Here is a 113,387-nt window from a genome sequence, read left to right as displayed (position 1 = left end):
TTATAATGTACTTAAAGAGCACCATCTTGATTACAGTCTCCCAGGAGACCAGGACCCATTTCAAAACAACTGCCTCAGACAGTTTATTTTTAGCTGCTTGTAAACGAAGGGTTCGCTAGCTTTTGTTTTCTTTCTCTCGCAAAACTGTAAACAACGTTAAAGAGGTGGCAATTGTGAAATCATGTCATTCTAAGATCAGTCCAATCACAGTATACTGTAGTACATGAGGATGTGCTGCAATGTTCAATTTATTGCACTTGGACAAGAAAAAAGAAACCCTCCACTGAAACAGTACAAGAAAAAAAGCAGGTATGTGGAACATCTCTAAAGTTAATATGTATGTGGAAATTCTCAGTGAACTCAATATGAAAACTGTAAAACAATATACAGAGAATGTAGCAAGTTGCCATAATTTGGTGATTCATTTTCATCTCTTAGTCCCTCTTAACCCCTTTATTCAGAACCCGAATATTCAAGTATTTCTATAATTGCACAGGCAATGGATTCACATAGTATTTACAGGTCTTTTTTTCTTCAGCAGTTACTGAAATATGCTCTAGTGCAGTTTAAACTCTTGCTAGCTTTTTACATTAGCGCCCACATTTTGTCCTCACCCGGAAATAACAATATTAATAATAATAAAAAAACAGACCCCAAATCTCGGATATAACAGTAATTTAAAGCTGTAAATGAAATGTGATCATATGTAAACTGAATGTAAATAATATTGGCAAATAAGCAGTAAGTAAAAATAATATGTTTGGAATTGTAAAAAGTGCTCCAATTGGCTAGTGTGTGCTTAGATAAATGAGGGAAGAGCCGTATGTCCACCCAGTCTAACCTCCAGTCAACATAAACCTCACAGCCTGCTTAATTACCACAATGTAAGACAGTTACAGTCATGTAAGCCATGACACGTTTGGTTATTTAGTCTTCATTTGAACAATATTAAAAGATGAAGGTAATATAACTAAACTAAAAAAAAATTGAAATGTCTTAAACCCTGCGCCCTAATAGCTAGTATTTTCCCCTTTGGCTGTAATAAACCTCAGTTTGATGTTTCCAATAACCATCTACCAGTCTCTGACACTGACTGGGAGAAAGCAGAATTCTTTCAACTGTGTGACATCTAAAGAGATTTCCTGAAGGGCTGCACAATATTGGGAAAAACTAACATTGTGAATTTGTTGTTCTATGATATTTATTGCAATATTCTAAAATAGAGAAGTCAATGATCCTACATGCTGTGACATTAATAGTGCACTCTGTGTATAAAGATTGGAGTAAATAAGTGATATTGGGCAGATATAATCTGCTCTGCTATATATGTAATGGGGAATGACAACAGTGCAACATGTTCTCTTGTATCAAACAAGTTGTAGCTTGATTGATTTAATTTATAGTTTATTTTAATTTGCCTTCCATACACGTCCTGCGATGTGACTATTGCACATTGTTGACAATGCTAAAACAAAGCCCAAATTTCTTACAAGCAAATTACCTCACATTTCAGTAGGACTTAGATCCGGGCTTTGACCTGGCCATTCCAGAACTCTTTCTTTCTTTTTTGTAGCCAGTCCTTGGTGAATTTAATAAAATGTCTTGGGTCATTGTCATGTTGCATGGCCCCACTCTACTTCAGCTTTAGTTTTTGGGCAGATGGTCTAAAATTTTCCTCAAGAGCCCTCTGATACAATAAGCCATGACATAACCATCGCTAGGATTTTTTTGACATCAAGGCTTTCCTTCTTACACACCTTTTAAAATCAAACTTGCATTTTTCCAGTTGTATTAGTTACTAGTATATTACCTCCATCTCTCAATATTGTTCAAAAGATCAAATGTCCAGATGTTTAAATGACTGTATTCTTTTTGTTCTGAAGGCAAAGGAAGGTGATCTATTCAAGTATTGGCTAATATTAATGGGGTAATTCATTATTGTGTGTGCTGTTTGTTAACTCAAGCTGTTCTATAATAATATACCAAATATTCACAATTTTAGGCCAACTCTAAAATGGTTCAGTTAATTAAAGGTACAGTTTGCATTAATGTGATTTACTGATATTATGAAGCAAGAGTTTCTTAAACTTTTATGGCAGGAATGTATTTAGTACACAAAACTGTCACTTTTCTACTTGCTATCACAAATACTGCAACTCGATTATGGTTTTTTTTTTTGCTTGGAATCCATCTCTGCGCTGCCTGTACTGATTTGAGAAGTTTGGTAAACCACCTTTATCGGAATAAATATGAAACTCAAAATAAATAATTTCAGGGCAGCTGGCAACGTATACATGATGGAGCTAACCTGCACTCCACTTAAAGCTGTTTGTCTTATAAAAAAAAATAAAAGAAAGAGAAGAAATATGTTAAATGCACAGTTCCTCTTTGCCATCTGTGCCGCAAAATCATTGCAAGCCGATCCAAAATTCTCCAGCAAACTCCAGCACTCTCATGTTGCCAGTTTCAACTGTTTCTACTGACTAGAGACTGACTCAAGAACCGCATAAATTGAAAAGGACATTCTAGAACAGTGTGAATGGAGTAGAACATTCTAGATAATTCTAGAACATTTTACAATCTCCCACCATTCACACACCCTCAGGTATTGCACACCATCCCAGTGTGTGGGTTTGTTGAAGAAGGTTGAGTCGTGAGCTCTGGCCTTTCAAGAGCAAAGATAAAAAAAAGACTGCCTATGATATTAAGACACATAAGTCCACATATTCAGACAGCGATATATATGTCGTCCATGTCGCCTGTACGTGTGTGTGTGTTGAGGTTTAACACCCACGGTCCACTGGTTGAGTCTTTGGAATTCACTGAATTCAGAACAAGTCATCATCAAGAGTTTCTCTTGCAAGACGTTCGTGGTTGTACTGAGCTGCGGTGGGACTTGTGGAAGGGGCCCTTGGAGGGCAGCCTGCTACCTCCAGGGCTACTACCTCCTTGGGGCCGAAGCCATGTCCGTGCCTTCCGAGGCTAGGTCGTCCTCTACCACGCTGCTGTAGCCCTCCTTCTCGATGCAATCGGCTAGGACCTGCAGGACCAGGCGCAAGCGGCGGTCCATGGCCTCCAGGTGGGGCTGGATGAGGATGGGAGCGAGCGAGTCCCTCTGAAGTGACTCCTCCATTAAAGCACTCAGCTTATACTCCTCTTTAGCCAACAGCTGCAGTCGCAAGTGGGTGGACTTCTTCACTCTGTAAAAAGGAGAGTGGTGGATTACAGTTAACGCTGTTCTGTGTGTGTGTGTTTGGTCATCAAGAACATAGCAGTGACCTATTTGTCAAGTCTGACCTCATTATATTAACTATGAAAATGACCTTGTTGAAAAATCTACTCTGCTCCTGTTCTTGTTAACTGTCAATTTGGGTCTGCTTTAATGTATTAATTTATTCATAATTGCCTTAAAGGAATACTTTAGCATTTTAGCAGCACCAGTGGTAACACAGTAGTACAGTAGTAACACATTACCATACATTTTCCTTCTGGAAAACTATATTCTAAATTCCTTTGACTGAAGAATTATTAAAATATGTTTAACACAAATGTTTATTTAAAGAATTCAGCATCTTCCCAATGGCATCTTTTCTGTTGACTTCTAAGTATACATATACACATTGCTTGTTGAAGCAATACTACTGCAACAAAGGAATACCAAAATAAAGATATTCTCACATTTTTTGCATGATGCTGAAAAAACTGATATTGTTAGTGAAAGTTAAACTAGAGAACTCAAAAGCTGTCCTTGAAGGTGTCTTGATTCCCTCACTAGTTCTGTGTTTAGTGAGTACAGGGTGAATATTTCTAGTGAAATATTCATAATACAAATTGAATTCGGGCGCTGTCTGGAACCAGGAGCATCAGGAACATCACTAATGACTAAATGATGTTCGACACAGATGCAGACACAGCATGCAATGACTTATTATCAATATGGACTCGATGATGTTCCACTCTTTGCACTCATTAACTTTTGTTGACTCATTAACTCACTTTGTTAACACTGACACAGAGCCATGCTCACTACAGCCTCTTCTGGGATTTTTTAGGGAATGAAAGTTCCAGTTAACAGGAGCAATTTTGACTATGGGGCATCTTAGAAAATGACTCCCTAAATACTGAGCTAGTAAAAGTGTGTTTTATTGTTAGCAATAAAGAAAATTAATGAATGAAATACACTGTTTAAACCAACTCAAAAAAGACAAACCTGTCTGTTAACTCACTTCTTCAGGAGACAAGGTTGAAGTTGCATTAACTGATATTAGGAGATGAGAGTATAGTGGTGATGCCTTTAATATACAACACTATCACTTTTCTAAATACCAACACAAATACTGCAGCTTAATTAGCTGCACTGTCCGTATGACATGATATGTTTTCTAAACCTTAATCAAAATAAAGCCACAACATAATTCAGTATTTCCAAAATTACAACTGTACAGTAGAAGGAAAAAAACTTCTGAACTTTCAATGGAAGAAAATGTAAAAATATTATTGGACCATTTCTATGGGCCCATTTTTCCAGTTTTGACACAATGTGAAAAATAATTTCCAGATTCACGTAAAAAAAAGTAAAAAAAAAAAAAAAAAAAGTTTACATATACATTCACATAAAAAACAAAGCACACTCTCCTAGAAATATATGGTTTTATGTATAATGACAATAAAAACATCTTAAAATTAGGTAAATACAACCCAGATAATTAACCCTACATAACAGATTCCACCGTGTCATTATTAATTTAACAAACATGAGAAGTAAAAAAGAGTGAAAATTTCTCCAGAATGATGATGAGAGACTGATAAAGTCAAACAGAAAACTTATTTCAGGTTATTGCTGCTAAAGGTGGTTCTACAAGCTATTTAATCATAGTGTGTACTTGTGCTTCACACATGGCTTTTCCACTTTGGCTTATTTTTTGACATAGAAAATGGCACTGTGGAATCTGTTGTATTATTGTTCATTTGAGGTTGTACTTACCTAATGTTAAGACCTTCTAAGGACTGGAATTTTGTTTATGTCATGATATGTAAAATCATGCAATTCAAACAATGTGTACATGTTTTTCACATGACAACCCTTTGCTGTCCATGCAATACAGCTCTAATCACATTGGGTTTATTATGATGTTCCAGAATCACAACTGACAACCCAAAAGATATAAACAGACTAGCTTCATTGTAGAACAGTGGGATGAAACTAACCTGCAACACTGACTCAGAGGCGCCAAGATTGAGACTTCATCATGGGAATGTTTGCCAAAGCTGAAATTGCACAATTTATCTGTTAACCTATTAATCAAATGACATGTTTAATTCTGAACTAAAGGAAAATCAACTGGTATCAAATTATAACTTTGCCTCACCCTCTTCCATTATCAAGGTGAATAATGAAAGTTTCATTTCCAAACTTCTCAAATGTCTCGTAGTGATGCCGATCCATATTGCCTGTAAAAAAGAATAAATCATATGCTTTAATTTGTGGAAGGAAGCACTGCATGATTAATCCAATTTTACCCAGCAGGGCTGTATAATATATCATTTTCTAATCTTTAAAGATTAATACTAATATAGCAAAAGGCTGCAATACACACACAAATTCTGCATGAAAGCATTCATAATGTTGTTTACTGTGTGCTCCAAGACTACAGTTCTGTGAGATGGTGTTTTTATGTGGTCCAATCACCTTCATCTTGTCACATTATTGATACACCAGTGAGTTGTATTATATTTCAAGGCACTTTCTTGCAGCACAACAATAGTAGCAGTGTTTGTGCAAGTTGTTCAGTCTTAATACGCAGGACAGGTAAGATTATTACCCATGAGGAAGTCAAAGATGGTCATGTCCATGATGTCCAGCAGACGAGTGCCGCTGTCATATGGAGGAGTTTGCTTCACCTCCTCACAGTAGTCTGGGTCTACCTCCCACCTGAAAACAACAACAAAAAAAAACACACACACACACACACACACACACACACACGTCATTACTCCCACATACATCTCATAGAGAAAAAGAAATAGATGAAAAAACATTGGCTACCCTTGAATTTTAGTAAATTTAGAGTAAATATTGCATCCAATATTTTGTTAAGCAGGGTGAGAGTGCCCCTCTTGTGGCACTAAATGCTCATTACAGCAGCCTGTTCATCTGCAAGGTGTAAACAAATGGATGAAAATGGGGATGGTTTTCTTACTTGTTACATGCCAACTCAATTACATACAATCAGCTACTAAATTAATTTACACTCTATACTTGTGTAGTGTGGTAGTGAGTGCAGCTTGTTTTAAGGGCCTTTCACATTCAGTTTTCTCACAGTCTGTTTCTCCCTTTTAACTAATTTCACCTGGATTCACCCCAGCTTCAGTGTTCCTTGCTACTTTCTTCCTCTTTCTCTTGTTTCAGCTTAAATAAGAAGCCTCATGACATGGTTGACATTAGATGGCAAAACATTAACTCAACAACAGCAACAGGGAGAACTATGAGAGCAACGTTTGGCAACGTTTGGCAACGTTTGGCTAGTCTGAAAACATTCAGACTAGCCAATGACTTATGTTAGAGCATATTAGAGGCTATCTAACAAGAAGTCGAATTAAATCCATGACTGAAAAAGTTGGAAGGAAGAGGTAAGGAAGTCACAGTGTGAAGAAGGTCTACCAATTTAGTGTCTGCAGGGGTCAGGTTATCAATCCAGTAAAAGCTTATGTAACCAGCGGTCTAAAAATTAAGCACAAATGTGGTGTTGGTGTGGGTGGTTCTTACTCTGCTTTTTTGCGCTTGTGGTAGGAGCGTCTCCAGGGGTTCCTCCAGGTCTTGCGCTTGGCCAGAGCGAGGTCAGGAAGAAACGCTGCCAGAGAGCCTTCAATCTGGTCAGGCTTCCCACACAGAGCGTGTTCAGTGGAGCAGTAGTACGAGCACTCACCATAGAAACAGATATTGTTAGCTGTAGACGAGAAATCATACACAGTGAGTGAGTGCAAAGGGCAACATGTTCTTAGTTAGAAAAGGTCAATGAGAGCGAGGTGCAGGGTTTTTCTGATTTTGGTTTTGATTGATTGAAACATTGCAAAACCTAGATCCAACAGTGACACCTAGTGTTCACACTGTGGAGATGGCCCATATGGTCACTTCAGTGGCTGTTGTGGTTTGTTCCATTAAAAAAGTAGTTTTTTGATAAGATAGGAAAGATACTTTTGGCACAATATGTCAGCATGGGATCTACTGATGGAAATGAGATTCAACCTGGAAATCCAAAGCCAAAACTCAGTCTGAATTGAGTGGCTGAGATGTTGTTTACATATGAATGGAACTGAAACATTAGTTATTGTTTTTGGTCCAATGTCGCTGTCACACAAAAACCTCATATCTCCAAAATGATAACTTTACAGGAGAAGGATGAAACCTTTAAAACCACAGTAAGAAAATAGGGAAGGCCTAACCCCTGCAGGGTTTATAGCTGGCCTCAGTACCTGGGGAGATGAAGAAGGTCTTCCACAGCTTTTTGTCTCTGGTCACATCTCTGATCTCTTTGGTCATATTCACCAGCCTGCCGGCCACTGGAGGGACGCGGCGGAAATCCAAAATTCTGTTCCAGACAGAGAGGATAGAGAGAACAGAAAAGTACTTACAGATTTTGAATGCAGCTAGGCAGATTAGTCAATACACAGTGTTGCTCAGGGTTGCTCATAGGGCATTACTGGAACTTCGCAAGTGCTTCATTACAGATGTTTACCACTGCCGCTGACTCAGAAATGACTGACACACTGCATTACACAGTCACCCCCCCAAACCCCCCCCCCCCCCCCCCCCCCCAAAAAAAAAAAAAAACAAGGTTTATTGAATTTGCTACTTGATGCTGTCAGTAGAGGGCGCTCTAGGCATACTGTTAAATCTTTTGGGTGCCTGGTCTATTAAAAATGGAATCAGGCTTTTTAAGGGATCAAGCTGATGGAGATGTTGAAACCTTGTTAACAAAATAAAGAAAACATCTTCTCACCAGAATAAACCAGGCCTCTTTGTGCTTTGTGCACAGTCATATTTTGTCCAGCTTTAAGATCACAGCTTTCCTTCAGACAGTTCTCCTTATCATATATATATAAAGCCTTCATCAAAATATCAAGTCCCTGTAACAAGGTAGTCTGTGACTCTAATCTCTAATTTAATCAATTACAGGATTAAAAGAAAAAGGTGGAGTGGTACCCTCTTCAGAGCCTTTAATTTGGGGGCAGTAATGGCTCACCGGGCTATCAATGACGGGGTTATGGGTTCGTTACCCAGGCTTGGCAAGCTGCCACTGTTGAGCCCTTCACTCTCTCTGCTCCAGGTGCCGCAATGGCTGCACACTTCTTTAGCAATGTGTGCTCACTGGTACTGTGTGTGATTGATCACTAGTTTGTGTTCACTGCATGGATGTGTTTAAGGCGGATGCCAAATTAGTGTCCAACACCACCATTTGTAAACCTTTGTACCTTTTGTTGTATCATAGTAAACACAAACATATTTGTTGAGTACCTTTTTTCTGACAGTGCAACATGGGAAAATACTGTATTGCTGCATTTTTTGATATAGCATTATGATTAAAAACAGTGGTGAACCATTAATGACACATAAGTAAAGACTGCACCGTATTGATGGTATATGGATGACAATAAGACTCCTAAAGATGATCTGAGTATGTTCAGGATGCTCACAGCACACAGTTTTAGTGTTTTTATATATATATTACAAGCCATGGCAATATCATAAATGCAAAGGCCAATACTGAGCCATGTTTTGCAGCCTAAGAAACACCATTTCAGTGCTTTTTACCTGGATGTTTCAGAAAGCCTCTCTGAGCTACTAGGCCTGTCTGGGGAGCGCTCCCAGTCATTCATGTTCTAATAGGCATTCATCGTGCGTGCTCTGTGCTCATTTTATGCATGTGTTGGCCCTCCTCGCAAGCCTTCTGCTGACAGTGCGACTTTAAAAATTCATCCTGGAAAACACCTAATGGACCGGGCCTGAAGGATGAAAGCACTTGAAGCTACTAATTGCTCAGTCATATTGACAGAGGCGGTAGAAGGAAGAAATTGTTCTCTACCCTCCGACTATGCAGCTCAGTGGGACAAATGAAGCTGACAGTTTCTGCCTACAAAACTCCTCTTTGGAGAGCTTTTTCCATCTGCTGCCCTCTCCACCGGCCAAGGCCACGGTACAATGAGCGTTTCCTACTGCCTAAAATCAGATCATTAATGATGTGTTGCTGGAGGCAGTGGCTGCAGGCTGGTGTGGAGGGCCGCCGCAGCGCCGAAATGAAAACCAGCACTTTTGGCTAACCCAGACAAACTTATATTTAGAAGGCAGGCGGCTTTTTCATGCCCTCAGCTTCCTCTCTCTTCCCACACGCACATGCCTGTGTGCGCTGAGTGGGTACTGCTGAGGGCCAGATGTGTGCAGGGAGCAGAGGCAGGTTGGGCTGGGCTCAGCCAGGCCTGTCAATGATTACTTTGTACACCAGCAGTGCAGTCACAATGGGCTCAGAGCAGAGCTGGATTTAAAAGTGAAAATATGCCTTAAAAGTGATATTTACGCAGTCTTCACTCTAGACCAAATGCAGTCGACTGGCCCAGACATGTTTGCTCTTCACCCTGGAAAACACTTAATGGTGTTTGTAGTTCACTTTACAGGCTGATGTTGCTAACAAGTAATAGAAGCGTATAACCACTAATTAACATAGTGCAAACTGCATGCCTGAGCCTTCACCCACATGCCTTCTTAGAGGAAGAGTTTGGCGTAAAATAGAAAGAACATGATTTATCACTTCTGCAGGTTCAGTTTTACTAAAAAACCCTGGAATTAGACTGTCACCAAACAAATCTTCATAAATACACACTTAAAAACCTACTTTGGTCTGTTAAACCAAAGGTCATCAGATGGTGAATGGTGAAGCAGCTGGTCTTTGATAAGTTCAGATACAGTCCACAATGTTTGTGGACACCCCTTCTAATGAATGCATTCAGCTAACCTATTGGCAGCAATGCCTAATGCCAGGCGTGGGCTAGAGGTGCCAGGGCTGTGGAGCAGTCTGGAATGATGGTGCTCCATCCAATACTTTTGGGATGAGTTAGGGATGTGGGGATGAGGTAGGGTGGTGATCATCTAACATACTCATGCTCATGTCGCTGGACGTAATCAAATCCTTACAGCAATGCTCCAAAATCTAATAGAACGTCCCTTGAAAGTACAGACAGACAAAAGCAGCATGATCTCCGTTTTAATACCCTTCATTTTGGAAGAAACAATGAATGAGCAAGTCTCCCAATACTTTTGGGTTCACCAGGAATGTACCATTGTAAACTACAGAGGGACATCTGACATTGGCTGTCTGTCAGATGGCTGATTGACTGCATCTTTGGTAAATGATACATTTTTACCAGTGTTATCTGTGCAGGTCGACAAAAATGCATACTTCAGTGCATACTTTAATACTGCTGCTACTAACCTACATTTATGCATTTTAATTAGAAAGCTGTATGTTAAACAATGTCAGAGACCAGATGAGCAAGTCTATAAAACCCACCTCTTCTAAGAGTACTTGGACGAAGAGTAGAGTACTATGGTGTTCTTATTGACTTGTGTTTAGCAGTGTCTAAGCTTAGTGGGTGATGGTCTTGGCATAATGCTAATTGCTGCAGTATAAGTTGCAAATGTTTATTAGCTGCGATAACCTGGCAGCTCCAGTCTGATATAGAACAGAAATGTAAACAGACAGTAAGCATGTGTCTGCTAACTGATTGCTGATGTGGGGGTAAGTGGAAAACCATGCATATTAGAGCTGATCTCTTTACAAACGTGTCACATCATTTCTCACTGGCTTCGCTTGAACATACAGTATTTACTATTAAATCAATAAATATGAGACAAGGAGAGTGACAGGCAAGTTAAAGCTGGAAATAAACCATAATGATAGTAAATTTGTCTCAGGCTGTCAAACTCTGCCTGCTAAACCCAAGTCTCAAATGAGCCAGCAATTTCAACATCTCCAATGACTTGACAGTAACAGATGCTCATGACTATCACAGTCTCGTTGAATTCACATTTTTGGCAATGACCAAAATGCATTTGTGCCAGATTGTTTGTAAACAGACTTTTGAAATGAGCTAGGTGGGTGATAGCAATGGGAGTCAGCATCCATTTAGAATGAGTCACCCTACCCTCTCTGTGGATCTGCTGTTTTATTAGCATTAATTTAACACAGAGTGCAACACAGAGACAGTCCTGTAGCGTCACACGGTATCTTCAGTCGTTTTCTCTCTCCCATGCTCACATATGTGTTAGAGCTCAGAGTGCACACTAAAAAAACAGCCTTCTGCAAACAAATCCTAGCCATATAGACACAAGCGTTAGTACACAAACACACTAGGGCTGCATGATATTGACAGAATACTACTACTCCAGTCTTGTGGCTCAATACTGATTCATGAAAACCCCACCACAAGCACTTATCTGGAACAGGGATTGGTTGAGATGTTCACAGTGCGCAGCATTAAAGCATATTGTGATTGGTTAGAGAACTCAACTGCATTCCACAGTCTTCTATTACAAAAGCCAATGTTGCAATGACTCGTACTCAGCGATTACTCAAGCTAACATGTCACACAAAAACACTGGATCTACAAAACAGCAACTTGACAGAAATGAAAAAAAAAACTTTCAGTGGAAGTCAGTATAAAAAGATGTTCCACAGATTTTCGACAGTTGTTGCACTTAGGGATTATAAGATAAGATAAGATAATCCTTTATTAGTCCCACAGTGGGGAAATTCTCAGTGTCACAGCAGAAAAGGGATAAATTACCAATATATACACAATATAAATAAAAGAAATAAAAAGGCATAACAATATTATTTACAGGTAATTGCAAATGACTCTTAATTGCACGTGTGTGTGTGTGTGTGTGTGGGGGGGGGGGGTATTGCACATTGTATTTTTACATTGAGGGATTTCTATTCCCTGAACATGTTCCCTGAACATTATTTCACGGACAGTGGAACAGCTAATACTTAATTGTTCTGAGATCTTTTTAAATTCCTTCCCAGATTAATTTGCATTTACAACCTTCTTTCTGAAGACCTCTAATATCACTCGCTTTAACAAGCAAGACCAAACTAAATCCCTGGGGTTTAAATAAGATAAGCTTCTAACCTAAGGCTGTCCGAACCTATACAAAATTACATTTCCTCATTTGTATCCAGTCACCTTCCTCTCTCAATATTGTTAAAATATAGATCAAATGTCCAGATGCTTAAATGTTAAAAACGATTTTTACATCACTGTAGGTCCGTAGGCTTTAAAGGGTTAAACAATATATTGTATAGGCCTCACACACTCATGCACAGTAGGCTATATACAGAATTTAAATCATCCAGGTGGTTGACATTTATGGCATTTACCTGTCGAGATGATAGGCAGCGATCTCGGCATTGTGGCGCTCGAAATCAGAGAAGTAGAAGAAGTCCGGAGGCGTCTCCTGCTCCCTCGTCTGCCTGCAAGCCAAAGGTTAATCTGCTGTTAGTTCCATTCGTCAACAAAAAGCCCCGCCACAAACCCTGGCACTTGAAAACAAACCCACCCTGCCCTGCTGAGAGCGTCCATTGTGGGCTGTGAGGAGATTTTGGCACACATCTACGCTCCACCTATTTCTGGAGCCCTAAGATCCACTCTGAAAATGTGTCTGCCGCGTTTAATAGCCTGAAGCCCAAATTTAGTCAGAGATGAGAGGCTCCTTTTAAAAGCATGATGTAGGAGAGATGCAAACCTGGTGAGTCAGCTCAAAATCCCAAGGCATGTCATTTTTGCTCAATATTGTGGTGAAATCTTATTATTTGAGAGACCTTCATGAGAAATGCATGACATCCTACACAATCAGTGTCATATACACCAAACCGTATCCATGGTAGTGTAAAATCGATACATGTAGGGCAGTAGAGGACGCACTGCACAACTGAACTGACAAAACAAACGTCACTGGAGGTGCGAGGGCCGGTGACTATTCGTGTGAAGTATGTGATAGTAATTGTCTCGTATGGCCTGAGGAACTATTTTTACCCCACGTCATGACTTCATACATTCCTGCTGAGACGTTTCCAGCAGAGCTCATTTCAGACCTGCCTGAGATTTCTACCTCTCTCTGGACACTGGCGTCCAAAGGTCAGCACAGTGAGAGAGCTCAACCTTCTTGGCGCCCACTCTTCTAGAGGTTCATGTAAACTCCCCTGCCGAGAGAGGCCTGCTGTGTCTCAAATTGAGAGCTTCTATACTGTACTGGTTACCTTTAGTGCAAATCTGGTGTACCAACTAAGGAAGTCAACATGTAGTGTACTGTTAAACGGTAAAGCGTCAGTATGGGCAGATAACGATATTAGATACTTATTTGTCTTGCAGTTTAGGAAATGCTTACAGTAAAATCCATATGAGGGGCAGTGAGCATAAAAAAGATCAACTTGTATGTGGCAATGACACAAATTAGACATGATTATTAGTGTAAATATGTATTTAGCATGCATGTATTCAAAGGAACCTACAGTGAATCTACAGATACATCATTAAAGAGCATGGAGTCAGTTTTTATAGTTTTGCAGATGACACACAATTGTATTTGTATGTAAACTTGAAACCTGAGCGCATTTATCTCTAGATCTCCAGTCTATTTTCTAGCCTATTAAGCACTTTTGTCAGTCGCTCTGAATAAGAGTGTCTGCTAAATGCCATAAATGTAAATGATAATGTGTAATGATGTAAATGTAGAGGCAAATGATATCTCCTTAAATAAACTGTCAGCCTGTCTTTCAAGCACCATCACATGAATAGACAGAAATGTTTTAAAATTAAATAAATAAAAACCCTATTGGAAGCGAGTCCACTAGCGTTTTCCAGTAATATCCTCATTTTAGGAAACGAGTCAGAAAGGAAAGGTTAACTATTGACTGAATATTATTATTATTTATCAAGATCATTTAAAGTGATTTATTAAGCACATGACAAAAACAATGAACCTAACTTGTTTTTCCATGAAAGATATATTGAGTCAGGCTTTTCCTCACATTACAGGATGCTGAGAAACTGATCCACGGGTTTGTTTTTACACTGATAACAAACACAAATATATTACACCTGTTTTAGCATCACTGCATTGGCTGTCTGTTTCTCTAAGAAATTATTATTTAAAGCATTTAAAGCATAAAACGCTACTTAATGGATTGGCCTCTTCATATATCTCAGAATATGCTCCATTTTGGTTTAAGATCAAGTGGGGGCTTGCTCCAAAAATATGTTTCAGAAAATAAACCCCAGCCTCTCCTTACGCAGCCAAACACTTTGCTGTTAGATAGACATTCTATTTAGTTTATATTAGGCATTTTATATTTTCGCTCTATTCATAAACACCATATAAAACCATATAAAAACCTCCTTTAACATTATTTTATCATTTTATTATTGTATTTTTACATATTAGTTTACTTTTATTTTATACTATTGGATTTTATTACATTCTGGCTATTGTTTTTCCTATTATTTTTATTATTTTATGTAAAAAAGATGCAATTTCAAATAAAGTTTAGTTTTTATTATTATTATTACTACTTTATTATTACTACTGTTGTTGTCGTGGTTGTTCTGAATGTAGCTTTTGAAGCCTTGCCTAATACCTTTGTGTGTGTACTCTTTCTGATTCGGGTAGTAAGCTTGCACGATAATTTCACTTGCAGAATTATTTGGATACATGATATTATCATGATTCAAACTGAGTAAAGAAGTATCAAATGTCAGCATTACAGTCTTACCCTATAGCTTGCATTTTCCCAGATGGTCGTGATGTTTACAGTACCTACTGCATTTGTAAAGTATTACTTGGTGATGTTCTGTTTGTGTATCACATAACTGTAACTTACAGAATTTGTATTTCTGCAGAATGTAATTTCAGAAGTGAATTAAAAGAACCATAAATAAGACTGTTAAAAAATAAATAATAATAATAATTCAATTGTCTTGGGCATCGGTGGATAATGTGCTGGCCACTGTACATGATCAGGCTGCTAGAGTTTATTAAAAAAAGTTCAAAACAACCAATACACAGTTAAATGTTTTCCATCAACATTTGTGATTCTAAAATTGCCATTTGTTTGTATTCAAGATTTTATTGCCATGTAACACCATTGATGCGGTTTGGATTCGGTTTCTGTGAGGCTCGATTCAATGACGTGATGTATCCTGTGTTCATGTGTCGTTTCTGTGTAACGCAGAACATACATGTCTGAGATGATAATACCATACAAATCTCCAGGCACTGGATAGCATAGCGTGTAGCTTAAGAATCTAGTGCCTGAGCTGAGGTGCAGGGAAAGGTAAATGTCTTCATGCTGGCTGTGCATGTAACAAGCTTCTTCTCCTGAACCGTGGTGAGGTATGAGGAGCTGTGCAGTGGAAACAGATTCTGATTTTGGCAAAGCCAAGCGTTCAGCTCCATCTTCAGCTGGCTGTGATTGTTCCAGATGCAGCTGTGAGGCTGACATATGCACCGATCATTAAATAAGCCAGCGTGGAAGCTGCCAGAGAGAGACTCCAGCTCCACATTCCTCCTCTACTCCTGTGTGCTCTTCGAGTTGGAGCTTCTTTTCTGGGATGAGCGTAATCGAAGTGGACTTTCTGTTTCTCCACGATGAAAACGGCTCACTTCCAGATGTAGCAAATTTGCCCAATGTACTGAATCGATTTTTTCTGGTTAGATGTTTAACGGACATTGCAGACAGCATAGACAGCTCATCAAGTAGGCATGGTGGTGTATGAATAAAACATTAGCAGCACATTCATCTGGGCAAAATTCCAATGTAAAGCCAAAAAGCAATGTGCTTAATGTCAATGTGAATTACTGATTGATACTCTTATTCAGGCTCAGTGGTTACATGTTATTACATAGTATGCCTCAAGCTTAACACAGGCCATAATACAATGTACTTATTCAGTACACAAGATCATCAATGTTCCTCACACTAAATACTGGCCTCAAACCATACAGGCTTATTATTCAGTTATGATCAGTTATATATATGAAAACTAGTGTGTAAAATAATATGTATGTAATGGGTAAGACGGGTCATACCCTGAGGCTTCAATTCAGAGGTGTGGAAATGAACTGAGATGTGTACTTAAGTGAGCTGAAGTGTGGACCCACAATCCCACATTCAGACTCCCAGGGTCTGTCCCCAATTTGTATTGCCACCTAATGCAATCAGAGACTTTGTCTTTGTCCCCTTTAACTCATCATGAATGGTCCTCAGAGAAGCTACATTGTGCATGTACTATAGTGTTGGTATCATTGTATAAAAAGTAGAATGCTGTCTTTATTGTTGGATGCACGCAGGGACAATGTGGCAGACATGCTTAAATTTATGCTAGAACAAGAAAGAGAAGATATTGGTAGACTCAGATGCGGGTGGTTCTTTGTTATCAGCGCTAAACCAGTGTGGTCTACCCTCTAGTTGAAGCACTGCAACATTAAAAGACAGTATAGAATCAAATCTTGCTAAAGTTGACTTTCTGTTCGAATACTCTGTTCCACCTTAAATGGTATGGGTGCCAGAATGTAACTTCTAGACCACAGGAAGCTGGAATAAGAAGTTAGACCATAAGAAGCCAGCTTTAGTATCAGCCCGAACAATCTGGAATTGGAACAGTGTTGATATGCAGGATGAGTATAATAAGTACTAAAACAGAATAAAAAGAAGAATATAAACTGGATAAACTGGATGTAGTTCCACATTACAACGCAATTACAATTGTAGTCAAAAGTGATAGTAAATACAGATCATCTGATCATGTGATACTGTATACAGTTTAAGTTTCAGAAGTGAGTGAGGCATGTATGGTGTATGCAGTAAGAGAAAGAGTGAGTGAGCTGAGAGTGCTGAAGGAGCTGGGTGGGTACAGTACAGTTGGGGAAGCTGCAGGAGGTGACCAAGGTCAAGGTAATACAGAACCACATTTCACAAGTGCGAGTTCATGAAATGTTGTTGGGCAATTGTAGGGAATGTGTGTGGACACACATGGGATCTACACAACACTATATTGTAAAAAAGAAATTGCTGAGAAAACTCAAAATAATAAGGCAACATGACGCATTACGATTTTTTTTTTATCTCCACAACTGCACTGATATTTGTTGTTTGTTGTTGATTTGCTTGTACAAATAATACTGATTATTTTGTCCCAGCTGTTAAGAACTTGTTAGAATAACTACAAAATCCCTGTTACTGAAAAAAAATATAAGAGTAAGCAATGTAAGAGTGAAAAGTGTAGCATTCAGAAGGCATAGTCACCCTCATTAGCACAGAAAATGGTAACTTGCTCTTACCTCCTTCAACACTGGGGTCAGACAGTCAACCATTATGTAATTTAACTGCATACAGCCTGGAGGGATGACTACACACTAACGAGGACTTTCATTTCAAGACAAGACAACCATATTTACCATATTTACCTAACCCATATTAACCATATTCAGCCTCTGCCTTTAACCCATTTATGCAATGCACACACACAAACACACTAGTGAGCAGACACACACAGTGGAGCAGAAGGCCACCATCACTGCGACGCCCGGGGATCAGGGAGGGTTAAGAGCCTTGCTCAAGGACCCAGCAGTGCCATCTTGCCAAGCCTGGGTATAAAACTCACAACCCTGTCATCAACCCCCCTGGCCCTCTTCAGGAACTGCATGTGGGAGCACTGTTCAAAGCCCTTGGTATGCAAGCCTGAGAAGCCCCATACCGTTCGCCCGCGCGTCTTAACACGCATGTGTTCAGGTAGCACAGAGAGTTCTGCTGGCACAACATTAGGGTTAATTCATGCAAATTAATTCATATTTCCTGATCTCAGAAACCCAAAATCCCAAATTTCCCGTTTTCTGTCTGATATTGGCTGATACTCAAGGTTTCCGCATTGAAACAAGAGTGGAACGGCCCTTTTCTGGATGCGCAGGGATAATTTCAGAGGAATTGTGCACAAACAGAACACAATGAAACTATTATTGGTTTCAAGAGAATGAAAATAAAAGGAGCCACAAACATTAAACACGCATAGAAGGATAGAAGTAGCCTAAAAGGCAGAAACACAAGCCTTATTGCCTCTGCTTTAAAAGGTTAAGGAGTTAAAGATGTGGTACGGAGTATTTTAGGCTGGCATCCGCCACTGTCGATCTGATATCGGTATCACATCTCGAATATCAAACCTTTCATCATGAGGGCGGTTGACATCTGCCCTCAGTGAAATGATTTTGTATCAAATACTCTAATGATTCTGTATCAAATATAAGCAGCTTTACAAAGAGCCAACTGAGCCTGGCCTGTGATAAGCTCCGCCTCTGCTATGTGAATCTTCAGCACATCTGTACTGCAATGTTTCACACAGTTTCAATGAGCTTCATCCCATCGTCACACATCAGATCCACAACACAAATGACCCTAACAGAGAGTTTCTGGCAAGCGCTGTGAGGAAAAGCTGGAGGTGGAGAGCCTAAAAAAGCCCCCCCGGTTCTTCCTGCTGCATGCCCTCCGCACACGCTTGTTAAGCAGGCGCAGGAGGAGCTCATTTATTCCCATAAAAAGCTTCAAGACAGGCTGAGGATAACAACACTCCTCTGCACGGCTGGACCAGCAAACAAAAACAAAGCAGAACAGATACGGCAGCCAGTCACAAGATCAGAATGTCCCCCCCCCTCCTCCTCCACACCCAAACACATTCAGCACTACTCACACAGGGTGAGCTTACACTACAGCCTCAACACACACCACAGAGCAGAGAAAACCTCCTGAACGTGCGAGAACATCCTTGTCTGAGAAGATCAAAAGGTGTGTGTGTGTGTGTGTGTGTGTGTGTTTGTGTTTGAAGGGTGAGACTGAGATGCCTAGTTAAACAGAGAAACAGAGGGGGATAGAAATGGAGAGTCAGTGTGTGAGCAAGAGAAAGAGGGAGAGAAAAAGCAAGCAAAGGTGAGAGACAATCTATTGATATCATATTACACTGTATTCTCTTTACCTTTTACACACTGACACTTTCAACAAGCAAGAAAGAGAGAGATGGGGTGGATGGGAAGAGACATAAGGGACAGAGAGAAACAGATTGAGTGTTTGAGATACAAATGAGAGAAAGAGAGAGAGAGAGAGAGAGAGAGAGAGAGAGAGATGAGAGTAAACGAGAAAGAAAGAATGTATAAAGGACAGAGGGGGGAGAGAGAGGGAGAGAAAGGGAAAAGACAGAGAAATACACATCTTTCATGTGGTGATAGAGAAAAAGAAGAGAGATTGAAAAGGTGTGGGTGGATGAGAAAGAGAAAAAGAGGTAAAGGCAGCAAGAGATGGAGGGAAGGGGAAAAGGGGGGATGGGAGAGAAAGAGAAAGAGAGGGTGAATCAGAGACACTCAAATAAAATAATGCATATACAAATGAAAAGAAAGAGTGTGTGAGGAGAGGAGAGAGAGACACAAGAAAGAAGGAAAGTAAAAGGGGGAGAGAGGTAGGGAGAAAAGGGATGTTAAAAAAAACGTATATAATAATAATAATAATAATTAATAAAGCATAATGTGTTACATTAAATGTATGTAGGAACACACTGACAATGCGTAAGCATATATTTCACTATTAACAGGTGACAGAAAGAGAGAGAGAGAGAGAGAAAGAGAGAGATGTGGTGAGGGGTGATGTGTGTGTGTGTGTGTGTGTGTATGGGGGGGCAGGGGGGGTGTAGGTTTCTGGACGCTGTTTATTTATCCTAATTCCAGTAAAGCACACGTCCTGTATTGACGGGGCAGATCGGCACACTGTGGCTCAGTGAAGAGGAGCTATCTGAGCTGTCACCCCAGTTGACACACACTTCAGAGAAGTCAGAGATGGGCCTCTGGGATGTGGCTTTACAGTGTAGCTGCTTTAAACCATCTCTGCTGAGACCTCTCCAGAGATCAGAATACGCTGAGCCAGCACTTCACATGACCCTGCACTTGGGTATAAACGCATTGTATACTCTTGCCTGGCAGCCGGGTTCCTGGCACAAACACACACACACACACGCACGCACACACAAAGACTAGCAAGTAAAAAGCAGGTAGCCTGATTGCTTTGTAAGCACTAAAAGAGCAGCAGATGAGCAAAACGCTGAGGGCGAAAGCATGAAAGGTGTGCACAAAACAAAAACTCACACCAGAAGAAACCACGCAAGAACAAAACTAATGAGGCAAGCAACTGTACACACTGCCCAAATCCCACGCTGGCCCTTCACTGGGTAAATAACATTAAACATGTGTCAGTGATAATCGCTTGGAGGGCAACAATACACTCGCGAGTGTGCAAAAGCTTATTACACTATTCCAGCTGAAGGAAAAAGCTTGGTCAAACATGTTAATGATGCTAATAATGAATGCATTTTAGTAGCTACCAATAAGCATCCACCTTAATAGCCTAACACTAATTGCTGGATCATGCAGCTTTTTGGTACACTCTTCTTCAGGAGTTCCCTAGTTCCTAGTTCCTATATAGAACTATAACAGCTCAAAGAACCATTTGAACTCGCTGAAATGGTTCTGTGCCTGGTAAAATGGGCCTTTTGTAGACGGTTCCTTAAGGAACCTTGTGTAAAATTTGTAACCATGCTAACGTATACTTGATTGCGCTACAAAAACACTGTACCTGATTGGTGCGGCTTTTTACACTGCTCCAAAATAAGTAGCTTTTCAAATTGCGAGCAGATAGAGATGTTTTATTGTGGGTTTTTAAAGGGCTCTCGCTTTTATCACTGAATAATTTCAGCTACATTCACCATCAAGAGCCTTAAGATCTGCTGACCTAAGAAAAAGCTCAAGGGTGATTGAGCTCTCTCAGTGGCGACCCCAAGGCTCTGTAAGAGTTTTCCTATTGAGATCCGACATGCTCCGTCATTACTGGCATTTAAGTAAAAAAAAAATATGTACTGATGAAATTATGTACTTTTAATAGCTAAATAGCTAAATCCTGTGCAGTGTGAATTCTACAGTGTTTTAAGTATGTCTTTTTATTTATTACCTTTGTGCTTATTATCAATATTTTACTTCCTTTTTTCTTGAAGTGTAAATCTGATAGTTTTAAATGTGCTATAGAAATGAATTTTACTTTTAGTATTTTATTTTCCTAATAGGTAAATAGGTAATATTTTAGGTGCTTCTCATTTCAGGAAACTTCCATCCCCTGAGATGCTGACGAGTGCTGTTTGGACATATACTCAGGTAAAAAAACACCCGTTCAGCCTTTTAGAGGGTGCTGCTGAGCCACCCACTCAACTTCCCCATTTCACATGCCCCTTCCACTGGCACTGCTCCATGACTTTTTGACTTTCGCATGATTAGCAAATGGAGTATTGTTAGAACTCCGCTGGAGCATACAGACATGACCTTTGGAGCTAATGTCATGGCGTAGGAAGCGAAGGCTTCTGAGCGGGGAGCGGCACTGGGAGTACCTGTGGGAGAATAAAGCTGCTTTCATTGGTGTGTTGGTGATAACAGATAACACGTAATGCCAGCAGCGAACTCATTTTACAAACCTCAGCACTTCCTGCTTCCACCCTTTCTCAGTCAGCAGAGAGCACAAGATATTGTGGACAAGAACTGATCAATGACCAGAACAGCACTTAACTCCTTTAAATGCAGGCTTTCTACTCAGCTCAGCCATCTTAAGATGCATAATACACACTACAACCTTTAGCATCAGAAGTTCTCGAAGGAACATCTCAACAAGCCTAAGTCAGTCAGTTTGGAGACAGGTCCTCAGAACGAATAAAGTTAAGACAGAACTGTTTGGCCAAAATAATAATAATAACCTCCTGTAACTGTTAATCATGAAGGAGGATTGATCATGCTTTGGGTTTGTGTTGCAGCCAGTGGCATGGGAAACTTTTCAGTAGTAGAGAAAAGAACTGGTTCAATTAAATAGCAGTAAATTCTGTAAACGAACATCACACCATCTGTAAAAAAGCAGAAGATGAAAAGAGGATGGCTTCTACAGCAGGACTTAAACCTCATTAAAAAAAAAATCTGTGGATATATCTCAAATGAGCAGTGCATGCATGATAGCTCAGGAATCTCACATAACTAGAAGCCTTTAGAAAGGAAGAACAGGTAACAGATATTTTGACCAGGGGTGAACTTACGTTTGTGTGTTTTATGTAAATTATCCCTTTTCTTAATCATTTAGAAATCAATGACAGTTGCTGGGCCTTTAACGACGGATATATGTACATTCTCCCTTTTCTGATTAGCTGATTACCTCATTCTAAAAACATGCTGAAAAAAATGCAGAACACATTTTTTAAGTTCAGACAGAAATTCCAGCCTTTTTCCCCTGGATGTCTGGACTGTTTGGAAGGCTGCAATGATGCAACAGCCAGGAACAGCACAACATTTAATCATTTTCCAGACAGATCCAGACTGTCTGCAGGAACAACACAGCATCGATTCAGAATGAAAGGACAGCTAGACTGCCGTGGTCATATGTAAATGTTGATGAGGTGTAGATGATCTTGAGATGTTCATGAATTGAACTGTATGGGCATTCTCCATCAAACTTTTTTATTTAGGAAAAAAAAAAGGAGAGGAAAACTCAGTTACGAAACATGTGAGCTACAGTGCCAAAACAACAGGGGTTGGAGAAGGGGAGGAGGGTGTCTTAAACGGCCTGTCAGGCAAAACACTGCTATCATTTTTCTCTGATTCAACGTTTAAGTGCTCAGTGCGTTTTCACTGGTGAAGGACGTTTGGCCCCGAGCGAGAATTGAGGCCATTCTGCTCTTCCACACACACACACACACACACACACATAAACGCATGGCTACAGCGCTGTGCTCAGCTCGGCTGAGGCGACTGCTATTTAGTGCCGTGTCCGACAGGCCTGGCAGAGCCGTTTATTGGTGAAGAGTAGGAGAGAGAAGAGGCCGACAGTGGCCTTGAGTCTGCTTTATGAAAGCCCAGCCGGACGAACGCTCGGCCACGCTGTAAAAATTCCAGCTCGCGTGTTTTCCTCCTCCTCCGTTCTGGGGATTTTTACAGCCCTGGTCTGGGTGTGTGTGTTTGTGTGTTTTTGTGTATGTCTGGTACTACCTGGGTATGAATGTGCTTGTGTGTGTGTGTGTGTGTCTGAGTGTGTTTGTCTCTCTGTGTTGGTGTGTTTATGAGTTAGCGTTAACGTTTGTGTAGTATTTGTGTAATATGGAATGCTACATCACTCCCACGCGCTGTCAGCACGGCTTAGCCAGCTGTTTCCCTTAAGTCCAGCACATGTGTGAGAAACGGGCTGGTATAGACATGAGAATAATATAAGGGAGAGCTGCAGGAGTGTGTTCAGAGTTTCACTATGTAGCTTGCAGTTCCTTCTACATTCAGAACAGATGTGTTAAAAACAACATGTGTGTCTCCACAGACAGATTAGATTCCTGAAACTATGTTATACTGTTATATATGTTATACTGTTATATATATATATATATATATAACAGTTGAGCACATCAGCTGTTAATTTATGTAAAGTCATTTTTTTGTTTTGTTCAAGTTTCGAGTGAAAAAAGGGAAAAAAAAGGAAAGAGGCAACATGTGAGCAAACGTGAGCACCCCAGGAGATTTTAGCTCTCAGATAACCCCAGTTATCCAAAGTTTCAGATCAGTCAAGCTGATATCTGTACAGCCATGTAAACCTTCTGAGAGAAGTGTTCATAGAATTTCTAGAAGTACCAACGAGAAGCCATGTTTGCCTGCAAAAGACTTTTAGGAAGAATTAGCAGACTATGGAGTGGTGGTGCACTTTTCTACTGTGCAGCGACACCTGCATAAATATGATCAGCACAAATATGATGGAAGAGTCATCGGAAACAAAATGTAGCCGCTTTGATCAGGGGTGCCCAAACTTTTGCATATTTGTCCTATGTTTTTAGTTTGTAATACACAACCTCGAGTGGTTTATTGCTTTTATAAAATGGCAACAAACTTTTAATCAGTAATGTATTATTGATAATGATCACAATTATCAATTCTTCTGCCAAACTCTGTAGTTCATAAACAGTAGGAAATGATTGTCGAGCCACATGATGACCAAAAATGATGCAATACATGTTTTAAATGGCCCCTACCTCGTGCTTATATTTTATGAGTTTTATTGTGTGATGTTTTTGTGGTTTTATGTACCGAAAGCAGCCATCATTATTTTCCAAACTCTTCTTACCTGAAACAGACTGCTTGTGCTGCTAGGCTCTTTAAGGCTAATTGATAAATTGTTTATTATACCAGACCCCGCAATGTGATTGGAGGATAGACGTTCTACGTTCCTCTAAGTTCCCCACGTATTACTCCAGCACAGTGCGTACAAGACAAAACCACCAGTCATAAAGCAGTAACATTATAATTTTACAAGTTAAAGACATTCAACATGAATTATGAACATTAGCTAACATATTTGACATGCCTTTATTATGTTTCACTCGTGACTGTAGTATCACAAAGGAAAACTAAAACAAAACAAAGGCTAAATGCTGGAGAGTTCAGTTTTGTGTGTGTAGGCAGTGTGTGAAGGCAGTGTGTGAAGGCAGTGTGTGCAGCCATGGGATTAATATAACCTGTAACACCGTCTAATTTGTTTGTTGCTTGTAAGCCTGATTGTTGGGGAATTTTGTTCCTCGACTATTCTGGCTGAGGGGTGTAGTCTGACGGTGATGTTTCGGCACAGGGGTGACTGATAGAATGGGACTGTTTTAGCTGGCGGAATGTTGATAGACAAACAAGTCACTTTTTTGTCCTCTTTATCTTAAAATCTAACAATAAATGGCGATAACGGAGCTGTGCTTTAATCGCAATAATAGTCTTGAAGTGCTATAACATGAGATATTGACACTGCACTCGCTCTTATGTAGTAGTGCTTAATTGATTATTGTAAATTACTATATACTAACATGTCTCAGCCAATCAGACTCTCCATTTTACAAATTACTTTTATAGCAGTCACTGAATAATTCATAGTTGCTACCGAATAAGTCAACAATTCTTGCAGCATCTACTTGTGGAATTCTGTGAACGTGGGTAAATATCCTTCAGTTATGCATCTATTAAGCATCAGGTGTGCAAAATCAGAGTTCGCGATATCACAGTATGTAGGTGTCAGATGTTGACAGTCCAGCTGCAGCACAACTCTGTGTGGATAAGGCTAAGACAGCAAATGCAAACACACAACAAAAGAAAGAACTACCCACTAGGGGGTTACAGAAACTAAACCTTAGCTTAAGACAGACAAAGTAATTATTCACAAAGTTAATGTACACTACGGCCCCAATCACAACTAGCTTTAACATACGTCTTAGGGGATCCAAACATAAGTACAGGAGTGAATGGGGTCCAGTGCGTCCCAAAGAAGCATTATCATCCGATCACTCAAACCATGAACAAGGACAGGTGGGATGCAACAAAACACTAACGCTAACATAGTAAATGTTAGCTCCAGTCACGAAATCCAATCACATGGTCACTGGAGACTTGTCTGAGACACATGGAAGTGGCAGGTGTAAACACCTTTATACCATTATCTATGCCTCTCTCTCTCTCTAAGTAATTGTATTCAGAGAAGCCTTACTACCCACCCCTTTCCCTCCTTCAAACAAAACCCATCAAGCTGAACGACAGGCAAGTCTAAACATCCTGCCGCATCAAGCCTCCATGGCCCATCGCGCTCGTAATGGCATCCTGTAAATATTCCAGCCAGATCAACAGACCATAAAGAGGAATCCATCATCTGCACATAATCTCGGACAGATTTACCAGCCCCGGCTGACAGGCTTCTCTTTCTGATAGCACATCTGGGAACACACACGCAGTGAGACGGCTGTGATACTCTCCTCGCTCGCTCTAATGTCAGGTTACAAGGTGTGTCAAAGCACTGGAGTGAACCGTCCTTCAGTCATACCTTGATCAGGGCACCCATCCAAGCTGACAACACAAATTACTGGGGCTTTGACATGAGTTGGCTGTTGACTCTAAGACAGCTCTGACATTATAACATTGTAACATTATAATTTTACAAGTTAAAGACATTCAACATGAATTATGAACATTAGCTAACATATTTGACATGCCTTTATTATGTTTCACTCGTGACTGTAGTATCACAAAGGAAAACTAAAACAAAACAAAGGCTAAATGCTGGAGAGTTCAGTTTTGTGTGTGTAGGCAGTGTGTGAAGGCAGTGTGTGAAGGCAGTGTGTGCAGCCATGGGATTAATATAACCTGTAACACCATCTAATTTGTTTGTTGCTTGTAAGCCTGATTGTTGGGGAATTTTGTTCCTCGACTATTCTGGCTGAGGGGTGTAGTCTGACGGTGATGTTTCGGCACAGGGGTGACTGATAGAATGGGACTGTTTTAGCTGGCGGAATGTTGATAGACAAACAAGTCACTTTTTTGTCCTCTTTATCTTAAAATCTAACAATAAATGGCGATAACGGAGCTGTGCTTTAATCGCAATAATAGTCTTGAAGTGCTATAACATGAGATATTGACACTGCACTCGCTCTTATGTAGTAGTGCTTAATTGATTATTGTAAATTACTATATACTAACATGTCTCAGCCAATCAGACTCTCCATTTTACAAATTACTTTTATAGCAGTCACTGAATAATGCATAGTTGCTACCGAATAAGTCAACAATTCTTGCAGCATCTACTTGTGGAATTCTGTGAACGTGGGTAAATATCCTTCAGTTATGCATCTATTAAGCTTCAGTCATACCTTGATCAGGGCACCCATCCAAGCTGACAACACAAATTACTGGGGCTTTGACATGAGTTGGCTGTTGACTCTAAGACAGCTCTGAATCTTTCACTTACTCAGACGAGACCATTAACACACTACAATATCAAAAAATCACGACATGTTGGCTTGCTACGTCAGCACACCCTATTTAAACCATGTTGAGTTGGGAAGTAATCTTAAATAGACGTACAGTTTAATCTACACTAGTCTTACATCACCAGGCACAAATACAAAAGTCTGATCAGCTATCGATCCTATCAGTGAGCGCCCAGTAGAGCCACAACCATGTGTGGCTGGAAGTCCCAGAGTGTATGACTGCCTTTTCTCTTTTTGGGTGGGTAGGATAGTTCTCCCTCTTCCCACATCATGCAGTGCAATGTTAGACAGTTTAGCTGGCTATATAACAGAGCTGCCAGTTAGTGTCCTCTTCCAAGTGTGTTGAGAAGTCCAATGGCATTCCATTATTGGCAGTTCATGAATATGCAGTTGGTTAGCATCACCATACTAGTGTTGGTGGCGTTGTGTTATAGGGGAATCCTAGCTACTGAGTGAGCATTGAACACAACTATAATAAGGGATAGAAATAGGTTAAAATAAATAATAATTAAAAAAATAGTAGCAGTGATTTCAGTAGCACTTGACTGAGACGGTTTCTTCAGAAACTGAACAGAGACAACAGTGACGACTAAACCTCTTACTGGCTTCTTTGACATTTGTGGAAATTTCTAATCATTGGCTCCATATTTCCTTTTCCAGCACATTAAAGCTACTGCTTTAATGAAAATTATTAAGCCTCCCAAATAATTAAAATGTCTTTGATTAAAAAAAATTAGCTGGGGAATGCAATTACGTAGTTAGAATGCAGCCTAATGTCATTCTGGAGGCTCCTAGAGGTAATGCTGAGCTCTCCTTCAGTTCTGAAAGGGTGTGGTGACTCCATATTTTCACAGGCCTGAGGGCAAGTCAGGCAGGGTGTGTGTTGGGGGGCACACTGCTTGTTTGTGAGTGTGTGTGTGCCCTCCTTTCATTTCCAGTGCAAGCCTCCTTCCAGCAGACTGGTCTGCCTGACTGGCTCGTTGCTAAATGAATGACTGAGACAAGATACAGACTCTGGCACAAATTCCTTGAGTCTGAATATTAACTAAAAGCCTCTGAAGTGTGGGTTAAACTTAAAAATCGCTGTGAAGTGAGACGTGATGTGGACTGTGACGTTGTCACTCACTGTTAGTTAGAGCTGTCACGGCCTACTGATTGAGTGGCATTACAAGGACTCGTTTATAAGCATTTTTGTGTAGTTACTGGATAAGTCAGTTATCATTAGATCACTCGACTCTGTCTTTTTTGGGATTATACAAAACATGGAGGCCTCTTTTGTGTTTAGAACAGGAAAGATATGAAATGACTGTAATCATCTGCAGTGGCCAGGAAAAGCAGCCAAAAAGCTTGGAGTTAATGACCAGAATCAATCCCTCCAACAGAAAGCCAATACTGGAGTGACTACTTCCAATCTGTGATCATGAAGGATCATCAGCTAGATATTGGTCAATCCTTTAATTGATCAGAAAGGGGAAAACCAAGCAACCTAGAATGAGAAGAAATATTCTGACAGACTGAAATCGTTTTTGCTTCACTGATTAAACAGGCCACCGCTGACTTCAGCTGCTACAACTTGTTGATCCACAAATGAATCGCAGGGTGCACTGGCTGAAGAAGCCTGGATTCATGTTCATCATTAATATTACATGCGTTTTGTGCTGCATTTGTGCTCGAGCCAAGATCCGGTCACATTTCCATGTCATTTCAATTGACCACTTCATCGCTGCCTCTCTCCAGCAGCACAAAGAAAACTGCCACCATTATCAATTAGACCTGAGCCATGGGACCGGTGGGTACTGCTCATTGATCTGCTGTCAAACGCAGCCTTTCTGCTCTCATCGTGTCATGTTCGATTGTTTTATAAATAGATGCAGCCTCCACTAAATCTATTTTCAATCAGGCTTTAAGGCAGTGCTCTAAAACCTTGGCAGAATCAGCACAGAGCAGACTTGTGATGCTACAACACTCTGCACAACATAAAGGCTTAGTTTATGTGGCTTGAGTGCATAACTATAGCACCTGCTAAGAGCATCTCCGTCTCAGGGGTGCAAGAGTTCAACCACTGATAATTTATCAAGGAATAACATGTACTTGCCACTCCAATTCAACCACAGGCATGTGAATAAATAAGGTCGGCCTATGAATACCATCGTCTTTTTTAACGTTTAGATCGTTTTTTAACGTTTAGATAGTTTCCTCTTTGCTCACCTCCCATGAAAATCAATTGTGTGTAGTCTCTTTCTGATAGCAGATGCTTTACTCTGTCATCAGCTGTGGCAAGAGCTTCCTGTAAGTCCTGTGACGACACTGGGGACACATTTTGTGGTCTGCTCTTGGGCTGAACTTGCTAGGACGACCTGGACACATTGACAATTGTTTAGTGGACAGTGGAACGACTGGTTTCTAATTGTTCAAATGCATCTACAGCCTTCTTTCTGAAGGGTTCAGAGAACTCCATGGATCCACTCTTCAACGATCATGAGCAAACCAAATTAAATGTCTGAGGTTTAAATAAGACTGGCTCCTCCAGAATCCTTTCTAACTGTGTGCAAGCACCTGATTCTAGGAACATGTTCCTTACAAATAATCACATTTCTATTAATTACATTTTACAAATCATCTTTAGAAGAAATTTCTTCAGTTTTTTCACGACTGTATTCTATGATAGCACAATCTATACCATCACTGCTAAAAATCCAGTTAGGCCTGCACAATACTACGGTAGCCAGTATTTTAGTTTAGGGAAGGGCTTGGTTAGGAGTTGCGGTGGCCAGCTAGGAAGCATTGTATGTCCCTGAGACAGCACTACAGTGAGTAATAGCCAGCTAGCCTACTTTCCAATCAGAGAGAAACACATTTTCAAACACAACATGATTGGTGACCTTGCATTTAAATAGCTAATTTTAAATTAGTTAGTAATACCTTACACGTCCAAATGTTTGTGGACACCCCTTTTAATGAATGCATTCAGCTACTTTAAGTTGCACGCACAGCTTGTCTAGTCCCTGTAGAGAAGTAATAACAAAACAACACGACTCCCTAAAGCAGATCAACATCAAAATTAGTGGCACTATGCCTAATGCCAGACGTGGGCTAGAGGGGTATAAAGCCCCCCAGCACTGAGCTTTATTATTTTTAATACTTTTGGAATGAGTGGGTGATAATCATCTTGATAATCATCAAACATCCTGACCTCACTAACACTCTTGTTGCTAAATTCAATGAAAAGCCTTTTGACCAATCTAACCCGGTCTTTGACATAATCCTGCATGGCGTTAAAATGCCATCAATTATCGCAACGTTTAATTTTTTCCAACTATATTCCCTGTATCTGTCCTACATCACAGAAAAAAAGTGCCTTCCATTTAGAGCACAGTGCGACGCCTTTAAAAGGTGTTGCGATTTACAGTGCTGAAGAGAAAACAAGCAAATTGCTTTGCCTATACAGCAATTACCTCTAATTAACATGGCTGAATCCTCCATTTTGAATTTTGCACTCAGCGCACGTAGCCTACCTTAATTGTCTCTCCTCAGTCTCCAGTTCCCCTCGGAGAGCAAAACAGCATTCATCCAGCAGCAGGGGAACCAACATCACAAGCAAAAAGCCACAAACGCTAATGCTAACGCTAATTCTGGGGCTTTAGAACAGCATAAAGGCCACGGGGTGACGGCTCCAAAGGGGGGACTGAACGTTAACAGCTGATGCTACAGTACGGGCAAGAAATCTCTGCTAATGCTGAAACAAAACTCCAGCATCAGCCTTTGTGCAGCGGCAGAGGAAGAATGCTGGGGAAAGGCCTTTTTTTGTTGTTTTCTGTGGCAAATCTCTAGGTTCAGCATTAAGCTTGATCTTCTGAAAGGGAAACAACACGAGAGGCCGGCGCAGAGCTGTGGAGGGTGAAGCCGAAACAGCAGGACGTGACTGAACATTTTGAGAGCAGGCTTTCATTATTTATATCCTCTATTCCTTTATTTTCCTATTTGTCTCCGAGCAAGACACATCTCTTAAGGGGCATTAAACAGGAATGTCTGGCATTCCACCTCTGCCTGATGTTCATGAATCTTTGAGTGCGTTTGTACATTTTTAGGACCAACATGTCCCGACTCTGTAGAACTACAGAAAAACAGTGCTGACTTACAATGTCAGAACCAGCAACATGGTCCTGAATACGTAAGCTGCCTTTTGCATAGAATGTCATGTTTCGAGTTATGATTTCGGGTTAGGATTAGAACATCCTTTTTCTACAGGGGCATGCACAGGTTTTGGCACCTGTGGTTAAAATGTATTTTATTGTAAATAGTCAAATAAACATAAGGCCTGATTTCCAAAAGACATGATGTCAAAGATAAAACACTTTCTGTAATATTTTAAGGAAGATTACTTTTTTCTTTCCATTATTTTTTTAAGTTGAATAGTTAAAGGGCCTAAAGCAATTGTTTGAGCATCACAGCTTGTAAATTCCTTTTGTAGCAGCTAAGAGTTTCTCATTACTTTGTGGGATTTTCACTCATTCTTCCTTGCAATAGACTTCTAGTTCTGTAAGACTCTTGGGCCATATTGCACGCATTCCTCTCTTGAGGTCTATCCAATCTATGAAGTTGAGGTCAGGGGACTGTGGAGGGCAAAACCTTCAGCTTGCGTCTCTTGAGGTAGTCTTGTGTGGATTTTTGGTGCATTTATAATCATTATCCTGCTGTAGAAGTCATCTTCGTATCATCTACAGCTTTTTTACAGACAGTCTGATGTTTGCAACGTTTAGATGTTTAGATGTTCCTTTCAAAACGTCTGATGCTGGATTTTGTGGTTGGGATGCAGGAACTCTAGATAGCTGTTTTATTAATGTTTACATGTTTCATTTTTAACTTTCAGTTCATCTTCTGCTTACTAAATTACTTACAGCAGCAGTAAGTTTGACCAGAGGACCATAGTTCTGCATGCCACGGTATAGCTATGTGGTTATGAGCCTATTTTGTGCCATCTTTATAAGTGTGTTTCTTTCTAAATAGTCCAGGTTCAACGTTATCTGATGTCTCAGGACAGGATCTTGTAAATTACCACTTGGTGTTAATCAAGCTATTTGCAGATCTTTAGGTTAATGAAGAAATCATCTGTTGTTCAGCTGCCGCCAATCCAATTTGCTTGTATATATTAGCATTAGAAAGGATCCATAGAGCAGGCTGAGAAAATTCTTGGATCAGTGAGTTTGAGCGAGAGTGCGAGTGTGAGAATGCTTGAGGAAAAGTGTGCTGCATCTTTTTTGTGAGGGCAGGGATTAGCTCTATTTGGCATTCAGGGAGGCTTTTTTTAGTGCTTTACACATACGGCCATATCCCTCCCCACTCTACCTTGGCCCTTAATAGGATAACCCCGGCGCCTAATAAAAAGCGCATAATTTGTGCCATTCCAGTGCCGTCCGCAGCCATGCAGCAAATGCGGCCTCACGTTGAGCAGATACGCGGGCAGGCTATTACAGCAGGGTGGGTTAATGATGACACAGTCAGAATGTCAGGCTGCCGGGGGCACTCCATTCCTTCATATTACAGAGCAGCTTGGTGCAACTTAATGGACAGGATCCGAGGCCAGGGTGTGCTGTGGGGGCAGAGGGGGAGAGAAAAAAAGAGAGAGAGAGAGGGAAAGAGATGCTCCAACAGCAATATCCTTCTGGGCAACAGCACTGGAAGAAGGAGGAAGTGAATGAATGAGAGAGTACAGGAAGGCCAACGGAGGGATGCAGTTAAGTGCCACATTTGGCATTAGAAATTAGCATTTGGCATTAGAGAGTGTGAAAATACACACAGCAAACCTCTTACGGGGATGGCCAACCCCAAGAGAGCCAGCACAAGACACTGGCACACATTTAAAGGAATATTCCAGAGTTTTCCAACCTTATCTCTAGCTGCTGCGCCCGTGGGATATGGTCGATTACCACGGACAGTAATCTTTGTGTGTTTTCCTGAATTTAGAACAGAACAGAATGGGCAGGTGCTCGAATCAATCAGTAAAAGATCCATGAAAAACACCTATGTCGAAATCATTCTTGTAAAAAGGGAAGAAGTTGTAAAACTTTATAATTAAAAAATGTTCCAGAGGGATAGTTGTGCAGGAGGAATTTTCACAGGCTCTGATTAAGCATGAATACCTTGGAAACGTAACTGAACGATCAGCTCAAACAACAGTTTAACATCAACTTCAGAGAAATAAACATAACTGGGATAAAACATCAACAGCTTTGATAACCTTTTCTCATGCCTGTCTAATCCTGAGAACTATGCTAGTAATGGTTATAGGTTCAAATTTCTTTAATTTAATCAGGTATTTTAAAAGATTACTTGCAGATGTTATATTATACTTAAGTAGCCTTGAGTCAAAAATGAATATAACATTATCATATATCCCAACAATTTACAATGAGATCTGCTCCCTGAGAGACACTGGATGTTAACAATGGTTGATGCTATCTGGAATAAAATAATTATTAAACTATCATAAAGCACCATCTGAGAAAAAGCAAGCTATAGGTCAAGACTTCAGTGGTATTTCATAACTGGACTTGGATACTGTGGTAATTCTGCAGACAGTAATCTGTCTGGATTTACAGAATCGTCCAAGCTTTTAAGTCAGTATCAAATCAGAGGGTTTTATGTTGTTTTCAGCCCTTGGCTCTACCACAAAAAAGGGCTCTGTATGTACACTCACAGTCCACCCACACTTCACTCTCAAAACTACAGTACTATCATAAGTTCATAGGCCCTGCAGTAGAAGCCACAGTAGAATGGTGGCCAAAAAATTCTTGAAGGTTTTTGCATTAGGATTAATAACTAATTATTAACCCTAGAGTTCAAATGGCTAACTACTGTATGCTGGATGCATATACAGTTTTAGAAATATACAAGAATCTGTAAAAAAGAATATACTTAAACACGGGCTACCCTCCACAGACACCGACAGACCATGACAGAAATACAGTTTAACAGATCGGGCGCAATTTATCTTTGAATGTTAAACAAGTTATATTCCACTGTTATTTCACAGTGACTGAAAGCTTGTCTGAATGTGGAACACACGACACATTTAGCAGGTGCAGACATGCAGAAATCATTTGGCTCCTGAGCTCCTGTGAATGAAAGGCATTTCCTGTTCGTTGGGATGCTGTGATGCATCTCCTCACTGGAAGCTGCTTGGCTACACTGTCCAGAGTGTTGCCATCTGGGATTTAGCGAGGCCAAGAGGATGGAAGAAACATCTGCCTGTAGAGGATAGGCCTGTTTCTTTAAATCCAGGCACACTGGAACAAGAGGTTAAGCTGCCTCTTTTGGGACGGGCTTGTAAAACAAACCTCTTGGTGGTATTCTAATGAGGCAGGAGAACATAGTGCTTTACCCTCATGACCTGATGTCACAAACGGAGGCATATAAACAGTGACATCACTGCTTCCTAACCCTTGTGTTGTCTTAAGGGTCACAAATGACCCACCACTTAGTTTAACAGTAGAGAAATGGTGATTTATTCAGCTTAAAATCAAATGACTTTTCTTAGAGTAACCCCAACATTAGAGAAGGTGAAACATCTCTTTGTGCAAACGTAAGGGACGAGAATGCAGACTGTGGTCAAAGGGTGCACAATACAACGACACATAATATTACCATGATGTTGTCATTTCTTGAACCCTATTTCCATCCCAATTTTTAGTCATATCCAATTCCCGTCCATTATTTTGAACTCCCCTCTAGCATGATGTCATAACTTCTTTTTGTACTGGCGTTAACAAAGCATCACTGGATAGCTGAACGTGCTTGGAGGAGAACTGCTCACATTAACTAGAATCGCTCTGAGTGATGGAGGAGAGGGAGGGCAATCCTTTCTTCACAATAAGAGCGAGGCCAATGGCGCTCTATGGGACTCCAGTCATCAGATCTTATGATGATAGGACCAGCGCTTAGACAGCTGGGCCTCTCTGGATCCCCTTTACTGTGAACATTTTTGGGAATATAATAGTGATAGATTACATGACAATACAAAACCTATGGCCAACAGATTGCACCACTACTAGCCAGTAAGCTGCTACACCATGTGGAAGACTGGGGTTCGATTCCCAGTCTGGGTGACTATGCTGCGCTACATAAATAAGAGTCTTTGGGCAAGACTCCTAACACGACGTTGGCCCAAGTCTGTGTGTCCTGGTAAGTCGCTCTGGATATGAGTATCAGCTAAATGTCGTAAATGTTAGAAAACCTACTGTGTACTGTTTTTTTCATAAAGGATAATCTGAAGTATCACAATGTTATACATTTGCTGCATCACCCATCTCTGTTATGGGCTACGGAAATGTCCCCATTTCAAAGAACCCCCAGACACGTACTTTTTACTGAATATATCATTTTATTCTTGGTGTCCTAAGTTTTGCAATACCTGAATAGCTGGCCAGTAAACTGTCAATGTTCTCTGCATATGTAACTGCACTCAATAAACAATGCAGTCTGATAAGTGAAGCAGCACTTAAATGGAGGCTGAACAATGGCATTAACTTTCTTGCTCAAGGGAAGCAATTTCTATCTGGGGATTCATATAAAACTGTGATATGAAAGCGCTTTATGTTTTTAGTAGCTGAGTAGATCTGAAAACAGAATCTTTCCACAGACTAGGCACATCTCTGTTGATTAGTCTCTCTCCCTCTCTCTGATGATAACGAGGAGGTCCAGTGTTGTGGGGCATAATGACTCTAGTATGTTCAACCATACAGAAATTCCCTTGTTAGAATCTATACCCCAACTTCTCCCTATAGCGGTTCAATGCATCCTAAACACCTTCGATCTGCTGCTGCTCTTGTAAGGTAATACACTGTGGGTTTTTTCCACTATAGTATGGATTTCCTCCAGATAACGGGGGACAATCGGAGGGCAGACAATAGCCGACAGCACACACTACAGCGGCAGCACAGAGTCTCCTCTGTCCCACCTCAGACCAGCCTGAGGCGCACCATGGAAAAAAGGAGACCAAGATCAGATTTCTGACGCACCACCTAAACACTGGCTGACCTGTTGAGCAACCACGGAAATTCCACAGAAAACGACACACAAAGATGGGACACAAGGAGGTGGTCCAGGTTTAATTACACAACAATTGCTTTGCTTATTCCTGCCTATGTGAACTTGCGGGTGATTTCTGAGAAAGCCTAACAATGATCAGTCCATTAGTATTGTGTGTATGAGGCACAGTGGCAAAGTGCAATGAATACATTGCTTTTAAATACACAAAGGATGTAGAGTATCAGCTTAGGTCAAGTATACAGGCCATTGTGCTAAATTGAACATATAAAGTACTTTGCTTAGCATAACTGAATAATGAGAGTTCGTCTATCAGTACTATGTTAGATCGACTGTAAAGCTGGGAGATCATGTGATAAGACTCTCTGGCAATTCCAAAAGACCCAAAGAGATGCTAACTGCTGCCTCTATTTTTGGTAAAGATACTAAATATTAAAAACTAAATATTTAACACTAGTGAGCTAGGGGCAGTGAGTACACACACACACACCCAGAGCGGTGGGCAGCCAACAGTTGCAGCTTGCCAAGTCCGGGAATCGAACCAACAACCCTGTTATCGATAACCCGGCGCTCTAACCACTGAGCCACCACTGCCCCTACATTACTTTCTTGTCTTGAATGTGCTGTAGGCTCTGCTATGCACCGGATTTCTTAGGTGGAACAGGTTGTCAGACAAGTGCTGCACCTACTGATTTGGAACATGAATTAAGGGCGTCTCATGCAGGGTAAAATTGAACATGTATTTTATATAGTTTAGCATGTGACTGTGATTTTGATCATATTATATCCCCTAAAAGTACTGAGGGAAGTTCAAAGCGTAGTTACAATTACGACCAGACAAAGCCAGAGGACTGTTGGGGGCTGTAGTGCTGCACATGGAAGCTGGGGGAGCAGATAAAAAGTCTTAAAAAGCTAAACGCAACTGCTGGGCCAACCAGTAACAGTAACTTTTTCAGTACTAAGCTAGGCTAGGCTAAATTAGGCTAGGGTGTGCTATTATGTGAGCCGTCGCAGTGGCGTAAACTAGCTAATAAAAGCGATGCTCAACATTTTTATTCTACAAGCTGTCAAGATGCGGGCACTTTTTACCCCATTCTAAGTCACATAACTACTGTTTATACATAAAAGAGCAATTCACTAAACACTAATGAACAAATGCATTATTTGGCACCTGTAAAGTGATGCAGCGTAGGTCACATGTAATGGACATTTGTAGTCATTTGCTAGTATTTCACAACCTGCATGTCTACATTATCATATACTTCGCCTCAAACCACATCGAGTTGTTAAGTAATCTCAAACTGACTTATGCAATTCCTTAACAATTGAGAAATACATTGTATAGTTAAAAATGACTATCGCAGCAACACTGAAAAATGCATTTGATCATAATGAGACTTCTTTAGAGTACTGGCTTGTCCAACAATTGAATTACCACAATACACCACAATTTCCTGATCAGTCAAGTTCTGCTGGTTATATAAAGAAATGGTCAAAACAATGGACAACATTCTGACTTCAAGATGACAACTTTTTTGTTTATCTACAAGACAGACTTTTGTCCATGTGCCAGAACATGCACTTGAGGCAAGTGTGGTGATTTAAGCTAAGTTAAGTTTGCACTACTTGTAAGCTAAATTAGCCGTGTAGTACCAGAGAAACAAAAGAAATTAAGGACACTAAGCATATCTTGGCTGATTGATATTTCCAGCAGGGGCCAGCTATCTTGATCGAATGTACCATCACCATCACTATAAATCAGACTCTACAGTCTCCTTTATCAGTCCTATATTGAGATTTGAATGTCCAGCTGAACCGTTAAAGCTCCACACTCATTTTTGAGGTTTTCATATTGGCAGTCTCTCGCCATGAACACTGAGGCATCTTTACTTGCACGTTGCTACCAATTCTTTGGAATCAAACATTCCCTAGATAACTTCTATATAAAGCTGCTCCCAGCGGCAGAGTGCTTATTTGGTCTCCTCTGGTGTGCGTAATTAAAGATGTTCCCTAAATTCTTTCATGTCTGGATCCAGATTTATTGCAGGAACACTTAGAGTAATTATACTGCTTTGGGTCTGGTCTGGCTGTTGGTGGCAGCCTGTTGGCAAGACTCGACTTGTGCCCGAGATGTTTTCTTATTTTTCTCATGCTTAATTGCAGAAGCAGTTGTCGCTTGATCCTAGACGTTTAAAACATTTAAGGTAACAAGTAATCCTGCTTTCAAAATACAGGCTAACGTCCTTACTCCAGGGCCTCGAAAGGGCACAAGACTGGCAATTTGTTTATAACTGAATGCAACATTACAGCATTACATACTGGTTTCTACAAAAATCATTAAGACTCGCTGTAAACGGAAAACGTTTACTTCATTTGTTTTGCACCAGAAATCTCTGCTGAAGAAGAAAACTCCCCAAGTCTGTGGTCACCAGTCCTGCCATGAAATCTTTTAAACGAGCGGGTGGAAAGTACAAGGAGAGTTGACAAGTAGTGTGTATAAAGAGAAGAACAGAGGGACAGTCAAGTTTAACACACTGATCTGAGATTTAGCTATTAATTCTGCATCTGTTGTATACAACGCTTTACCACATACACTAGATGTCCAAATGTTTGTGGACACCGTTTGTAATGAATGCATTCAGCTATTTTAAGGTGCACCCATTTGCTGACACAGATGTGCAAATGCGCACACAAACACGCACCCTGTAGAGTACTATTGCCAATGGAATAAGACTCTCCGGAGCAGGTAAACATGAACCTATTGGCACTATTCCTAATGCAAAACAGGATACTCCAACAAGAGCAGGATAAACTCCTTTTTAATAGCCTTGATTTAGGAAGGAACAACGAATGAGCAAATGTCTCAATACTTTTGTCCTAATGTAATAAAATAAGTCATTACATTTGAATAATAGAGCAAAGTCATAGTAATAATAACTAATAAAGTGTATTGTAATATTGACCATTTTTTCCTGTATATAAAAAAAATAGAGATCTGTTGACTATTATAATGAAGTAACTTTTCACTTTATAAAATAAGTATATGTTATTATAATTTTAGTATAAGTTTCTGTTCTTTTCTAAGTATAGGACAACACAACTGAGCAAGTACAGGCCCCCGATCAGCAGAAAACTGGCCAAATCCATAAAAGCTTTAGCAGTAACTCTGCTACGCTGTGTTTTATTATAGTCTTATGTGAGCTGAGAGACTGTGGGCCGGTTTGGACCGAAGTCTAATCTGGAATGCTGGGAGAATCCCACCCCATCGCATTTCCGTCCACAGCGAATGCCAATGTCCATGTGGCGAAACGGGCATGTGGAATGCAGTAGCGGACCGTGGCAGGAATAGGAAACATTTCATCTGCTCCGTAGAAAAGCAGCAGCAGCAGAATCAAAATTGTTAAACATTTATGAGAACAGTCTGAGATGTTTTATTGGAAGGGGAAAAAAGAGTTTGCAAGAAGAAAAAGTACAGATCAACTACACCCTTGGCACCGACAACGTTTGAAGTGTTCACATTTTCCAGCTATGTGTAGAAGCTCCTTTCATAATACTCCAAGTACAAACACAAAGAACAGGGGGGGAAAACACAGTTTGCTGTGCTCCAAGCTATGAGCCTACCGCTGAAGAATAAGTCAAGCTGTAGAGTTTGGCGAGGGTCTGCATGTGCTTATCTTTCATTAGATTATGGAAAAAAGACTTGAGAAAGGAGAGGGAAACATAGTGTTGAAAATACACACCGGAATCCAATACTGCTAGAGCTCATGAAGTGACAGCGTAACCATCTCACCCACTGGGCTGCTCCAGTCGGCTTCATGCTGTATCCCTCATTCTGACGGATCTTACATCAATAAGATTTGCTTTGTCACTTTGGCCTATATACACCATATTGGGTCTGTTTTATAGCAGACTGGAGTTTTCGTACAAAATGACAGCTGTGCATACCTTGACAGCTTGAAACCATCTAAACCATCCAGCATGCATTTCTGGAGATTCCTCACCTGAGGGAATAAAATACACTCAGCTGCTAGTTTATTAACTATACTTGTACCTGCGTTCTTTGGCCATTCTGTCAAAAAAAACAAAAAACAACTTCCATATACACTAAAAGGACAAAAGTATTTGGACACATGCTCATTCACTGTTTCTGTTCTTCAACTCAGGGATATTAAAAAGAGTTTATCCAGCGTCTGTTGGAGTAACGGTCTCTACTGTCCAGGAAAGACTACTCTCATTCAGTATCAATAGTATTAGTGAGGTCAGAATGTTGGATGATCACCTCATCCTCAATTCATACTAAAAGTATTGGAGGGAGCTTTTCTGAATATATCATGAGTATTTAGTACTTATACAACACTGACCAACTGCATCGTCCATAAAGGGACAGCAGAAATGCTGAGATCTGATAATGGACGGGAGGAAGAGGGCTTGGGATTCCTTCTCTTTAAATAAATAATTTTATTTGACGAAGGGTACAGATTTATCAAGGTTTCTTAGGTTTTCAATAGCTGCATATAATGCATATAAACTTATATTTTATTATGCTATCATGTTGTTTTATTAATGTATGGCACTACCGTCATGCTGGCGGCGATTTCAACCTGGCAGCAAACTTCAGAAAAACAAACAAATTTACATTTATTGTGTATTTTGAGAATGTCTTCAGGAATGGTTGCATTTTTGCCTAATCACCCCTTTAACTGTAGTCTGTATATAATACAAAATCTTCCTTAAGGAATGCCACACAAGAGCCTATCAATGGCTTAAAGGTTCTTTAACAAAAGTGGTTCTTCTATGGCATTGTCTAAAGGATTTTGTAGCCTTAATGGAAATGCACCATGTAGGACCACTACTATTTGGGTAAAGGACCATTCTTGACTCCATACAATACAGTAAAGGCATGTTTGTGCATTTTTGGCTGGTAAAAGTATTGTAATGTATCAGGCAGTGTTTACTGGCCAATGGACAATAAGTGGCAATAAACCAAATAACAGACTGAAAGCTTAGTGTGTAGTTTATGCAAATGTAGAGGGACTTTTTTCACAATGTCCTTAACAGCATTTTGTCACTGACAAACAAATACCTTGAATCTCCAAAATGGCAACTTTACAGGAGTAGAAAATTCCTTCTTAACTTACAATAGAATTACAACTGCCAGACTGTCAAAGAGAAACAAGGTTTTAGCGTGACTTTTATTTTACAACAGATAGTGAAAGTACTGTGTGCATGGTGAAGGTTGCACGTCTACAAAACAGCCAAATTTGAATATCCAAAGATACCTGCACACATACTGAACAGACTATTTTTTTATATCTGCTTTGCCCTTCCTGAGATGGCAGTGCACGGAAAAAAGGAAACAGTCATGCTGCTTGAATAGCTCCATTCATGACTCAGAATGGTTATAACTTACCATCTACAGCACACGACATAATGTCTGTGGTTAACATGGACTTTTTTTCCAGCATAATGACAAAACTCCACCGCGTCACTTACGCTGTAAACACCGCGCCCAGCTCAATTAAAGCAAGTCAATAAGAAAAAATGATGACGATCTCGCGCTGAGTGTTATAGTAGCTTTCTGACCCTATAAAACCCTCTTTTTTGGGACAAAAAAAAAAACGGCCTCTAAATGATTCAGCAGCAGATGCTTATGTAATCCAACTCAGTTGGGCTGTTTTTTGTCAGACAGCCCGTGGCTGAGCGAGTTCAGGTAGGGATTAAAGAAGCAAACCTTCCACTCTGAAGGATTCTTGGGCTTAGGCCATTGTGAAGGTGCGTCTGGGAGTGTAGGCTGGATTTTGTTCAGGGGGAAATTTGCACTCTACAAAAATGCTCCAGCTGTCTGGATGTGTTATTGTAATGCAATAATGCATGCACATTATTTTGCATGATTTGAGATTACCCCCCACCCCCACCCCCCATCCCCTCCACCAACCACTGAATGCAGCTCCTGCTTTCACCGCAAATGAGATTCCAAAGCTCATATTTGCATATGGTGTAAAACAAACGGGCGAATGTTTCCTCACTTTCTGCTCATCTCTGCAGTCCTGAACAAACAGATCAATGCCTTCCTGCAGCCTCGTTTTGCTCGGCCGCTGTTGTTAGCCTACATCTTCTCGAGCCACTCCGTCAGAGCGCATTTTAATCATGACGCCGGGTTATTTTTTGCTTTGGCTTTACCTCATGTTAATCTCTCTTTAAGTTGACGGAAGGGCCATATGTTATTTTCTTCGCCGTCCTTATCCTTTCATTCCGCCACAAAAGATTTACATTAATCATCTGTATGAAAGCCGGGAAAACAGAGAGACGAAAGCAGACGGGTCGTCAACGCAGAGGGGGGCTTAACGTGAGCGCAATCCTCCACGCTTCGGTCTCTTCTGAAACAACAGAGGCGTTGATCACAACACAAATATCTGGGGTGAACTTAAGACACTCGCATAGGGCAGAGGGAGTGGTGAGAGCGAGAGAGAATGAACACACACACAGAGAAAGAGAGAGAATAGACAGACAGAGACAGCTCAAGAAAGTGAGAAATCAAATGCAGAAAGAAGAGAACCATACAGAGAACCAGAGAAGCTGTGGACAACGGACAACCTGTGGCTATTTGAATCCAAGGCTAGAAAGATAGGCTAATGTGTTTTGACTACACAAGCTTTCAGTAACTCGAGCACGAGTGGCCAGAAAAGAAACTGAAGGCCATTCGGATAGGAAGTTCACATCCTGCTCTGATCTGTTCTGGAGAGTCTGTGGGCCATCTTGGAGTTCCACAGAGAGCAGGACGGAGCTGCGGAGCTTGTTTGAAGCTAAGCTGCACAACAGATGTCTTCAAAGCCTTGTTCAGGGCCATAAGCCGCTCCCTGTGCTGACAGTGTCTGACAGGGTTATGGTGCTGCACTTTTTGTTGTCCTTCAATTATCTGTCACGTTCAGTGCAATGTTTCATACGGGTTGGTACACGGAGAGGGCCAATTAGAGAGTTTGTCCTACTGCGAAGAAGCTAAAAAGCAAAAAAAGAGAAAAAGTCCCCTCTGAGCTCAAGCTTGTGCCGTTATAATTAAGACAGACGATCAAAAAGTTTAACAACTGTGAACGCAGTATTCTTACCTTCTGCTTCATTATCTGCTAATTATTCCCCAGGGAAAGCTCCTGACGGTAACTACAGGTTATAAAACCAATCTGTTTCCACTGCTGTATCCGCAGTGTGGGCCTTGCTCCTTTGAGGCTAGACTAGCACGCCGTAAGAGGGCACCGTATTTTACATTTAGAAGAGACTTGATTACTCGATTCAAATGTACATAATTCCCTCTTGAATAAAGTACACTACATCTGTTTGCCACTTCTGAATGCCTTCTTCCAAACTGTAGGTGAGTATATTTTGAGTACATTTTAGAGAAGTCATTCTACAAAACGGCTGCCAAATGCATCCACAACGTTTGATGTGCATAAGATGTGCCAAGGCTATTCGTTCAAGTGTTCTTGTTAACATTATATATGAGAAAGCACTAGGTCTTAAAGAATAACATACTAATATATAACCAATAACTAAATAAATGTATTATATTCAGGATTATATGAAATAAAACCTTTTATTTGTAAAAAATTGATTGGTGTGCGTCCCTCAGTCTGACTTACCACCCTGACACACTAACTTGTTTTGCCTATAATGTACTGCTCCAAAGCCTAGGCTGCAGCCGACGTAGGCTGAATTTCTCGCTACGTCACAGAAGGCTGTTCCAAAGTGAAGGACCCTTCGTATACATCCCAGACATGCAGCCTACATCTGGAGTGCTCCGTGCACATGCAACGCGGGAAAAAAAGAAAGCAAAAAAACAAAAAACAAAAAAAAACAGCACCATGAAAACAAAGCCTCCAGAGCATAGTTTGTTTGACAGTGTTGATTTTTATAATTATAACTCATTTCTATGCAATTTCACCCCACCACTGCAAGAGGTGGAAACCTTCCTGTAATGTCCCCACGCAGCCTGTATCCTATGTGACCAATAGGCAACTAAGGAGTTTTTACAGCACAGTCCTACCGAGGACCCGTCCTACCAAGGTTGCAGCCTAGGCTTTGGAACACAGCTATTCTCTTACATTGTTTATTTGATGCTTTTTCATGATAGACCAGGCCAGTCAAGCTCAAGGTGCCTGAGGTGGGAAAATATGTTTTTCTGGGAGGATGAACATATCTTTCATGTTGTGGGTTTTAAAATAAAAAGAGTTTGCTCTTGATGAACATTTTGAAAATTGCAACATGGAAACTATCTATTTCTTTGTATGTCAATATTTGTGGCAAACAGCACACCTCTGCACAAATAATTATGTAAACGTGCTATCCATCACCAACCATTGATGAATAATTCACCAGTAATTAAAGTGTGTGCAAATTGAAAACTTTTAGCTCTCTCTGTGCTTTAAAATGACGCTATTTTACAGCCACCACAAGGGTGATTATAGCAATTCTAGTGAATTCTGTGATTTACACACACAACTTAGTAATGATGTAAATTATGATAAAAGTTACTTTAAGTACAAAAACATCTCCAGGGTCTTCAGGGTGAATCTGAATATCTGTCTGAGTATCTTCAAAAAGTCAAGAAAAGGTAAGTATTAAGAAAAGCAAATGAAGATAGGGATTACTATTGAGTCATGTAAGCACAAGGTATTTAAGCCACCACAGATAGAAGTGACCCTAAGGTCATACTTTAAGATCTGCTTTTAAGATCATCTCTTGTAAATGGGGGGGTCAAAAGAAAGAGTGCACATCATTAACCTTTGGAATGCACAGAAGTCTGCTGTTCATCAGCCATTCATACCTCAATTCAGGATGAAGGGCATTGGCATAACACATGCCTCCAACACCACAAGACTACAACTCTTCACACCATCCCTTTATCTCTTGAGTTAAAAAATGTGCGATATGGCAAAAAGTTCAGTTCAGCATTACAGTTGAAAACACAATGCATATCACACGGTTTAGTTTTCCAACAATCTGTCATAACAAGTGAAACACCTTGATCATCTTCATCTGGCAAAGGGTGGGATATATTTGTCAGCAATAGAACAGTCAGTTCTTGAAGGTTTTGGTTAAAAAACAGGACAAATGGGCAAGTGGAAGACTCTTAGCCACTCTGACAAGGGACAGATTGTGATGGCTAGACGACTGGGTCAGAGCATCTCCAACACATCAGGCAGGTCTTGTGGGATGCTCCTGGTATGCATTGGTCAGTACCTACCAAAAATGGTCCAAGAAAGGACAACCGGTAAACCAGCAACAGGGTCATGGACACCTAAGGCTTACTGATGCGATCTATGGAGGTCCGACCTCACAACTTACAAGACTTCTGTTAACATATTGGTGCCAGAAACCACAGGACACTCTCAGGGTCTTGTGGAGTCCAAGTCATATTCCAAGACTATATTTCATAGTCTTTGGAGCATTTCTTTTGGCCCATTCATCATGAAATTCTGACAGCCATTCTTTACGTGATATAAAATATCTCTTTAAACTATTACAAACAATAATGTTTACATTTCATTATGAACCATATTTGAAATGACTATTACTAGACTAGCATACACTATTACTGTCTGATGCCAACACACATGGCCTAATGGCGTTTAAAGCGTTTCTCAGATGATGACTATACTTACTATATTTACAATATTTGAAATGGAAATGGGAACTGGAAGTGAACTGGAAGTACTGACCATGATATACTCACAAAAGCACATGATCACCTAATTCATCATGATAACAGTAACATACTCATCACATTTGCCACTTCTGTAATCTCCAGATCTGTGTGGCTGTATTTCATTTCATTTGCGGTCACTCAGTCCTACCTGGCTTGTGTGATGTGAAGTCAAAGCTGTCTCTCGCTTTGCCGGCTGGGAGGTATTTTTATACTGCTGTTTATTGCAGCATGCCACACACAATGCTGCGTTTTCTGTCAAAAGCTCAAAATGAATTGACTGCTTGGAAGGCAGCTACACCTAAATTGCCAGTGGTCTGAAGCTCAATTCACTAAAGCAAAGCCAATGATCAAGCCTGGCTCGAATCACCCGGAAACCTTTTTTTTTTATTTCTTTATTCCCCTTCTTTCTTAATTAAAGCCTACATTAAATAGGCTTGACTTTAACATGCCAAATATGTAACCGAATCCACAGGCCTGTCATTCGATAATCCAGCATTCACCTGAGCATAAAACATATTCCTGGGGAAATCTTTTATTGCAGTTCCACAGCTGTCAAACAGTCATTGGCGGCGTGCTACGCTGAGACCACGCTCATGACAACATTGTAATCAATGGCAGCATGTTTGTCCAAAATCTCCTGTTGTGTGACAGTGGAAGTGCTAATTATATATGAGTCATGTCAGAGCGGGTAAAGCAGTGTGACTCCTTGGAGAGCCGGCAGAGCTGCAGTAGGCAACTGCACAATAGGATTACCATCAATGGCAATCCCAGTGGACTCTGCCTTTGTCCACACTCAACAACCAAACTATTGCAGTGTAGCTACTGATCTATCCAGTCAACAGATGCCGGGTTGAACATACTTTACCAGAATGTTGTCAAATATCTTCTGCTACACTACAGAGATGGACTTTGTTGTTGCATCTGATTGAAACTCGGCAGGTAACTAAGAAATACCAATGTATGATTACACAAACAACAAACAAGTCTGTCATTTCTGTGTGACTTCTGTGTCTACCACATTTTTTACAACTGTATAAAAGATCCATGGTGCTACCTTTATAGTTGGATGCCCTGTGATTTTTTGGAGCGAACACACAAGCTTGTTTAGAGCCCAGTACAGGGCTTTATTTAAAGTATCGCTAAAACAGGCTCATGCATGTTCTGACCATCTGTGCCTGGGAGTCCATGAGACAAAACTAGTCTAGTCCGATTGAGGTCATTTCATATACAATTTCTGTCCAATTGAACGAGGTGGGTAATCCTTTAAATAGGCTGTTAAATAGAAGAATAATAGCCACGTAAACACTGATGTGCCATGTATCCGATTACATTCCCAATTGGAAAGGTCAAAGGTCAAGTACATGTGCAAGGCAACAGCAACACATATTATTACTGGAGTAGCGCTCTCAGGCTATGTGTCCACTGTGTGCGGCAAACACGTATCGCTACGGTATGTTCTGCGGGACAAGATGATCTTTCATCAAGCTGCCGTGTGAAATTTTGCTTACACTCAAAATCTTTGAATTTCCACACTGGTACGACTCTTTCCCACCAGTCATTGTTGCACACATTCATCCAGAGGTTTTGTGTATTTGGTGGAGGGACTGGATAGGTCATATGCTTCGGAATGTTGCAGGACATGACCTCTCTCTTCTCTCGCCCCTTCTTTAAGCATGAATATGAAAACAATAAAAAATAATAATTGCTTATTCAATTAATTGCAGTCTTACTCTGACTGGACTTGCTTGATGCTTGTCATGGTAACGTGCACAATAAAGGGTACTCTGCACATGTGAGTCTCAATTTAGATCAGATTACTTCTAGCATGCATGTAAACAGAAATTTTCATCAGATTGTTGAGTAGAGTGTGTATATAAACACCTCAGTCTGAATCTATAATACAGAATGAATTCAGTCAGATTGGAGATCTGAAATATTTGCATGTAAACTTTATACTAGCCATTGTGTGCGAGTCCGTTAGCTGATGTAACAGAACTGGCAGCTAGTGTTCTCCTCCAAGCGTGTTTAGCTGTCCAACGACATTGGATAAGTGTCTCCTTAAGGAATTGGTAGAAAGCACATGTTAACACTTCTTCACCCTCCCAGCATTGGTAGCATCATGCGAGAGAGTCAGAGTTTCTGGAACTAAATTAGGGAGAAAATTAGGAAAATATTGTTTAGTGTCACAACAGTGTCTGGGAAAGAATGCATCCATGAGGATCATGGATCTGTCAGCTTTTTCTCATGCAGTTCAGAATAGGAAAATTCTGCTTGGGTAAACTGAGAGCATTGCCAGTCAAGTGGCATCTGGAAGAGGATGTCAAACAAAAGAGGCACAAGAGAACAATTAGATTATTGTGCCTTTGTTCCTTTGTTTCACAGAGGAATCACATCCATTCTTGTGTATTTTATGCCTCAGAAAGTTTGTCATGCTTTTTTTGCTGTTGGAACAGTGAACCTCAGAATGACACCATTCAGTGTGTACATTTTGTCCACTCCAAATACATTTGATTCATTTTTGCAATCTCTGAAGTCTCGGAACAGCCACTAATTAGTACGATGCAAATCACAACTTGCTAAGCTCCATCCATTGCTCGCCACATTAGCATATTTAGTCGAGCTATTCCTTTATAGCTGCTGGAGGGAAGAAGTTCCTGGAGGAGACATTTCCATGGAGTAACGTCTCACTCAAAGCCTTTCAGCAGCTTTCAGCTCATTATGCAATCACTTCAGGCCAAGCTGAAGTGAACTATCACTGCATAGCAAACATGAGCGTACAGACATGAATCATCTTCAGCAACCTGATTTACTAAACCACATATGTTGCAACTTGGCAAGTTGATACTGGAAGCGTTGAAGAAATGCAGAAAATTCTGCCTATTTTCCAGACTGTGGGTGAGAAGACAAATCTGGGTAGACAAGGCGGATGTAAGCTGCTGCTTGGTCATGGGGGAGGAGTCGTGGATTGGATTTGACGAGCTAAGTGACAAGATGTGGAAAGCTGACTGTAGTCCTGTCTGGTCATCTCTGTGGTTCATTTAAAACCAAAACAATTCACTGAAAATCACATTTCACATCTCATACAGATGAAAAGCCAGCCTTCGCCATCTTTCTTTTCATAGAAACATGCACCCTGAAAATGTTCCTAAATGGTTATGAGGTGGTTCTGAAAAGGTTTGTCACACTCACATCTCATTTCCAGATCCCTCCTTTGAAAGGACCATTTATTGAAAGCTTGTTTAGAAGCCAAAATGGCTAAGTTGCACTCTAGTCCCTGAATAAAAGCAAGACATCTTGGATCTTTGGAACCACAGGGAAAATACAGCCCTGAGTTATGAGAGGTTTTTAGTTTGAAATGACTGATCTTAAAAATAAAGCCTGGGAAAGAGGTCCGGCTTGCAGAGGAAGTGAGACTAGCTTGTTTGGTTTGCGCTAATTATAGCAGCATCAGGCTGCATGCAGATCGCTGCACTCGAATAACATTTATCTATGTAGCTTCTCACCAAAGACCCATTGTTCTCATCTGTCCTAAATACTCCCTAAGCATAAACCCAACACATCGCCAATGAAACCACTCCTGTGGGAGACTTATTTGTGTACTCAATTTGCTGCATGCAATATATAACCTACCCAGCGGAAAGTGTATTAACACAGATACAGATTGCGACTATTTACAGCTACTTTTCAACGGCTCCACATCTGATTCTATGAACACGCAAATAAAACATGACCCTCACTAAAAATATCAGAATATTGTGAAGTGAATATTGTGCAGGTATGAAAACAACCAATCTGTATAAACAGTCTGTCTAAAGAAGCAGAAACCATGGTGCTTCTCACTTCTCGCACTTACACATTCACAATGTCTTAGACACTTAGCTGGAATCAAACATACCACCTGGCAGTGTTTATTATTTCTGAATGTTCGCATCACCCTATATATGTGGATAGATAGGTAGATAGGTAGATAGGTAGATAGATAGATAGATAGATAGATAGATAGACAGACAGACAGATAGGTAGATAGGAGTACAGAGGCAGAGGAACTTTTGAGGAACTTGTGTGCTTACACCATTCACTGTTAACCCAACCCATGTCTTGCACAAATTACTGTTGGAGCCAAACCGAAGCCAAAAGATTCTCTCTGTGGAGCCACATAATCTTGTAAGGACACACAAATATGAAAGAATGATTGTAAAATACTGTTTTTACCAGCAAGACCACCTGCTCAGTCTACCAAGAAACTAAATGCAGTAACTTGCACAGACAAAAAAAGATCTGACAGTGAGATGATATAGTTGCTGCCATTTATAGCTTCAAATTACAGGAAGGGCTAGTATTATTTGCACAGAGGGGGATGTCAAATCCACAAACAGTAACCCTCCCATTGAGGCCTAAATTTACGATTTAAAATGAACCACCCCCTGTTACTCACACTGAAGGCTACAATAAATCCTCTATTAATGGCCCAGATCCAAGCATGTTATTAAACAGATATAATGGAAGATGTAGCTAAATGACATGGCACCAAAGTGCTAAAACTATGCCTCCCAAAAAGTATGTTTCATCTTGAGAGACAAGCCAGAACAATACAGAAGCCCTGAATGATGATGTATTACAAAGTTTGTCTGGAAAGGTTAATGTGGCATCCAGCCCTGCCCATCGGTATCAGTGGTTGATCAAATGTGCTGAGCAGCGATCTATTAAAAACAGCAATAAATCAATTTCTACACTGCCAATGTTTCTGTTACTGATTACACATTTAAGATTGATATGATGATGAAGACAAATAAGCTCTATTCTGATTGGATGAGCTAAAACACTGCTGAGAGCTGCAGTTTGAATGGGCGGGCTAAATTGCTGTAGGTGGAATAGGCGGGATGTGTAAATGAGTTTAGATGTGGCTCAACCAGGGGAGTGAAAGGTATGTTTTGAAACTTTAACAAAGTCAACATTTCACATCAACCTTTTTTATTTTGCTAAAACAAGGGAATTTTTGTTTTTCCATAGGGGCGCGTTACCATGATGACATCAAAGACTCCCTGCAGGTATACACAGCATTTACTGCGCACTTACTTCATAGGTTTGAAGAGCGCCTGGCCGTAGTTCTGGAATGTCATGATGAGCTTCAGCTGGGTGCCTCCAGATTTCATGGCTGCAGATGAAAAAAAGAGGGTGATATTACGGCCAAAACAAGGTCTCATTCCTAAGGATTCTTTTTCAGGGTGGATCTTTCACACAGCTAGATGCAAGTTGTGTGAAACATCATTTGTAAGCAACGTGAAGTAAAATTATAAAAAAATGGCATATCTTTATTAGGCTAATATCAACAGAAAAAAATGATATTTAGTACTGTAAGAAATGTAGCCTGAAATAGCACACACTGTGATGTGATGTGATTAGCTCATTATAAACTTAACTGGTGTTAGGATATTTAATTTTTCAGTATTGGAAAAAGTATTATTGTATCAATCTATACATGCACATTTGATTATTATAATGGCGAGATTAGTATTTCATTCAGTGAACCATTCTAGCTAACATTATATGTGATTTGTCAATTAGCGTACCTACATAGGTGTGATTCTTCATCTGGGGGAACTTTTATGTTCAAGGTTAAACATGCACGGTAAAATCAGTCCATTGTTTCCCTATTTTGTTTCATTAATTTTTCTTCACTGTTTCACTATAGTATAGAAAGGTAGTGATCAGTCGACCAAAACGATAATTTTCATTTGATAATATCTTAAACATCAACACTTTGCTACTTTGGCTTCGTTCCCAACTTCTTTGCTGATGATATGATAAAAAGTAATCTATTCATTAAAGAAATCACAACATGTGTTTTATAACAACTTAAAAAGTTATCTTAAAGACTGTATTATTTACATACAGATCTATCAAACCTTTGCATATTTTTAAACTACATATTACCGCCCCAAACATTACCATTATTACCAGCGGCAACAGTCTGTGATTTCTGTAAGGAACTGTTTTAAGGTAACACTTATGTTGTAACTATGGAAACACAGACTCAGGGGTGCCCATGTCAGCCCTGAGAGAAGAGTAACATATTAATGTCCCGAAAAGTGAGTCATTTAATCGTGTATTCCTCCTGATCATGGAGTAGATTTATTCAGCATCATTACCATTTACACTGTTACGGGCCTTGCAGCAATATTTTACCAAATAAAATATAAAATGTTTGCATTATTTATTCATATTTAAAGTGCATCATACACTAGCTGTTGTGTGGTGTTAGTGAATCCAGGACCTAGGGTCTTTTTTCCTGGAAAAGAGCTAACTGTCATTACCACAACACGTCATTACCAACACAAAACCTGTTGTTATGGTAAAGACACCTGGTAATGACACGAAATTAAAGTCAATGTGTCTGTAAGTCATCAGCAAAGAGCACTGAAGAGTAAGTAAATCCTTTGGAATAACATGTATTTCTGTCACTAAAATAAATAATATAATACATGTAAAATATTTTCTATATAAGCTTAACAAAGAACTACTTTTGTTGTTAAGTTAAGATGGTGAAAAGAGCCCCCAGCTGAAAAAACACACATAGTTCATAACAGGCTAGAGCAGGCTAACTAAGCAGCACCAATGCTGGCAGCTATTTGAACAGCAGTCATGTTACTGTTAGCACCACTCAAACATCTGTCAGGTTAACGCTAACTAGCTTGCTTGCCTGTTTACATATTATATAAGTTAACTGGTAACTAAACTATGTATATGAGGCTTTACTTCATATAACAGAAGCTGAACTTACTTTCACATAAATTTCACATAAGCCAGCCCTACGCACACTTAACATCAGCAACAATGTGAATGCACCTTCAGGGCCGACTTGTATTGCCTGTTATTGAAGATTAGCCCCCTCTCAGTGTAGATAACGCATAACTTGTATTTGATTACAGAATGGCAACAAGTGTGTTTTGGACTCACTGGTCCTTTGGAAGGAAAGAGCTGATAAGGCTGCAGCATAGAGGCCTCTGTGTACAGAATAGCTAAGAGCAATCACAAGCAGCTAATTCACAAAAACGCTGTGGAAAATTACACAAACACGTTGGTTCCTGAAGAGGAACGGAGATGTCTGATGGGGTCTGTTTGATCCCTTTACTAATAAGCTAGTCATCTATGAACAGTTCTCCTCAGGAATGTATGTGGGCTCCAACAAAATCACACACCAACAATCACTGCTGGATTTGTATGAGTGTAGCTTCACTGTTCAAACTGTGTATTTGTCTTGCTTCAATTTCCACAGCTGTGTTTTTCAGGGAAGTTGTATGTAATGCTTCTGCGTTTGATTTGATCACAACATAACTTTGTCTATAAATTAAAGTAGGGTTAAGACTTGGTATTTAAATCAAAGGAGCTGAAAAGCTTAAACCTACTCAAAACAAAAAATAAAAATCAACAAAATCCCATCATATCAGTTTCAACATCATAAAAACAAATCTTATCTGTGTCCCACTTCAAGCTCTGACAGAAATCGCTATGCTTTTGTCAAAGCATGCATGAAATTCTATGAATGTGCCGACCAGCAGCTGCAACTAACCACTGGAGCTGCAGTACTGTGATCCTACTGTAATTATGCTGCTTCATTTTGCTATATATTACAAACACATTAATATGATATGACCCTTGATGTAAAGATATAACTAAAAGAGTGAACTTAAGAAGTGATTTTTGGATCATGTGAATCACTTAATTGAGTCAAACACTCCCAGATTATTTGTGATTGGTCAAGATGCTCAGAGCACATCTGGTATGTCATTTGTCTGCATATTGTAGACTTCTTCCATACCATATCTAACAGAAGACTATAATGAAATCCGGTGTTGCTAATGATGATGATAGAAACAATGTAATGTGCAGTCGTACTCACCGACGCTGGTGATTTTCTGGGTAACCAGGTCCTTGAGCATGGCCTCAATGACTGGATTGTGTCTGGAGTAGAGCTCGTAGCGATTTATCCCAATGTGGAAACGGAGCCAGTTTGGATAAGAGTCTGAGGAGAGATCACCTGTTGGAGCATAATCTCCATCCTTCTCCTGACCATGCCTGAGGACAGAACACACACAACACACCTTAACAATACATCAACCTAAGGGTGAGAGGCAGGGTAATCATTTCTGGGTAATAAATTGGGCTGTTATTACTTATCCAATCATTTAGAATTTTCCTTCAGACAAGATAATTATAGCACTATTTTTATTTTGCTATTATATTAATGTTTTTATTTTATTTGTTATTGTTATCCCACAGTTATGAGTGGGTGTTTGTTATTATATTATGTTAATGATGTTACAAGCAATATCAAAAATGGCCAATTAAAAAACAGATTATATTTAGTTATATTTAACATTAACAAGCAAATAGAGATGTTTATACAGACAGACAGAGATCGAGATAGAAAAATAACATGAGAGAGACAGACAGATAGACAGGGCAGAGAGACAGACAGATAGACAGACAGACAGATAGATAGATGAAGTCAGAACGAGAAATTTTAGAAAGAGGGAGAGATAGATATATAAGATACAGAATGAAAAGGAGAAAAATTAGATAATGTGAGAGAGAGGGTAGGGAGAGATTGTTAGAGATAGATGAGATACAGAAAACAGAATGAGACAGTAAGAGGGAGATATTAGAAAGGGAGAGTGAGAGAGAGAGAGAGAGATGGTCACTGTTAGAAAGACAGGTAGATAAGATCTAAAATGAGAAACAGAAAGAGGGAAAGAGAGAGACTGTTAGAGAGACGGACATGTAGATGAGATACAGACTGAGAGAGAGAGAGAGATTGTGGGAGAGAGAGAGAGAGGGGGGTCACTGACCATTCTTGGTTCTCCGCGGCTTTGGGGTCAAATCTGATATCAGTGTTGACGTTAAACAGAGTGTCCTCCTCGGTCAGGGTGGGCAGAGGTCTCTTATAGAGCGGATGCTCGAACAGCGCGTGCAGCCTGGAGCCCTTAGCCGCGGGTCTCCTGATGAAGGGGGTTTCGTGCCCTCCTCTCCTCTCGTGGCCGTCCAGCCCTGGCCGCGCACGCTGGTTCTGCTGCTGGCTCTGGTGGTGCTGGTTGTCCGCTCTGCTCGGCGTCTCGGCCGTGCTGGCCTTCTCGCGCGAGTGCGAGGTCAGGTTGGAGCCCGGCTCGCTGCTAAAGTCCTGCAGCAGCCTGAGCGTGTGTTTATTGGGCCACGCGGCCCATCCGGGCGCCTGCTCACCTGGGCCGCGCGGGCACGAGCACGCGGGCGTCTGCGGCGATCTGCCGCTCGTGCTGCCGATGCGCCTCTCCAGCCGGGGCAGCAGATCGATGACGATGTGCACGCTGCAGGCCACGAGGAAGACGGTGAGGATGAGTACGCGGAACCTGCGGAACAGGATCATGTCGGCGCGGTGCGGGAGCGCGAGCGCGCGCACTAGCACATGGCACAGAGAGCGCACGAGGCGCGCGCCCACCCTCAGCGGCAGCGCGAGCGCGCACGGGCCATGCTGCTGCTGCTGCTGATGTTGTTGTTGATGGTGGCGGTGGTGATGATGATGATGATGATAATGATGGTGGTGGTGCACGCTCTCCAGGATCGAGAGAGAGAGAGAGAGAGAGAGAGAGAAGCCTCAAACAGCGTCCGACTGGGAATAGCTCATAATCCAGTACAGAGATCAGACTGGTGCGCTGAAGGCAGGTGGAAAGAGGAGGAGGAGGAGAAGGAGGAGGAAGAGGAAGAGGAGGAGGAGGAGGAGGCTGGAGACATCGACAGCTTTGACAGAGCGTCTAAAGGTGCAGCATGTTGAGTTATTGGTAAGTTTTGGGGTCACTGGAGCAGAGTGTGGAGGCAGTAGTAATGCTCCATGTTTGAGCCAGAAGAGGAAGAAGAAGAGGGTTTCTGTTGGCACTTCAGTGAGTGACTGAGGAGACGAGGACTCCGTAGTGAGTGAACCTTGGTTAGCTAGCTTGTCTAGCTGAAGGCTCTTTAGATAACTAGCTCTAGTTAGCTAGCCAAGTTTACCGCTAGCTAGTGTAGCAAATTAGCTAGCTATCTTATCTTATCTAGCTAGTTAATTTGCAGCCCAGTCTGGTTATTTAGTTAAGTTAGCTAGATAGCTACTATTTTCAGCCGTTGACTCTTCATTCAATTCGGTTTATTTGTCCGTTGGCTTTCTGGGACAGGGAGTTTAGCTATTTAGCCGTCGACTCTTCAGTTCAGTTGATGCAGCTGTTCGGCTAATTCGGTTTATTAAGCAGTTGACTCGGTTGACTCCTAACTCATTATTTCTCCGTTGGCTCTTCAGTTCATTCGGTTTGTTAAGCCTCCCCGTGGACTCCTCAGTTCACTCCGTGGGTTCAGCCGTTGACCGGTCGGTTCAGTCAGTTCATTCAGCCCTCGACTCTTAAGGCAAGTTAAAGAGCCGTTGACGCTTCCGTTAATTCGGTTAATTCGGCCTCCCTCGGTCTGTCTATCCGTTGGCCGTTCCGTCCAGTCCGTTGCTCTATCCACCAAACCGAAGGCTTGTTCAGCGCGCGAGGGCGATGCTAGCCGTTGAGCAGTTCGGGCAGACTGAAGAAGAGCCGCGCTGCATCTCTCCTCGAGCAGAGCGACACGCGCGCCCGCAGAGTTTCACATCGCTCGCGCGCTGACTGAAAACGCCGTCGAAACGAAGAGCAGCGGGAAGATGAGGAGAAACGTCCGGCGCTATCCGTCCACAGCTGCTGCTGCTCTGTCCGACTGACTGCTTCCCGGACAGTGCTGCTGTTTGGGTGGGTGGGATGGTGTGTGTATGTGTGTTTGTGCTCGCGCGCGCGCACGCGTGTGTGCGTGTCTGTGCGTCTGTGTGTGTGTGTGTGTGGCTGATCTGCTCGGTCCAGCCTCGCGCCAGCGTCACTCAGACGGGATTGGCTGAATCTTCACCCACAAAAAAACATGAGCTTTAAGGACAGAGATCAGACAGGCAGGGCTTTCTTCTGCAACTCCACACTGCGCAAGAAGAGGGCGTCTCACACACACTCTCTCTCACACTCTCACACCGTTATCCTCTGAAAAAAAGGTCAGAAAGAGGCTCGAGGCTCTCTTGCGTCTTGCTCTTACTCACTGGGCACTTTATTAGGAACACCAATTATACTAATACTGGGTAGGGCCACCTTCTGCTCTCAAAACAGCTTCAGTCCTTCGTGGCATGACTTTCCGCAAGATTTCCCTTTGAGATTCTGGTCTATGTTCACATGATTGCATCACACAGTTCCTGCAGATCCTTCAGGATCCTTCTTCTGCATCCCAAAAGTGTTCTGTTGTTGACCGGGAAGACCACAGAAGAACACTGAACTTGTTATCCTGCTTATGAAACCAGTTTAGGGGATGATTGATTCACAGGTCCAACATGTGCCACAAAAAAAGACCACAAAACCAGCCTGGACTTTTGACACAAGGCAGGCTGGATTCATGGATTCATGCTGTTGGTGCCAAATTCTGACCTCATCATCCGTGTTCCTCAGCAGAAATCGACAGAGGTGTCAAGTAACGAAGTACAAATACTTTGTTACCTTACTTAAGTAAAAATGTTGGTGATCTGTATACTTTACTAAAGTAATTCTTTTTCATCCGACTTCTGACTTCTACTCATTACATTTTCACACAATCATCTGTACTTTCTACTCCTTACATTTAAAAAAAATACTTATTTAATTTCCATTTGTTTTCATTCTGGCTCATCACTGTAAAAAAAAAAAAAAAAAACTATCCAGATAAATCGCTCCTTCTGGAAAGTGTGAATCTGATTGTGGTTGGATGAGAAGTATAAACATACACTATTCTGACTCCCTATTGGTTTGTAAGCGATCCATCGCACCTGCCCATGTCCCGTCACTCTCCAGCAAGGACATAACAGACGGATGTAGCCTAGTATGAAGACGTCCATGACAGAGACTCAAGAGAACTGGAGTGAAATGTCCCGACTAAGATCCACATTTACCTTCCAATAAAGCTTATTGATCGCACGCCTCTGAAGTTTGACTTTTTGCTCCATGTATACTTACAATAGGCAACTACTCTTCATATTTTCCACTCCATAAAACACATGTTAATGCTCAGTAGTGCACATCATTTTCAATGGGCAGAAACAGGTAGCCTAATGCATCCCAAATCCCAATCCCACGTATTTCGACATCAACATTTTAATAAATCATTATAGTCATTATGGCTTTTAGAAAAATATGTTTTTGGGGAGGTGGGGCAGTGCACTATAGCCCCCTGTGGCCCGGCCCAAGCTTATGGACTTTGTTTTTCTTACATTACTTTTATTTTTTTTACTTTAAGTAGTTTTGAAACCAGTACTTTTACACCTTAACAGATCCTTTACATCCTGTTATGACTGTCAGCAGGCGGCAGGTGTTTCTGGTGAAATGGAGATACAGAGATGCTGTTAAAAGTATAAAGTTCTTCAAGGAACTTGTTGAGGTTCTTCTATTTCTTAAGGTGCTTTTGAGGAATCGTCAAGAGAAGTTTTTTTCAAAGGAAAAGGTCCTTGAAGGTTCCTCAAGGAACTTTTACATTTAACAGTGTAGAACTGTCTAAAAACTGGACACTCTGCAGATACACCATGTCTTACAAATACACTACTGTGCTATTGTCCTCCAGTGTTTTATTTAAAGTAACTCGTCTGTGTTCAGTTTAATCCTGTAAATGAACTCTCTCATTTCCAGTGTGTGTCTGTGTGTGCTACAGAGAACTGATAAGAACAGCAGAGACCAGCAGCAGAACACTGGCACAGCTGATCAGTCATGATGTGAAAAAAAGAGAAAAAACATAACAAATGTTGAGCCTCACAAACTGCAACACCGTCCAACAAAAACACAGCCGTTGGGGACTCTGCTTCAGTAACACTGTAAAATTATTGAGTGTAAAGGGTGCAGATGAAGTGTCCACTGTTCTAGTATTAGCATTTAGTTTTAGTATTAGTATTTATTTTAGTATTCGGTTCGAGAAATGTGGGAAAGCAGTTCATCATGTCGTAGTTCTTACATGAATCAATCACAGATAATCTATGTGAGGCTTTCCACATAACATAGGGCCTGCCTGGTCATGTCAAAACCTGTAATACATGCGGCCATGCACACATTTTAAAGATGTTCTGCCATTTAGGTTGTTTTTGTTTTACCCATCTGCTATATTCACTGGGTGTAAATACTACTCATATATAGTAACTCATATTTCTACACCAAAGAAAAAAACCTTTCGGAATTGTCTTTCGGAACTTCTGATCACATGTGGTCGTATCATTATCAAAGCCAAAAACATAGACAAAGGCAGTGTAACTGAACTAATACCACAAACAGTTGTAAGGTTCCTGTCTTTTATTGAGTACACTGAGTAAACATCCACAGTGCAGGCTAGAAAAAGTAAGTGAACCTCTGTGGTAATGACTTCTTGTTTAAATTGAAAGCAATATATACTCTAAATGGTATATACATGTACATTTAGATTACCCTTAGCTAGACTAGGATACCTTTAAGCTTAGATGATAGCCAGTAGATTTTGTGTGTACCTGTGTTTACAGTGTAGTACTGTGTAGCTGTGTTACCTGTATATCAAATTAGCCGATTAGCCTGCTAATGTTTTTGTTTTTTCAAAAAACAGAAATAGTCACTATTCTCAGTACATTAAAAGTGCTATTTTTTGTTTTCATTTCATAAACACAACATATACAACTACCTGAACAGATACTTGACTGAATGGATGCTTTATATAGCTGCTGCACACATGCTAACCAGCTGTACTCGTAGTCGGAGTTTTACCTGTGGCTGAATGAATGTGACTGTTTATTTGTATATTGCTGCATCTTTAAGAAGGCCTTCAGACTCCATATTACCATTTTATTTGTTGTTGTTTATTAGATGTAGTAACTTTCCACATTGTGACAGTATTTCATCATAAGTGAACAAAACTATATCCTCAAAAACACCGAATACAATTTTATGTGGCAATAGAAACGCTAAAAACGCCATTGCCTTCAACTAAAAAGTCACTATTGTAAATATACATGTTTCTTGTTTTCTGTGGACAGTGACAGTATATATCTGCATTTAAATTAATGCTTAAAATGTAAATGCAATTATTATGCAGGTCAGAATGACAACTGTATACCTATACAAATCTCCCAAAGCATTTCCTTCACCTAGGTTCAGCTGAGCTCTCTCCGAGTACTCTGCTCTTCACTGCTCCACTGACTGCCTGAATGTAAACTTGCAGTGACCAGATTCATCTGGTCTCACCAGAGAGGTCCGTAAAGAAATATATGGAGTACCACTTTAAGGAAATGAATGTGGATTTCACAGGTGCACAGTTTTTTTGCCTGGTAAATGGTTGTATGTGGCTGTATGCAGGTTTTAAACAAATGTTCTATGTAGAAATAAAAGTCAGAGAACCCACATTCAGAACTATCTAGCACGCTTTTGTAAAGATCTTCTGCTACACTATGGACCCTATCTTACACGCTGTGCAAGGTGCGTTGTGTTGCCATGCTCATTGCTATCTCACACCCCGCCAACAGTCTATTTCCATGCCTTCTGCCTGCCTCGTTTAAATAGCAACAGTGCTTGTGAATATATCTATGCCGATGGGTGTGGTGGTCTCGAAATGAGGTGTGTTCAGGTAAATTTCTGGTATTGCTATCTTGGCTGTGGAAAACACAGGTACACCACTGACTGAAAACAACAGACCTCAACAGTCAGACGTTCATTGCTATCTTGGCAGTGAATCGTCTACACAGGCACATGCACCCCTGTTTGTTAGCAGCAGCTCACAAACCTACAACGTGTGCTAGTTGGCAGCTATGGAAACCTTTATGAACAATAAACAGAATACAAAGTAAAATAACATTGTTCTAGAGGCGAGGCGCCCCACCACTTCAGCAAGCCTTCCCAGACCGAAATAGTAATCCGTCAAAGTCAGAGCACACCTGGCTCTTAAAGGGAATGGCAAGTGATACGTGATTAATTAAGAGACATGCCTTTTATGAGTTCCGAGCTGCACAAGGCTTACTTTTCCTGTCATTACCATAGCAAAGACACACTGAGGCCCTAAATCAAGCAAAATAGGGCCCCATGAGTTAAAAATGGTTTCACAGCTAAAAACATTCTTCTTAGGGTTTTTTTTAGGGCCTTTTTTTTACCAGATTGGGAATAGTCATATTTCCATCAAATGTTTTTCCTAACCCTAACCCTAACCCTAACCAGCTTTCACTCATTGCATATATGTACAGAAAATCCTGAAGAAATCTTTTTTCGCTGACATTGGAATGAATCTGTTGGACAAAGCAAATTATAGAATGTCCTAAAGAAAAACCTATGAAAATCAATCATATTAACAGCATAAATCCGCAGTATGTCGTGCAGTATGTGCTCTGTACGTTGTTTTATTAATGGTCTTGAGGTTCAGAGAAACAGCTGTTCAGCTGCTTATCACAGGAACTGCTGAAAGGCCTCAGTGTACAGACAATATCCTGGTGTGTTTTCTTCCATGTCCTGAGAGTCTTTGTTTGACAAAGATGCAGACCACACCAACACAATGTCATGCTTGTTTGTGGCCTGTGCATTTCCTTCACCAAGGATCCTTCGAGGTAGGGTGACCACCTGAGGTCAGCCCAGATAAATGTGCATTGATCTAAAACAGGGTTGGGTTTCACCAGCAAAAAAAGAAAAGGCTCCTCTGTTTCCTTGCCTGTTTGTCGGTAAAGCTTCTATTTATTCTTTCAGCCTGAGAAACCTTGGATGCAGCTCCCATCTTTGCTGCAACCATAACTACCACCTTTCCCTGGAATGAGCCGCAGTCCAACTAGAACCGCTCCCAGCAGGCCCTCAAAAGAGAAAGACAAGGGACGGAACGGTGTGGAGGTTTCCGGTCATGATAGCAGCTTCTAAGATAACAATGTATTTCAGTATTATAGCAGAATCGGGGATATTTTATAGTGATTTCAATTCACATAGTTATTAAATATGTTATTTATATGCATGAAGTTTTGTTTTGCAGTATAAAAACATCCTTTACATTTGTACCATGTTTCTGTGATTTCTTCAAATTGACAGGAAGGCAAATCATGGGGGTATGATGGCCTGTCAATGGAGAATGTACATCGCAATAGTAATAGTAATAACTATTGACCTAAGAGATATTATTAAAGGGAATAGAGCATCTGATGGATTCTTATATTCCTATGTAACGCTGAAAAGTGTGAAATGTTAGTTGTAGGATATTTATTTTCACCATGATATTTTGGAAAATGCAGTAATCATACAAAGCCATAATGATAAATTGCTTGGCTATGAAATAAATCATCAATCAAAAGTGCCAATAAGTTATTGCGTACATTCATTATGTGGAAATTCCTCATATTGTCACTGTCGCCAGGAGAAAGATCAGGAAAAACTTTCAGTGTCCTTTTGGAGCATTTCTATTGGTCCATTCTTCATGAGATTTTGAGCCCATGAGTCAAAACGTTTACGAATGTGATGCTATTTTGACCAACAACCAAAAATACTGTGTTGTTTAAGAGTTCAACATTGCTAGAGTTCAGGGGTGACACCAGGCCTCTAAACATGACTGGAAAATGTCTTGGTTCCTTAAAAAAAAGAAAACAACAAACATAAAGGGTGCTAGTGGAATAATGCCAGCGGGCAGTTTAAATCTTCAGACTGGAAAAAAGACAACTGGCCTCTGGCAAGTCTCAGCTGGTCTATAGTATTCAGGAATCCCACATTTGCGGTAACCCCGCCACATTGGGCTAGTTCTAAAATGTAGTTGTGTGACACAAGGGTGCTGTTTTCTAAATGTAGTTATCAAATCTACAAACATGATACTTTAATATGTAACACATGATAACTGACTGTCTGGAACATATACTGAATGTGATGCCGAATAGCTGGCAACCTAAAGGCAGTAGGTTAGGGTTCAGAAGTGGTAAAAAAGTATGGCTGGTTCAGTGATACATTGCTGAAAGCCATTATAATTTGTTGTCCATTAAAGACAGAGATGCTTGCATGTAACATCAGGAAAAAGCAATCTCTGTAAATTCACACTGTCACTGACTTAACTGTTCATTAGAAGACATGTCTACAAGTACAAGAAGAGTATTAATGAGTAATATGAGCTGATAGATGGTTTGTGAAATGACTCATTTTAACAAATATTTTCATTTGGACACAATTTTGGGTTATTTTCTGCTTTTGGTGGATGGGTTTTTAAGCCCTTTTTTAAACCCTTTGGGTTTTAGCTGATGTTTTAGGTCAGTGGTCCGTTCAATTAGAAAAAGCCTGAAGGTTAAACTCAATATAAGTATATATAGTTTCCTCCTCATGTCAGCGTGGATTTGCTCCGGTTTCCTCTCACTTCCCAAAAATGTACATGGTAGGTGAATCGGCTATGCTGAATTGCCCCTAGGTGTAAGTAAATAGGTGTGTGTGGTACTATGTGATGTCCAGGGGGTATTCCTGCCTAGCGTTCAATGATTCCGGGCAGGCTTCAGACCCTTTTTTCTCATGGATGGATGGAAAATCAGACTAGACGCAAGCTCACCAGAATTGTTTAAATTTCACACCGTTTGATCAACGCTGGGTTTTAACACTGCCGTGCATCATTAAAATGGGTAACCATCACATCCCTAGTTATGTCTTTTGCCTCAGAGCACAGCTTTGACTCTGATGTGACGACGACTGTGAGACGATCTGCCAAATCCGAACGCCGCTTCTGCAGTCCAGCCCAACGGCCAGGCCTGCTGTGTTTCATGTTCCACAGAGCTGGCCAGCAGAATGGCATCAGCTCGAGAGACCCTGCAGATGGCTAAGGCACCCGAGGATTTGCTCCTTTCAAAGCGCTGACTACAGCAGCGGCTGTAAATAAGCCAGAATAGATTTATGACCACTCCCGTATGTCTCTGCGAGGTATCAGGGAGGACCATTAGATACAGTTCTGTGGACAGAGATAGGGATTATGCTGGAGATAGAAGCAAGGATACAGATACAGATAGGATGCGAGCGTGAAAGTATAGGTTGACGTGTCTATTTATTATTGAGTCAGAGATTTATGCCGCTCTCCCTCGGGATGGTGATAGAGTGTTTCTGGTTTTGGCCAGGGAATTAAAACTAGAAATTAAGTTACCACAATCCACCGCGATGCTTTAAATGCAGTGGAGACGTTACTAGCTCAAGCTTAAGGTGCAAAATGCAGCAATACATTGATCCGAAGAATGCTGAGAATGCTGGAAATGCTGAGGTTGGCGTAATATTGCTGTTGATTCATTTCTACCTCTATCGGTTTTCAATAAAGCAGGTTTAGATGTTCAGGATGTAGAAGCATGTAGCTAACATGGATTTGCATTTCCCCATCTATACAAGAGGTGAAACACAATGCCACAATCTGTATCCATTTGGTGCCCAAAAGGGCTGTTTCTGTTTCTGTATATGTAGTCAGATTTATAACACAAAATAGACAAAATAGACCTAAAATAGACATTTCTGTTTGACAGGTCCTTTAATTGGGAAGTTGTTATATCCTTATGACTTAAGTACAATAATAAATTAAATAATAAACAAAAACATGCACCGATAAGGCTCATTAAAATTATTAATGTACTTATTTATTTATAATTTGTTGCCCTGTGCTCAGAGCATAGTTTGGATGGGCTATTTTGAGTGGGAGGCCTTTCCGAAGGCCCACTAGTCGACTGGTTGGATATATTTTGTTTATTTGTTTATCTAATGTTTCAATGTTAAAAAAAAATTGCAAAACTAACTGATATTCATGTGCTTTTTGCCAGCAATAAAAGATTCTCACACAATACATTTTTTTTCACCTATGGTAAATCATTCACGACATCCAAGACTAGCTTTTGCTGGTTTCGGATGGTTCAAGCTGATCTTCGAAGGTCAAGGTGGTTGAAAAGCTGGTCATCCAGTCGAAAACATGCCCTACACTGGTCAGCTTGCTGGTTTACCAGCTCTTGGCCATCTTACTGTATGTTGCATTTGATTTTGGTCATATTTGGTGATGCGGACATACTGGTCTTACTTGTCAACCAGCTTGGTTCATGCAGCCTTCGTGATCCTGGTCATGTGGGTCGACTGGCCTTAGTGATCCTGGTCATGCGGGTCAACCAGCCTTCGTGATCCTGGCCATATTATCTGACCAGCTTGGTGATGTTGGTCATGCTGGTCATCTAGCTTGGTCAGTGGTTGAACATAGCTTGTAGACCAGCTAATACATCAAAAGAAGCTAAGCTGGTCATCCAGATGAACTACCTTGACAGGTTTGAGCTAGCCTGGTTTTCCCAACAAAGATATCGTGTTGCTATCACTTAGCTTAGGTTTTCACTATATATATATATATATATATATATATATATATATATATATATATATATATATATATATATATATTTATTGTTATTTTTTATTTTATTTTTTTTTTTTTTTACATTGGTTTTCAATAAGAGGTTTGAAGGGTTTTTTTTTTGCTTCTACTGTAAAGTTGCCATTTTGGAGATGGATAAGGTGTTTGCATGACAGCAACGAATGAATGAACAACTTATATGTTAAACAAGACAGAATCCTTTGTGTATTGGGGTTTATTTTGGAGCTCAGTGAAGCAGTGTTTAGGTCAGGCTACCAGAACAAATCGCTTAAGGCCTTCCTTTTCTGAAAACTCGGACAAATCTGGTAGCCGAGTGGATCCCTAAGCTAGTCTGCTGTGGTTCTACGCTACAGATCAGGCCGGATCAAGGAAAGCCGCTAGGTAACGAAGGCAGTTAGCTAACTGTTCGGAGCAAGTAAACTTTTCAGACACCACCACAGACGTTGAGTGCACACGTGAGTAGGATTTGTGGTGAATCTGGGGAGGAGTGAGTTTAAAAAAACATTTCAAAAGTTGCCCGTTTTTCCTGCCGGCCAAAAACTGGGACCTGTTTATAACAGGAAACTGTTTATAACATATCTGTTTATTCAATAATGCATTTGAAAACTATTACATTCAATTGTGGAGCCCTACACTATCATGAAATATGTAAAATTAGAGAGTAATCTCTGTGCTAAACATGTCAGAGCGGGTTACAACTAGCGCTAATGCTAAAAGTAGCATGAATGTTTAACCAAACATTAAGGACGACGTACTTAGCCGTCTCATCTGATGGATAAAAAACAAGGGCACATTCAGGCCAGGATGAGAAGAGTGCTCTTGGGCCAGCAGATACGAGCAACACACACACACACACACATAGATGTGACTAAAATAAGCCACAGCAGTGGCATTGTGAAAGGCCTGCTTTGCTTCTACTCTCTCTCTCTCTCTTTCTCTCTCTCTCTCTCTCTTACTATATATTTCCTCTTTGTTTCCCCATGTCTCTCCCTCCACCCCCCCTCTCTCTGTCTCTTTCCAACTCTCACTCTCTTTCTCTTTTTTATTTTTAGCCAGGTTTTGGCAGCTCCTCCTCTGCACAGCACATTGACTCTATATGTTAGTTTAAGCAAGCGTCAGAAAAGTGAGGAGTTTTGGAGGCAGCGAGTGCGTGTTTGTGTCTAGATAAGATGATGAGGAGCGAGCGGCCCATGAGCCCAATATAACGCTATAATTAGCCCCGGGCGGACAGATTTAATGAGCGGGAGGTCTAACCGTGGAAAGGCGCTAGTTCAGATCACCGCGTTAGACTTGTGTTTATTTCGGCGTGTGGGTTTTAATGCGCGTCTCCGGGGACGGCTGGTCAGTGCTGATTATAGTAACGACCCCCTTACCATGCCTAAATAACAGTCATCCACGCCGCAGTTTGTTATTTTACTCCAGCGCTATATATACATATATACTCAGGGCTAAAATAAATGACAGCCAGGGAGCCTTGGTTTGTTTTTAAGGAAGAGTGCCTGGAGTGATGAGAGTGATTCCTGCCCACAAGCCAACAGTGCTATTATTTCCAACACAATCACGTGAGCATCTTCCGGCCGTTGTGATTTATATGATAGGGTACTTTAGCCCCTTTGGCGTAGATCGGTGGCTCGTATGTTCATGGAGGCAGTTTGACTGCAACGTATGCTTGTCAAGCCTGAAGAATATCGATCATTTTTTATGTAATTACATTATTTATTAAAGAAATATTTATTGAAAATTAAACATTTAAGGAGGGTTAAGGCCTGTAGACCCTTTGTCTTTTTAGAAAGCGCTCCATTACATTCAATAGACAAGTCAAGACAACCATATCCACCATTAATGTTGGACACAGATGGAATTTGGCCTACGCCCTAAACCCTCAACAGTTACAGTGAGCTCACGTGGCCAGAGCGGTAGGCAGCCATCACAGCGGCACCTGGGGAGCAGGAAATGTGAAGGGGCTTGCTGCTTGCCGAGCCTGGGTATCAAACCCACAACCCTGTCATCAATAATACCATTCAATTCAGATTTATTTCCGTAGCATTTCTGACACGGCATGTCGTCCCAAAGCAGCTTCACAGAGATCCACGTCCGAGACTCAAGCCAATGGCGATAATGGTAGGGAAAACCCTTATTGGATCAAGAAGAAGAAACATTAAGTGGACCCAAGACTCAAAAGGGGAAACCCATCCTCCGGATGCTGGTTAAATAGTGATATGCACAGCTTTGCAGTATAATGTAGTGTGAATGAAGGGCAGCATTAGTAGCGGAGGGCCGGGTCGGGCAGGACCCAGGACACAACTGAAAGAACGAAGCATCTCGATACATGGGCTTGAGAAAGGAAAGAAAAAACAAGGAGGTTAGGAGGAATTGATGCAAATACAATATATGTCCAATTGTTTGTGGACATCCCTTCTAATGAATGCATTAAGCTATTTTAAGTTGCACCCATTGCTGAGACAGATGCACAAATGCGCACACAGCTTGTCTAGTCCCGTATTATATGCACTATAGAAGAACTGCCAATAGAATAGGATTCTCTAGATCAGATACACATGAACCTATTGCCACTATGGCTAATGCCAGGCAAGAACTAGAGGGGTATAAAGCCCCTTAGTATTGAGCTGTGGAGCAGTGGAACTTAGTTCTCTGGAATGATGGTGGTGCTCCATCCATTATTTTGCGATGAGTTGGGGAGCTGATGATGAGGTAGGGTGTATCATCCAAGGAGGTATCATCTAACATCTTCACAGCAATGCTTCAAAATCTAGAAGAGTAGAGACAGTCACTCCAACAAAAGCAGAATACACTCTTTTTTGAATACCCTTGATTTCAGCAACTAGGGTGTCCCTGTTTTTGGCAATATGGACATCACATAATATGGTAAACAATTGTCTCATGATCTCTGAATTGGAAAGTTTACACTGAGTAGAGATTTGAACTATGATTAGAGGCTCCAATCAATCAATCAATCAATCAATCAGACTCAGGCAACAGGCACACATCCATCGCGTGCTTCAAGCGAACAACATTTGCTGCCCATATGGCTTTTTTCCTCCCTTAGTGGATAAGCTAAAATAGCAAGGATGTTTCTTCATCACTTTAATGAACTTCATGTAGATGACATTAAAGCACAGCTAAAAAAGTGGGGACTTTGAAGTAGGGCGACGTTGATGTTGACTTAAATATAGCTGTAACGGACAATATAGCAGAAACGCAGACGTTTGTGCTGTTCCTAGCTAGGCATCGTCAGCATTTTTCTGCATTACACAAGTGCTGTTGTGTCGCTTTCTGCTTTGGTGTGTTTTGGTGAGGCCTGAAGGAGGTGTTAGCTCAAATGTAACAGTACTACAACTTCAACTCCCTACTGCCCTCATAACGGATTAACTGAAAGCCAAAGTTAAGGGAGCCAAGGTTGCTCTCCTTTGTGTTTTGACTGTTGAAGGTTGTAAAGTTGTAGAGCAACCATGCAGCGCTTGTCTTTTCAGGTAAACGCTCGATAGTGATGACGTCCTCTGAGGGCTGTAGTGTCCTTGAGATCCCTGAACATGAACCGCATTAGGTTTCTAAGCCATTAACTGTTATCTAATAAACACAAATCAAAAAAATCTCAGTAGGCTTATGCTTCAAACACCACCAGAAAAATTCAAAATGCAAACTTTGCCCATCAAAAGCCCTTTGCGCCCACCAACCTGCCTGTTATCATGCAGGCCACCAGTATGCATGCAGGCCACTAGAACAGTCCCTCATGACTGATTACTGTTACTGGTTCCTGAAAGAGAGCTGCCAGATTCACTACAGCAATAATCACACAGTAGAAAGCAATAATATATATTTTCCTGTGGCATAATAAGATGAGCCTGTGTGAATGATTGCACTGTGTGGATTCCTGCCTGACAGTGGTTACAGTATGTGTGGGTTCCTCACCTTCATATCTGCCACCACCTGCTATTTCAGCACACTGATGAGTCAGTAATCAGCTATGGTCGGAAGGTCACTCCCTCTGAGTCTCTTGCATTTAATATGCTGCAGAAAGATTCTCGCTTTTCTCGCTAAGTAAATCAAAGCTACGGGGGCGGAATGCCTTCAAGGAAGCGCAAGTCATGGAACAACAAGGGGAGAGGGCAGTGGGTTATTATGTATTGTTCATCAATCCTTAGGCGAAAAGAGTCTTGGAGTGACCTCGGAAGATTTTAACACATTTCCAGTAATGTAGGATTTTTTTTTTTTTTTTAGAAATGCCAAAGAATGCATTTATTGAGTATTTTTATTTGTACTTTAATGTATAGATAGTATATATCAGTGTGTGAACTTTAACAAGCCTATTTACCACCCTGTTAATTTGCCTTAAAATGAAACAAGCCGATTTTTCTTTTAAGTAGACCCTTTTTGTTGGCTGGTTTGCGTCACTACCGAAAGCTCCCAGAAACACATGTATTATAGCATAGTCTTACTGGGTAATGTTGCTGTCCTCTCCTTGTGTCCTCTCAGCGCAGTGTGCTAAAGAGCTGAAAATATTGTACCTTTATAATAGTGTTATCTGTAAGCCTTGCCCCCACTGGTATGTAAACCAGTACTTTGCCTTCTGGTGTGTGTTTAGCTCCAGTTTGGTAGTCAGCTGAGGTAGTCCAGGGTGTGAATGTTGGAGAGAAGTGATGGTAAAAGCTAGCACTGTCTACGTTCTTGCATGCCGAGATATAGCTCACCTTCTGTGGACACAGGTCACAAAGTCTAGTTTATGTAGTAACCCTTATTCCCATAACTAACAGTGTCTGAACACACATTGCTGCAGTTTTACTGTTTCAGCAGCTCCGACTACAGCTAGCAGGGCTTTTGCTAGTGGACAGGTTGTATCTCAATTTTGGATAAATCTTACACAATGACTGTTACAAAACAGTTCTGGGGTTTTGGAAATGGCACATGTGCCAGCTCTGTTTTGTTTCTGCCAGAATTTCTTCTGAAGGATGACACGGTTTCCATGTAATCTCATTATTCAACTATGCCAAAATTGAAACTTTAACATTTAATTAACCCTAGAAACTAATTTAATGTAACCCTAGAAACTATTATTTCTCACTCACATACCTAATGTTTCATAAGATTTCATAGTAAGAGCCTGCATTTAATGCATATACTGATAATGAGCTTATTTGCATGTATGAATTCGCATTGGGCCCGAACTGTCAAGAATGTTTCTGGCTTTGTCAGTTTCTCTCCTTGCTGAAGTTGGGCTGTGTGGCTGTCAGGCTCTTCGCTCTGCTCTTCTGCCTCCTTTACGGATCCCGTGCACTGCAATTATCTGAGCGCTGACTTCGCAGGTTATTTCCTCAGAGCCTCTCTCGGTTATAAGTTATACGACACTTGGCTGTGGCAGGTAGCGCTTCTTGCTAAGACCTTTATTAGCAGGGCTGTCTGCCTGCAAAATGCCACTGTGGCCCTTTGTTAAAGGCCAGAGCCATGCTGCTTTATGTGCTGGAGGTTGTGGAATCGTGGGGGGTTGCACGGTGTGTGAATTATGTTATGGACACCATGCTTTAGCTCTGTGAGTCACTTCAACACATAACACTTTCTTTAAGTAGAAAAATCTCCAAAATCTTAATTTTCAATGAAAGTCAATGTAATTTTTATTAAATTCCAGATCATTTGGAGCTTTTTTATTGGTCCATCATTTAATTTTGACACAATGTAAAGAACATATTAAAAATATTACTATACATTACTATAATATAAAATATTTAAAATATTACTGGTGTGAAAGGCCGAGATTTGTTAAGTGTCATATAACTAACACTTTTGATGTCAGTTGAGTAAATATATTAATGTCTGATGAAAACACTGACAATATAAGCCAAAGTCATTATGATGCATTTCTCTTGAAGTGCTGTAACAGTAACATTGAAATCGCTCAAGTCATTTTAATGAGTACAGTAAAAATATTAATTGCATGGGATGCAGTTGAGAAATCTATAAAATCTTGTTCACGCCTGTGAATTGGGAATTGTAAAATATACAGTAAATATGGGGATTCTAAAAGTCCACATTGAGACAAACCTCATTTAAACCTGGAAAAAAGCCACCAGAAAGTTTCTGAAATGATAAAAAATTGTAAAATAAATTAAATAAAATAAAATTGTGGCAAAGACCACGTCGAGGCTATTGTACAAAAAGTTTAGAGAGATGTTTTGAGTCTAATCTCAGCCATTGAAGCTCATGTTCAGACCACCTTCAACTGGATCTGATCTACTCACTGAGGATTTCATGCTGTTCGGGTGCATGCTGCCATTAAAGAACAGAAGTGGAACCCATGATCTTCTGCTGTTGCAGCTCAACCTCTTCAAGGTTTGTTTGTTTGTTGTTTATTCTGAGATGCTTTTCTGCTCACTGCAAATATAAAGAGTTGTGTCTGAGTTACTGTTGCCTTTCTGTCCAACCAGTCTGGTTTCTGTTGATCTCACTCATCAACAAGGTGTTTCCGACTGCAGAACTGACACTAACTAGATAACTTTTCTTTATTACGATATTCTGAGTAAATCTGGAGACTGTAGTGCTGAAAACCACAGGGGGTCAGCAGTTCTTAAAATATTCAGATCAGCTCATCTGGCACTAACAATCACGCACCACTTAATTTTTTTCCCCATTCTGATTGCCAGGGGCGCTGCCAGGGATTTTAGGCCTAACTCATTCTGGGCCCTTAACAATTCGGCCAAAATATTCAATTAACCCCTTAAATAGGCTATGGCTCACCGACGGGCCGTAAGTGTTATTACAAACTTCTGTTACCAAATAATTGCCCCACCAGTTTATACAGAAGTCCCTGTAGTTACTGAGTAATATACCTTAGTGTGTAATAAGACTTGCTGCATTTAGGAGATTAATGCATTTCTTTGGGCATGCGTCAATCATAGGCCCTAGGAATCGTCCTAACCCCACCACCCCCGGGCCATTGCTGATCGTTCAAGATAGCCTGAAGCAGCTGGTCTATATCTGCATAATATTTTCTGTACTGCTGCCATATGATTGGTTGATTGGAGTACCTGCTCTTTTGCAATGCACTGTAAAGACAGCACCCATGATAGGTTTGTCATCTTAGAATAAATCCAAATAAGCATACATGCAGTAGTCAGAGTTAGTGGTTTACTAATACAGTTAGAAGAACAAAGGTTTAAAATGAGGTTAGAAACACACTCACACACCTAAAACCATAATTTGTACAGTAAGCTTACTTTGATTAGAATCTGGATTCAGTGCTAAACCTAACCCCAACCATTAATCTAGGTCTAACCCTAATGCTGTTAAGAATCAGCTGAGATAGTTAAACAGTTAGAACATTGGGGGAACATTTATTGTGGACTGTGGACCCTTTATTCAGCTCCAAATGGAATTATAATGAGTTTCCCCACACATTTAGGTAGTTATATATAGCTATGGAGCCTGTTATCACCACAAATGTAAGACTAGCGCTCGGGCTGGCCTGCAGGCAGAGTGCTAATTCAGACAGTGAGAGTCCAGTAATATGAGGGTGTGGGTAGTCCAGGTAATATGAGGGTGTTTTCCCCTCATTTAGAGCTTATGCTGAAACTGTAGAGAATGTGCTCCTACGTCAGCTGTATATCAGCTCTCAGACTCTTAAGCTCATCTTAAGATGACCATGCAGATTTGCTTTGATGGACTGAACGGTTGGGTTTTCCTTTATTTTCAGGGCTGCTGACCTTTTCGGCTCCACCGGTAGGTGCTTTCCCTGGGGCTAAACAAAGACGCATTACTGGTTTCTCCCAGCACAAAAGCTTTATTGAACGCCGGCTGCAGCTCCGTCTCATCGGCCTGCCTGATCAGGTGTCATGAGAAACGCTAGAAAAGCCTGAGTCATGTCAGTTGGTTTTCCCCAAGCATTTGCTGATGCAGGTGGGGGGGGCAAAAATATACTGTTGAAAAAAGAGAAGTAACAGAGTCTTCAGACTGTGAACACACTGGTGACTAACCAAAGATTCACAATGGACTACCTCAAGAGGCACAAGCTGAAAGTTTTGCCATGACTTTCAGAGATCCCTGACCAAGAAATCATTGGAAAACCTCAAGAGAGCAGTGCATGCAAGACTGTCTAAGACTGTCACAGAACTAGAAGCTCTTTGAAAGGACAAAAAGGAGTGAAAATCCCCCAAAAAAGAAGTAAAAAGACTTTTATCTGACTTCAAAAAGTGTTTACAAGCTGTGATACAAATTGGTTGGCAAGTACGGACCATACAAAGTGCCCAAATTTAGTTTTAGGCTGTTTTTCAGTATTTAAAAACATACAAGACATAAAAATTTCTTGCTTGAAATATAAATGCAACAGGATTAACTGCACTGTATTTGTTTTAAGCTCACCGACGCTGGGGGCTTTATACCACCTAAGCCGAGTGATGGAGATCCATGCAATACCATGCAATTAGGATGAGAGTGACATTTGAAATACAGAACCAACCATCCAACATCAGCACATGACCTCACTCGTGTCTGTGGTTGATCCTCACAGCCATGTTCAGATATTTAGTGCAAAGCCTTCCAATAGTAGAGTAGAGCAGGTTGTTAATGCAACAAAAGGAGGGACAAACACCCTATTAAAACCATTTCAAAAGGATGTTAGTTGAGCTGTCAGATGTTAGGTTCATGGACAGGGGTTAAGACTAGTCCTGGACTAAGTTTTCCTTTCATTTGAGAATTTCAGTGTAGAATGCTTTGTGGTCCAGGACTAGGCCTGATCCCTATCTGGGTCCATAGTGTAGTCCATTAGTTTTCTTCTTCTAGCATGTTCACATTTCAGACAGCCAAGATTTTCTTAAGATGATGACTTGCTTTTGCAAATAAGTGCAGAAGAGATTTCATTAATGAAACATGAACTCTAGATTTTTTCGTATCTCTCATCAAGCAAACAAGTGAGTCTATGTTTAACATAAATAAGCGGCTCATTCCAGAATTGGGGGTTTATCCCAGATAAACCCTTTGTTATTTTTTTAATCAGTTAAAAAAGTATGCAAATGGAATGAAATTATTGCTATTGATAATGCTTAAAATGCTTAATATATATTTTAGTCACAATTAATGCTCATAATATTAAAACTAAATGACTCAGCCTCCTGATTCAGACATTCCTTTTGAAGTCTCATTTTTAGTTGTTTTTGATCACTCTATAATCAGTTCTAAAAGCAGTTATAGAATAGAATAGAATAGCTATTTTCTGTAGAATATTTTGTCTATTTTATGTCTTGTTTTATGTCTTATTTCATGTTCCATGTTCATGTTTTGGTCAACGTCTGTTAAAAACGCATAGTGATGTCACGTCCTTTGGCAGGAAACGTGGACATGTCAGGTGTCTGATCTCATTGTTTTGTATAAAATGTTGAGGATACATCAACAGTATCTTAATTATAAGTATCTTTTAATGTGATATTGAGTGAATCTCTCATTCACGTTTTAATAAATGAAGAAAAAACGAAGTGTTAAAAATCCATACACTTCTGGTTTTGGACGTGCTGTGTGGAATCTAGTTTAGCAGATGGATTTAAGGCACAAAATGTAAAAAAAAAAAAAAGAAACTGTCAACTCAGTCAAGTCCTTCATTTGTTTAAATGGTTTAAACAGTTAAACGAGGTGATTGATGACTTTTCCCAAACTTGAAACTCACCTGCGAAAATGCACCATACATATTAATATTAGTAAATTAGTCAATAAAATGAATAAAGATCTAAGCCACTAGCCACTAGTTGGATGACTGGGTCAGAACATCTCCAAAACATCAGGCATCAGATCTTTTGGGATGTTTTCCCGGTGTGCAAGTTCAGTCACGTTTTTCATAATTCACAAATGTATCTCCATTTTAGCTGATTTTCACCTTTTGACACAGTTTGAATCTGGCAGTTGTTCTTTACATTTCACTCACACAACATTTTATAATGAATAGACCAATAGAAATGCTCCAAAATGACTTGGAATAAAATCTTTTTCCATTGACTTCAGTAGCAAGTCCAGGAGCTTTTTTCCGTCTCCTGTAAAGTTGCCATTTTAGAGATATAAGGTTTTTCTGTGACAGTGACGAAATTCAACCTTTTGGCAGTATTTAACTTCAATGCATGCACATTGACAATAGGCAGGATGTGAGATCATCCAAAGTGTGAATGACTACCACACTTTTCTAAAAACACAAATTTTCATTAAAAAAATCAACTGTAGAATCTGTAGAACATTTGGGCCTCAGAACCTGTTCCACACTGGTGAGTCCACTCTTCCCGAACTTGAAACCTACCTGCAGTTTTAGAATGGACCATACATATTAATATTTGTAAATTAGTAAATAAAATGAATAAAGATCTAAGCCACTAGCCACTAGTTGGATGACTGGGTCAGAACATCTCCAAAACATCAGGCATCAGGTCTTGTGGGGTGTTTTCCCGGTGTGCAATGGTCAGTACCCACCAAATATGTTCCATATTTGGAGCAAAAGCTAGCCTGTATGTGCAGGACTTAAAGAATCTGCCACTAGGGTCTTGGTGCCAGATACCACTCAGAGGTCTTGTGGAGTTCGTGCTTTGACTAGTGGACAGCTGTTTTGGCGGCACATGGAAGGATTTACATTTACATTTACATTTATGGCATTTAGCTGACGCTCTTATCCAGAGCAACTTACAAGGTTCCTCGTATCACAGAGGTGGGTCAGTGTAGTGTTAGGAGTCTTGCCCAAGGACTCTTATTGGTGTAGCGCAGGATAGTCACCCAGACCGGGAATCGAACCCCAGTATTCCACGTGGTGTGGTAGCATACTGGCAGGTAGTGGTGTTATCTGTTGTGCCACACCAACCACTGGTGTGGTGACTCAATATTAGTCAGGTGCTTTTAATGTTATGGCTGAATAAAGGTATAACAGCATAAAAACCGTCGTGCCACAGCTGTGTATTTAGCTAAACGGGTAGTGGTGGAAGCTGGTGATTCAGTCGGTCAAAGCAGCGGGCCTGAAAATATGACACGTCATGAAAGGAGGACTGACACTCTGCAGCTGAAACACACTGAGAAACACAACAAGGTTTTCTACGCATCCATTTGTGCGAATCGGACACCTTCCATCCTTAATAATGCGACAATGTAGTCCACTACAGGTTGAGAGCGTAAAGGTCACACTGTCTGCGCATGCAACCTGACACACACACACACACACACACACACGACTCCCTGCAGAAATCCAATTAGAGCATTACCTCATAGGGCAGCAGCACACGCACACAACATTCTTTGTCCATTTTTGCGGAGCTTAGTGGGGCCTGCAGGTGCTGCAATGAGCTTTTAAAGAAACTCCAGCAAAGCCACACCCTTCCTCGCTGAACTTTTCATCTCGCCTTGCCATGCCCCAACAAGACCCATCATTACGCTCCACAACTAAAGGTGTTCTTTTCTCCGGGGGAGAGAAGATCATAGCCCAATTATGGCAGCAGTGGCTAAGGCTTACACACACACACACACACACTCACCATGTTTATCTGTCTTTATGAGGACCAGAAGTTGTGTAGGAACGACATTAAAGGTGCAAAACAAACACAGTCCTCCCTTTAATGTTCCTTCAGAAGCTCCGCCCCTCACCCAAAAACACCTTTTTAGATCTTTGTGGCCATAAAACCCAACAGTCAAATATCATAATATAATGTTAGAGAGAACAATTCCATGGCAAGGAATTAGATTTAGCTAAGCTATGGGTTAGCAAACCCCACAACCTTGCTGCAACTGCTGATGCTAAGCAAACCAATAGTGATTATCTACCCCAAGCATTTTCAAACAGGGCAAGTCCATTTTTCAAATCAATTTGATGGTCTCTTGACCATCTCTCATTGACAGGGTGTGTAGTTCAACATGTAGCAGATAAACAGATACACGGTCTTCCTTCCCCCCGTCCTGTACACATGCACAAATGTTGCTGATTGGTCGGAATACGACTGTGTTTCTCAACTGAGCCACTTTGTTTATTTATCTTTTCCAGAGCCAGGGCTGAGTACGAACACCATACGGCTCCTTTAAACATCACAAAGTTACTAGAAAGTTGCAGATTTTGCTATCTACCAAAGAATTAGCACAGGTGTGGAGTTTGGTCTCTGAAGGCATCAATTTATCTAATAGGCCCAAGATTTCTAAAAGAAAAATAAATGCTAAAGGTCTGATGAGGCTCGTTTGAGAACACAGCAGAATTAGAAGAACTAAAGCAGGTGGGAACTTAATTCTGCCACATGAAATCCTTTCTCACACTCAAATCACTGGATGTTACGTTAGTTACTTTCACCAGTAAATAAAGTTCAGTCACGTTTTTCACAACTCACAAATGCAAGAGTCTTGTATCTCCATTTTAGCCGATTTTCACTTTTTGAATCTGGCAGTTGTTCTATACATTTCACTCAACATTTCATACTGAATGGACCAATAGAAATGACTTAAATGACTTAAATAAAAATCTTTCTCCATTGACTTCAGTAGCAAGTCCAGAAGCTTTTTTCCTTATCCTGTAAAGTTGCTATTTTAGAGATATAAGGTTTTTCTGTGACAGTGTGTGATGAAATCCAACCTTTTGGCAGTATTTTATTTGAATGCACGCGCAACAGACAGAATGTGAGATCATCCAAAGTGTGAATGACTACCACACTTTTCTAAAAACACAAATTTTCATTGAAAAAAACAGAATACTTTTTTTTCATACTTTTCAACAGAAAAGGTTGCTACAATGGGTTCTTTAAGATATAGAAGATATAGAAGCACCATTTTTCTAAAAACGATGTGTGTCTTTTGAAGAAGTGTATGTGAAAGTTCTTTACCAGTTAATGGTAAATCTCTTAAATACAAGTTCCACTGGGTCTAGTGCTCAGTTCTGGCTTGAGTTCACACCTAACCTCATCCCTTTATCATCTCTGATCAAAAAGATTGAGAAAGGGGAAATACACATTTCATTGATTGTGTTTGCTCATAATGTGATCAACCCACAAGACTAACCATAGACTAACCTCTGAACCCTAACAGTGTTTAACCTAAAAATGAACCATAACCAATTCTCAGTCCTGAACCAAACCACAACTGGAACCATTAGCAACAGTAAGACAAATCTTCAAACCTTCCCCATACCAGCCTTCCAAATCAGCGCACTCCTAGAATTGTACATTCTATATGGTCGCATCAGTCCCCGCAAGGAATATAAACATATACATACACACACATGCACATACACACACAGACACACATGCAGCAGTAGGTCTTAATTGCACAGGGGATCTGGGCCTTTCTAAGCAAGCTTTAGCCCTACAGCTCCCTCTTTCTTCCACATCATTAGATCAGCAATCAAAGCCTTTGGGCCAGGTTGCTGAACAAAAGCACAGCCGCACGGTACTGAGCTACTGTTCCCTCTTACAGAACAAAAAGGAACACTGTGTCGAACCTGACTATAAGTGAGCAAGTGTAAATCTCTTGCTTTACAAAAGCACAAGACCAACAAAAGGTCACATCAGTGGATGAAATATAGGCCCTTCATGGAACAATATGCTGCAGAGTGAAGGAACTGAACGGTACAGCAGATTTTCTCCTGTAATATCCCTCACTAATGCAAGTATTCTTCTGTCATCTGTCTGCTGAATGCCGAGCTTTCTGGTGGTGAACATTTCTCTGTAATGTAGCTAACAGCTGACTTTGATGGACACTGACATTTCTTTGGTCTTCGTGTGGGGTGAGAGACGAAAGCAACAGACTCTAGATGCCACATCTACAATCGATTCTAGCACTCACAGGATCTTAAATAAATGGACAAACTAACCTCACTATCATTATTTTATTAAAACCAATCCTTTCAATTACTTTCCAATACGTGGCTATAGTCTAAAATCCATGAAATCCATCACCATCAGCTGTTTCCTTCCTTAAGATGTAAGACAGAATGGCATGGAAACAGAATTGAAAGAAGTGAAAGAATTTTATCTTTGTCTTTATTTCAATATTATTGAAAAATGGAGGTAATATACCTAACCATATAAGATTGTAGAAACATCTTTTTAAAATGATTTGTAAAATTAAATTAATAGAAATACAATTTGCTTGTGAGGAGAAAGTTAGAACACTCTAGGCCTTTTTCAAATAGCTGTTTTTTCTATAACTGTCCACCAGTTTCTAACATGGGAACAAGTTTTTTCCCACTCCTCCACGCAGAATTCTTTCATACGTATGATGTTTGACTGTAGACTGTAATAGATTCACATTTTTAAAAAATCACAGTAAAAGGTACAGTATTTTGACAAGGGGTATCCAAACATTTGCATTCTACTGTAAATTGTTCAGGTTGAAAGGATGACGCTTTTGGGTTGTAATTTTACATTAGGCACTGAACTCTGCAGCTCCTTCAAAGTGATTGTTGCAGATCTCTCTGTGGCTTCCCACACAAGTCTCCTTCACCGGTAAAATGAAATCTGTTAAAAAACACCACCCAAATATCCTGGAGTAAATTTTAGGAGTGCTGAATACTTCTTTAAGTCTTCTGCAAGGTTCTATAAATACAGTATAGGATGTGGGATAGGGCATGAGGCAGGATTGCTTAGAAACACAGTCAATTAAGGGGTTCAACATTTGTTCAACATGGGTTCAGGTTTTTTATATGTAATAGTGTGTTTAATATTGCCATATATGGAGAGGAAACTACTGCAGAAATTATGTTAAGAGGGTCCTGCTCCAGGATAAGCATTGACACCATTAAAGGTCTCCCTGCTGCTCCTGGTAGGTTTGTAATGGTGACAGTATCGTAGTACTGGTGTTTTGTGTTGTCCTGATGGGTTAAAACCACAGTGTAAAGGATCCTAATGGTTTCATGGATGAGCTCAGAAGCTCAGACTGCTCCATCAGGCATTTGATGGTTTTCCAATAGGATCTAAAGGTGTCCTGCAGAACACTAGTGGTTTCTAATGGAAATCATGGACTCAATTATTAATTAGGTACCAAAACCACCATGTCTTAATCTTTTAATGCTTCTAATGATCTTTGTTTAGCAGGTTGAAGGACTGTGGAATTAGTGTCTCAGTACAGTACTTAGGCCTTAGATAGCCATTAAATGGTTTAAATGGTTCAAAACTATGGCTGTTTCTGTCAGTCAGATTGTGTTGTTTTTCACTGTACTGTATGAAGAAAGAAATGCTATGGTTGCTATGGTATGCCAGGTGGTTGCTATGGTGTTGCGATGTAGTTGCTATGTCATGCCGGGTGGAAGGCTATGGTGGTGGTTATGGTGGTTACGTGGTTGTTAAATGAGTTCTACAGGATTGCTTGGTGGTTGCTGTGAAGTTGCTTAGCAGCTGTTCGGGTGTTTCTAAGGGATTGCTTTGGTTTTGCTAGGTAGTCACTAGGTTATTGCTATGGAGTTGCTTAGCGGTGATGTTGCTAGGCAGTTGCTATGTCATGGCAGGTGGATAGCTATGATGGCAGCTATGGTGTTGCTAGGCAGATTTTTGTGGTTGCCTCTAGTGGTGGTTGTGGTGGTGCTAGGTTGTGGTTAAATGGGTGCTACTAAATTGCTTGGTGGTTGCAATGGAGTCGCTTAGCAGTGGTGTTCGGGTGTTGCTAGGTGGTTGCTAGGCATTTACCATGGCGTTTCAGGTGGTTGCTGGGTAGTTGCTAGCTGAATGCAATGGTGCAACTAGATGTTTGCTATGGTGTCCCAAGTGGCTGCTATGGGGTTCCTGTGGTGTGGCTAAGTGGTTGCTAGGGTATAGGCTAGGCAGTTGCTATGGTATCCCAGGTGGTTGCTAGCAGGTTTCCAAGTAGTTGCTTTGGTATCATCAATAAAAACTTTTGTAAATAAAAAAACACAAGACACAAGACTTCCTTTGAGGGACCACAGTCGTTACACAGAGGCCCGGACGAAAAGATGGGTGGTCAGCACTACAAACACAGACAGACCTGAGTGGTAAACAGTTCTACAGAGACAGAGAACAGCTATTGTTGTATCAGATGTCTGCTCTTGTTGATCCTAATGGATGTGAGAGAGACATGAAGCAGCTAATTGCTAAAAAGCCCCACCCTGGCTCATTTCCCCCGGCACCCTGGAGGTGCAGCAAAATGCACTATAGCAGTGGGCACTGTGGGCAGCGGAGATATATCTCTACTGCTCATCTATCAGATGAGGCAGGCGGTGTAAGTTATGATCCTGCTGCCCGCTGCCCTGGGTCGCTCCGAGGCTCCGATAAAGCCACCTAACCTCCCAACTCCCCTCCCCTCCCTCTTCACCTAGCCTACAGCTGAGCCTGAGCCAGTAATTGTAGACATCAATAAAGCTTTCACATCATATCTTCACCCCCCTCTCTCACCCAGCCGGGCCTGGGTAGAGGACATCATAATTTCATTGAGAAGAAAATGGGACTGAGGCTGAAATAATATCTGTATTACTCACAGAGCTGGAAAAGGAGGTGGGGTGGGGGTGGGTGGGTGCTGAGTTGAGGGGGTAGAAACTGTCCAGTTTGCGAGAGCCAATGACTTGTGTTTCTTTCTTTATGGTCCAGCCTCCCAATTACCTTGCAGTAATCTGGTGTAGCGGCAGGAAATGGATCTATAACTCATTTACACTGAGCGTCAGTGCAGTGGCCAGAAAGAGAGGCCTGAGTTTCTTAGTAAGCAACATCTGCGTTCAAAAACAGGATGATCGTCATTAACATTAAGCCGTTCATTAAGCTCAGATATATGTCCATTTTCACATAATCAAAAGTCTGTGTTGTAAAATTACTCAAATCATGCTTTTTTGATCATAAGAACTGAAACACACCAAAACAATCACATTAAAAGAAAGAAAAAATAATGTTCTTTAGGTCCTGCTCTGGCACCACCACTGCTTCCCACATTAGTTTTCTTCTCTGCACGTTTTCCAACACTGTTCCTCAAGTTTTCAGCGGGTTTTAAACCCTCCTCAACCCACACCATCACTTGATGAGCATTCTTTGCAGTTCTTCACCAAAACACAATTGATAGATCACTTCCAACACCTCTATAAACTGCGACACAACAACATATGAGTAATTCTTCTCAATTGACAGTGTATTGACGTTTAGAACAATGGCTGTCGAAAACACAGACAATGCATTGTCTCTGAAAAGTGAAGCCACCTCAGGTCTAGCGCCTCTGCTGGCTGATTGCAGTATGATGTGTAGCTCCGCCCATCCCAATATGTTATTGACATCTCATCAACTCATGTCATTTTCCTCCTCTAAGCTGTCTGTCCATCTCGAGTGTCTAATTGTAACAGTTTGTTGTCCCTGTGCTCACACTGGCCCATTTTTATTTCCCCCCAGAAATCAGATTTTAATTGTTACTCTGATCTATCTTAAGAAGGCGGAGTTACACTTAGGAATGAAGTGATTGACAGCTTTGGCTGGAACAGACTGTCTGCTGGACCTGCACCGTGCCGAAGCCCAAGTCAGGGGACTAGCTAGTTAACCTTGCTATTTTTAATCGTGCTGTAGTTGTGCTGTTGGTCGCATTAACAGACCCTCGATTTCGGCAAGTCTGCTGTTAGCATAAAACGATCAACATGATCTAATTAGTTATTAGCCAGCCAGCTGTCTAGTCTAGCTGTGCTAACGTGCTGGACTCGGCGTACTTGGTCTCGCTCAGCTCTGGGCCGAGTCCAAATACTGTTTAAAACCTTATATCTTATTCTTTTCGTTGTCTCCGGTGTGTGCCGACACCCTCACAACAGCAGGTTGGGCGACCGCAGTAGCTTCAGCTTGTCTCAGCGGCAAATGTAAAGCAGGGTATGTAAAGTACATCAAACTTTTCCTCCTGAAACACTTTCTGGACAAACTGGGAAACCCGAGGAAAAATCCACTTAGCGTCTAGTCCTGTGTGCTGCTCTATAAGATCAATGAAGGTCGTTTGAGATGCTTGGTCTGGGAAAAGGGGACGGACCTACCAAATAAGTAGCTGGTCCGGCTCCATCTCTGGTTCCTACTGAGCAGACTCTGGTTGCAAATTTGACAACATGGCAAACAGTTTTGGCCTTATTTCTGTAGAACGGATGGAAGTGAGAACATGGCGTCCATGTAGTCTACAATCATTGGTTTAGACCATCTGCAGAAGAAAGGGTGGGAACTCCTTAACTTTCATGTACATGAATATGGCAAAACACCAGCTACTGTTTTCATATAGCACAATCAATGGTTCTAGCCTGTAGAACCATGACAACTCAAAGAATTAGAATTATTAAGTGGTTGTACTCCATGATTAAAATATCTTGTACATGTTTTTTCTTTAAAGAACCTTGTAAAGTGCTTTATGTAGAACCAAAAAATGTTCCACTACTGATCCAAGAAGTTATTACTCCAGAAATCTTGAAAAAAGCATATTTCATATGGTTCCATGTGGTTGTGATCATGACACATTTCAGAGATTTGACCAGTTTCTAAATATTGTCGTTGTTCTGCCCCAGTATTGTTTATCAAACATATTTGTAATATAATGATCCACATTATTACCATAACCATTTCATTTAACTCCTTAAACAGCCTATTGTCCGCCTGAAGGTCGAAAGTGTTATTACAAAATTCTATTACCAGAGAATAGCCCCACCAGTTTGTACAGAAGTCCCTGTAGTTACTGAATAATACAGCATAGTGTGTAATAATAATAATTGGAATGTTAAGTGTTAAGCCTTGGGGTTAACCCAGTCTTGAGTTAGGCTTCCCGTCACTCTACCCAACCAACAATGACCCAGGTCTACAGGCAGATGCATACACCATACCTTAATGTACCATTTACATTAATGGCATTTAGCTGGCGCTCTTATCCAGAGCAACTTACAAGGATACTCATATTACAGAGGTGGGCCAATGTAGTGTTAGGAGTCTGGCCCAAGGACTCTTATTGGTGTAGCGCAGCATAGTCACCCACTGGGAATCGAACCCCAGTCTGCCACGTGGTGAGGTAGCTCACTAGCAGGTAGTGGCATTATCTGTTGCGCCACACCAACCACTGTACTAGTATTGTAGATGTCCAGAAATCTTCACAAAACTTCACAACTGCAAATAAATGCAAAGAGACTTCCCCTCAAGCAACTCTGGGGCACCTCGGTCAGTGCATCCATCATGAAGTGTCCAGTGTTCTTTAGTATCTCCATCGCTGTGCCCTCAAATGCTCAGAAACCACAGCTCCAATGTTCACGCTGACCCTGCTATGAAATATTCTTGTTTTCAGCCTGAAAAACATACAAAAAAAAAAAACCCTGCCTGGCTGCTGCACTGTGAGCGGCCTGCAGTGCTGTGCTCTTGACTGACCTCTATGTGGATTAGAAGAGCCTTTGACATTTACCGCTCCCCTCCGATTCCTGTGCGCTCAAATTATTGATTTTCCTTATAAAGCAAGGTTTGATTAAGAGAGCAGGATTTAGACATGAAATTCAAATTGGGACGGGCCTCAGAAGGAGCCACATCAGCAACTGAATTTCAATCTGAATGAGGGACGGGGCCAAGGGGGGAGAGCGGTCAAAAGAGAGACTCCGAGCACTGAAGCACTTTCATCTGAAAGGAGATGATTGCTGATAGGTGCTCATTTTCCTCTGTAATTTCGATGAGAATTAAAGGAGTATCGAAAAAAGGCCTCTGCAGAGGAAATAGTACAGTGCCACTTTAAAAAGCACTGCTTATTGTCAGAGTAATGACGTTTCCTCCAGGGCAATAAAACACACACACACACACACACACAAGGAGCATTTACTCTGAAAGGCTGTAGGTATTTGTGTTTCAAAGTCAGCATCTCATTTGATGTGTTGAAACCATATGGCTACAGATGGTTTCGAAACTTCAAGAGAACTGTGCTATTGTTCTATTGTTCCTCAGCATTACCGGCCTAATTCTTGTGTAATCTCATTGCCGGCTTGTGTCTGCGCAGCGAATTAAGCTGTAGAGATGAAAAGAATGGAGGTTGCAGTTCTTGCACAGAAATGCAGTTCACGGATAAATGTGAAAACCCCCCTAAGGAATTACAGAATGTTGAATACAGTAAAATAAGGCTATAGGTCACAAGAGGCCATGCATTGCAGTGTCTTTGACAAGGTTAAGGATTTCTGTAAGACCTAACATGAAGTGGATATAAGGCAATCTATATAAAAAAAACAGGACAGGGTACAATATAATAAAAACATCAATATTCAATTAATAATTTATTTCAGGAATTACTAGAAGAAACTGTGATTTCACCAGGCAGTTTGTTAACAGCAGGATGTGGTTGCCAAGCAACACAATCAGCATTACTTGTTGTTAAAGCCTCCCAAAACCTACCACTAGGTGTTACGAGTTCATTTGAGTGCATTTTGAGTTTCTTTTAGGCTAAAAGGATTGGCGTGTTTTTTTTTTTTTAGAGAAGCAGCCACTCTTCACAGCTCCAAAGCTCAAAAGCTATTATTTCAAGCCTCCAAACTTTCCTAAGTAGGGGAGAGAGGGGCTGGAGGCACAACATGCATTTACGGGTCAGGAGAGGGTGCTGTAGTAGAAAGGAGTGAAAATGTTACTTTTCATCTTGATCTTTAGGGCCTAAAAATTAATCATTCATCAGCACAGTGATTTATCAGTCTACTCAGGCTTTAGTAGAGTTCAGTAACACTGAGATAAATAACTGATCAGCACAGTGATTTATCAGTCTACTCAGGCTTTAGTAGAGCTCAGTAACACTAAGATAAATAACTGATAAGCACAGTGATTCATCAGTCTACTCAGGCTTTAGTAGAGCTCAGTAACACTGAGATAAATAACTGATCAGCACAGTGATTTATCAGTCTACTTAGGCTTTAGTAGAGCTCAGTAACACTAAGATAAATAACTGATAAGCACAGTGATTCATCAGTCTACTCAGGCTTTAGTAGAGCTCAGTAACACTGAGATAAATAACTGATCAGCACAGTGATTTATCAGTCTACTCAGGCTTTAGTAGAGCTCAGTAATACTGAGATAAATCACTGATCAGCACAGTGATTTATCAGTCTACTCAGGCTTTAGTAGAGCTCAGTAACACTGAGATAAATAACTGATCAGCACAGTGATTTATCAGTCTACTCATGCTTTAGTAGAGCTCAGTAACACTGAGATAAATAACTGATCAGCACAGTGATTTATCAGTCTACTCAGGCTTTAGTAGAGCTCAGTAACACTGAGATAAATCACTGATCAGCACAGTGATTTATCAGTCTACTCAGGCTTTAGTAGAGCTCAGTAACACTGAGATAAATAACTGATCAGCACAGTGATTTATCAGTCTACTCAGGCTTTAGTAGAGCTCAGTAACACTGAGTTAAATTACTGATCAGCGCAGTGATTTATCAGTCTACTCAGGCTTTAGGAGAGTTCAGCACAGTGATTTATCAGTCTACTCAGGCTTTAGTAGAGATCAGTAACAGATAAATAACTGATCAGCACAGTGATTTATCAGTCTACTCAGGCTTTAGTAGAGATCAGTAACAGATAAATAACTGATCAGCACAGTGATTTATCAGTCTACTCAGGCTTTAGTAGAGCTCAGTAACACTGAGATAAATAACTGATCAGCACAGTGATTTATCAGTCTACTCAGGCTTTAGTAGAGCTCAGTAACAGATAAATAACTGATCAGCACAGTGATTTATCAGTCTACTCAGGCTTTAGTAGAGTTCAGTAACACTGAGATAAATAACTGATCAGCACAGTGATTTATTAGTCTACTCAGGCTTTAGTAGAGCTCAGTAACACTGAGATAAATAACTGATCAGCACAGTGATTTATCAGTCTACTCATGCCTTAGTAGAGCTCAGTAACACTGAGATAAATAACTGATCAGCACAGTGATTTATCAGTCTACTCATGCTTTAGTAGAGCTCAGTAACACTGAGATAAATAACTGATCAGCACAGTGATTTATTAGTCTACTCAGGCTTTAGTAGAGTTCAGTAACACTGAGATAAATAACTGATCAGCACAGTGATTTATCAGTCTACTCATGCTTTAGTAGAGCTCAGTAACACTGAGATAAATAACTGATCAGCACAGTGATTTATCAGTCTACTCATGCTTTAGTAGAGTTCAGTAACACTGAGATAAATAACCGATCAGCACAGTGATTTATCAGTCTACTCATGCTTTAGTAGAGCTCAGTAACACTGATATAAATAACTGATCAGCACAGTGATTTATCAGTCTACTCAGGCTTTAGTAGAGCTCAGAAACACTGAGATAAATAACTGATCAGCACAGTGATTTATCAGTCTACTCATGCTTTAGTAGAGTTCAGTAACACTGAGATAAATAACTGATCAGCACAGTGATTTATCAGTCTACTCATGCTTTAGTAGAGTTCAGTAACACTGAGATAAATAACTGATCAGCACAGTGATTTATCAGTCTACTCAGGCTTTAGTAGAGTTCAGTAACACAGATAAATAACTGATCAGCACAGTGATTTATCAGTCTACTCAGGCTTTAGTAGAGCTCAGTAACACTGAGATAAATAACTGATCAGCACAGTGATTTATCAGTCTACTCAGGCTTTAGTAGAGTTCAGTAACACAGATAAATAACTGATCAGCACAGTGATTTATCAGTCTACTCAGGCTTTAGTAGAGCTCAGTAACACTGAGATAAATAACTGATCAGCACAGTGATTTATCAGTCTACTCAGGCTTTAGTAGAGCTCAGTAACACTGAGATAAATAACTGATCAGCACAGTGATTTATCAGTCTACTCATGCTTTAGTAGAGCTCAGTAACACTGAGATAAATATCTGATCAGCACAGTGATTTATCAGTCTACTCAGGCTTTAGTAGAGCTCAGTAACACTGAGATAAATAACTGATCAGCACAGTGATTTATCAGTCTACTCAGGCTTTAGTAGAGCTCAGTAACACTGAGATAAATAACTGATCAGCACAGTGATTTATCAGTCTACTCAGGCTTTAGTAGAGTTCAGTAACACAGATAAATAACTGATCAGCACAGTGATCTATCAGTCTACTCATGCTTTAGTAGAGCTCAGTAACACTGAGATAAATAACTGATCAGCACAGTGATTTATCAGTCTACTCAGGCTTTAGTAGAGCTCAGTAACACTAAGATAAATAACTGATCAGCACAGTGATTTATCAGTCTACTCGTGCTTTAGTAGAGCTCAGTAACACTGAGATAAATAACTGATCAGCACAGTGATTTATCAGTCTACTTTTAATTTTATACCATGCCTGCATATGGTAGACTGGGGATAAAAAAGAAAATCAAAATCAAAATAGTAGATACCTCATTTCCACTAAATACCTTTGTGATGCTCTTTTCATTAACAGGACACAGCCTTGTTCCTTGGTTATGGTCCACTGCGCTGTAATTGCACTATAATATAATTACCATGAAATATGCCATGTTGCACACACTCCGTTGGGACAAATGATGGGCAGGCCTGTATGTCCTTCTTGGCCAGTACATCTTCAGCTCACAACTCTTTATCTATGAGCAGAAAGGAAAGCTGATGGTCAAGGCTGGAGGTTCAGGAGGTTTCAATGTAAAATGGATGCACTAATTACAGCCTGCCAGTCCTGATTTTCTTTTACGCCGCTGCATGAAGGCTCGGGGCCAGAAGGTGGATTAGAGAGAAAATGATGGGGGGAATTAAAGACACTTAATGGACGCTGTATTAAATTTGGCCACAAGTTCTATTAGCTCTCATTTAAATCAATTGTGCTCTTTCAGAAATGGCCCTCCTTTCTGCAGTTGGGTCTAATAAAGCTATCTAGCTGACAGAGGCTTTGTGGGGCCTATACCATACAGTCGGAGATCCATTAGCGTATTGTAATTTAACCAAGTGCCACGAAGTATGCAGAAGAGTTGGCAGGGTGAGATAGTCATCTGTGCCATAATCTACTGTGTCTATAGATTGAGTTCCAGCCAATCCTTATTTCATTTGCACTGTCTGTGAAGTTCTATCATCAATCGGCACAGAAATTCCTCGCTCATACACACTGGACATTATTGGACCGACTTCTTTTTTTTTGTTGCTATGATTAAAAAATCAATACATGTAATAAAGAAATTCAAATAGCTTACTAAATAGATTTGCTGAGACCTTGATTTTCTGCAACTACAGTAAACTTTACTCTCTAAGTGCTGCACCAATAGGCATCATTCTTAATGGGGCTTGGGATGGTGTTTTTTAAGCCAAAAAAAAACCCCTCCCTATACAACCCTACCTTTAATTTATTCTGATATCAGTTATTAATTAAACCAAAATATTGTTTTTACTGATACTATACATGCTACTGTAAATGTATCACTGTTTTTAATATATTTTATTTAGTAATAAATTATATTTTTGCCGAACCTTGGCTCTTAGTTTCACAGAGTACGAAACGAAGCTTAATCATTCTTTGGATTCACATTGATGCTCCCCTGACAAGCTTGTCAGCCATATTCTGCTAAAGAGTAGCTGTAAGTAATGGTCTGCCTTCTTATGTGTTTACTACAGAGTTATATGTTACAGCATAAGAAGCTGTTTAAAGTGTCTATATGCATTTATTTATTTATTTATTTATTTATTTATTTATTTATTTATTTATTGAATCTTCCTTGGGGTACAATTACAATTTTTGTGCAGCCTTAATGGTCAATATTCATTTCCACATGGCCATTTTACTAAATACTAGTGAAATACTACAGGAAAAAGATATAAAAATCCTGCACCTTATGCTTGGGGTTACAAATATTATAATCACCCACTACATTGCAACCTTTTCACAGGGGTCATCAGCTAAGCACCTTCCACCTTCAGTCCTTCACTGGGTTAAACCCACCTCAACCACCAAATACGTTACACTTTAATGTTGCTGTGGGCAAAACACAGCAATTGCTATGGTCTGATATTGGCTTGACAAGGATCCAGCACAATATAAGCACATTACAGTGCTATGTTCATGGTCCATTGTCTCAACCACCAAGTAGTCAGACTTTCAGTAAAAATGAAACAATCCTATGACGAAATAATACAAGAACAGATTAAAAAAAAAACCCACATCTAATACTTGTACCTAAGGCCCAGCCCATCCCCTTAATCTACATTCCAACCACCCACTGCATTGCAAGCTCTTCACAGGGATCAACAGTTAGGCACCTCCCTTCGTCAGGGTTTCACTGAATTATGCCCATGACACCTTTGGAAGGCCCGGCATTCCAGACCCACTCCCCTCCAAGCTGACTTCACAGGATTTTGCCAGATTATTGACAAACTTGACAACTTTGAAGCTCTTCATCAAGTAGGCACCTTCTTTCATCAGTATTTCACTGAATTAAGCCCACAACACATCCAAAAGACCTGGCACTCCCCTCCAAGCTGACTTCTCAGGATTGGCTGACGTAGTTGAGCTGAAATTTGCAGCTTGGTTTCCATATATGGAACATATGACATGGGGGAACATCCCAGTGCTTGGAGCCCACCAATGGTGGGCATCGGAGTGACTGTACTTTGCGTCTCTTAGGCCTCCCGGGCTGAGTGGGACTTCTCCCCTGCACACGACTTGCTTTACATACCCTAGACCTTCTGTACAAAGCCCCTGCCCCCACTCAAGTTTAACCCAAAGTTATGTCCTTGGCTGCATGATCCAGTCTAATGGCCATTAGTTTGTTGCAATTCATGAAGATGATGCTCTGAAAATACTGCAATATCTTCATATATTAGAATTCATTAATAATATACAGTGTTCAAACCCTTTGGAATTTTATGGTTTTCTGCATTAATTTGTCATAAAATGTGATCTGATCCTAATCCAAGTCAAGTGTATTGACAAATATAATGTGTCTAAAATAATAACACAAAAAAAGTCTGATCATTCATGTCTTCATTGAGAACAACCATAAAAACCTTATAGTGCTAGTCGACAAAGTATATGAACCCTTGGGTTAATGATCTCACAAACTGGAGATAATTGGAGTCAGGTGTTAGCATACCTGGGGTCTTCTGAAGAAAATGAGTTTGGAGGTGTGGACTAGAGCTACTTTGACTGATAAAAACACTCAACCTTTTTTGAGTTTGCTCCGCACAAGAAGGATACATATGTGAGCCATGTCTCATCCCCTTTTAGAGGATATATGATCAAAAATTGTTGTTTTACATAAAGCTGGAAAGGGTTACGAAGTGATTTTAAAGACTTGAGAAATTCACCAGTCTACAGTGAGGCAAACACTCTACAAATGGAGACAATTTGGGACTGTGTCTACTCTGCCAAAAAGTCCAGTCAAAATCACCCAAAGAGCACAACAGAGACTCATCAATGAGGTAAAGAAGCATCCCCGAGTGAGAGCCAAAGATTTGAAGGCGTCATTGGTACAGGCTAACATCTGTGGACAAGAGTGTCTATGGCAGGATACCACGAAGTATTACTTCATGCCTGACGTTTGCAAAAGAGCACATTGACACTCCACAATGGTACTGGCACAATGTTTTGTGGACAGATTAAACTATTTGGAGAGAACATGCAGTGCTACATCTGGCATAAAAAAGCACTGCACATCACCATGAAAATATCCCAACCGTAAAGTATGGTGGAGGGAGCATCATGATTTGGGCCTGCTTTGCTGCATCACAGTCTGTCCAGCTTACATTCACTGAGTGGAAGATGAATTCCCCGGTGTATCAAAAAATTCTATAGGATAATGTGAGAGTGTCTGTACATCAGCTGAAACTCTGTAGAAGTTGGGTGATGCAACATGACAATGACGCAAAACACCAGAGCAAGTCCACAACAGAATGGCTTATAAAAAACAAAATCAACAAAAACGTTTTGTGGCAAATTCAGAGCCCAGATCTCAATCCTGCTATGGATTCACTTGAAGAGAGCCATACATATGAGGCGTCCAAGGAACATGACAGAGTTTAAGCACTTCTGCCAGGAAGAATGAGCTAAAATTCCTCCTGAACGATGTGCAGGTCTGATCCACAGCTACAGGAAGCTCCTGGTTGAGGTCAGTCCTGTCAAGGAAGGGATCAACCAGCTATTAATGTCAAAGGTTCACCTACTTTTTCCACTACCACTTTGAACGTTGAATGAGTGTTTTTAATAAATATCTGCAGGATCATATATTTTTTCGTGTTATTATTTTAGGCGCATTATATTTGTCAATACGGTTGACTTGGATGAGGATCCCATCACATTTTATGACAAATGAATGCAGAACCATTAAATTACAAGGGTTCACATACATCATAACCTTGAATACATAGCCTTGCATTTATCATACTTCCTTCTTGTGGTTGTATTTCAGAATTTTGATTGAGATTAGAGTGATCAGCTGTGGTGAGATGAGACAGGTATGATACAATAGACCCCATAGCCCCTCTACTTGTTGCTGTAAGTACTTTGTCACAGCAGCTCAGAGCACTAGGATCATTTGATCATCCGGCACATTATGCCAACTTAGTGGATTATAGAGAAAGCAAATTAGAACAGTGTTTATTACTGGGTCTGATAGGAACCTAATGAGGAACATCATGATACAGTAAGAGTACAGTAACAGCAGTGAGTCAGGAATAATTACACCGTTTTCTTGCAAGTGAAACTGGGTTAATAGTCTGTAATTCGGGACAGTTTAAACCCTATATTTAAATATAGTAGATTTATAGATGGTCGTTCAAGATTGAAGCTGATAATGTGACTCTTTGACTGTCCGTGGCCTGCCATATCCTGACCATTGGGCTGTGATACGCCTTCAGGGAGGATTTCTATTGACCGCCTCTAACTGCTCTAAATTTGTCCTGCCAAAGGCTAGCCTAAAAGCATATTTTCATTTTTAATGACTCATCTCCGAGCCAATGTCTACCCCTGCAGCATCGTCCAGCAGTACTGTTTCTAAAGAATGACCAAATGAAAGAAAGACCAAATAGCTACTGCCATGGCAACCAGGCTGTGTGGCATAGTCTGGCAAGTGTTTTGTTTTTGTCCAGTTAGATTGAAAAATGATAGAGGGAGAAACAGGGGGTAATTATAACAGGGGTGAACTGTGACTATTGGAGCTGGGCCTTAGATTAGGCCATTCAGTTCTAAAGCTGGCCAAAATGAAAATTGTTAATTAATTTAAGCTAATGCTAATCTCCCTGTGAGGCTTTTAATAGTATGTCAGCACTAATGCTGGTATACATGAACATAATCTTAGACATTTAAAATTAATACAATATTTTTTATTTGAAGCTTCTAAGAGACAGTAACATGATACAGCAATCAGCTATAACATAAAAACCTGCCTAATATTGTATAGGTTCATCTTGTACTGCTAAAACAGTTCTGACTCATCATGGCATGGATCGCTGGTTCACTGGTTGTCTGTCCTTGGAGCACCTTTGATACCACTGCATGGTAAGAAAACCCCACAAGACCTGCCTGATGTTTTGGAGATGTTCTGACCCAGTTGTCGTCTAACCATCACAATTTAGGCCTTGTCAAAGTGGCTCAGATTCTTACGCCCGCCCATTTTTCCTGCTTTTAACACATCACCTTCAAGAACTGACTGTTCACTTGCTGCCTGGTCCCGCCCATTCGAACAGCCAATGTGGCAAACAGGTAACATGTCATAAAACATTTCTGTTAGGATATGATTGCGTTCAGATACAAGGGCATTCATAAGATCGGGTACTGATGTTCGATGATCAGTTGTGGATCATAAATGGCACTCCAACTCAACCCAAATGTACTGCATGGAGCTCCATCACTCCAGAGAACTGCTATCTACAGTCTTAACTCTTACTCTCTTTCCTCACACTCACGCATCTCTTTGACAAACGTCTTCTATGAAATCGCTTAAAGAAGATTTTTCAAGCTGTGTGTGTCCAACTGCAGGACTGTGTCAGTACAATGTGCACCCTGAGGTCGCTGAATTCACTAATTAGAAGGGGTGTCTGGATACTTTTGGCCACATAATGTATTTCTTTTCTTAACTTTCCTTTATTACGGAAGAATGAGAATGCAGAGCTTCAGGTGACAGTAACGTCTGAACTTAACATGCTTCATTTGTTCTCATCAGAGAAGAGAAAAGGAAGGTGTCCTGGGGACGCGTGTTAGTCAAAGAAATCAGGGAAATTATTGACCGAGTAAGCTTTTATTACTTGGCCCTCGCGTTTATATAATTAGGTTTTTATTGGCAGTGTTAGCTTTGCGGTAATCTGTTAGGGAGAATGTGTTTATAATTGCAGAAAATCATATAATTCTTGCATCAGTGCAGGCGCTGTGATGTGTCTCTTATCTTGTTGTATACCACTGGGACTCAGTACAGCAGGCAGTGTCTAAATTAAAGTCAAATCTCACTCTCTCTGTCTGCCTTTTCATGTTTCTGATTGATACTCCTATTTCGCACAAAGATTTCACGGCCGAAAGAGTCCAAATCGGTCTGCTCCCATGACAAACAAATCAATTTTTATAGACCTGAAAGTTGCTGGTCTTGAAAATTGTTAGAATACCTTTGAAGAAGCACAGAAAGATGCTCTAATCCATCCATTTTTGGAACATCGGACTGTTATCGACAACTACGGCCACACAATATCTGAAAAGTTCTGACACATCTATCAGATGCGAGTGGCCCCGTTTCACTCCGTGACCTGAAAACGGCAAAATCGTGTGGCAAAAAAAAAGCAGTGTTTTGGAAGGTCTGTGTACAGCAGTCTCTCAAAAACTTGTAAAGGAATACTTGTTATAGATTCCGATATAGGGGATGGACTACTTAACATATTAATAATCACTGTTCTTTAGTTCGGTGAAAATGCCAATATTGTGGAGTACTCCAAAAAACTAGACACTGGAAGCAGATTTTTCTGGCAGTTATAGGAGAAACCTACATTACTACATTACTGTAATTATCTGTGAAGATTTGATCACATTCTGGGTTTAAATGTTATTGTAACCTCATTATTGATGTGACACAGCAGAGAGCTTTAAATCCCAGGCCTTCTGGTCCTGGAATTTTTCATTACTGGTTGTTGTGATACTAGATACTAGGTAACTACCAGTAATTAAGAGATCCAGAACTAGGATTAGAAAAATTAAGGCCTGGATCTGAAGTTTCTAGGCCTCTGTCATATGTTTCATAGTCTATGAAATCTGGATACATTCAACATTTCTTAATGCAGTTGATATCTGCTGAGTTGCTTAAGAATAACATCACAATATTCATAGATAAAAAAACATAGTTAGCATTGTTAAGGCAGTGTGATACTTTTCTTTCACTGGCTATTTTCTATTACTCTATGAGGGCTGCTAATTATCATCATTTTGACCTGAGTCAAAAACACTGCAGAGGTAAAGCCAGTATCAACAAAACATAAGGGCCTATATGAAGGAAATTATGTTGAGAAGTGGGGGTATTTTGGAAGGCGGAACATGCCTTAAGCCCCTCCTCACAATCCAACATCCTAAAAATACCATCTCTGCTTTGTCCACGTGTTTGTCTGTGACAAAGTCTATGCAACCCTCAACCACCCTGACTCCACCCTTTTAACCCTGTCATCTCTCACTCCTGGCTCCACTAATCACTAGCTTCCTACCACAAGAAGAAGCCCAGCTCTCAACTCCAAACTCAAAGTCCTTTGAGTTCTCCTCCCTCTCTTGCATTCTGATGGCATGGTCCGAACTAGAAAAAAAATAAATAATTTGATGTTGTGTGAGAAGATTTTTAAATTTGGAAAATGTGCTGTTCACTTCCATACAGCTCATATAGGCCACACGTGCTTGGTTGAGAAGCCTTCCAAAAAAAATGTAGCAAATTCTCACAAACACTGTATCTGTCAGTTGACCGCTGTTAACGTAAATGCCTTAAAAAAATAATAATAATAATGACCTAAAATGAAACTTTTTAAATGAAAGAATTAAGACAAAAATTCACAATAACAAACAACAAACAGAGAAGAAAGAAACTGAGTGGGAAAAAAATTACATTAGTTGGTCTATGTAAGGAGCTGGAGAAGGAACTGCAGGCTGTGCAGTTTGAGATCTTGTTAAGGAACTATAATTTGGCGGAAGGAGGCGCTAACATTAAACCCTGTTAAATGCTACGGTCACTGCTTAATGTATTTACATCTTATTATACATTTTATGTATTTCCCGACCTGTTGTGTTAAAATAATAGAACACGAGAGGTTGTGTGTTATCCAGATGTTCTGTTATTTCATGGTCAGAAATGCTTATATGCAGTATTTGAGGCACAATATGGGACAACCAATCGGAATAGAGATCATTTACATACAGTATGTCTTAAAGGCACAGTAAATATAGACTGTGTCATTCTAAGGTGTTCTAAAGAGGTTATACAACATTATGTGGACCTCAGACAGGACATTGAGAACATGGGACAATGCAGCTTATGGGCCCTTTAACTTTCCTATATCTAAATGTAAAAACCCTCAAGTACAGATTAAATGGTTAACCAGCTCTTGACCAGCATACTGTATATTGCGTTTGATTCTGCTCATGCATGGCCATTCTGGTTGACCACTCTGTTTATTCTGGTCAAGCAGCATAGTCTTCCTGATCATAACAGTCAACCAGCTTAGCCATGCTTGTTCATAGTGGCTGTCTAGCTTGGTGAGGTTGATCAGGCTTGTAGACCAGCTAAACCATCCAACTCAAACAAAAACATACCCTATGCTGGACAGAAGCTAAGCTGGTCAGGCAGCTTGACCAGCCTATTTTTTTTAGCAGGGAAGTTTATACCAAGTAATTCAAGTAAGTGCTGTTAACCAGCTCTTGACCAGCATAGTGTATGTTGCGTTTGATACTGGTCAAGCGTGGTCATTCTGGTCAACCTGGTGGTCATGCTGGTCAGCCAGCGTAGTCTTTCTGGTCATACTGGTCAATCAGCTTGGCCATGCTTGTTCATAGTGGTTGTCTAGCTTGGTGAGGTTGATCAGGCTTGTAGACCAGCTAAACCATTAAACTCAAACAAAATCATACCCTATGCTGGACAGAAGCTAAGCTGGTCAACTGGCTTAAACAGCCATACTTTGTTATTTTTCGGCAGGGAAGTAATTCTAACTGCTGTTAGCCAGCTCATTTGATTATGGTCAAGCTTGGTCATTCTGGTCGAGCTGGTGGCCATCAGCTGAACCAGCTTGCACTGGCCATGCTAAGTTTATTCCGTGTAATTGTAACTCCAATTTCTGTTGCTGCATTCATCAAGAAATGTTCAAAGTAAATCGTCTGCATGGCAGTACTTTGTCTTGAGTTGCTTTTCAGTTGCTTTAGATCGATGCTTTTTTTCATCTTGAATCCATTTAATCTTTTTAGTTTTGCTATTAAAACAGCTGGAAAGTTTCTCATCACATTACATTCATCTGCATTATTTCCCTCGATATCTGAAGTTCATCACCAAACCGGAATTTCATCACGAGCTCTTATGAGATGCTGCTGCCTGGCTGTCTCTGCAGGCTGTGGGCTTGTTTATGTACAGCCAAACGAGATTCACTGGAGAGCAGAATAGATGAAAGTCAGCCTGCCAAGAGACTGTAGATCAGAAGCAAACAATAATAAAGCTGTACGGGCCATCAGTGAAATTAAAGCTACTGTATACTTAGACTATTAAGACTACGGCAGTCTATTATTACACGCTGTAACTTCTTCCCTGAAATAAAAGTTGGCTAGAGTGAGGAGGTTACTCATTAAACAGAGCCTATCAGCCAGCAGAATGCACTGTACGGTGAACGGTGCCGGAGAAAAAGCTCGTCAGTATTCTGTAATAACTTTCTGCATTTATTACTGTCCTTTCTGATCTCGACAGTTGAGCGCCGGGGCTTCATATCTCCTTGAAATACAAAAGGAATATCAACACTGTCAATCTTCAATGACTTCATTTCATACCAGGGCAAGGGCACGGGCCCTGAGAAGCACGGACCGTACATTAAAGGAGGGTTTCTGGCTTTGTTCGCCGAACGCAAGAATAATGCAGTCAATGGATCCGTTTCATATGTAAAAACGCCTTCAAGGAGATGATTGGCTGGCCCCGCTTTTTAAAGTGTGCTTTCTGATGTTTCCTATGAGGCTGATGGGAGTTCAAGGGCAAAAACAAGAGCGTCACAGAAGAACGCAGGCCAGGAGGGGTTGGGGGAAGGTGGGGTCTTCCCGGTTCATCTTTAAACATTTACCTGCGTGTGCCAGTGTTGTGCCGAGAAATGGCTGTTTGATTCCATTACACTTTCATTACAGCTGTAGTTAATGGTTGTGTCACAGTCTATTAGCTGCGTTCATCTTTTCTGTGATATACCACGAGACACCAGTGCACAGAACAAAGACAAATGACTCTGACTCACGGCAACAGCATTACAATTCAAAAAAATTATGGTGGAGAGCAGCCTCGGCGTTGCTCCAGCCACAGAGGCAGCAGGCCAGGCAGTGAACGCATGGAGAAACGCTTTTCCGAACTTGAACAACTCAGTTACATGATTTAAAGATGCCAAGGTGTTCTTTGATGTATAAGCAGTATGTGATGTTGGTTTAGGGTGAAAAATGTCCAGAAGCTTTTTTTTTTTAAGATTATTAAACCCATGTTATTTTGCCTCAGAGTGAAACATAGAAAATATGAACCAACCTGGTTGACCAGTATGACCAAGGCATGACCAAGCTGGTCGAACAGCATGGCTACCTGATTAGTCCTGGAAGTCTATCAAACTCAAATGCATACGCTATGTACATTTGCTTAACCAGCTAGCATAGCAGTATACAGCCTGATTACTCCTAGATGACCAGCTTTTTGGCCACTATGACCATCAAAGACCAGCTTAGACCATCTGAAAGATAGTGCTGCTGTCCTCTCTGGGTCAACTCGGTGTACAGTCAGCACAGTGGGCTATTAGCTAGCTGAAGAGCTTGAGGCCTTTCGTAGATTGTAGCCTTTTCTGGCTCCAGAGGCTCCAGTGTGCCAGATAACTGCATTGGTGCTTATATTGGTCGGCCTAGTGTTAGCTTTTAGGAGTTCCAAAGACACCCTTGTGGCAGATTACAGCATTGGTGTGCACTTTGGTTGGCTCAAGTTAGCTTTTAGCTTTTTTCGCCTTGCTTCCAAATTTCCCCAAAGTATCCATTGCGTTTAGCCTCAAAGGGCATTCGTTGGTAGTCTGGGTGTATGTCAATTTTGGGGGTGTAAATAAAATGAGTTAACACTGTTATGTAACAGATTTGGGGTTTGGAAATCTGCCTGGTTTACAGCCCTGGTTTACTTCTCTAAGTAGGGCATTTCAATTGGCCACACCGTACATAAACAGTCATAAAAGCAGTAGTATCATACAGTTTATTTGCACTTTAATCTCATCAAATCAGTCAGATAGAAGTCCAACTTCTATCTGTGGATGTGTTTCCATGACTGTTTGGATGTGCGAAATACTGTATAATGCGTTATCAACTGGTATCGCCCTCTTGGTAAAGTGATATCCTCCCAAGAATTCTCTTTCTTTCCCACCTTCTGACACACAGGTTTCTACCCACATCTCGGCATGTCTTGCGGAAGTCTCTTCTTGGATGACAGCTCATCACCTCAAACTCTACCTCAGCAAGACAGAGCTGCTGTACATCCTGGTAACTGCTGGACCTCACAATGATCTTGCCATCTCCTTTAAGAACTCACTGGTCACTCCATCTACTGAAGCACGACGCCTTGGTGTAGTCATGGATGACCAACTATTGTTCTCAAGTCATGTTGCACATCTGACATGCAGATTTCTCCTGTTCAATATCTGGAGAATCTGACCCTTCCTCTCTAGACAGGCCACTCAGGTGCTAATTTAAGAAAACAAATAATTTAAAATAAAATTTCAGTGCTAGGACACCATTAATGTCAGTAAAGACAGATGTAGGAGAACATGGAACAAATCCAATGGCTTGAGTACCACTCAGCCTTATTTTAATCTCACTGCTCTTGCAGTGAGTCTTCAAAAGTCCTTTCTAAGGGAGGCTCCTGTGGTTTTTCAGCTGCCAAGAGTGATCTATTTAAAATGCTTTTAGGGGCTCCATCATTGCTCCATCTTTTTACAATTTATGAGCTCCTGATCAATAAACAATGGCGCATCAACATGAAGGTTGGTAATCGGAAAAACCACCAGGGACCGGCCTCAAAGAAAGAAAAAAAAACATCCCTACGCCGTGAAACAGACACCGCTCAAGTGGCCATTCTGACTTCGCATCGAGATCTAAAATTCACAAGCAGCATGAAAGCTGATATCGGAGAGGGAGCTGTGCTGTGCCATTAGCCGGCAGCGTAACGCCTGCTCCATTCGGTGTACACAAACACATTAGACGGCACTCCGAGAACAATAAGCGCCAACAGAGACGCTCCATCACCCCAACGAGTCACACTACACAGAAAATTACATTGTCACTTAAACATTAATGAAGACAAGTGCTCCAGCACTTTTTGATCTCGTTTAATTAATATTTATTCTCTGTCAGGCCTCATTAAAGCCTATATTAAGTTGTATCCTCTGCTGATGTGCTGTTGACCCCGCACAGGAGACTCCATTAAAATTTCGCCACAGTTTTGTTGCGCATTCATAAAACATCATTGTAAACAAGCTAATGGGCCAAATTACAGGAGGTTGAGGCGAACAGCTCTACGGCTTTCTGAACGCACGGTAAAACCGCCGTTGTGGAAGGTGTTAAATGCTCTTAAATGCTCCAATAATTCATGACATGCGTCAACCTAATGATATTTATAGATCTGATTAGTCACCCTGCAGCACTGTAGCCTTCAAGGTTTAGTTCTCCGAACAGATTCTCGGAACAGTTCATTTCTAAAAGTCACAGTATTACAGTCATTTTAGCTGCTTATTCTAATTACAGTCTCTTTATCTATAAGTACACACTTTGGAAAACCACCCTAATTTGTGTTCCCCACATTTTTTAAGTCAACTAGCTACGGTTGAAGCAGAAACCCCCGAGACATTCCACCAATAGAGGACCTTTTGTGTCCCACCATCACCACAGTCTTACAGAATAAATGCACACTGCTGTGTAAATTGACCAGTCCATGCTCTGGCCAGAAATACATCCTTTCACAGCATCTGTTGTGAGGCTAAGCAGGCTTTACACAACGTTGGCAAAAGTCCCAGGCCTAATGAGAAACTGCAGCGCACAACTGAAGGTACCTAAATACCTACATTTGATGTGTGTAATTAATTTCAATTGGTATTCACAATTGTACACCTACACTTATTTTTCATACAATTGTGTAATCAGCCATCATGTGGCAGCAGTGCAGTGCATAAAATGATGCAGATACAGACCAGCAGCTTCGGCGAATGTTAACATCGACAGTCCGAACGGGAAGAAAATGTGATCGCAGTGATTTTGAGCATGTCATGTCGTTGTTGTAAGACGGGCTGGATGGAGAATTTCTCGAACTGCTGATCTCCTGGGATTTTCAGCTTAACAGTTTCTCAGTTTCTCAGTAAGAGTGTAATAACACAATCCAGTGCTATTACACATCCAGTGAGCAGCAGTTCTGCAGACAGAAACATCTTGTTGATGAGAGAGATCAACAGAGAATGGCCAGATCAGTAACTCAGATAACCACTCAATTGTGGGGAGCAGAAAAGCATCTCAGAAGTAACAAACTCGAGGTGGGTGATGGCTGCAACAGCAGAAGACCACGTCTGATTCCACTTCTGTCAGGCAAGTACAGAAAACTCACCTAAACTGAACAGCTAAAGACAATGAATCTTAATTTCTGCAGAGTGACACAGATGGCAAGTCAGAATTTGGCACCAACAGCATGAATCCATGGACCCAACCTGCCTTGTATCAACAATCCAGGCTGGTGGAGGTGGTGTAATGGTTTGGGCCTGTTTAAACCAATCAACCATTGCTTCAATGCCACAGAGTACTTGAGTATTGTTGCTGAGCATGTGCATCCCTTCACGACTGCAATTTACCTACATCTTCTAATGGCTACTTCCAGAATCCACAAAGCCAGTCTCAAACTACTTTAATGAGCTTGAAAAAGAGTTCAGTGCTCATCAGTTCCTTCAGTGGCCTTCCTGGTTACTGAATCTGAATCCAGTAGTAGTAACACTTTGGAATGTGTTAGATGCAATCATCTACACATGGACATGAATCTCATAGGACTGTTTCCAACTGTTTCCACAAAGAGCTGAAGCTGTTTTGACAGCAAGTGGTAGCCCTAACCTGTATTAGTATTGTGTTCCTGATAAAGTGCTTGGTGAGTGTTCTGCTGCTATGATGCATGTGATTGTGTGAGAAGACTAGAACTGATATTTCCTAGTTTCATTGCAGCAGTATGTGTCATTAAGCCAACTTTTCTCTGGGCCATGCTATTGAAAAAGTCATGATCATTTCTTATTCATCACATGACTTGGTTTTCCACTTTCTTTTGTTATCTCCATTTAGCAATTAGTTCATTGTAGTAACATTGTTCATGGCACTGTAATGAAGGCACTGTAAAATAAAGAGGTGCCCTATATATATATATAAGCATTTCCATTGGTCCATTCATCCTGAAAATTGGACACAATGTAAAGAACTACTGCTGATTCCCATAATGTCAAAACCTGTGAAAACCTACAAAAATGGGGATAGGATATTTTGGATACTGGATATAGGATACTGACCCATACTTAAATCAATGGGCCTCATTCACCATCTGTCTTTTCTTCTAAAAACCCACTTTCATCAGTGTTTTCCTATTTGGGATTTGTTCAGTTAATGATAGTTAATGATAATAATAATATTAAGATGATGATAGTTTGATAGATTATGATAATAAAAGGATCCATAATTATATAAGCAGCACTTTTCTCAAGAAGAAATTTAAGAAAAGTCTTCGGAAGAAATGGATGGTTGAGACCCAATGTTTGCACTCCTTTACCCTCCACATAAAACAGGTCAGTATAGACTGCACCCACTGCAGAACCTAAACACAGTGGCTTCATAAATACATGCTCATATATGGGAAAAGTTGCAGGAATTTTGTAAACATAAATTGTCATTCGTTTTTAATTCTCAGAGCACTCCAGCTCGTTTAGCACATTTGACAGCTTCTGAGAGTACAGTAATTGAACATTTCCTAATCTTGCATGTTTTATTAAGCATAGCCACACAAGCTTTCATCTTTTTGAAAGTTGCCTTTTGAATTATTGCTTATAGCCAAATGTTTTAATTAGCGCCCCAGGCCGCGTGCTCTCGGTGCAGTGAGGGAGCCGTTCCCAAGGCAAGCTCATTACTTCATTAGCCACGTATTTCAGAGGGCATTCAGGCAACCCTAATTCATTTGAAAATATCTCAAACATGTATCAGTATAACCTCCACAAATTACAAGCGTTAATGACCAAGGTCAGCATTGTGCTGTGGCATGAGCTGCATTAGACTTTATTGACTAACACTGTACCATTGGGGACAGTGGCGTGACTGGGATCTTATAGGCCCCAGTGCAAAAAAGAAATAATAGGGTGCAAGTTAATGTGAGGTATGATGCAACATAGAGATTTTATAAAGTTTCTGGTTAAATGTCCTTTTGGTCGTCCTCTTGTAGTCCCATAGCATGTCATCTTTTTTTTTACTAATATTTCTCCAGATTTTCTTCCTGTTTTTGTACCATAAAAATAACTTTCACTTAATAAGAACATTTTTTGATTACTGATTTCTGTTGAAGGGAAGGATTTCACTGCTGTATTGTGTGAATGTCCCTCTTGGAGCTGTAATAGATCCCCATTTTGAAGCACAGTAAAGCACAGCTAGCCAGGCTAAAGTGCAGCCTCCACATGGTGGGGTCAGTGGGGTTAACACAGTGTTACAACTAAGCCTCCCAAATAACCATGAGATCAATCCTCTACATCTGCTCCTTTAATGCACAGTTGCTATTTATTTTTTCTTCATTTATTATGTTGGGATTTTTTGGAGCATATACAAAGCTTACGGCACACTTTAGTCCAGAGGTATTCAAACTTTTTCCTCCTGAGGCCCTCTTGGAAGTTTTTTGTTTTTTGTGCCCCCCCCAACCAAAACAAATGTGCCAATATGCAAACTACTGCAGAGTATGTGCAAAGAAATCAGATCAAATCATCCTATTTCTATAATAACTGGATAACAAATTTACCCCTGCAATAAAAATCAGCACTTAAGAGCATCTCTTCAATTCAGCACATAACATAAATATGTCCTTCCAGTCCAGCCCATAAGTAGACTAAATTCCAGTCCAGTCCTTTAGGTTAAAACAGTTTATATCTTGCTGGTTTCTGTCTCTGGTTGCTGACTTTCCTGCTGGATTGCAAACTTGGACGCTTGTACAGTTGCTCATGGACAGATAACACACTGTAGCCTTCCCTTTGCACACTTTGATGGAAGTAAACCTATATTAGGCATAATACTCATCATATTTTATTTTTTAAATGTGTATTGGGTTTCATTTTCTGATGTTATTGTTGATTTTGTAGCACTGAAAGTGGTCCATTTTGGAAATTGCCAGTTAACACATGATGCTAAATAACTCATGTGACACTAATTTTGACTATTTGCTTTATAAAAATAAAATAAACCAACATTACTTAATTGAATTGTTAGAAATGTGAAAATGTTAGATAAATATAGTCATATAAAGTAATTTTATTGAGGTTTCCTTCATGTGCTTCTGAGCACATGGCTCTGTTTGTGTTGGTTATCTCTGCCCTAGCCCCGCCTTGTCATTAGTGTTCCCACTTGTGCCCCCTTTGTAGTCCTGCCCTCTTGCTAGTCTCAGGAGTCCCTTGCTGGTCTGTTTGTGTAAGTACTTCCTTTGTTACTGTGTTCCTTGTCTGGGCTTGTGTGTCTTCTATGTCAGTTCACTGTGTGTTGTACGACAGTTCACTATGTGTGCTGCTTGGCTTGTTTGGTTCCTGTTAGTTTTTGTGTTTCTGGTTTGCTTGGTTTTGTGATTTCTAATAAATTCTACCCGCGTTTACATCCGCCTCCAAGCTCCACCACCCGTGACATGAGTATGTATTTTTGTAGTTTTCTCTCCCCTCTCACCTGTACAACACCCCCTCCCCCGCCCCCCTTTCTGTCGCGCCCCACCAGGCCCAATATTTGTCCCAATATGTTAAAACCAGCAAGAACAAATCGAACCAGCTCTACTATATGCAGTAAAATGCTGTATTTTTACATATTACTGTATGTAAAGTCAGGGGTACGCACTCACTCCCTGAAGGCAAACACAGAGAGGGTGCAAAGGACTTCCTTCACACAAGCCATTCAGACTCTCAACCAGGACTGTGTCTGTTAAGACTGTTGACTACCCCAATTTCTTATAAGCTTATCTTATTTTTTTATATTCTATCTTATATTCTGTCCAGTTGTGTCATGTGAGCAGACAGTTTTCAAAGCATTTTGCTGCTATAACTACATATGTGACAAATAAGACTTTGGACTATGGCATTTGTTCCCATGCTTTCACTTCAAAAACCAACAGTGGTGTCCAAACTGGCAGCACACACCTGTGAACTAAGTGAAAATACACAGTTTGATGTATTGTTGATGTAGGCGTTTACTATCACAGGTAAGGGACATCAGGGCTGTCTGGGCAGTGTTAATGGAAGCTAGTTAATGGAGGCGTGTTGTTAGGAAATTGAATATTTTTGTTAGCCATGGCTGTATAGTACTAGCAGTATCTCCACGAGAAGCCTAATAAATATTTTAAGGGGCCCTGATGCCGTGGGCCCAACTGCGCCACAAGCCTGCCTACGCCGTGAGCCCCCTCCCCCTTTTTCCTGGTAGTTTTGCCACTGATTGGCGAGCTAAAGCTTTTTAAATATGCATTTTTTATAAAAAATGACAGCAGAACCTCAGTCCCACTCTGCAAAGCAAGCAGCAAATTCACGCTTGCCAGCTTGTAATGGATTTGACGTTCTATTTGTCTACATTAAAAGAACTGAATATGTCTGCCAGAAATGGTAATCACACGAATTTCAACCCCCGACAATTTCCCCATCTTCTTCCTCAACCGAGAGTACATAACAATCCACCCTGCATGTTAATAAATGTGAACCGTCCATGATTTGCTCCATTAAAACAGCATATAGACTCAGCGCACGTGCCGGAGGGTTAAACGCGCTCAGATGGGCTTCTACACCCCTCTCATTTTCCTGCCTTCCTGGTGCCCTGGAGGTGTTGTGGTCTGCCTCATGCTGACACTGATGTAAACTGGGAGGCCATGACACTTTCTTGGCACGGCGTAGACGCTGCTGCCTCTCAGCGATATCTCATCACTCTTCCTGCCTGCCCGCTAACCCGATACAACCTCGCTCATCCACGACACAACGAGCTGGAGAGCTCACAGCATCTCCACAGTGTTTCCTTTAGGAGATGTCTCAGGGACTGTGGACATGACCAGGCAAGACAGCGGGCTGATTTAGAGAGACACAGGCACATCATTTTACTAAAAAAAAAATGCTCTTGTTCTATTACTGGTAATGAATCACTGAGCGAAGAGCATGCTTCTCTCTTTGCTTGCTTTCCATTTTTAAGATTCAAGGCTTCAGATGACAAAGGTAAATAATGATAAATCATAATTTAAAAATAAGTTCTTTTAAAGAGATATTAAGTACATACATGTTTTAGACCAGACAAAATATGGACGTAGCTCCTTGTAGGATCCACATTAGTCAAACGTTTAGCGACTAGGTGTTTTCATTCATAAGTGTGGTTTCATTTGTGAAAGGCAGTAGCTGCGAAAGCTGTTCCTTCAGATGAGCTAATGTTAATGCTAAGGCTAACACTGGAGCTGGTCTGAATGGCTGAGAAGATGCTGAGGACGTTTTGCTATCCTTCAAGTCTTCTAGCATACTGTAATGCATGTAGGTGTATCATTATTTACACCAAATCTTTGCACCGTAAATGAAGGCTGTAGTCCTGCACTCCTTTGTGCCCCCCATGTTAACTAGTTCTGTGTTCCTCGACAAAACTGACACATTACAGCTGCTTATAAATCCATAATCACAACATAATAACAATTATCAGATAATGTTATGACAGATCCTTAATCAACATAGGTTCTACTAAATCTTACATTTTCTTCCTGTTTATGTCATGTAGGCCTCACTGACCCAAGCTCGTACAACCAACCAATATTTTAAATATTATATTTTATATAGACTATAAAAATACTCAGATGAAACATATTGTGCTGTTTAGAACACATTACATTGTGTTAAAGTTTAGCAAGAATGTTTGATATGAATTTTGGATTTTTTAGTAGTGGCAATAAATAACATATTTTGTCTGCCAGAATTGGCCAGTGTGATTGAACTAGCAAATAAAGGCCCAAAATTACGCTTTACAAACTTAACCTTATTGCAAGATTCATGTTTAACCACACCACCAATAAGAAACGTGCATTTCCTAAAAGAAAAGCAGAATTATGATTGTGCAGCGTCAGTGGTTCCCACTTCCAGGCAGTCATGTTTGCTGTGGAGTTGTTTAGTGGTTTCTAGGTAGTTGCTATAGTGTCCCAGGTGGTTGCTAATGTGTGTCACGTGGTTGCGTAGGTTGCTTTGGTAAATAGTTGCTGTGGTACCCCGTGTGGCTGGTTAAGTGTTACTACTATATTTGTATCACTTGCACACTCTTGAAAATCCTCCCCTGCTTCCAGCCAGGATTTACCTCCATCCACACCATCAACGAGCTGTTTACACATGCATGTGAGGGTGTCGGAGAGGAACTGTGTCCATCTGATGTATGATCATGTACATAAATACATTTATTATATTATATTTAACTATTCTATCCTGCTTTATAGACTTATAATTATAGTGTCACCTATTCATTCCTAATGACTGGGAACATCATTGTTGTGTACAAAGGTAAAATTATACACTCACAATTTGATGAAAATGATCAAAATCTAATTTTGTACACAAAATCATGGAAATCATGAAAGCTTGTGATGATCAGACCAGAACTATATATTTTAGAGAGAAAACTTCTCAGTGGGTGAAATGTGAACAGGACACAATAGAAGGGTTAGGTAGAGTGACCATACCTCCTCTTTTTCTCTGACATATCCTTTTCTTGGGATTTCGCGTTCACTTTGTGTCAGGATTTGCTTCAACAGTCCTCAAACATCTGTGTGCAGACTTTTATGCATCTGTTTAAATCCCACATTATCACTGCTACTATTGGTCTACATGTACCTGCATCTATAACAACCCCGGGTCAAACTGCTCAAGTCCCGTCTTCTCACCGCTACTATTGGTCTACATGTACCTGCATCTATAACAACCCCGGGTCAAACTGCTCAAGTCCCGTCTTCTCACCGCTACTATTGGTCTATATGTACTAGCATCTATAACAACCATTGGTCAAAATGTTTAATGAGGAGAACCCTGAGAGGGCTGCACAGTATTGCAGGACGTGTGCTTCAGAAGCACCCAAGTTGATGTCTTCACAGACATTTTCAAACATCTCCCTGACACATGCTGAAGCTCCGACCTGCTTTAAATTAGCCACCATCCTTGCAGTACCAAGAAAGTCCCCAGCCACATTAGCCTTAATGACTACCACCCTGTTGCACTTACCCAAGTTATTAGGAGATGGTTAGTCATGCCTTACATAAAGGACTCCATTCCATTGACAGGGGGCCCCCATCAATATGGCAATCACCGTTGAGGAGGAACTTGAGTTCTGAAGGTTCTTCAGTTTAAAGCTATGGTAGAACTTCTCTTAAGGTCATCAAATCACCTTAAAAGGTTCCTCTACAGTTTCAAGAGTTTTTAAACTTTTAATAGTGTAAAAGCAGAACTGAGGATGCTATATCCTCCTACATCCTCCTGGCCTTATCACACTTGAACAATACACCTATGTCAGAATGCTGTTAATTAACCACAGCTCAGGGTTGAACACCATCATACCCCTGAAGCTAGTCAACAAACTCCACTTACAAGGTTAAAGCTTGTCACTAGGCAACAAAGGGCTAGATTTATCTGACTAACAGGCCTCAGGATCCAAAACAAGACATCTCACTCTATTACACAGAACACCTGAGCCCCCAAGGGTTTTGTATTGACCCATCTGCTGTACACCTTGCTCACCCACAACGCCAGTGATCACAGCAAGTTTGCTGATGATCCTACAGGCACATCTCCAACAGTGATGAGACATTCTCCAGTGAGGAGGTGAGGCAGCTTGAGCTCTGGTGCAAGGACAACAATCTCTCTCTGAATGTCAGCAAGACAAAAAGAACATCTCACACTCTACCCTTCAGTGGGATGAAGAATTCCTGAGAGTGCACATCACTGACTACCTCTCCTGGTCCCTTAACACCTCCTCCTCAGTAAAGAAGGCTCCTCCACGGTACTTCCTTAGGGACTGAAATGTCTGTAGAAGCAGCATAGAGACCTTCAGCATCACTATCTGCTATGGAAACTGCTCTGTCCCAGACAGGAAAGCACTGCAGCAGGTGGTGAAGACTGCTCTGCGCATCACTGGATCAAGTTTTTTGGCCATCAAGGATATCTGCACCGAGCAGTGGATAAGGAAAGCCAGGAGGAAGGATCTTTGACACCCTTCACTGTTTACACCCATCCCATCTGGACACACACTATGGAGCATTCAGGCCAAGTCCTTTAGACTAAAAGTTCCTTCCCTCCAGGCATTCAGACTGCTGAACAGATCTGCCTGCGTTTAGACTGAACAACCTTATCCCTGTATTGCACTACATGCTGCCTCCCAGTCACTTCACCTGCCTTTATACACCCTTTTATTCTACACTTTTATTCTATACATTGGCTGCACTTTTGTCAAAGATGTAGACTGAGACTGCTAAGGACTGTTAATTACTACCAGTGTGCACTAATAAAATACCTTGGTATATCCCCATTATTTTCCATCCACTGTAATCTCTCTAGTATCTATCCTGCCTAGTGGTTGTATAGTCTATTACAGTGGCCTCCAATCCTGTTCCTGGAAAGCAGCCCTCCCACCGGCTTTGGATCCAACCCTAATCTAACCCCTCCTGTTCCAACTAATTTACTGCCTTTGGAAGTCCTTGAGCGCTTGAATGAGGTGAGAGTTGAGCTGAAATCTGCAGGAAGTAGCTCTCCAGGAGTAGGGATGGAGTTCACTGGTCTGTTTTCATGTTTTTTGTAAAGTACAGTGTTTTTTATTCAATCTACTGTCTACTTTTCTTGTTTTTAATCTCTTAAACAGTCTGTGACCTGCTTGTGGGCCAGAAGTTATGTTGATCTATTACCAAAGAATAGCCCCACCAGTTTGTACAGAAGTCCCTTTGTACTATCTGAATAATATGACCTAGGGCCCTTTTTTATAGCGGTCTTTAGGTGAACCGTCAACCACACATTACACAGCTTGATTTAGGGTATGCTGGTGTCTCTTTGCTATGGTAACGATGGGGAAAGTATGCCTTGCGCAGCTCGAAACACGCAAAAGTCATGTACTAAGTCTCTTAATTAATCATGGGTGTGTTTTTGGGCGTAATGTGCAATAAACTAATCAGGGTGTCACTTGCCATTCCCCTTAAGAGCCAGGTGCTCAGACTTTGGCTGATTGCTATTTTAATGGCACAAAGTGGGGGTGTACACGCGTGGGGCACGCACCTGTGTTGACAATTCACTACCAGGATACCAGGATATCATTGTTTCCAGTCAGTGGCGCTCCTGTGTTTTCCGTTGCCAAGACAGCAATATGCCGGAAATGTACCTGAACACACCTCATTTCGAGACCACCACGCCCAAAAAACTTTCTTTCTTTGGTCACCATATATAATGAATTGACTCGACTTAAAACATTAGTAAATACATTGCAGCTGAAATTGCTTAAAGCCCCATGGAAACTTACATCTAGAGTTTTCTTTCTGATGAAGTTGATCTGGCTCCCAGTGTAAAGGTGCAAAATATGGAGTATCTTTCCAAAGTCTAATAAACGTCTGCTGTATTTCCCGACGATTGCTCTCATCTTAATGTGGAATAGGCGGTGGGTCAGGTTTACTTCAGCATATCCCTGACCAATCACAGGGCTAACATGGCCCGCTCTTTAGGTCTAAGCATCCTGGAGAACTTAAGCTTGAATGGGTCTGGGGATTCAGCTAGGCGGCGTGCCCCGTCGCCCCTTGCGCCTGGAGCCTGTCACACTGTAGTCAGGGAAATCCACTCCCTACGACTGCTACCCGCACAGTGCATAGCCGGTCATCGTAGCAGAGAGGCAGCATGCACAGCATGGGAGGTCACGGTTTCAGCTTGTATCTACATATGGGCTGATATCAGAACCTCAACAAACATTAAAGATCTGAAGAATCAAGTGAAAAGCTAAAATGCGAGACATTTCTGTCTTAAGGCTGTTTGTGTTGCCATGGTAATGTACACAAAGTTAACATAACCTACATAAAGACACAGTTCTGAGTAAGTTTACCTTTTCGTTCTTTCTTTGACATGTGCATGGCTTCACAGCTGCAACATCACAGGGCTAGCAGCATGACCGGGATTTCAACCAGCGATCCTCTGGTCATAGTGACAGCGCCTTAGTGACATAGTGACAGTCTACTTCCTCCAAAAGCTGAGAAAGGCCCGTCTCCCTCCACCCATCCTCACCCTCTTCTATAGAGGGACCATAGAGAGCATCTTGAGCAGCTGCATCACTGCCTGGTTTGGGACCTGCACAGCCTCTGACCGCAAGACCCTCCAACGTATTGTGAGGACAGCTGAGAGGATCATCGGAGTCTCTCTCCCCTCCGTCATGGACATTTACACTGCCCGCTGCATCCGCAAAGCAGCCAGCATCGTGGATGACTCCACCCACCCTTCACACAGACTGTTCTCCCTCCTGCCATCAGGAAGAAGGTACCGCAGCATCCAGTCCAACACATTGTGTTGCACTTGTGTTCTGTCTGCACTGTGCTGTGTTGCACCATGGTGCTGGAGGTACGTTGTTTCGTTTCACTGTATACTCAATAAACAAATAAAACCCACTCGACTTGACTTGACTTCCTATTAAAATGTATTGCCGACCAAACTGAAATGAACTAAAAAATGAGAGTTAGGAGAACTTCTGACTAAAGTAAGTTGACTTAACTCTAAAACCTCCTGAAAAAAGTAACTTTATCATTGTAAGTTGGCCTAACTTTCAATGATATGTTTTTTTAATTTTGAATGCGTGTTAAGGTTTACACTATTAGGATAACCCTTGTGTCGTTTTTTTGGTGTGTAATCAAACATTAGCATGGTGGCAAACTTGATGTTGGCTTGTTTTGATTCACTAAAATATAATAACTAGTTCAGCTCAGTAGCGTAGCATGGAAACTGGAAACTCAATTTCATATAGCAACACTAAACACGTAACAAGAACTGAGCCATGTGCTTTAAGTTCTCACTCGACTGGATTTCTTTACTTCTGTAAACTTTCTGAACGTCTGTAAAGCTTGTCCAACCTAGCAACAGTAGCTACAGACCTTTTTTTGGGTGGAACTTGGATGAGGATGAGGCATCTCAGAATAAAACCAATGAAATTCTCGAGATTTTTAGTAAACACACTAGTTTTAATTGGATTATGCCACTATTAACATAATGGGACAAAAAAACAAACAAAAAAAAACACACTCACACATCCACCTGAATTGCTGTCAGATAGATTGGGCAACCCTAATTTATTTCGCCCATGGCATGCAATCAGAGTCATAATTTTGCCACGATGGAGGAAAAGACAAGCTCCCCGAAGCCGTTTTCATTTTTTAGGTTGTGAAAAATGACACGGCAGAATTGAAGAGGGAGTTGAATGTCCCAATACCAATGATTGATTCCATCTCAGAAACTGCGGGACGCGGCGGCCAACACAGCCGGTTCAATTATCTGGCATTGCTCCAGATCTGATGGGACAGGGCATATTTGCACAGAGCCAATAGATTGAAAACAATCTGGGCTTTAATCTGTGGGGTTATCAGAGCCATGATCAGTAATTACTACTGACTGTCAATTTAGCACCAGCCCGCAAGTGCAGGGTGAAACACTGTAGAGAGCTTGTCCTGACTACTGCTTGCTCTGGTGGTGAACTTCATACACACACAGTGTTGGGATGTGTGATCAGGTACTAAAGGTTTAAACTTAATTGTAACAACATGGACAGAACTTTTTGAATGTGCAGTTTGTATGTAATAATTACCAGTATTTTAAGTACCAGTATACTTCCACTCATTTCAGATATTCAAGCACATAGTAAATGATGTAAGTATCAGGTTTTTACAGCAGTATTTGGGGCTAAAATGCAATGATTATTCTGGCATTTCTCAAAGTAATTACTATGTAATTACATAGACATAT

The 113,387-nt window shown here is 40.7% G+C and overlaps 1 protein-coding gene and 1 long non-coding RNA gene across 2 annotated transcripts; one reads left to right on the top strand and one right to left on the bottom strand.

Annotated features, from left to right (window-relative positions):
* Positions 1-230: 230 nt before the first annotated feature.
* On the bottom strand, positions 231-56,541 carry fam20cb (FAM20C golgi associated secretory pathway kinase b). Its single transcript, XM_072666949.1, is given in 12 exon segments — positions 231-3,200; positions 5,209-5,268; positions 5,370-5,451; positions 5,823-5,932; positions 6,767-6,947; positions 7,474-7,589; positions 12,435-12,527; positions 50,759-50,837; positions 53,583-53,758; positions 54,532-54,684; positions 54,686-54,761; positions 54,806-56,541. Coding segments are annotated over 12 exon segments (1,662 nt in total). The 5' UTR covers positions 55,083-56,541; the 3' UTR covers positions 231-2,941.
* Positions 21,237-62,029, top strand: LOC140543747 (uncharacterized). The gene is made up of 3 exons (XR_011978197.1): positions 21,237-21,289; positions 50,693-50,730; positions 61,441-62,029. It is a non-coding gene; the product is annotated as an uncharacterized lncRNA (long non-coding RNA).
* The last annotated feature ends 51,358 nt before the right edge of the window (positions 62,030-113,387 follow it).

This window comes from Salminus brasiliensis, chromosome 22 (genome assembly GCF_030463535.1).
Source record: "Salminus brasiliensis chromosome 22, fSalBra1.hap2, whole genome shotgun sequence".
In the NCBI taxonomy this organism is placed as follows: Eukaryota; Metazoa; Chordata; class Actinopteri; order Characiformes; family Bryconidae; genus Salminus; species Salminus brasiliensis.
Note: the sequence above shows the minus strand (reverse complement) of the source record. Positions and strands in the feature narration are given on the sequence as shown.